This window comes from Andrena cerasifolii, chromosome 11, assembly GCF_050908995.1.
Source record: "Andrena cerasifolii isolate SP2316 chromosome 11, iyAndCera1_principal, whole genome shotgun sequence".
Lineage (NCBI taxonomy): Eukaryota > Metazoa > Arthropoda > Insecta > Hymenoptera > Andrenidae > Andrena > Andrena cerasifolii.
In genome coordinates, this window is record NC_135128.1 from 3,562,232 (window position 1) to 3,706,410 (window position 144,179).

Genomic DNA, 144,179 nt, shown 5'->3' on the forward strand with positions numbered 1-144,179 from the left:
AGCTCCTTGCCTGGCATTGGCGTGTTATCTCGCCGACACGTTGGCTTACTTACAAAGAGAACGCACGAATGTCGGGTCGTCAATTTTAATGAGACGGGTGCACTGGTAAAGGCCATCACTTCGTTTACGAATATAACAAACTCAAGGTCAGATACTTGACAGTTTTTAAAATATTTGCATTCACAGTTTTAAAGCTACGGCAAACAGAATTTATGTTGAACTAGCTGACCCGTTACCCGGTTTCACCCGGGAACTTATTATTATTATTATTATTTATTATTTTAGATAGGGTATTTATCAATAGCCTATAATCTAATCTAGGACGTGTTTAATGTATATTCAAAATTTCAGTGGAATCCGATCACCCGTTTAGGCGTGAAAGAAGGACAAACAAACAGACAACGTGTCACTTTTATATATTAGTAAGGATGTGCTATAAGCAAGTGTTTTATTCCCGTTGTTGTTTCTTTTTTTCTTTTTTTTTCTCTCTATGTTTTCCGCCCTTTTCTGGTTGCCTGTAAAAATAATTGGAGGTATTTTGCGAGCACGGATCACATGGGAAGTGTTAAATAAATTTTATTACAAATATATTTCCATGAAAACAGAAATACATGTCGCAGTTTAATTTGTTATGAATTTTTGCAAACTCCAGCATGATATTTGTCTTAAAAACATGTAACATTTTTCACATCATTCTTGTTCAGTATACACTTTTGATTTCTTCCAATAAAATATGGTGATATAATTTAAGGATTTTTATAACGCCAAAAAATTACTGTTCAATATTTACAAGGGGAGGACATCATGTGGTAGATACCGATTTTGGTGAGCCTTGGCACGATGGATCTATGTCGAAAATAAGTAAATGGGTGTCCGAGCGTTTCTGCCAATGGGCCTTAATAACAGAGATATTTACATGGAAATTATTAAAAATTTCATAGTCGCCGTGGGCTTTTAGTGGGTGGAAATCCCACACTACCCTGGCGCCCGCGGGAAATTCCCTTCTGGAGGCGCCGGGGTGTCTTTTGAAGATGTCTCCACGTTAAAAAAAACTTTCTAATTTTTTTTTTATAAATTACTTTTTTATAATTTATTTTTTTTATAATTTTTTTTTTTGACTTAGGGAAATCTTCAAAAGGCACGCCGACTCCTTCAGAGGGAAATCCCCCGGGGGTGCCAGGGTACTATAGGATTTTTACCCACTAAAACCCCACAGCCACTATGAAATTTTTAATAATTTCCATGTAAATATCTCTATTATTAAGGCCCATTGATAAAAACGCTCCGACACCCATTTACTTATTTTTTACATAGATCCATCGTGCCAAGGCTCATCAAAATCGGTGTCTACCACATGGTGTCCTCCCCTTGTTAGGCTAAAATTGTTATGAGCAGCTTACTTCGTTGAAAGAAGATCTGCCACGTCCGAAAATATTATCATCTTTAATATCTAATATTACTTCTAAATTCACTGTAGAAGTTCTTCCATATACTTGGTCTGTATTCATTGTGAGACAAGATTAGTCTCGTAATGCTCACGGTGTACCTACCCTTGCGTCATTCAAACTTTGTATCTCGTCGATAAATAGTAAAATTATTAAAGATGTTCTCACAGCGGAGCGTTCCATTTGAAAAACCTTAGAAAATAAATGAAAGACAATGTAATAGAGAAGTACTTAAGGGTTGAATATCGGAATAAATACCGGCATCATTCCGGTATTTTCAGTTTCGGTAGAAGTCCCTGCATTTAAGAGTTTGAAATATAAAAGTTTATTTATTTCCGCATATTATGCAATTGCATTTGTTCTTATCCTCTACCCTGGTTTCTTATCCATCTTAAACAAACTGGTATTCGAAATATACTGCACTTCCTCTACATCTTTCCAATAAACCCTACCAAAACAACCTTTTTTGCCGAAATCAAAACAGGTTCTCTTTTATTCGATATAGGCGGAAGAGATATTAACGAATTTATGAATCGTTGCGTAATATCATTTCTATTATTATAATCGCAGAGCTATTAAATGTTCTGACATGCTACAGTGGCTCGCATTAATATTCGGACACTTTTTAAAATCGCATAACTTTTTTAGAATTGGTCCAAACAACTTGAGTTTTTTTCAGAAGCTAGAAGGATTAGTTTGCTAACTGACGCGTTTCGTCGTTTTGATAAAAAATGTATTTGGTCGGCATAGCGAAAAGAATAGTAAAGGTCGATTTTTAAACTTTTTTTTGTGAGCTTGTAATGAAAATTCAAAAAAATTATTCTGCGATCTTTAAACGTTTGTAGCTCGGAGCAACGTTAACCGATTTTTATGAAATTTTAGGCACGTATACAACTTACTGCAATCTACAAACGGGTTTTTTTTTTAATTTTCATTACAAGCTCGCAAAAAAAAGTTTAAAAATCGACCTTTACTATTATTTTCGCTATTCCGACCAAATACATTTTTTTTCAAAACGACGAAACGCGTCAGTTAGAAAACTAATCCTTCTAGCTTCTCAAAAAAACTCAAGTTGTTTGGACCAATTCTAAAAAAGTTATGCGATTTTAAAAAGTGTCCGAACATCAATGCGAGTCACTGTACGTAAAATCGTATTCTGAAAATAAAGTTTCTTTCATTATTTCTTTCTACCGAATCTCATGGCTATACAGACCTATTAAAGTTAATTTATTGAAATTGACCTTCGACACACGAAATTTACATCGGTGGCTCTTAAACGCGATTGCAGCCTCTTATGAAATAACGCATCAAATTAATTGTTTATTTCATTATGAAAGAGAAATGACGCCAGCGTTTATAAAAAAATTTATAGATTTCTTAACAAATTGTAATTTATTTATTCGTGTACCACGAAATTGAGTGTTAAATAGAACTAGAATATACGAGTCTCTAGTGCTGAACGTTTTGCTAGCATATATATCGTAATTGTTGCTTTTAATTGTACTGTATATAATTGCACAAATATTCTTCGAATATATGTGTACATATATATGTACAATGTGAGACTTCAATGCAATCATTGAGGTTGTAAAAGCAGCTTAGGGACGATTATGCAAGCAGTCGATTTAGGCAACACGAAAATGTCAAACCGGCGAATAAATTTTGCAGATGATTCTCTTTGCTTGTTCGATGGGCTACCTCTACCTTTCTTCTTCTTTCCGCCGCCGAAATGTAGCTTCCTCTTTTTCCGAGTAACATAACGTTCGGGGAAAGTAGAGTCTGGAGTTTCGTATAAAAGCATATTCGTGCCTCTTCGGAAACACATTCGAAGTCAGAACTTCTACCATTGGATCCACTGATCAACTACTTGCTTTTCAAAATGAAATTCCTCGTGAGTGTTTCTGCCATAACTTATTTACAAATGAAATCGTTTAATTACTCTAATAATATGTCAACTAATTTGTTCACATATTAAGCTACTAACACCCATAAAGTTGTCAATTAAATTAGGGTTTCTTTTAATTCGCGCAAAGGGAGAAAAAGTATTATTTATAATTGGAAAAAATTCTTACAGATTATTCTTCAGTAGAGTCGTATTAGTATTTCTACTAATTTACATAATTTTACAAATTGATTTCGGTCTACTTTGTATGTTCGAAATATTTATTGTTAAAATTACAGTTTCTGAATTGTACGAAATCATAAAATTTCCTTCCCTCAAATCAGTGTTTAAAAATACTTCCATACGTAAAATATCGTTTCGTTTGCATCTAGTTTATCTAAATCTTTTGTCTCTTAAATAATCCAAAACGAAGAATATCTAAAGGATACAACTGCATATTAGGAAAGAATTGTTCGTTGAAAAATAATTTTTCACAAAACACCCTGCACAACGTGTTATTATTAAATACTCCCTCAATAGACTTTCACCTACTATGCAGTTGAAGTGAAATACTTTTGTCAATATAAGAGTGTCAATATTGCACAAAAGCTATTGAGATTAAACAATGTGTTAAAACTGGTCTTAAATTTGCCGCATGTTTTGGAAAAACATCAAGAAATTGATACGAAACCATATGTGTTTCAAATAAGTACCTAATATTTCAACCTGCCGATAGTTAACCCCAGAACGGATACAGGGGTAGTGCGGCACCCCAGCACTTTATGCGAAACATTAATGCAAGACTTTATATTGTGCTTTGCAAACGTGTTTGCAATGAACATCGTTTAGACACGTGTAAAGCGCTTCAAAATTAGTTTGTATCAGTTTTTTATCATCGCAGTTGTATTTAAAGAAAAATGTGTATGGGGTGGCTAGCAAAGCTAACGTATACGTTCCAGGGTTAAGAAAACTGATGTTCCACGTGAATCTTTGAATAATTCGAAAAAGACTACATTATAATTATTCCTTATATATTTTTGAAAGAAGACAACGTTTGTTACAGATCGCCTTCGCCGCAGTGTTGGCTGTTGCTTCTGCCGAGGTGCTTGTTCAAGCACCTACAGCTATCCTTAAACAGTCTCAAGACGTATCGCCTGACGGATCTTATTCTTACGCTTACGAAACCGACAATGGCATTTCTCACAGTGAAACTGGAAGTCTCGTGTCTGTAGATGCAAGAAGTGCGCCCGTCGTTGTTACCCAAGGTCAATACCACTACACATCCCCCGATGGTACTCCAATTGCGGTATCATACGTCGCCGATCAGAATGGATTCCAGGCACAGGGTGAACATATACCCCAAATCCCTCCGCTGATAGCAAGGGCTCTCGAATACATCAGAGCTAACCCACCACAGCCAGAAACTCACGTTCTCAACTGATCCTCATTTCTGTCTGCCTCTGTTTAATTTCACAATTTGTATATACAAGGTTTGTTAATACAGATATTATTGAATAATTTTGTAGTTTTTATTATAGCTATACACCCCTATACATCGTCCCTTTAAAAAGATTTCCGACACATTGAAACCTTATTTTTGAGTCACCCGTCAAGAGCGATCGATGTTTCCGATTTCGAAGAAACTGAGATATAATGTAACCAACGCGAAATTAGGGGGGGTTTAAGTCATCATTTCGCTGGTTTCGAAATTATTTGCAAAATACAGGGCATCAAAGTTTCAGCGATTTTGGCTCATTTTCGTGAAAAGCAGCTCTACGAAGGGACTTTTCTCCTCGGAACTGTGCATCGTGCGAAGTTGCTTCTTCTCTCACCTTCGTCTGGAAGGATTGACCTTCTGGAAAAAAATTATTTTCTTATGAGTGGTGGTGGTACGCACAAAGTTATTGTGCTGACCTCTCGAAGCTACAGATTGAAGATGCGTTGCTCGGTCGGTAATTGAGGTCTGATCTCTTAAGATTCTGCTCCGTAACTCGGGTCGAAAATTGGGCATTTTTATTGATTTTTTTTTCTATTGAATAAAATTTTACAGGTTTTCGTGTATTTATACTGTAATAAAGAAAAATTAATTTTGTAAGTGTGTTGTGTATATTTATCGTAATACACGCAGGCCAAGTGCAAAGGGGGTACTGAATTCGCGCAACAATTATCATTGGACTGGTGAAAACATAACGCTGTTGTGTAATCAAGGCATCGATAATAGTACAGTTTAAACGGTTACGGGCGGGAGTAATCAGCGGTAATTTAATTGGGCCCATATTTTTCAACAGAGGCTTAACCGGCGGATCGTATGTTAATTTCCTAACCGCACACTCTAATGTGTTGTTGGAGGAAATCCCGCCGGATATCACACGCCGCGTGTGGTGTATGGACAACGGTGCCTCGCTGCATTTCAATCGAGTCGCTAGGCAATTTTCGAATGAGAAGTGGATGTGGAAATCCTATTGCTCTCTGTACTTAAATCCATTGGATTTTTACTTCTTGGAACATTTAAAACCCTTTGTTCACGGAGAAGGCCCACTGAGAATGTTGAAATAGTTTGTTGTATGACTGACAAAGGTCGCCATTAGGAAAGTATCATAAAAACTACATAAATTTAAGCTAAAAGTACTTGTACTCCGAAAAGTATTATATAGTAAGGTAATTTTTGTGTAAAAAAACGTGAATCAAATATCTGATACTGGAATTGTGTTCTGTGCCGCGCATTGCACAGGTGGAAACGCAGCTTAAGGCAGTGGCGCACTCTGGATTTAATCTTTGGCGGAGCCAAGTTGAACGGATAAAAATATTTTTAATGCGAATTCAATAATATTCATTTGGTGATTATAAAAATTTATTTAAAGAATAAAATCCAGTTTTCTTTGGGTTTTTTTTACAAAGCTCTTGAATTACTTCAGCGGTGGTTACATTAATCTTCTTTTTTCTTTTTGGAGGTTGCCAGGGCCCCGTGGCGCCCCCTTCTGGGTGCGCTACTGGCGCATAAAGCCGGGGATCCACCGGGAAGCTAAGCTATGCTATGCGATGCTGTGTTTTAACGTAGCTTTTGGTGGAAACGGTTCCATAAGAATGTATTGAAGCTAATTTTTTTAAAACGTAGCATTAACTATGCTATGCTATGCTACGCCTGGCTGTGCTATAAAATATAAAAAAACATATCACAGCTTAGCTTAGCTTCTAGTAGAAACGGTTCCATAAAGCCGGGAATTCACCGGGAAGCTAAGCTATGCTATGCGATGCTATGCTATGCTATGCTATGCTATGATATGCGATGCTATGCTATGCTATGCTATGCTATGCTATGCTATGCTATGCTATGCTATGCTATGCTATGCTATGCTATGCGATGCGATGCTATGCTATGCTATGCTATGCTATGCTATGCTATGCTATGCTATGCTATGCTATGCTATGCTACGCTATGCTACGCTACGCTATGCTATGCTATGCTATGCTATGCTATGATATGCGATGCTATGCTATGCTATGCTATGCTATGCTATGCTATGCTATGCGATGCTATGCTATGCTATGCGATGCTATGCTATGCTATGATATGCGATGCTATGCTATACGATGCTATGCTATGCTATGCTATGCTATGCTATGCGATGCTATGCTATGCTATGATATGCGATGCTATGCTATGCTATGCTATGCTATGCGATGCTATGCTATGCTATGCGATGCTATGCTATGCTATGCTATGCGATGCTATGCTATGCTATGCTATGCTATGCTATGCGATGCTATGCTATGCTATGCGATGCTATGCTATGCTATGCTATGCGATGCTATGCTATGCTATGCTATGCGATGCTATGCTATGCTATGCTATGCTATGCTATGCTATGCGATGCTATGCTATGGTATGCTATGGTATGCTATGCGATGCTATGCTATGCTATGCTATGCTATGCTATGCTATGCTATGCTATGCTATGCGATGCTATGCTATGCGATGCTATGCTATGCTATGATATGCGATGCTATGCTATACGATGCTATGCTATGCTATGCTATGCTATGCTATGCTATGCGATGCTATGCTATGCTATGCTATGCGATGCTATGCTATGCTATGCTATGCGATGCTATGCTATGCTATGCTATGCTATGCGATGCTATGCTATGGTATGCTATGCGATGCTATGCTATGCTATGCTATGCTATGCTATGCTATGCTATGCTATGCTATGCTATGCTATGCTATGCTATGCTATGCTATGCTATGCTATGCTATGCTATGCTATGCTATGCTATGCTATGCTATGCTATGCTATGCTATGCTATGCTATGCTATGCTATGCTATGCTATGCTATGCTATGCTATGCTATGCTATGCTATGCTATGCTATGCTATGCTATGATATGATATGCTATGCTATGCTATGCTATGCTATGCTATGCTATGCTATGCTATGCTATACTATGCTATGCTATGCTACGCTACGCTATGCTATGCTATGCTATGCTATGCTATGCTATGCTATGCTATGCTATGCTATGCTATGCTATGCTACGCTATGCTACGCTACGCTACGCTATGCTATGCTATGCTATGCTATGCTATGCTATGCTATGCTATGCTATGCTATGCGATGCTATGCTATGCTATGCGATGCTATGCTATGCTATGATATGCGATGCTATGCTATGCTATGCTATGCTATGCTATGCTATGCTATGCTATGCTATGCTATGCCATGCTACGTTTTAAAAAAATTAACTTCCATACATTCTTATGGAACCGTTTCCACCAAAAGCTAAGTTAAAACATAGCATCGCATAGCATCGCATAGCATAGCTTAGCTTAGCTTAGCTTAGCTTCCCGATGGATTCCCGGCTTAAGGATGTATTGAAGCTAATTTTTTAAAACTTAGCATAGCATAGCTTAGCTTAACTTTCAGGTGGATTCCCCTGGCTTTACTGGCACATAGTGAAACAAAGTGAAGAAATCGCTTTGCTCCTAAAACCAAATCTGCATGATGCAATGAATATTTGCAAATTTTTTAATCAGAAATAAGAATGGTGTAAAGAAGAATATATCGAAATAAATAAAAGTTTGATTGTGAATTTTGCAACAGTTTCTTTAAAATAACTCTGCATCAATCAAGATTCGCATTCCTTTATAAGGAATGTAACAAATACTTCTCTTCGTATCGTACAAATTGCTCACTTCCCTCTTATTATCCATGCTAACTTCTTTCGAAGAATCCGTTTTGCAAGCCCTCAGTTTCAATGGATTCTTCTTGCATAATAATCTGCAGCATCAATAAAGCAGATTTTAGTAAAATAAAAAAACTCAGAATTAAATTCCTCCCCCTACTATTTACTTTCCTGCTCTAATATCAGGGAACTTTTTATTCTAAAAAATCGAATAGCTACACCTAGGTATTCAGGTGTTACAGATATGGATAATTAAAATTTGGTGATGTGGATAACATTGGAGTAAATGCAATGAATGACTAAATTTGTTGGTGTTATATTCGGATTAATTTGAGACGTATTTCAACGATTTCGTGAATGGAAAAAATGTGTGATATCTCTACTTCCTACTTATCATAATTCAGGAATAGAGTGGCATCCATGAAATTCTAAGATTCTCTCTATTACCTAATAGAGTAAAGCCTCCTGTATTCGAGCTAATTTCAGTTCCATTATTTTGCATATTATTTTGAATATCGAAAGATATCCCAGATTTTTAAGTCGTTTTTCTTGGCACGTCTTTTCCAGGCTGAGAGATGAGATAAACATTTGGAATATACTCGAGAACATTGAAATTGACAGGCTCGAGTTTCTGAAGGAAATACCGGGACTATTATGGAATAGATTCGTCTGTCCGTTTATTACTGGAACGTTGATGTTTTTCGTCTTAGTATGTGCACGATTTTATAACAGACAAGGTGATTGCAGAGGAAACTGGGAGATGGTGAGAAATGATACTGCAGTCTTTTCTCGCGACTTCTTGTACAGATAGAAAGAGAAGATGGAATCGTTCATTGAGATTTTTATCCGGGTAACTATCTCTATCCTTTTGTTTACACGTGCCACGGGCGTAGACTTCAATCATTAGAGCATGATGTTTCATCGTGTGTGTAAAAAGCTTCTACATGATGAGATCCGGAAGAGTACATCTTACAATTAGAATTGATAATAACACCTGGGTTTCCTGAATGGATGGAGGCACTGGTAGGCAAATTTCCCCACACTTTATGCATCCTCAGCACATTTGATTTACTGCACCTTACAATAGCATTTACAGAGACTTAAATATAAATAACAAAATCGACTTAAAGTTCGTTAAGGTTGCAAAGTGTTGTGTATCAATTAAGTTCATGTATTGATTCAATTATTTACTCATTAAACATAAATGTATCAATAAATTACAAAGATTTTTCCATGTATTTATAATTGAAGTTGATTAAATAATTCAGAGGGTAAACCAACCAGTGAATGACCGAATTATTGTTGAATCTATGGACCTTTGAGATTAATACTTGAATATATTTACGTATAACAACAAAACAACTGTTAAATTTGCATTTGAATTTATTTTTCTTTAAATTTCTATAAAAATAATTACTTATTCTTATCGTAATTTAAAAAAAAAATCGATTATAAATTCCAAAACGTGTAGAAGCCCAGTAAATGACCGCATACTTTTAATAAGAATTGTACTTATTAATATTTGCTTAACTCGGCGGGAGGCGCTACTGGGTAAAATTTACCACAGAGGCGCTAGTTGCGAAAATATGAAGACTGTTTGAGGTTTTGTTACAATTTTTTAATGAACTTTAATAAAGATTTTAAGATATTTCATAATTTTTGTTTGATTCTTAAAACACTGTACTTTAACATAAAAATTACAGAGTTAAAAAAAATATATTCTGAAACCGTGGTTTTTTACGTTTCAATTTTGGGTATTTTTCACCCGGTAGCGACAACCTGTGTTACAATATGGGGTGCGGCTTCCGCCGGGTTAATACGCGTAACAAAAAATATAGAATATTAAAAGTGCAACTACACTCCATTTATAAACATATAATAATGTTTAACCCTTCGTTGACACACCTCCTTTTTCGATCAATTTTGACATACCTGGGTGGCTCACACCCAGATAAATTTTTAAACGACTGCCATTCTCATCTAAAGAATCCAATCATTATGGAAAAAATCATGGATCTATTTCAAGGTCTGTAGACTATATTCCAACAGGTTTTTGATTGAAATTTTAGCCCAGTTTTTGTAAAAAAAAATCTAGATTACCACATGTAAAAAAAAAAAACGAAGAAAATCTTTAAAAAATTGTAACTTTTACAAATTTCAATATCAGAAGCTACAAATCTACAGAGTCGTTGTTGGGATATAATACTTTGAGAGAAAAAATAGTTTGTACGTCGGCTTTGGGGAAAAACTATTTAAGTCGCATATAGAAGGTACAGAGCGTCAAAATCAGCTTATGGGTGGCTCACACCCAGAGTGTCAGCGAAGGGTTAAATTTATAATTGACTTACTGGTTGGTTTGCCCTGCACAAATATTCTTTGTTCAATTATTCATTTGTTCATAGGCAGTATAAATTCATTAAAATAAATGTCAAACAGCCACAAACGTTGCTATTTCACGATCAGGGAGTAAAAAAGCTATGTCCCATAAACTGTACCTAACTCCTCTGCTGCATGAAGATAAGAAAGGATGATGAACGTTGATCCGAGGGCGGATTATACCGGTGTGCTCTTCTTAGGTAATGCTGCGCGGCATAACTGAGAGGTCATATCACGCCTTAACTCGAGATTCGTAGTTTCTCGACCCACCCATCTTCATCCGATAAACAATGCAGGACGTCGATATTCCCACTAAGGATATTAGGATGGAATACCTTGGTCACTTTTACCACGAGGTCAAAGATATTTTCTCTAAACTAACGTGTCCATACGCGAGCCTCGCGAAAACTACGGAAGATATCAACATCAAAATTATACCGAATATTGCAAAGTTACCTTTTAAAAAATCCTTCAATTGAATGCAGGTGGGCTGAAGTTTTGTTGAGTAAAGTAAATTAACCCTCCGTGGTCGCATCTTATAATCACAAATTGGTCACGTGGGTTTCAATTGCACCCCAGCATCATCTTTTTATAGAAATATAAATTTTGATATGTGGAAATTTGTATTTGAAGAAAAAAAACAGTTGTGGATAAAAGCGTTTTTTTTAAACACACCAAATTTTTAAATTCCATTATTAAGGTCTAAAAATTTACAGAAATATTGGCGGAGACGTATCCGGGGGTGCGATACACCCCGTCTGACCACGAAGGGTTAAACTGAACTGAAGTAAGTGGTGAGGATAACTCGTGCGTGACTCAGGTCTGCTTCACACGCAACTAACGACCCCATACTGTAATTAGCAATGATATTTACACATTACACATGTAGCCCCTGCATATACGCATAATGATAGAGAAGGAGATTAAGGGTTTCGTATAAACTATCATGGTAAATCTTCTTAATGGCGATGCTACACTCGGTATCCGCCAGTAGTTTTTTTTTATGTTAATATAATAGGTACACAGTTACACCAATACTTGTGCCGAACAAAATATCACAGCACTGATGTCGAAAGTATTTTTTTTCAAACACAGTGTAATCTGTATAATTACTACGCAGATTACATTGGTACTTGCAGCTTCGTTCTTAACCGTTTATATTTTTCAACATCAAACGTGGATACCACTTTTCGGGATAATCAACACTTTTATAACTGTTTTGCATCTGCTTGAACGTAAACAAGCAGGATCTGTGTAGGGATTAGGTAGAAATAATGAACAGATGGGTTCTTTAAAACATTATCTTTGTTAATTCAATCATTACTTTTCCGCAATCATCGTCACAAATAAATGTAATAAATATAAGAGTTTGAAATTACTGAAGTAACGAAGTAGTCAAGAAAGTATGTGTTTTGAATATTCAGATTTGACAATAAAGGGCTATCAGATTGTAGAATAATTTATAAAAATGAACCACGAAGATGTGAGTAACAATGTAATAGAAAAATGTAGGAATTTTGTTAATTGAATTTAAAAAGGCATTGGCTGACATAAGTGCATGTTTCTATCTTTTGAAAATAAGTCTCTGTTGAGGGACAGGTATTTCTACATCTGACAAGTTGAGAAAGCTGGCTGAACTTAATATAATTTTCATGTTACATGACTGAAGAGGAAAGTTAAGAGCAAAAGATAGAAATAATGAAAAAATCTGGGCGAAATTCAGACACTTTAAAACAGATTGAGAAATGCATAGGCATATTGAATAATAGTTAGGTTTGTAGGAGTTCAGAGGAGGAACTGAGGAACAAAGGAGTTCGTTAGAGGTCTTTGGTTGCCAACCACCCAATAATAATGCCTCGACACTAGGTGGCTTGCCAAACCTCGAATCTAATCATCGCTATCCGCACAGATTTCACGCTGTGGAACTCTTTTCTGTTTGGGCATTTTACTTTTAACGGGTGCCATTCTCATCTAAAGAATCCAATCGTTGTGAAATAAATCATGAGTCAATTTCAAGGTCTACAGAATGTATTCCAATAATTTTTTGATTGAAGTTTTATCACAGTTTTTGTAAAAAAAATCTATATTGCCATATGTCGAGAAAAAACGAGGAAACTCTTCAAAAAATTGTAACCTTTACAAATTTCAATATTAGAAGCTAAAAATGTACAGAGTTGTTGTTCAGATAAAATATTTTGAGAAAAAAATAGTTTGTAAGTCGGATTTGGAGAAAAAAGTATTTATTTTGCATATAGTTGGTACAGAGCGTCGAAATCGGATGGTGGGTGGCTCACACCCAGAGTGTCAATGAAGGGTTATTTAATTTAATTTCAACTAAATTTAATAAAATTTTGCTCGTCCAACAACAATTTTTAACTTAATAAAAAAACGCATTTAATTTCAAGTGACTTTAATAAAATTTTGATTCTCCAAATGAAAATATCGACGTAATCAATTAAAATTGAAGTTAGTTTCCACTAAATTTACTAAAATTTTTAATTATTAAAAAAGTTTTAACTTAATAAAAAAAAATCGAATATAATTTCAACTAAATTTAATAAAATTTTGTTCCTCCAACTGAAAATATCGACGTAATCAATTAAAATTGAAGTTAGTTTCCACTAAATTTACTAAAATTTTGCTCCTCCAACAAAAAATTTTAACTTAATAAAAAAATCGAATTTAATTTCAAGTACATTTAATAAAATTTTGCTCCTCCAACTGAAAATATCGACATAATCAATTATAGACAGTTTTTAAACAGCATCTGATTGAAAATTGTCTTGAGTCAAATCGACCGATTGTGACAACGACGTTCGAAGAAAATATATGTGATGACAGAGGGCTAGGCATTAGGCAACAACCCAATAAATGGAATATTAATTTGAATATGTAATTCTGCCTAATAAAACTCTTATTTCTGTTATTAGACGGCGGTCGATGAGCAGTTGCCGCCTGAGCCCCTGCCCAGAAGGTCTCCTTTCCAGGGCCCCATCTTTAAAAAAAATTATGATTTTATCCAAACACTCTATTTTTTTTTGTTTCCCACAATTTTCATACCACACGCGCGTAGATTTATCTGTAATTCTGTTACGTATACAGGGTGTCCCGGAACGTTTCCACCTGGGCCTTTTTCCTTAAGTCCGCCACTGTTTGTTACCATTCGCAGTTTAAACTTTAATCTGTCGGCTCGCCAGTACTGTGTATATACGTTTTAGAGAAATAAATACAAATAATACTGTATGGCTGGATGTCGCGAGATGCTGACAAGTACAGCAGAAACATTGCGCTTTACATGCCAACTGCAACTAATGGCGGTTTGAAGGCCACTTTACACACATCAGTGACGTCTCAGTTCAGTGACATCCGGTGGATATCGAGACCATTCAGGCTTCTCCGTCACGGATTTCGTATTGTTCCCGATTCCACAATTAATCTAACTGTAATACAATAGTCAATATACTTCAAGCTATTACATTTAATTACATAGTGTAGTAAAATGTATGGGTGTACAGTAAGGCGGAGCGGAACTTTACATTTGAATTTTCAGTTGGCCTGGGTGCGGGATAGTTGTCTTTTGATTAACCAAACACAACTGTAAAAAAAATTTGGAAAAATATTCATGTCTGCAGGTTCCTTTTTTCTCATAAAAATGATCATATAATTATATAATGTTATAACCATTGTTAGGAGAAAAAGGAACCTGCAGACATCAATATTTTTTAAAAATTTTCAAATTTTTTTACAGTTGTGTTTGGTTAACAAAAAAATTTTACCATAATTTAAAAAAAAAACAATTTAATTTCGAGTACATTTAATAAAATTTTGTTCCTCCAACTGAAAATATCGACGTAATCAATTAAAATTGAAGTTTAGTAAAATTTAGCTACTCCAACAAAAAATGTTCACTTATTAAAAAAAAATCGAATTTAATTTCAACTGAATTTAATAAAATTTTGCTCCAGGATCTGAAAATTTAGACGTAATCAATCAAAATCGAATTTAGTTTCAACTAAATTTACTAAAATTTAGCTCCTCGAACAAAAAATTTTTACCTTAATTAAAAAAAATCGAATTTAATTTCGAGTACATTTAATAAAATTTTGTTCCTCCGACTGAAAATAACGACGTAATCAATTAAAATTGAAGTTAGTTTCCACTAAATTTACTAAAATTTAGCTCCTCCAACAAAAAGTTTTAACTTAATAAAAAAAAAATCGAATATAATTTCAACTAAATTTAATAAAATTTTGCTCCTCCAACTGAAAATATCGACATAATCAATTATAAACAGTTTTTAAACAGCAGCTGATTGAAAATTGGCTTGGGTCAAATCGACCCATTGTGACAACGACGTTCGAAGAAAATATATGCGATGACAGAGGGCTAGGCATTAGGCAACACCCCAATACATGGAATATTAATTTGAATATATAATTGTGTTTGGTTAATCAAAAGACAACTACCCGCACCCAGGCCAACTGAAAATTCAAACTTAAATTTTCGCTTATACACTACCGCTCCGCCCTAGTATACAGCTCGTGCTGAAATACAGTATATAAGTATAATACAGTATTGTACAAAATAACCAATGCAATGTAAATAGTGTAATATAGTAGCTGCTAATAACCCCAAAAGGTACACGTGACTTTGAATAAAAAAAAAAATAAAAATTAGTTTCCGGATTTATTTTTGAATGTCTACCTAGAAACCAGCACATACATATTTCTTCCTTTGCTCTTATTCGATCAATCTCCTTTCGAATGTGACATTCCCAAGTTAGCCTTCTGTCCAAACACACTCCAAGGTATTTTACCATATTTAATTTTCAAATATTTTTCTTGTTTGGATTAATAATTGGCAGAATGAATTATCTGCTTATTTAAGCTAAATGTAACGCGGTCGAAGGTATTTGAATCGCAAGCGAAGTTACGTGGAAAAATATTGATAGATCGAAAAACAAGAATGCGTTGATATTCCAGGTAGGGAGTGTCGCAAGGATTGCCGATGCAGCGCAGTGAATCGTGCATCCTGCTCGCAACAGGCAGCTAGTGAAAGGAATACGCCCTGTGATGATCCGTGGTAAATCCGGCGATCTGAATCCTGTGGCGAGGTCGCCGCGGTTCGCGTCTTACGTGACATTGCAAAGCCCAGGATCTAATAACGGCTGCCTGATGGCCGCGTGCTATCGCGTTAAACTTCTCCGATTCTTATTCAATGGCTCTGAGGTGCCGTTGCTAACTAGGCGTACGCGAGCGAGAGGACTGTATAATGGGCGTCAGGGAGGAAAACCTTTTAAATGTTAATGACATAGTAATAAGCCAACAATAGTTGAGAAGAGAGACATTAATCTTTAGAAAAATTTCTATTCATACGAAGGATATATTCGAAACTTGCAATCTTGTGTCTAGTATCGTACATTATTGCACATTTGCTTCGTATGCACGTATTTTAATTAATAATTGTTATTATTTCCCACATATATTATATTACTTCGCATATACCTATGCAATTAATTATTCGATGGGAGAAGAGAATTTGTGTAAAGAAGATATCATTCAAAATGGATTACCTACAAAAGGAGACTTTTTCAGAGTTAGGAGACTAGGGTAATTTTTCAATTAATTGCAAGGGAATAAATTGAAGCTTTGACTCGTCCTTTGACACAAAGATGATTAACATCATAAGCTTTAAAAGAACGTGTTTGTTTAGTCAAAAGGGACATTTTAAAATAGTTTGTTTTGTTTTGTAGTGATAAAACTCAAAAAACTAAATTAAAATGCACTGAAAATTAAAAAATAATTCTTTTCTTGTGCCACAATTTTTATGGTGGTTTTAATATCAGTTTATATAATTTTATAAATTCACTTTAAATAAAATCATGGGGCACGATATTTCACAACTGGATATGAATCACTTTAATACAGAAGCAAACGTCGAAATGAATTTGTTGTTAGAAAGTCTTCATTCGCATTAATGAAACAAGATATTTTAATTGCGGGGTACAGATTGTAATGCGACTTAAAATTGATAAACTGTAGTTGATTATGTTCCACTTGCCAACCGATTCTGCAACTTCTGGTTGCACATGGTGCCCCACGATTTTATTTAAAGTGATATTAACACCATCGAAATTGTAGTAAAAGAAAAGAATTATTTTTTAGTTTTCAGTGCATTTTTAATAAAATCGTTTAACATTATTTTTTTTATATATTTTTTATTTTCTACTTTTTAGTGTTTATGGATTTACATTTCACAGCTCAGACTTCTTTGCAAATATCTTTTATTGCTGTATACAGTTTAACAGTTTGAAAAAGAAGGTTCCAATTGATTCGAATCAAATTCGAGCAGTTTTTATTAAATTGAAGTTAATAAAAACTTACATTCTTTATGAAAAGAAACTAAAATCTCACTTTCTTAGCTGTCATTTTCATAATTCTCTGCTTTTATAGGTTCAGTATAGAACAAGAGGTATTTTGAAGTATAATTTACAAGCAGGTCGCTGAATTTCGTTTAGTTTCGTCACAATCGCTGCAAAATAAAAGAAATTTTTTTAAAAGCCCTCTTTAATAATCTCTCTTTACCGTCATTTATAATGCATATTTTTGGCGAAAGAAATAGGTTTCTTCAAACAGTAAGATGTTAATAAACATTGTGTTAAAGAACAAGTCTCAGCTTCAATTTATGTGTTTGTAATTAATTGAAAAAGAAATGCTACAAAAACGACTATCAAGAACCCTTAAGGAAGATATATAATTGTAAGTCTAGGTGGATATTTTACACAGAAATGTAAATAAACCTTCATTGTACAGAATTAAAAGTATTACACGATACCGCACAGTAATTTAAACCAGCGGGTTGAATAAATAAATCAAACACTTTTTATTGATTGCTAAATAAATTTATTATATCTATGTAAAGGAGAAACAATAGTGTAACACCCAAAAAGTAGAGATGGACATCGTGAACTTAATATAAATCCATCTTTGCTTACAAATCTTGCAACAACGTTACAACACGTTTTAATTGTAAGGATGATAAATTTAGTTGAAAAATTAAAACTCGAGACAATATATAGTGATATATTTAATTTAGTTGAAAAATTAAAACTCGAGAAAATATATAGTGATATATTTAATTTAGTTGAAAAATTAAAACTCCAAAAATATATAGTGATATATTTAATTTAGTTGAAAAATTAAATATATCACTATATTTTTTTAGTTGAAAATTAAATATAACACTATATATTTTTCGAGTTTTAATTTTTCAACTAAATTAAATATGTCACTATATATTTTCTCGAGTTTTAATTTTTCAACTAAATTTAATATATCACTATATATTTTTCGAGTTTTAATTTTTCAACGAAATTAAATATGTCACCATATATTTTTCGAGTTTTAATTTTTCAACTAAATTAAATATATCACTATATACTTTTCGATTTTTAATTTTTCAACTAAATTAAATATATCACTATATATTTTTCGAGTTTTAATTTTTCAACTAAATTAAATATATCACCATATATTTTTCGAGTTTTAATTTTTCAACTAAATTAAATATATCACTATATATTTTCTCGAGTTTTAATTTTTCAACTAAATTAAATATATCACTATATATTTCCTCGAGTTTTAATTTTTCAAATAAATTAAATATATCACCATATATTTTTCGAGTTTTAATTTTTCAACTAAATTAAATATATCACCATATATTTTCTCGATTTTTAATTTTTCAACTAAATTAAATATATCCCTATATATTTCCTCGAGTTTTAATTTTTCAACTAAATTTATCATCCTTAAGTGGCGTCGGGCACGTGTGGTTGCTTGCTGCTTCAAAATGGTACATTAGTTGTCTATCCATCTTATTATTTCATATCGAAATGTTATGTTAATATACATTGCATGAATAATGCATATTAAACTATGCAGATGTCTAAGATATAAATGCCCCTACAATTAACCGGATTCATGAGACGGTCACAGATGCAATCGCTACCCCGCTCATGAATTACGCGAATACTTAAGACATATTCTCCCCTTCAACTTCAAGAAAACAGCGGGCGGGGCGGAAAGGAGGTAGAAACAGAGTACTGTGACGACTATAAAGCCTCATCGTGATCCGTCTGACCGCGTACTTTTACACACCGGCAGATAGACGAAACTCTTAACACGTGCCTTTTCAAAGATTTCAGTGAACCGCAATCGACCATCGCTTATTAAGGATCGTGTCGCGGCTGTTGCCTTAGGAAGTCGTCAAGGATTTTGAACTTGTGCTATTGCGCAGCCACCATGAAGATTCTCGTAAGTTTAGTCTCCATTCTCAGTCCCTTTTCTTTATGACTTTCCGACTTAATACTTGCGTGCTGCAGACAATCACATTAACTGTAATTTAAGTACAACTTTCTGTGAAGCTATCGAAAATATTCTCGAAAATTTAGTCTCCATTTTCAATTTTTTTTTGTGATTTTCCGATTTAATACTTGTGCGTTAAAAGCAACCCTAATGGCTCTGATTTAAGTGGAATTTTCTGTGATAGTTTCGAATGATTTTCATAAATTTTGCCCTATTTTGAATACTCTTTTGTGACTTTCCAACTTAATTAATTTAATTTTAATTGCAAGATGAAACCTTGTGGCGACAAATCCACGAGGGTCCAAAGTTTTAAAAGCGCGAAAGTAATAATGGTACTAGGCAAATGAATTGTTTTATGCATTGTTGAAAAATAATATTTCAAGTATGATTAGATTTGCATATTCTTTGCGTGGAACCATTTTTGCGATAATATACTTGAAACGACTCTTCTCTTACATTTTCACAACGGAACAGAGTAATTAAAATCATCGAGTTGTAATCGTTCAGGAGTTTTGCAAGGTGCGGTATTGGAAATTGCAAGGTAGACATTCAAAGTATCTTATCCGAGGGGTACAACATTTATATATTTGTGGCTTTAACGTTCTTATACAAAGGTTAATAATATTTTGCATAAATCAAAGGAACAAGTACAAGTTTCGTACATATTTAGTAATTAATCACTTCGATAGAGAAATAGGACTTTTGGTTTACAGTTGGACACTTTTCCATATCTATGCCTAACAATATTACTTTCACATATGGTTTTAACCATTTATAATGCACCAGTTAAAGCTACTGCAATTACGCACGTAGCAACATCAAAGCTTAATGAAAATTTCAAGAAACTTTTTTAGATATTTTAGACTTTAATAATTCGCTACTCTGAAGAAGTTGATATTCTGAAAAAAGTACCTATTATAAAAAATTTTCACTTGTAAATTATTGACGAGTGCAGAAATCATTTCAAATCTTCTTTACGTGAATATAAACCAATAAACAGCATTAATAAAAATTCTGTGACACAACAGAAAATCTACAAAATGATTTACAAATGTACATTCATACGCTAGATAGATATAAACCGTGTATAAAAAAGTATATTTCTCTTAAAAATTATAGAAAATACCGTTGATAATTCAAGTAGGTACGTGCTTTAATTTTACTTATGCAAATTAATTTTATGTTGGAAAAAGCAAGGTGTAGAATATGTGCATACAAAAGTAAACCTGCACTAAATTATACTAAAATTGTTAGAAGGTACATTTTTTAAAGTAATATTATGTATAATTGTATCTAATGGATCTTTTTATTGTTTCACAAAGTTGTGTCGATACAAAGAAAAGAAAAGGGTGAGGCAAAGAAATCGATAAATGTACACGCTCTTTGGCCTAGGTAGAATCCTAGTTGCACAAGAAATCTCTATTGGCGCGAATAAATTGAAATCTTAAATAGAATGAATAGATCAGTAGCGAAGATACAGCGGTGAAAATGGAGAATAGGATACATCAGTTGTATATAATTATTCATAAGTTGCATACCTACCTGCCCACTTGTGAGTCGTCTATCGGCCCTTCTTCATGACTAATATATGCAGCTAAGCAAGTACGCAATTCCACTCTCTGTGAGAATCAAATTTGCTCGAGGAGCATTAATAAATCTGAAATTGAATGATCGTTTTACCATGTAACATAATCGCCTACTTACTTCCACCAGAGCTGCATAAATGCTAGTTGCATTTAGCATTTGTCTATATAAATTAGTGGTTTAAATAGAAGACTGCCATATTATTACATATTCTATTTGAGGAGATAAATACAAAGACAGCAATGCTTGATAATACAGTTAAAGAAAAATTATTAAATTCTCAGACCCCAGTTGCAAAAAGCTACCTAAAAGTCAATTAATGCGATTATAAATAATGAAACAAATAATGAACTAAATGATTGGACGATTATGTATTATCTTTATCAATATTAACTTTTTGCATATAGAATTGCATCATTTTAAAATTACAAAAGCTTTTCCAGGTTTTCAATTAAACTGATAAAACTGAAGATACGTGCCTTGACAAATTTCAAAAGGCGTATTAAAATTTATAAAGAGCCAAGAATATTCGAAGGCCACTTAAATTTCTTTAAAAGGACCCTAAATTTTTTGAAATATAGGCAAGCATAGCAACTTAAAAATTTGACATATTTACTATTATTTTTGATAAACTGTTGTATCTACAACATGCAAATTTCCGGAGTTACGCACGTGTCCAGTTCTACTTTAGACAAGGAAACCTATCAAGCTTAATCGAAGCATATTTTTCAGTGACAAAAACATTTACAAAGCTGTTCGCAATATTAAATACAAGTACACGGTGAAAACGGTTCTGCGTAAGTAGAAAGAAATTCTAAGGCATGATATAAAACCATGTACCTACTCATTTGCAGGATCTACTTGCTTAGATACTTCCAAAGAAAGTATCGATCTGAAATATTAATCGAATTTCCTTCATTTACATCAATATGAGTACACAATCGTTAGATTTAATCATCCGAATAATTAATTACTTACAAACTACGTACACGATAATTATTATTTACCGTGAAACGAAGCATTATACACTTCTTTTATTTTATTATTTACTTTTACAACTTTAAAGGAACGTCTTTGAAATATCCTTAGATAAAAAAAAATTCGTTTATATAAATAATTAGTGATTAGAAGCTAGCCAAAATGTTAGTAAATATTATCCCTGATGGAAAGTAAGGTGTAATTAATAACAGTCTCTTAATTTATTTCCCAGGTGGTTCTGTTAGGATTCCTGGCGATGGTGCACGCGCAAGTTAATAGATATCCGTACAACCCTGATTATTACGGCCGGCGTTTCGCTATATTGCGACAGTCGCAAGACTCTTCTCCGGATGGATCGTACTCCTACAGGTGAGATCGTCCTTCTACAACGTCCTGAACGTCGACAGAACGATAAGCGACGTCGAGGCACGCTTCCTCAAACGCGATCTCGACACGCTTCGAGACTCTCGTTTATTCTTGGCTCTAAAAACACGCCAGTGCGCGTGTGTGCATGCCACTTCTTCATCGGTTCTATTATTGGCTATTTTGTGGGAAGGTGTTGGGAAATTCTCTGTTTTCATACACTTGTGACGGAACGTCTCCTTTGTGATGCACCTGTTTCAACTGTTATTCTTCCTTTCTGTATTTTCCAAGAGAAAATTATAGGTATGCGTTGTTTAAACAATTCGTATCGCGGCTTCGCATTCCCCTGTCGTTTGTTGGCTCCTCAAACAACCCCGAAAAACAGGGGCAACTTCGCGTGGTAATAACTCCGGCAAAAATAGTCGCGTCGATATTTTGAAAATATGGTTCGAAAGCGGGGAATCCCCACTTTCAGCTGTTATTTTTTTTTCGGATTTTAGCTGTATTGCTTTTCGGCAAAGATATAAGGATGTAAAGGGTAGTTGGTCGATTTTTAAAAAAATTTCTTCAACTTGCAAAAATTCCACGGGGAGTATGAAATTTTTTACGCAAATTGCATTCGCGCCAATCGAAAGCGGCTACTTTCCTGTGTGAAATGAGAGTTATAAATTTGTTGGGCGATTTTTTTTGGCTGAGTTATTCAACTTTGAAGCAAACACCGTTTTTTTAATTTAGTTCCTCTTTAAGGTGCATTTTTTACTTTTTCGATTCGGTGAAAATGTAGGTTCTACGATTTGCTTTCCAAAATATGCTTAAAAATTGCACAAATTCTATTTTTTCTTCAACTGTATCTCCGTGGGGGATAACCGGAATATTAATGTCTTAAGCTCATTTTAAAGCGAAGAGTTTGGCGATTCTTTTGAGTTCCACCGAAACCCCCTTCGATAATTTTTTACCTGTGGCTTTTAAGTTTGTAATTACCGTTGAAGTTACCGTAAAAATGAGATATTATATAAAAATGAGACCTAAAGATATGTATACTCATTCTGAGCATTTGTTACGTTAATAATTCATTTAACTGATTAGTAAAATGTGTACCAAACAGGTAATTCTTTGCGAATTTTTTCTACAAAAACGGTTCGACAAATTAATTTGAGGTTTGGCAGGCTGTTTTAATGTATCTTGAACTATTGTTCTGAATTTTTGTGTGACAGTAAAAAAAAACATGGCGGATACAAAAAGAGCGTTGAAAAATAATCGGGTGGTCCTGGCGTTGACGAAAAGTACTGTAAGGGTTATCCGAAACACAAAAAAGAAAAGAGATTCTCAATCTATACGAATGTGGCTATCGATGGTAGTAGATTTATTGTCGTATCTATTACCGTTCCTTTTTTATTTAAAGAAGTTTTCCCGATTTTTCGGCAAAACTTGTTTCAGACTCAAATCAGAACGCTTCGCCTTCTTCAAAAGGCTGCCATTTTAACATTTTTTTATATTTATTAATAAATTTACTACCATCGATAGCCACATTCGTATATATTAAGAATCTCTTTTCTTTTTTGTGTTTCGAATAAACCTTGCAGTACTTTTCGTCAACGCCAAGACCACCCGATTATTTTTCAACGCTCTTTTTGTATCCGCCATGTTTTTTTTTCACTGTCACACAAAAATTCAGAACAATAGTTCAAGATACAATAAAACAGCCTGCCAAACCTCAAATTAATTTGTCGAACCGTTTTTGTAGAAAAAATTCACAAAGAATTACCTATTTTTGGCCCAACAAGGCGCAAACCTCCCTTAATGGAATAAAATGACAAGGAAAACCATAAGAAAACTAATTGAATGAATGCCAAGATTGATAAAAGCAGTCATCATGATGTGTGAGGGCTACATGGACGAAAAGAAAATTTGATTTTGTTAAATACATATGATAATGATTCACTTACAATATTGAATATTTATATTCCACGTAGTGGGAGATATTTTCGTTAAAAACATTTAGTACTTTTGTAATGATTTATCGGGTTTAATACATTTTCGATCAGTGTTTCGTGATTTATGGACGGGAGTCTACGTATACATAAACATAATCATGTAAGTTTGAATATAAGTAGTTTTCATTAATTTCTTTTCGAAAAAGTTATTTAGTAAGAAATATTTTATTGCTATAGTAACAAGTAATAGTGCATTTGTATTTATTACCTTCTTTGTAAAATGTGTCCTGTTTTTACATTAATTTAATACAGTTATGCAACATTTATCGAAACGTAAATTATTCAAGGGGTAAAATTAAACTAATGAATGATAAATGCAACTTTACACGTTTGACCGACATTTGACACTTTCTACTGCACTTTAATCTTCTAATACGTCTATTTGTGAGTTAACCCGAAGATAATAGATCGGGTGCGTGGAGGATATGAAAGGATTTAGAATCAAGTTACCACCTAATTTTTCAAGCCATACTTAAGATAATGAAAGAAATGTGGAGTATCAGAATATCGATGCAATTGTCCAAGATAATGTTTATCGCAAGAGAGTATTAATTATTTGCATTCATATACATTAGTTATTTATATCAATCCTCAGTTTTTTATTTTCGTTCTTCCTAAAAAAATCTGTAAAAGTGTAAAGTATATTTTCAATTCTTTGGGCATCCCAAATACAGTTTATTATACTATTGTAGATGATCCAAATATAATCGAGCATAATTTATAAAATATAATCTAATCATATGCATTTAAAAAAATACCTCTATTTCTGGATTTAGAATGGAACACTTATTTAAACAGAATATAGACTTATAGTGTTATACTGATTCAACTACAGATACATGTAATATGTATATGAAATATTATAAAGAAATAAAGTAATAATATTACTTGCATTAGTAATTGTATTATTAGTTCGCAATACATGCACTTTACATATTTTAATTTTTAGACCATTGTTAGTAATTTGTAGTTTTCTGACTGAAATGGTCTTATTAATACATGAATTTTAGTAAAAGAATATTTCAGAACACAATATATGTATACTTGCTTTGTGTTGCATTCCTTGAGACACCACGTATTCAATTAGTAATTACTTATTATCAATATATGTATGCTTTTAAAAATATATAATGCTTTGGGATTAAGTAAATAACCGATTAATTTGCACGTGCATCGTTCTACTTTTATAGTATTAAATATTATAAAGGCGGTAGGCTCTTTACACTCGAATTTTTAACCGACTTCAGAAAGGAAGAGGTTGTAGATTCGACCCGTATGTATTTTTTTCTTATGTTTGTCTCCGCATAACTTCTCAGCATATAGACCGATTTTGATAATCCTTTTTTTTCCTACACTGCATCAACATTGGCCCAATATTTTGCCAGTTCTGGTTAATACTAAAGACTATTGCCACCTAATTGTTATTAGTTTATGTACGTGCGCGCATATCTTCTCAGCATGTTGTGTCAATATATTATTTTTGAAAAAATTATTTTTTACTTCTTAGTGCATTCTTTTTAAGTCGGTTTAATATTTTTTATTGTTAATTTCTTTAATATCTTTTATTGTTAACTTTTTAGATGAGGCGCCGGCTTAAAAAGATTGAGTGTCGTAGTTAAAAAATAATTTTTAGTGCATTTTTTTTTAAGTCGGTTTAATTTTTTTTTAATTTTTTCATTGTTAACTACGACTCTCAATCTTTTTAAGTCGGCGCCTCATCATTTCCACTGTGTAAATCTGGCACCGACTTAAACAAATCGAGAGTCGTAGACTAAATAAGAGAAAAAATTATTTTTTCCTTCTTAGTGCATTTTTATTCTTTTTAAGTCGGCTTTAATTATTTTTATTTTTTTTACACACTGAATTGAAGTAATTTAGAAAAATCAGTTGCAACAAAATTAAAACTAAGCTATGTACCTAACACGCGAGCTACTTTATTCTGTAAATATAAATTCTAAATAATAAAACCTAGATCAGTATTCAGAATACACGTGTACAGAATGAAACATTAAATATAAGAGAATTCAAATAAAAATAAAAAAATATAAGAGAACTGACGATACGAAGCATTGTTATCTTATAAACAAACGGACAAGAATCATCGCATTCCCTCGCAAATGAACATAATATTCAAATGAAGTGAAATATTTTTCTGTGTAGTTAACTACTGACCCAACGTTATGTAACAAAATGTGATTCAACGTCTTTGAAATTTAGGTTACTAAATTGCTAGAAAAAGTTTTATTTGTCGTTAGACACGTAAAATTAAATTTATTTCATTCGTCGAATAAATTAAAAAGGAATGTGGGGTAATTAGAACAACCGTAACAGACGAACGGCTGATTGCTTGCCTAGATACTGAATACTGTTTATTGTTAGTTTAAAAATTGAACACGGCAAAGTCATCTCTACAAAAGTAAGCCACTATCATTTAATCTGCTTTTATTAATAGAGCGAAAATAAGCGGACGCATATCCGTCTGTTTTTACAAACTTGCAATATTTTCAAACTATACATGCTACATATACTGCGTGTTCAAAAGTTAGTCGGTTAATAGGACCTTGTACAGTCCCCGTCGTAGGAAGAAAGCCGAAATGATGAACGCGTCGTTGTTTTTGGACAGCCGCTGTGCGGGCATAACTGACCTACGCAACGCGTGCCGCTGATCACCGAATTGCCGTGCTTCAGGCGTTTCTGACCCGCAGCTTTAAACATTAATAACTAAAAAACGAAGCCTCCACCGCAATTTCGTTACTCTTAATTTTCGTCTTATTTTGTCGCATAAAATCACCCGCACCATCTACTATTTATTAATACCATTATTATTTGTTGCTGAACACCGAAAATTCTGAAATAAAGAAGCTAGGTGATCTTACAAATCAGAAGCATGTACAGGAGACTTTTACTGTAGGGAATATTTTCACAATATTCTTGTAATTATCAACTATCTCCTCAGAATAGTAATACAGTACGATTTCCAGAAATCATTCGGGGCAAATCCCATCCTTTTTAATGCAGTGCCTACTATTATAATAATCCATTAATTTGAACATATTTGGATATTCCTCCAAATCCTTCGAACCACTGATAAAATTCGTCAATGGATAAATCTAAGCTTCCCAAAGTTTCTTTAACCCTCAAACATGATCGGCATTTTGGTTCTTTGATTTTATCGTGAAGGCTTTATTTTAATTCATGCAATATAGTTTTATATACATATTCTCTAAGTGAATAAGAGAAGATAAGAGGTGTTAATTGAGGCATTAAGGGCAGAACAGAACGTAGATATGCATGGGCAATTAGTTTACTGAAATGCGTGTCTTCGCGAAGAAAGAAGCAGGAGAAGGTTATGCAGGATATTCAGCTGTGAAAAGATATCTGATTAGCTTTGATGTTAATCATTCATGTTGCCCGGCTGCGCAGTTAGCAATAATACATTACACAATAGAATAATTACAATCGACCTACCTACCTACCTGCCTACAATCTACTGGACTTTGAGGGCCGTGCTAGAACTGTGCCCCTCCTGCGACACCTGTCATTTAAGAAATCGAATAAGCTCCACCTCGTCTTCTCGATGGAAGCGCATCTGTCAAAGGATTTGATCGCTGTTAACAAATTTACACAAATAATTCGTTCGTCGTTTTTCCTCCCGATTGACTTGTATAAAAATCTCGTGGCAAAGTTTCAAACAGAGGTGAAGTGATTTCGAAGGGGGCATAATTTGATGTCAGTAAATTTTTTTGAAGGTCAATTATTAAACTATTTTAGCAAAAAGTCGTTAATTTAGGAGATATTTTAATTTCAATATTACTGTTAAGAAATTTACACAAATAATTCGTTCGTCGTTTTTCCTCCCAATTGACTTGTATAAAAATCTCGTGGCGAAGTTTCAAACAGAGGTGAAGTGATTTCGAAGGGGGCATAATTTGATGACAGTAAATTTTTTTTGAAGGTCAATTATTAAACTATTATAGCAAAAGGTCGTTAATTTAGGAGATATTTTAATTTCAATATTACTGTGGGTTGAAAGTTAATTTTCTCAAAACCTAAGCGAGCTATGATAAAATTTTATTCTTTATTTTTTACTTATTTTTTAGCGCAATGACAACACTCGTTCACTTGCACCGCCCGTTATGGCGCGCCCTGTATAATAAAGACGAACATAGTGGCTACCACTTTAATCAAGAATATAATAAATTTTTGGTGTGCAATGTATAAGAATAATTTGTCTAAAGTTAGTCTTTTCTTTCAGCTACGACACGGAAAATGGCATATCTGTAGCTGAACAAGGTGTACCGAAGTATACTGGACCGAATCAGATCGAATCTGTGCGAGGGCAATTTAGTTACACCGCGCCGGACGGTTCGCCAATTTTAGTAAGCTACACTGCGGACGAAAATGGTTTTCAAGCAAGCGGTACCCATCTGCCAACACCACCGCCGATACCAGTTGCGATACAGCGTGCTTTGGCTCACAATGCAGCCCACCCTGAAGAGGAAGAGCCCTACAGAAGATACTAAGAAACATCGTCGCTCATGTCTCGATTATAGCAAACTCATACAAAAATGAATTTAGACAGTACAGCATAGATAAATGAAAGGAGGCCTCTGGAAGAGTGAGCTAATGGCTTTGAAGAATCTTTAATCTCTGTTTGTAAAATTAGTGTAAATTAGGTGCTACCTTACGCATTAATATTTCACGTTGCAAGGCGAATTATCTTAAAGTTATAAAAAGAGAACGGGGATATTATAATTCTAGCTCTATCATAGGGCAGAATAGGTAGAGTATACAGATATACCAAGGGAACTGACCCAGTTTTGACAATATTTAAGTTCTCCTCTGGAGTGATGTTCTTTAAGCACACATTTAAGAGAATTTTGGATCTTATAGCTGCACATGGTTCACTTATTTTTAATATAACAGTGAATATGTAGAAATTAATTTGAAAGGTGATATAAAGTTCGGTACGAGCATTGACGTAATAATATTCAGGGACGCGCGTTTAGAAATTTTTATTTTGGTTCGTCTGTGTTTTTTATACCTGCAAGAAAATATTCGAAAATTGAAAATAAAATTTGGAGGTAAAATTAGTCATTTATCACTTAACGATGTAATATCATTAGTCTAGTTAGTACATTCTATGAATACAAGATCATAATTTTTTGTTTGCAAAAATTGAGACCGTTATTCCTGTTTTGTACTAATAGTAATAATTATGCTATACTATTTTGTTAAAAAATTAGTTTCACTTATTTAAATGCTACATTGATTCGAACTTTTAAAGGAACCGATTCGGAATTAAGTAATAGACTGTTGACCTACATTTTCCATGTTGTACTGTCAGATTTGATTTTAACATATTAATCCACGACTTGACCCCAACTTAAAAGCCTGCCACGAAGACTACGAAGTACTTCGCTTTACTGATCCTATTACAAGAAGACTACTTTACTTATCATACCTAGACATACGTCTTATTTAACCTCTAATCAATTTATACTCTTAGAAGTGAGGGAAGTAAGCTTTAAACTTCCACTTTCCTTAAAAGTAAGGACAATCGCATGAGGAAAGAGTGAAAACTGGAGGAGGAAGAAGAGCGTAAAGTTAAGCAGAGAGGAGTATGTTTACGTATAACTTTATATAACATTATGGCTATTTTATAATAATGTATAATATATATATGTATAAATATATACTGAAATGAATACCGTAACCATTTGTGTGTTTCATATGAAAATCACAACCTCTATAGGATGTAATAGATGGATTAGCTTTGTCGTACAAAGTAATATGAAATAAATACTTTTTACTGTTTTTATAAATAAGTGTATCAACAGGTCTGTAATAAGTATAGAATGTTTTGCAGAATAATCCCCTTTGCGGAAATTAAAACTGCGTTAATAATAATAAATAAAAAAAGAAATACTTTTAACGTATGTAATTCTAGTGAGGAATAAGTATAAGCTGGGGACCAGCTAATGGCACATAATCTGCTTCTATTATATTTTCTTCTATAGGTACTTGAACTTTCGAGTCTTACATTCCTCCTGCTCCAATTTATGTTACTCGTTTCTTTTTATCTCCTGTAGTTCCGTTCCCTTCCCTTCTCTCGGTTTTCCTTAACACTTCCCTGCCTCCTGTGTTAACACCTTCCGTGCCGCGGTGGAAATTCAGATCTTTGTTAGGGAAATAACTGAAAAGTGACGAGAAAAGTAGATTGCGATATTCAATTATAGGAAAATAGTAGTTATATTCTTCATAATCGTAAGCCAGGGATCCACCTGCAAGCTAAGCTAATCTAAGCTATTCTATGTTTTTGTCAGAAGCTGAGTTTGCTCCACGTAGCACAAGATTCCCTCGCGCGCAATTTTCCAGAAACACAGTAAGGCACAGCTTTCCTTCTCCACAACCTTAGTCTTACAGGCGTCCATTAGGTTGACTGCCACCGTTTCTGCTGGCAAATGTAATGCCAATATTTCGAAGTAGCCTTCCCCATGCCCTGCTTGATATATATTGGAAATTCCAGCACATTTTGTTGATATTAACTGAAGCAGCTCCTCTTCTTCCTCATCCTCAATAAAATATAGTAAGGCTGCTATTTTAGGATCCATTTCATTGCACAAACGCAACGATCTGCTCCTTTCGAACGAGAAATGTTGACTGCCGAACGCCAATTTCAGTCACTATATCTAAAATAGTTGGACGTGACTGCTGACAATCTTTGCTAGACGCTACCACCAGACGCGACAGCTACCAACTCTACCGAAAACACGCATTCAAACTGAAGGTGGATGCAATGTAGTGCCAAAATTTTCCTAAACACAGCACAGCTTCGGTGGATACACCGAACAGAGCATAGCATTGCACAGCCTGACATAGCATAGCATAGCATAGCATAGCATAGCTTAGCTCAGCTTAGCATAGCTCAGCTCAGCTCAGCTTAGCTTAGCTCAGCTCAGCTCAGCTCAGCTCAGCTCAGCTCAGCTCAGCTCAGCTTAGCTTAGCTTAGCTTAGCTTAGCTTAGCTTAGCTTATCTCAGCTCAGCTCAGCTCAGCTCAGCTTAGCTCAGCTCAGCTTAGCTCAGCTCAGCTCAGCTCAGCTCAGCTCAGCTCAGCTTAGCTCAGCTCAGCTCAGCTCAGCTCAGCTCAGCTCAGCTCAGCTCAGCTCAGCTCAGCTCAGCTCAGCTCAGCTCAGCTCAGCTTAGCTCAGCTCAGCTCAGCTTAGCTCAGCTTAGCTTAGCTTAGCTTAGGTTAGCTTAGCTTAGCTTAGCTTAGCTTAGCTTAGCTTAGCTTAGCTTAGCTTAGCATAGCACAGCACAGCATAGCATAGCATAGCATAGCTTAGCTCAGCTTAGCTTAGCTTAGCTTAGCTTAGCTTAGCTTAGCTTAGCTTAGCTTAGCTTAGCTTAGTTTAGTTTAGCTTAGCTTAGCTTAGCTTAGCTTAGCTTAGGATAGCTTAGCTTCGCTTAGCTTAGCTTAGCTTAGCATAGCACAGCACAGCATAGCATAGCATAGCATAGCATAGCATAGCATAGCATAGCTTAGCATAGGATAGTTTAGCTTAGCTTAGGATAGCTTAGCTTAGCTTAGCTTATCTTAGCATAGCACAGCATAGCATAGCATAGCATAGCATAGCTTAGCATAGGATAGCTTAGCTAAGCTTAGCTTAGCTTAGCTTAGCTTAGCTTAGCTTAGCTTAGCTTAGCATAGCTTAGCATAGGATAGCTTAGCTTAGCTTAGCTTAGCTTAGCTCAGCTCAGCTCAGCTCAGCTCAGCTCAGCTCAGCTCAGCTCAGCTCAGCTCAGCTCAGCTCAGCTCAGCTCAGCTCAGCTTAGCTCAGCTTAGCTTAGCTCAGCTTAGCTTAGCTTAGCTTAGCTTATCTTAGCTTAGCTTAGCTTAGCTTAGCTTAGCAAAGCTTCCAGGTGGATCCCCGGCTTTTTAACGATGAAAACGAAACAAAAGAAAACAGTGAAACCAAAACCATTACGATAAATCGACAGAGCGAATATCACGCTTTAAAATGATATATTACATAAACGTAATTAAACTAAACTTTATTCCAAAGTAAGTATCAAAGTGTAATGTAACAGAAACCGCAACTATCTTTGCGTCAACCTATTATCTCATCTGTATCATCTTTCTCTATGATACATACTTCGTGCGATCTAATCCTCAGTCGTAGAGTTATGCGGTTTCTGGACCAAGTGTTACCAAGGTGGGATGAGCAAGAACCCTTCCCTGGCGAAGGGTGTGGCGAGCGGGGCTAAACTGGGGGGTCTCCTACATCTGCAGGGAAATGGTAGAAAGGGAAGGGAATTCGTTGCCGCAATTACAGGTGTCAATCCCATTGCTGTTTTAAATAAATTCCTGGAAGCTCATTGGCCATTATGTTTCAGTGCATAAAAGACCAGCCTTCCTCCATATCGCTGGCGCGTATTGTACATGTAAGATGTACATCGCCCTCACCGATAAATTTTAGCAAAATTTAAAATAAAGTCGCACGCCTGTGTTGATTGTTCCTTGAATAAAAGATTTAGAATTTCATCCTTCACCTTTTCCTTATCGATGTTCCTAAGGATCCGCTGTTTAAATCAAAATACACCTTCATTTGTTACTTAAACTGTGTACTGTAATATATATACTTTAAAAAAAGTGGAGCAATTTAGAGGAAATGGGTGACAAAAGAAAATTACGAACCACACCCTTCGGAGTGACATGACGATCGGAAGCCGCTGTCTCCTTCGCCGTTTATGCTTGCAGCTTGCGTTATTGTCCTACACGTGCGCGCTGAGGAGGCTAAACAGAGACAAATTATAGTTTTAATAGGTGTGAGATTTTAGGAAGAATAACCGAAATGCCAATCGGATTAATGCTAATGGTAATCGTAATATCACGTTAAAGGTGAGTCAGTGAAAGCAAATCATCGGTCTCCTGTCCATTGCACAACGATCGACCCATCGACCGACCGCACGAATGTAGGTAAAAGGATTTCAACGCATCCTGCGCATGTAGCCGATTTTATAATTTGTGTATTAAATCTGACACTTCATTAAAATTGTAACCGAATTACGTGCACATTAACTGTAACCATATTTGATTTTGGTATGAAAACATAAAATATTATTGCAATGAATTCTTATCATTAACGACGCTACTTTACTATTAACGGAGATGCTTGCATTGGAGGAAAATAAGGAAATATGATTCGTTTATCAAGACAGAAGTTAATAGTGATCAAAATATACAAAATAATATTAATCATTGATAGAAGAAACTCACAGATGAGTTTAATAATCGCAGGGTCTAAACACACTTCTACTTACGTTTATAGGTAATGTTCGAAATCTAATTACAATAGTTTTTAGTGCATTATATGTATGTCGTAAACTTTTATACAGTCACGATACCTAAAAATAAAATTTTCGGGATTCATTTCTACGCAGGTACTATTCAATCACGTGCTTAAAAAAATACAATATAATTTGAATTAAAATGTTTTGAAGATCGAAACCACAAGACTAATAATTTATTTCTAGCGATAACGAAAATCAATTGATACAAGAATGCTTTTGTATTATACATAGTTACCAAGGAAATATCACCTTGAAAATCGTTTTTACTTAAACGTTTAACTATTATTATATTATTAACAAAGTACTATTTAAAACAATACATGGAGAATTGCGAAAACAAAAAAGAATTTAAATATTCGATTACCTGGAAGAAATTTAGGCTTACCTGGATTATTATAAAATATATTATTAACCTTTGCACACCCTTGTATTGGGAGTACAAATTAGTTCGGTCCGTTTTTTTGTGGTTAAAAATGCATTTATTTCAGAACAAATTGAATGAGCAGATTAATCAAAGTATTGTCCATCGCTGGCTACTACTTTGTCCCACCTCTCAGGCAATTTTCGAATTCCATCTCGAAAAAATGTCTCGTCTTTTGAGGCGATCCAAGTTAGGAGCCAATTTTCGATTTCTGCGAGAGAAGTGAACCGCTGACCTGCCAAATCGTGCTGCATCCGTCGGAACAACCAATAATCTGAAGGAGCAATGTCCGGCGAATACGGCGGGTGCGGCAAAATATCCCAGTTGACCGTTTCCAAATAAGTTTTTACGACTTTTGCGACATGAGGCCGAGCGTTGTCATGCAAAAGAATAACTTTCTCATGTCTTTGCTCGTATTCCGGCCGTTTTTCTCGTAATGCACGGCGCAAACGAAGCAATTGTAGCCTATACCGCTGGCCCGTAATGGAATCGCCAGGTTGTAGCAGCTCATTGTATATAACACCCTTTTGGTCCCACCAGATACACAGCATGACCTTCGAACCATGAATATTCCGCTTTGGTGTTGATGTTGAGGTCGATGACACCGATTGACCGGCCATAGCGTAATATTTTTTCTTCTTGGGGTTATCGTGGAATATCCATTTCTCATCCCCAGTTACAATGCGATGTAAAAACCCCCTTTTTTTGTTGCCTTTGAATCAGCTGCTCGCAAGTGTCAAATCGCCTTTCAATGTCTCTGTCTTTCAGTTCATAAGGCACCCAATTTCCTTCCTTGTGAATCATTCCCATGGATTTCAATCGTACGCAAACTGCTTGTTGCGTAACTCCCAATGATTCTGCAAGCTCCTCCTGCGTTTGACTCGGATCTTCATCGAGTAATGCCTCCAATTCTGTGGCTTCGAATTTTTTTGGCTGTCCAGAGCGAGGCTTGTCTTCAACGCTGAAATCACCATTCTTGAAACGTCGAAACCATTCCCTACATGATTTATCAGTTGGAGCATTATCACCATAAACTTCTACAAGCATACGATGCGCTTCAGCTGCACTTTTCTTCCAATTAAAGCAACAAACTAAAACCTCCCGCAAATGCTGCTTAGTTAACACAAAATTTCACATATTCGACACAGTAAAAAACAGACGTTTTGTATGAAACTCAAAGCGATATAATCTGAATATTATTGGTAGATATCAAACCACTCTACAACAATCGAAATCAGCTGTCATTATGAAACATTCATAACAGCAAGAGTCATCTTTTGAAAACGGACCGAACTAATTTGTACTCCCAATATCATCATTAACTTACATTTTCTATAATTATGAATAATTATGAAAAATCGTATTACTAATATAAAGTAAAAAAAACCCAGATGAAAAACAGTTTTTTGCAACACTGCCCTCTAATTGAAAACAATTCAAAATTTTAAAATTCTTTCTCAACAAAAACGTATACAAATTACAAACATACCGTGGTAGATAAAAAGCATTTTATAATCTATTTTTGAGAGTAAGCAAAAAATTTGCAATTTTCATTATAAAATAGTTCGAAGCTAGATACGCAGATATTGATAAAAATGATTTTAAATAAAAAAAAATTCATTTTGTTGGTATGAAGAATAAAATTGAAACTGTCAGTTCTAAGTCCGATTATTCTAGCTGTGTCAGTGATGTTCCAGCGTTAAGTAATTTTAAATATGCATATACTTTGCTACCAACGCAATTGCGGTGAAAATGCTCCTAGAAGTTGATAGTTCACTAGGCGTGAACATGACAGTATAAATTCCTTTCATCTTCCGTCACCTATAACAAAAAAAAAAGGAGGGTAGAGCACAAACGGAGGAGTCATCTAAATGCCAGTCATAATTTGTATATGAGATGTGCTCATAGAAACTAAAGCAGCTTCGTTGTAATTCCGACTCGGATGAATCGGCTTTGGTATCATTTAGGGAAGTTCAATTCTTCATTTTTAAGAATTCCTTGCAGATTTCCTTCCTGTTTGCAACCTGACAATTTTTGGCTGACCACTACTGGATTTTCCACTTCGAAAGTATGACTGTTTATGAAGGTAAAAGGAAATAGGAAACCACTTGTTAACATATTGGCTGCTACGCTGTTGTTCAATGTTTTCCGCTTACTCGCATTTATTCATATGTACATCGTGAGAAATAAGAATATTAAGTTTCATGGTTTAGTGATGCATTTAATATTCCACATCATTTCCAATGGCAGTAATTATAGTTCAGAATTTTTGCAAACGTGTGGGTTTATTTATTGGAATCGTTCTAATTGTAAGTAAAAATCACCAGTTCGAAGCGGTGGCCTAACTATAAAAATTAGAAATTTTATAGTAAAAATATTGATAAAAATTTTTATCAATATTTTTGAATATTGAAAAAAGTTGATACACCGGAAATATTGTTTGTTGGACGCTTTAGATTATACCTATAAGTTACTATTAACGACTTTGTTGTAAAATATTAATGTAATAATAATCGTGTTTCAAAGGATCTTAAATATTATCGACAAATTAGCTATTAATAAGTTTTTAATGCAATTTTCAGATGAAGAAACACAAAATATTAATACTCTACTTAGAATTAGCGTAATAATGTTCGCTAAATGCGTGTAGCGTTTCGTGTTAATAGTTCCTACAATTTTTACCCTACACTATATTATTGTTAAGTAACGTTATTCTTTTTATAAATTAATAGTTAGTTGGCAAGGAGTGATTATTCAAAAAGTATAATTTCAGTTTGTACACGGTTTCGTATTGGCTCTTTATTTAACAAATAATGTTACTTTAAAGTATAGTAATTGAGTTTATTCCAATTGAACGAATATTATAAATTGGCACTACAATCGCCAAATGAACCATAATCTTTCTAAATATTGAAATGTTATTTCATTGTCAATTGTTATACGTCATATTAAAGAAGAACACATTTTTTATTATACATCTCAATTAGTTCTTGAAAACTGATCTCAGTTTGACATTTAACACCTCACACGATAAATTAACGATTCTTACGAGTTTTCTTGGGTTTATTATAATCTTTTCTCGGTACAGTCATAGCTGCACTTATGGAAAACTTATGTTTGTAATGCAACAAATCATATTGGGAAAAGGGAAAACAGCAGATCGATAATGACTAATATTAAAAATCTTGGCCCATCCTCCTAATTGATTGGAAATCAAAATCAACATCTGCTAAATCTGAATGCACAAATTTCGAAATTTTCTTTTTCACATTGTCATACAATTCTTTCGTAGAAAAATTGACAAACCACCCGTATAAATTTACTGCAACTGTGCGTGTTACTTTGTGCTCTAACACCTGAAGCTAATAAATATACCTATTATAAAACGAAAGGAAAAAATAACGATTAATGTTGGATATAAGTTATCAGTATATTCGTGAGCAGAATTGTTGCATTGATAATTTGAGTGTATATTAATTTCTATATTGTCACCCTTCTCTCAAGTTCATTTCACAAGTGCTTTGTTGGATGACCAGGCCTTTTTTACAGTTAACAGTTTTTTTTTAAATTAGTCTTCACTGTGCTTATTTTCTATGCGAAGGTTCAAATTCGTAATAGCCGACCTACTCATCCAGTAACTTCTTAGTTCGTGCTAAGGGTCATCCCCTTCCCATGAAACATCTAGTATACAGGGTGATTCACCCAAGTGTGCCACCTAAATTACCTGTTATATGTAAAAATGGTTCAAACAAAAGTTGTATGATATTAAGAGGAGCACGAATATGTAATTAGGCATTTGCACTTATTAATAGACTACGCACTTGTATTGATTGTAAACGTCAGGGGCTTCCAGGGGGGGGGGGCAACTTTGGGATGATGGTAAAGAAAAATATCCCCCACTTGCTTTTTTAACCCATGTGCCAGTTTAATTATAAATTTAAAACAGAAATTTGAAAATATTCCCTAGTTTTAGTATAAACTTAATAAAGATCAGTTTTGAAAAATAAGCGATTTTTTCTCAGAAGCCAGGGGTAAACTGCCCCTTTTATTCTCCCTCCGGACGTCCATGGTAATGGTCCATTAATAATGGACATTTTCAGTATGACTTACTTTAAAAATCATTTAAAGAATATTTCAGTAATTATTACTTTTTAGTGCCCTGGAATCTAATAGATTGTTACTCAGCTTTCAACACTCTTTTCAATTACGCAGCTAAATTTTACTAAGGTCAAGGTGACCTTCATATCTCGATAAAAAAGCTAAATAGCAAAAAAACAAATTATCACATGGCGTGCCCCTCTTGATATCATACAACTTTTAATGGAACTATTTTTTCATATAACAAAGAGTTTGCAAATAATTTAGATGGCACACTTAGGTAAATCACCCTGTATGTACGGTGTGAAAATTGGTTACGGGGTGCTTGGTACTTCGAGTATTTTCTTGACACGTAGTTATTAGTGTCTTAGTCCGAACTAGTCTGACAAAGGTCATCTAATTAACACACGCTAACTTTCACGAAATTTGGCACCGCCTATGATTTCGATTAAATTTCACCTACGTTATATTATTCCTTATAAAAGTCCAAGTAATTTGTGTCTTTCCTATTTTTTTCTATGAATATTAGTTTTCGAGTTATTCGGCTGGAAGGTTTTCAGTCCCCAAATTTGAAGGGTAGTTTCACCCCCTTAACATGAATATTTACTGATAAAAAGAAACTCGTGTCAAATATTTTTGAACACTTCCCATGTGCCAAGTTTCGCCAAAATGAGATGTTACCAAAATATATTTGTTCACAAAAATTAATCGACGTATTCGTTTCCCACGAGATTCCAACAGCTCGATGGGATTTAGGTGCGTGCTCTGCGAGGTCATGACATAACACGTACTTTATTACTTTAAGACAAGTGTCTACTTAGTGACTTACTCAGATTTATGCTAGGAATCATTGTCCTGTTATTGGAATACCCCTGTATATCAGACTGTAGCACTGGAAAGTAGCCACTTTTGCACTCTAAAAATGCGCAACCTCCTTTGTTTATAGGAAGTGTTCGAAACGCCCACCTTCGCCCTGAGCGCAAGCCTGCAGTCGTCAAGGGCAAATTTGGAAACTTTGCGCCCCTAGGCTGACAAGCGTCTGCCGCCCTTTCCGTGGAATATCATTAAAAAAATTAATCTAAAAGAGTTAACAATTTTAAAATTAACTCAATATAACAACTCACATATGGGTTATTGCTACAGAATTTGCTACATGAACAAAAATGTATCAAGCCTGTGTTTAAAGATCACCCAGTCAAAGGAGCCAGAATAAAAAACTGGTACTTTTTATTAAATTATGTTTCATATTTTATTCGCATGTGAAGCAATTAGGTATATTAGGTTGCCACCCCCTCAAAAAATTTTCCGCGCTAGGCTGCAGCCTAGTTAGCCTATATGTACAGGGTCAGCGTTTTATCCTGCAACCCGCGCTCGCGCGAACTTGTAAAATGGCAACAGCGCCTCACGGACGCATTCCACTGCAACCATGCACCGGCCCGGTGTTCGGAGAGCTGCCACCGACCGCTGGACAGCAGTGATGCCCGATCTCCGAAAATTTTAGGATGGTCCCTTTCAAATTAACGTCGCAAAGAGCTATTGGGAATTTTCCGGCCCAGGTAATCGAGCCGCGCGCTCCTCTTTTATTATCGGTTTACCACTCGCACCCCAGATTACTGTAATGAGGTTTGAAAATAATGTCGACTGATCTCGTACCCGTCACAATTTACAAAAATTTTAGCTACGACAGGGTTGACCGCGGCGCTATACCCTTGTACGGAGAGATTTTTCGTCATCTGCGTGTAAAAGCCACAATAATGACGCAACGTTTCAAAAAATGACATTAACGCAAACCGGTATAGGCGTGGCGTTGACTAGCTAAGACATTCAGACACAAAAATTCTAGAAAGAAAATTCAAACACCGCTACAATCAAAGACACCTCCAATTAGCTACCCCTTACGTCTGATCTAGGTATGTACTGCATTAAGGATAAAATCATAAAAAAAGAAAATCAGAACAATAGATTCTGAGGTCTGCAGGACTAACAAATAATTGAATAAAAATTTAATTTCTCATTTTCTGAAAGTAATGATACAGAAACAACTAGCCTATTGTTTATCAACACCACGAATTTTAAAAAGAGCATTAAATACAGTATCAAATAAACAGTTTGCAAAAGCTTTTCACAACAATTATGGTTAAAAAATTGATAAAAGAAAAATTAAGTAAACGTAAAATATTTTAAATTATCCATCATTAAGAGGGAATAATTTTTCCTCATTTTTCGGCGCAAATTGCATTCCGATATCTTTTATATTTCAAAAGTTATACGAAAAAGGCTGGAAATTTATCAATAGTGATAAATCGAAATTTATCGAAATTCTGAATAGCTCTTTGCGACGTTAATTTGAAAGAGACCATCCCAGAATTCTCGAAGCTCGGGCATCACTGCTGTCCAGCGGTCGCTGGCAGCTCTCCGAACGCCAGGCCGGTGCATGGTCGTAGTGAAATGCGTCCGTGAGGCGCTGTTGCCATTTTACCTGTTCGCGCGAGCGCGGGTTGCCGGATAAATCGCTGACCCCGTATACAAATCCGCCCCTGGCAGTTGTCGCGTTGCAGACTTTCTCAAGAAATATAAAAAATGTGACTAAAACGTGGCGACGCATCGCTGTGCATAAACCACATGCAACGTAAGACATCACGTAGGACTTTCCCAACAGTTTCGCCAAACTGATTGCTTGAGAAATTTACAGAAAATTACCTTAATTTCTTATTACGAAAAAATAGTCCAATTACAAAGAGTTCTACAAACATTTAGTAGAATCAGTTATACTATCTCTGTTTTCCATTAAAAATTATTGGAGCACAAAAATGCATATGACTCGTGAAAAAATTGAAATAGGGCACGCGAAGTGGGTACGATATGTTAAAAAATAACTTGTGCATTTAAAAAAGATGTAATGCTCTCTGGACTTGCCTTTCATTTTAATTAGTGACAATATTTTTCCGTAAACACAATTTAAAATAAAATGGACCCCTTGGGACATTATCGTTTGATAATAATTATCCCCTTTTCAATGCCATTTAATATTCAACTAATTTACTTGTAACTCCTTCGCAGAATTGATAGTGAATTGCAATGGATTAAAACGAAAAAAAGGATCTGCCTACTGATTGTGGTACTAGGCCCACTTTGCATCGTGCATTGTTGTTTTCTTCTGAAACAAACGGTTCCCATACATCGATAGCAACCGCGTTCGACCAGCTGACGTTGAACTGTGTGTACACTGCCCTCCCTTCCCATGAGTTGCGAAATTTCGGCTAGAATTTGCGGCACCGTACGTGTTGGGTCAACATTGGAAAGATGCTTGATCATTCAATTCATCGCTATGATATACTTCATCTTCAAACACCAAGCGAGAACACTTCGCGGGTAATTCTTTCCCTTTCGCACTCGTGATCGATGAAATGCGAAATTTTCTTGCCGAGTCACTTGAAGATCAACGTGCGATACCTTTGCGAATTTCTGTTCCCATTAGCCGCAAAAATGGGGTGGTAACAGCACGTGGTTTCGTTTTTAAAAAAAAGGAAAGTAAGCTTGGAATTGCTCTTTGGTTTTTCATCCGTGGAAAAATCATTACCGCTATTGGCATTTTCTTATTTCCGCCACGCAATCTGGTGGTAAAAATTAAAGCAGTCGAATCGGGTTAGCTGTCACATAGTGCAAATCTTTTTAGGACCCTGTGAACTGAACGATACAAGCAAGTAAAAATTTTTGGTGCAATTTAGTAATGATGAATCAAGACAGGACGAATGGCAAAGTACTTAATTGGCAGTATTGGGAATTTCGACTGTTTGATGATCGATTTTGTAAAATTTAACAGAGTATTTAATGGCAAAAACATTATTGCACTGTTTCAATACTTGTGTGACACCAGTCCTGTAACGAGATTCACCCGATTACAGAGCTTACTTTAGTAGATGGCGCTCTCGCAGTATTTCCCAATATGTTATACTAGCTTTACTACTCGGTTTCGTTGGCCGAAATTTAGATTCTGAATTCATAAACAATTTTTTTTTTTTTTTTTGGCAAAATAGGTAGTCACATTCATTTGGATTAGCTAGACATAATGGGCTGGGACAGATCCCGTGAACCCAGAGTTTACCGTTCGAATGTTTTTAGGCGACAGACAAACACTCAAAACACTTTCTACTTTATATATTAAAATTATCAAGAAATCATATTATCGATGCCTTACCGCATAAAATATTACATGTCCACTTTCTGTGAAATTTGAGGTTTTATATGCAACAAATAATTCTTGAGTGTTTCTTTACGCTGTATAAAAATCACATTTATATCTACTTCGTAAATTTGTGAAAAATAATATTTTTCTTCATTGTATGCCCCTGAATCTTACGTAGCATTGCACGTTTAAACCCGGTTTTCCCGAAAACGCTAAAAGTGGAGGCACAGTGTTTGTGCGCTAATTTTAAGCCGTCGATATATCGCTCTAGAAATCATAAAACTTCTGTGCATGTACCTATATTAATTCTTCATGAAACGCAGAGTTAATGGTACATGAAAATGGGACTTAAAACCAGTATGATTTTGATACCGGTATTACGCCAACAAAGCTATACTGAAACCGATATAATACCGAAACATGTAAGTACCTAACCGATATATTACCGAAAATCAATACCGGTATATTTCGCTTTTTCTTTTGGTGACAGGGTAGGTTAAGATTTTCCGGTAACACGTTCATAGTTCATAACGCTTATAGAAGTGGAACAATTATATAAAAATACCAGTATAGTGCTACACCCTTATAGAAGTGGAACAATTATATAAAAATACCAGTATAGTGTTACACCCTTATAATTATAAAAATACAACTGCACAGGGGACTAAAATTTTAACTTTGAAGATTTTATTGTAATATATTTTTTGTATGTTTAGCCGCAGAGGTTTTCCTCGAGCAGTCATTTAATCATACAGTTTTGATTCTGAAATTATAAGCTGTTGTAAGTAATCAGGGTACACGACATCTTTCAATTACAGAGCTTACCTAAGGCGATTCTAGATCTTACAGCGTGGCAGTCAGATCTCAAGCGGTACTTGAATCCAGTTTGACCTTTCTCATTTTATTAACCACGTCAGCTCAGGTATGCCTCATCATCTCAGCGAGACTTCGACTCTCATAAAGATATGGCTAGAATGGCATACCTTCGGGATCCTCCCAGATGAGCTACGTATCTAGAAATTATGCAAACTGATCCACTGCACACAGCTCTGGATCCGCTTGGCAGCTGCCTTCCAATTTGCATCCTCGAGCCGATATAACAGCTTTGCTTAAATCGAGCCCCGTGAAAACCATACTACTTTAAAACGCGAACCAGCGAAAGATCGTAGGAAAGATCGCTTTGATTTCATCGATATAAAGTAGTCTCGACGAACGAAATCACAATAAATTTTGATAATGTTACGGCTGCGGGGATATATTTTTTAATTTAAATTCACCAATACTGCCGCGCGCTCAAACGTATAAAAATCAGTTAACACCCATCGCTGAAACCAGTAATATTCATTATTCATTGGATTTTACTTCTCTTTGATAAATATTTATTACGCAAGTTTATTTTTTGCCGTGACAAATATGAGCAGGGTTATTGCGGGATGTAAGGACATTCGCGAGGACATTTTTTTTTGTATGCAAAAATACGTTTTTAATATGTATAACGTTTTTGTACGATTTTTTTATTTTTATTTATTCCTCTTCTTTTATAAATATTTTACTATTGAATGAAAGGAAATAAAGGCAGGGCTTGAGATGCATAAGCAGGTGAAAGGTATTTACAAAATATTTAAGGATTTATGTACACATTTTACGATCGTATACACTATGAACCGTATTATGCAGAAATGAATCGACCATTATGAAAGACGTTTGCTTTGGAGAACTTGATAGTAAATCTCTGTTGTTTTGGTTGTTTCGTCAACACCCAACAGTCGACCACCAAGTTAGAACTTTTATTAACATACTAAGTACCAAAATACCAGTGCTGCGCTGCGGTATAAATTAGACTTTCCGTTCTCATGGCAACATTTAATTTTAAATATAGCCTATAGCAGTCCCATAAAAGCAAACGTTCTTCTGATATATGCTTCATCGAAATCGGTTCAGTAGTTTTTGAGTTTTGCGCTTTCAAACACACATACAGTGGGTCGCATTAATATTCGGACACTTTTTAAAATCGCATAACTTTTTTACAATTGGTCCAAGCAACTTGAGTTTTTTTGAGAAGCTAGAAGGATTAGTTTGCTAACTGACCCGTTTCGTCGTTTTGAAAAAAAATGTATTTGGTTAGAATAGCGAAAAGAATAGTAAAGGTCGATTTTTAAACTTTTTTTTGTGAGCTTGTAATGAAAATTAAAAAAAAATATTCTGCGATCTTTAAACGTTTGTAGCTCGGAGCAACGTTAACCGATTTTGATGAAATTTTAGGCACGTGTGCAACTTACTGCAATCTACAAACGGTTTTTTTTTTTAATTTTCATTGCAAGCTCACAAACAAAAGTTTAAAAATCGACCTTTACTATTCTTTTCGCTATTCCAACCAAATACATTTTTTTTAAAAACGTCGAAACGCGTCAGTTAGCAAACTAACCCTTCTAGCTTCTCAAAAAAATTCAAGTTGTTTGGACCAATTCTAAAAAAGTTATGCGATTTTAAAAAGTGTCCGAATATTAATGCGAGTCACTGTAAGTACATACGTGGCACGAATATTTTTATATAATGGTATAGATACGTAAATGCGATTCGAACATAATTTGTTAAACCACATTAAACACTATAACAATATTTCGTAATACTTCTGAGAATTATTCCCATATAACTTAGCTACTTACCTGTCACGCAACACCATTTCGCTAATTGAAATATTTCTGTACCTTTACCTCCGATGATTAACGACACTTCAATTTGACGGCATCCATATAACGAATGTTATTTATTACATTTCTTACGTATAGAAATGTTTTAAGTGTGTGACATACGAAAACCTGTGCAAAAGTTGAATATTTGATTTTTCAAAGGGGAATCTTAACCCTTGCACGGAAATTGGGTCATCTTGACCCAAAATCGAGTCACAAATCCACATTCCTCCTTCACTTATGTGGACTGTAACACCTTCATATATTTAAATAACTAAAAACAGTAAATAATAAATATTAATAATGTTTTTAATTCTTTATTCTAGAAATTTAATAAGTTCTTCAAATATTAAACCGTAATAATTAAATGATCTGAGTTTTATTTTTGTATGCTCATTTCTTGCAAAGATATGACACTGGGTCAATTTTAAACAAATTTACGTATCCGTGTAACTTTACAAATTCAGTTGGTACTCATAAGGGTTGAGGGGGAATCCTATTCTTTGGGCTAAAAACATAGCGAAATTTTAGATTTTTTTAAAAAGAAATTAGCATTTCGATTCATCTGAAATTTGGACCATGTTTTTATGCATCTTTGAAGAAGTTGTAGTTTTTTTTTTATTAATTTTTAATAATAAATATAGGAGTTATGCATGATCGACCATCACACCGCCGTTGTCCGCTGGTGCGCACGATATTTTTGTAACCACTGAACCGATTACCTTCAAATTTGGCCTGCATGTCCAACAAACATTACTTCATATTTTGATGAACCAGGATACCGTTAAGTTATATACTTCTTTGATTACAATAAGAAAATTGGCAGAAAATTGTATAGCAAAAGTTAAAGTTTCAGACCTTTCAATTTAAAAATTCTCCACACTCCTCAACAAATTTTTGTTTTGTTTTCTGCCTCGTCGAATTATTGCTACATATGTATACAGTGAAACGCCGTTTCATTTTTCTGTTTTAGATTACCAGGAAGCAAAATAAATATCATGCACACCAGCGGACGACGAATTTTGTGCGGCGCGTTAATCGATCATGTATAACTCCTATATTTGTTACTAAAAAATTCATAAAAAAACTATGGCTTCCTCAAAGATGCATCAAAATATGGTTCAAATTTCAGATGAATCAAATGGTTAGTTTCTTAAAAAAAAAATCCCCAATTTTGCTATATTTCTAGCCCAACGAATAGGATTCCCCTCTTAAGTCCGTTGAGTAATTTGTGATTTGAGCGGAATGATAGGAAATGATAGAAGTCTAAACTCGATTTTTAACACGAAAATATTTTTAACTTAGAACTAAACATCAATAAAATAATTTTGAAGCCACGAAACACAGAATTATCATCGGTGAGAGTATTGCCTTTCCAGGAACTGACCCTAGTTACATATGTGACGTTTGGTTCTGTACTCAAACAATCCGTTCGCCAAAGAAAGTGAGTGGGGTGCGCTAAGAGCAAGAATGACAGAGCACCAGCGAAAGACAGCCTATCATGCTACCGACGGTCAGCGAGGAGCGATAAAGGACTAACGAAAACATTATCAGTTTGACTGGCGCCGGCGCGTCTTGTCGTCCTGGACTTGCATGCTGCGCAAGGTTTTGGCGTGCTGTCCCATAATGTTTGGTTTAAGAACAAACTGAACTCGGAGTTCGCTTTGTACTTCGTCGCCTCAGGACCCGCTCGCTCGCGTGCCGTCGAGCACAATAATGTGAATAAAGTCTGCGCGCGATGAGTTATCCACTGACGCAAGTTCAAATTTGTATATTTTTCATTAAATATGCTTGAAAGTATTAGTAATGGATTAGTGAGCTTCCACCGATTAAAATGAGTATAAACTCGACATCAATCGGACTACTTTTAATTATAAGTTGATGCATTAGGAACAGTGGTGCCAGAATCGTGGGACGTGGGAATTGCTTACCCCCACTACGACGTACTGTCGCCCCCCACTTTTTCCCGTCCCGCTGCACACAAGCATATCCCTACCCCTGTCCGTGTACTCGGCAGCCGAATAGGTAACGCACACGGACGGGAGTAGGAATATGCTTGTGCGTAGCGGGACGGGAAAAAAGTGGGGGTGGGGCGACAGTACGTTGTAGTGGGGGTAAGCATTTGTCCCACGTCCCACGATTCTGGCATCACTGATTGGGAGTAGAACATTAGTATGCGACATGGCCGCAATACTGACCGAAACGTTGGAAATTTAATCTTAAAATTTGCACAATAGCTTTTATTTAATCTCTTAAAAATAGACCGAACCGCTGCGCCGATAACATTTACTTTTAAGTTTCAAAAATTCTTTACGGTCGAAATTCTAAATCATTTTATTTAGTATGCGACACTAGCGGTCGGTACGCGAACTAATAGTAATGGCCGACGCAGGTATACAATTTACTGCGGTCTATCAATTTTCACAGTATCGACGAACTGTATGCAGAAAAAATATTGTGTAGCAAATTGTAACGTTACAATGAACAATGGTCGCAATTTAAGTTTGCATGAAAGTGCCAAAAAGTGGAGCAAGTAAAATTGTCCACATTGCATACTTTTACTTATTTCAATATTGTGTCTAAATGTATTGTCAACATTTTTACTGTAAGAAATAACTTTTAAATAAACTTTCATACTACTGGTTTCATGTAAACATATACACTGCGTTCCATATAAGAGCGTACCAACGCCCTTACCGATTTGCGACCGATCTGCGCAGCTCTCATGGATCTGACACACGCGATTGGCCGTAGCTCTTTCGCAATTGGTCGTGGCGCTTTCTCTGCCGGTTTGCTACCAATCAACAGTGTATCCCTGCGCGAAACGAGTACGCTCTAATGTGGAACGCAGTGTAGTAAAATGTATACCTGCGTCGTCCATATTTGTTACGCTACACTAGCGCCACCATTCCCGCGGTGGCAGTTTCCTTTGCCAATAGGTAATTATGTACAAAACTGCAGTCCTCGCCGATTTCGTTAACCTTGGAATATGTTGTCAAAATTAAAATTCTGAACAACTTTTTCCTATAAGTAGCTGCATGTTACCGTTGCTTGGATTTAGTTTTCGAGATATTTGCAAGCAACTGCGAAACCTCTGAGAGATTTATACATTTTTTTGTGATTTAAATCTCCCCAAAGATGGCGCCCCTCTCGCGGAAACCACTAAATCATTTAACCCAGACCAAATACCGATCACAGTTTCTTGCGAATATTTCGAAAACTGAAGCCAAGCGACGACAACATGTACGCGAAAATGTTATTCAGAATTATGCCACCGATAACATATTCCAAGGTCATCGAAATCGGTGAGGACTCTGCTTTTGTAAATAATTACCAAACTATTTTTTGCTTTTTACCTATTTTATTTTTTTGCGTTTCTGTGACACTCCTCGAGCCGCGTGCGAGCGTTAGGAATTTTATTGTTGTTGCATCCCCACCACAAACAAAAAACCTTTTACCCTATCCGCGATCGACAATTTCACGTGCACCAACGGAATTCGGAAGTGTTTTGAATTATTTTTTATTAAAAGTAGCTCGAACAAGTTTGCGTTTGAACTATCCATTTGTAGTACTCTCATGAAGATGTAGGCAATCTTTACCTATACACATACATTTATAAAATAGAACGTCTGTCTGTATGCTCTTTATTAACTCCTAAACACTGACCCATCTGGACCAAATTTTGCACAGTTGCTCCCTAGGACCCCCGGGGAAATATGCTCCCATGAAACCTGGATACCTCGCACCCTCCCTCTCCAACCCCTTTTCGACCCCTTGACACTTTCTGATAATCTTAGTTTAGTGCATTATTGTATAAGTAAACATTGCGCAATAATTATTAATGAAGGCACCACTTAATTTTAAAATATTAATTGTTAGTCTTCGAATATATTAATTCTTCTTAAAGTATTATATTGTTATTCTCACATTTCCACGCGATGCTTTAGATATAACAAGCCAGGGCAACGTCGAGTAGTTGAAACTAGTAGATAATTATGGGAGTCTTTTTTTATTACTGCCGGCACGTGTTCAAAGTGCGGAGCGAGCTGGACAAAACTTTTCCAGTAGAAGCAACTGTTTGGAAAGGCCTGATAGTCTCTAAATTTGCCGTTCCCTGAACCGCACACCAACCAAAGTGGTATGTACTTTTTCCAATAGATTTTCGTGAAACTATTACCAATGAAGCGTCAGTTTTATTTTTAACAGATGAAACTTGAAACTTGATCGGCTTCGGAATATTTTGCATAGTGCGTATTTCAATTCACCCCTAAATTTTGCAATAAAATAAGGCCCTATTTTGACTGGTTGCATTGGGAAAATCTCACCAGTCTGTCGATAATATTCTCAGAAATATCTGACGAAAAATAAAAGAATTTAATCTTCGATTAGCGGGTGAATCGCCAGTCGCGGGGAATAAGCACAGGAAATTGTGAGAATGAATAGCGTAATTATAGGCTAGGGAGCACTGCAATCGCATTTATTCTACGAACAAGGACTTTGTCTTGGCAGTGACATTAGAATGCAGTAGAGAACAGCATTCTGCAAAGTAGTTTTTATACATTCAAATAAAAATTTGCAGTAGCTTTGCGAACACAAAATTTTTACGCGATATATAAACTTCTCAGAAAAATTTCAATTGTGATCGTTATTTTGCATATAAGGGAAATGTGTATTAAAGAACATGAACACGTATTTGATTTTCTTGTTTATCACCTAAAAAGATTTTGGAGGTGAAAAAAAAGAAAAAAAAATCTTTCCGCGTGGGTGATTTTATCCATCATTATTTACAGCGAATGAACTGTGTTACAATAATAATTGTGAGATTACTTCCAAACATATTTTATATATATTATTCTTTATATTTCGGTACCTTATTAATGACTTCAATTACAAATTTGACTTGCGCTATTATGATTTTATCTACTTCCCAATATGGGATGAAATATTTTACCCCCTTTGTACGCCTTATACTATGACGTATCCGTGTGCAAGAAATAACATACAGATGAAACGCCCGGGAGTGGTCTTACTTGAGAACAATGCGACCCTAAGTGCCACGAAGAATGAAGAACGCGCCGTGAATGTAATGAAAATAACTATCAGAAAATACACTACTACATATTTCTAAATAACTGATTTTCTGCACTGATAACGTTAACGGGATATAATATATTTATAAATCGATTCCGTAATATTTCGATATCTACAGAGATATGTATATGTATGAGGCAAAATGCTTCTAACATCTATTTAATAATCGAATGATCATTAACCGACGAAGTGGCAAAATATCTGTCACAGTTATGAAATTAATTATACGCGCCGGTAAAATTATATATAATTGAGAAAAGGAAATTTAATAAGCACAATAATAATTTATTTTTAATTGTTGCATATGTAGTCCATTTTATTAACTATAATTTGTGCACAGTGTTCTGTAACACTTTATGTGTTCAATGTAATGTGTATAATATTTAGGTATTAAATTAGTTTGCACATAGAAATCGGGCGAAGGAGCATTACAATCTTAGATGATCGGTATTAGGAACCGTTAATGGGATATAATAATTTCACAATTTCCCCTTTCATCCCTTATTTTATCGACTTACTACCATTATCAGTATTGCATAGTAATTCGTGTATTGAAAATGTAAAAATTTTATGCTGACGATTATAGACCTCTAAATCTTTTAGAAAAAGTAGATTTACAACCTAGTAGAGATACACGAGAAAGTAAGTTTACAACCTTCTATGACCTGGAATAACCTTTTCCTATAACCTCTCGAACTCGTTTCAGCAACCACTATCTGCCTCAGGATTACAAAAATGTAGCATCTCATCCAAACAGAACACTGGATCAAACACCTTGATTAGTACCACTTCTCTAAACATATATATGCACAGAGTATAAAAGGGTTAATGTAGAAGTACGAAAAATTGAAAAAAATTGAAAAGTTAGATTTACGAAAACCGCTAAATGTTTATTTAAAACCAAACTGTTTCAGAAATATCTCTTTTACGAAATAGGTCGATATAATACACGTAAAATGTACATAGTATTTATTAGAAAATAAATTAAACTTTTCAAAAAGGCGTTGAGATGCTTTTAATTTTTAGAGTTTATACTAGTTTCGCATTTACAAGTAATTGAGAACAATAATAATTTAAACTATACCTTTTGCCTCCAAGTTTAATATTGACAACTAAAATGTTTAATCGATAATTCAATAAGTTTGCAGCAAACATTTTCTACTTATTAACTTCTAAATTGACGTATCTTTCGGTAATAATATAATCAGTTAAAAATGGTACCCACTAAAAGCAGATTTGACAAAATAAATTGAAGTACTTTATAATTCATTTATCAAAACATGTAACAATATTAAAAGTATTATTGTTACTCTAAAAAAGTTTATACACACAGGGCGAAATTTAAATAATAAATTTATCTGTAAATTACAATACACACAGAAATAAATCTAATTAGAAGATATGATTTCGGCGCACTGGTACGGTCTGTTAAATAATTAAATAAAAGCTATTTTGCAATTTTTAGAATTTTTAACAAATTTCAACGATTCGGTCAATTATTATAACCATTCTCAAGGAAAGTTAGATAAAAGGGAAAAAAATACTGCGTATGCTTTTATACAAAAAAATACTGCGTACGCTTTTATACAAAAAAAATACTGCGTATGCTTTTATACAAAAAAAATTGTTTATGTAAAAGCTATTTTGTAATTTTGAGAATTTTTACCAAATTCCAACGTTTCGGTTAATGATTATGACCATTCTCAAGAAAAGTTAGATAAAACGAAAAAAATACTGCGCATGCTTTTATACAAAAAAATACTGCGTATGCTTTTATACAAAAAAAAATTTAGCAGTATTTTTTTATATAAAAGCAGACGCAGTATTTTTTTTGTATAAAAGCATACGCAGTATTTTTTTCCTTTTATCTAACTTTACTTGAGAATGGTCATAATCATTGACCGAAACGTTGAAATTTGTTAAAAATTCTAAAAATTGCAAAATAGCTTTTATTTAATTATTTAACAGACCGTACCAGTGCGCCGAAATCATATCTTCTAATTAAAACAATTTTTACGGTCGAAATTCAAATTATATTACACAGAAGTAAATATACTTATACCGAAATAAATACTATCATTATACCCCTAAACTACGAATAACAAATACACTTTAATCACTACTGTGTATTTTATGCAAATAATGGATCAGCAACAGTTTGTTTACCAACATTAAGGCGAATGCCCTAATTTCTGCTCATTTCGTATCTTTCTTATTATTATATACGTTACGTTTGTACTACAGTTGCAAAAAAATAATTCTAAATTATTTAAACATTTACGCGAGTGTTGCACGAGCTTGGGGCTAATGAAAGTATAGCATAAGCAACGAAAAACTTTTAAATTGAGAGTTGGTATCCGATAATTGGGCAGAAAACAGTTTCTGCGGTAAAAGTTCTCATTTAATAACAAAAACAGGTACCGTATTTTGCTCTGATGGAATTTTTTACTATTTTTAATTTATACATACATCGCTATTTTTCATGAGCAGAAATACGTACATTTCGAGCATTATATATTATAATTAAAAATTACTAATAATCAAACATCTTGAAATATCTTTCTTAAATAATTTTGAAACGGTTGATTTATTATTAAACAATCAACCAAGTACTCTGCAAATTTTCATCACAAACGAATCTTTTACCCCTTCTTTCTGACGAGTTAGCTCTTAAACCAGCAGAAATTGGGACATTCACCTTATTGGTAATAAAAATACAAATACCGAGGAGAAAATTGCGAACAAACATCGACCAGGCGGTTCTCCGCGTGTATTCAAATGAACTCGATCGATGACGAAGCTAATTGCTACTGCCTGACGCTCGCAGCTGGAAGACTCATGTATGGTAACATTAATTCTAGCGTCTGAGGTCCTTGGGAACAGGGTTGAGGTGGGGCAAAATTGTGAGGGCGAGCAGAAGCTACGAAGAGAATGGTTGAAAGCATGGCCAGGGAGAATGGGAAGGGAAAATCATCTGGAGCGTCTTCATATAAATGCCGGCGGTAGTTGCACATGGTACTACAGGTTCGATCTTATTCAAATCGGCACCACGAACACAGGGAACCGTCATCATGCAACATTTAGTGAGTGATCCAAGTGAATGAACCTTGTCGTCGTAATTACCAGCGTATCTAAATCATAACTACTAATACGTAACTAGATTTACAACATACCACCGTTTCCAACACTAATTAATCAAACAGACATCGTTCAACTCTTAAGTTGGTGCCACTCCATTTCAAAGTTTCACTCATCACTTGGTACTTTCTGCTTCTTTTGCTTTAAATCCACAAATCAGTTTATTAACTGATTATCATCATATGTACATGATTCGTTGCCATTGACTTTATCAGACATTAATTTAATAGCTTTTTAACGTTGCAGACAGCTAAACGAATTACTAAAATATAAACATATCGCACATCGTGTTAGGCAGGTCTAAAGTTGCAGAAGTGCTTACAAATGTAGTACGTAAATATTTGTGTGGGTTTCTTTTTTAAAATAGCAAAATGCTTCTAGATAAGTGGGTACATACTACTTTCTATATTACCACTTTACATAAACTGTACGCAGGTTTTTAGTTAAGGTAAATTAAGGAAAAGCATAGGGTCGAATACACAGTTGGAGACTATGAAGCTTATGGTCAATTTCACTGTGCATCGTATGATTGCAGTTATTGGTCTCCGCTCTGATCTGCTGCGCAGCAGGACAATTCGGGGGATACCGTGGATTCCCGAGTCAGAATGCGTACAGGCCGACGCCTAAACCAAATTTCCAGCAACCAATACAGCCTCAGTACAACACGCCGCAATACAAGTAGGTGTTTACATTTTCGGCTATGCAAGGGTAGTTTTGACTTACTGTTAAAAACCACCGCTTATAAAAGTTTCTTTTCTTATGGAATTGTTGAAAAATACCTGTTATAAAATTACTAACTACGTGCAATGTGTAATTAATTTTCTTATGGAATTGTTGAAAAATACCTGTTATAAAATTACTAACTACGTGCAATGTGTAATTAATTTTCTTATGGAATTGTTGAAAATACCTGTTATAAAATTACTAACTACGTGCAATGTGTAATTAATTTTCTTATGGAATTGTTGAAAAATGCCTGTTATAAAATTACTAACTACGTGCAATGTGTAATTAAAATCGTAGTATACACCCTTTAGAGTTAAATAGAGTGCAATACTAATGTGATATGAAACGCTCTAGTAAATTAGAATATGTAAACTCTTTTACTGCGCCCTTAACATTTTAAGTTTAACTATAGTGGCCACCTAAGAATTTGGATACTTTGCCGACGATTTTGGTGGTATATATGCATAAATTTTAAGTAAATAAAATTTTTAAATTCAATGAAAAAATCCCGGACCTCTAAAGGTTAAAGCCGTTGCGAACATATTTTTTTTTATTAAACTGGTACTGACACTGCCATTGTTAACTTATGAATAGTTAACATAGTTTTAAAAGCATGTAAATGACGAGGTATTGAAATGCTGCTTTTTACAGTTCTCCTGGAAGATTTATAGCCATTCGTAGCCAACAGAAGGATTCCTACCCGGATGGATCTTATACTTTCAGCTACGATACCGAAAATGGAATTTCGGTGTCCGAAAGTGGACGCCCTCAAGGTTCTGGGCAGGCACAAAGCGAGGTAATAATCGTATGATACATAATTATTTAACACAAGATTATTCAGTATATTACGTTTTCTTTGCTACGTGATAGAAAATTGGAATAAACAAGACTTTTCAATAAAAATATTTCGCTAAAGGATTTAATAAAATATTTGCGAAAGTAAATCACTTTCTATGAAAAGAGATTACACACGTGCAATATTTTTAGCTGCCTTTTTAAACCACATATTGTCTTACTTGTACCATATTATAAAATCTTTTATATTAGTTCCGAAGTTACATATTTAAAAAATGTGATTAGTTTTTATTATTTTACCATCACATTATAAATTACAATGTACTGATAACGCATATAAATGTGATGCCTATTTCAAACACGAGACCATGCTGAGTGCAATATAAGGATATATAATAATAAAAAGTCTTAAATTGCTCATCGAAATTTAATTTGTTCTATTCCGCAGAAATAAACATTTGCAAAACTTTGCTGTGCATGTGCAGAAAAAGCATTAAAGCCACATTAAAATACTTAAGATTTATTCAATGATAACGAAAATCAAGAGTAACGAAATTGCAGTGGAGGTTTCTTCTTTCAATTATTAATGTTTAAAAATACAGGTGAATTTCGCATAGGTGCAATATTTTTGTGCAAAAAATTGCGCAGGTCAGCGAAGCCGCGTAGTATCGTCACTGTTTCTACCAATTAAGTTATACTTGCTACATCGTTGTTTTTTTTATGGTGACGAAGATACTCAACGCTCGCTGCGGCTCGCTGAATTGCCGTGCTTCAGGCGTTTCTGACCCGAATTTTGAAACGTGAATTAACTAAACAACGAAGCGTCCACTGCAATTTCGTTACTCTTGATTTTTCTCTTATCGTTCCATGCAGAATCGTCCGTTTCATTTTCTATGTGTTACTGTATACACCTTAATAATTTAGATGTCTCTTTAATATTTTTGGTGCACAGCAAAGTTTAAGCAAAGTCTCGTAGACGTTTATTTCTGCGGAGCAGAACAAATTAAATTTCGACAGACAATTTAAGATTTTTTATTATTACAGTCACTCTCCACAACCGACTCGTACGTTCGCACGTTTAACACGAGCCAAATTTATAAAAGCAGACGCAGTTTTCTTTGTGATTTAATTATTTCCTTGATAATGGTCGCAATACTGACCGAAACGTTGGAAATTTAATCTTAAAATTTGCACAATAGCTTTTATTTGATTAAATATTTATTAATTAAAGACGCAGTTTTCTTCCTGATTTAATTATTTCCTTGATATCGGTCGCAATACTGACCGAAACGTTGGAAATTTAATCTTAAAGTTTGCACAATAGCTTTTATTTGATTAAATATCTATTAATTTTATACTGACCGAAACGTTGGAAATTTAATCTTAAAATTTGCACAATAGTTTTTATTTGATTAAATATTTATTAATCAAATAAAAGCTATTGTGCAAATTTTAAAATCAAATTTCCAACGTTTCGGTCAGTATAAAATTAATAAATATTTAATCAAATAAAAGCACAATAGTTTTTATTTGATTAAATATTTATTAATCAAATAAAAGCTATTGTGCAAATTTTAAAATTAAATTTCCAACGTTTCGGTCAGTATAAAATTAATAAATATTTAATCAAATAAAAGCACAATAGTTTTTATTTGATTAAATATTTATTAATCAAATAAAAGCTATTGTGCAAATTTTGAGATTAAATTTCCAACGTTTCGGTCAGTATTGCGACCATTATCAAGGAAATAATTAAATTAGGAAGAAAACTGCGTCTTTAATTAATCAAATAAATGCTATTGTACAAATTTTAAGATTATCAAAACCATCTTAAAAATAGATCGAACCGGTGTGCCGATAACATTTACTTTTAAGCTTTAATTATTACATAACGTTAATAACGCAAATAACTAAAAATAAAATCCCCCACTGCAATTTCGTTGCTCTCCATTCTGGTCTTATTTTCTCACACAGAACCGCCCATTTAATATTCTACTACCTGTTGCCCTCCTTACTTAAAACGTCCTTTCGTATTTCGAAATATCCAAGATAACTAAAGTTTTATCATTTCCTATGTGCCCTCCTCGTAAAAAAAAATGAACAAATTAGACTGTTTCTAGATCCCCACGAATCCCGCAGGGTTTTCTAGCGTGACTTGAAAGGTAAAAGCCGTCTGGAACTTCGAGTATTTCAACATTTCTTGAAAATGGTAAAATGCTAGATAGGACATTTCAACCAAGCAGGCCAGCCGGACACAATAGCTTGTCTTGATTCGGGCTTGGATTCGATACGCATCTTCTTTCAGGTTGTCCAAGGTAGATACTCGTACACCGCGCCAGATGGAAGCCCTATCACTGTGGAATACACGGCCGACGAAAATGGTTTCCATCCGCAAGGTGCACATTTACCAACACCGCCACCAATTCCAGAAGCTATCAGACGAGCTCTCGCTGCCAATCCACCTGGGCCTGACGATTCGGAATACAGACAGCCGTACAATGGAAACGCTTACCGAAGATACTAGGCAAAATCTACTGACCAAGTGATGGGAAAAATTTTTTGGGCCCGAATTTATTCTCTGTTGTCTTCTAACTTGACGCGATGTTTGTACATATACCGAGAGAAAAAGAGAGGTGTCAATTCTTCGTCATGTAACAGTCATTTTATGATACATGAATAAATTTTTCTATTTGTTTACAGAACTTATTCCTATCCTCTTATGTCTACCCAAAAGCTCTACGAATGACCACCACCTTGCCGATCCCCTTGTTCCATGTAAATCATACGCGCTCATTATCCGTAGCACATGAATCTACGTAACCTGGCCAAGATTACGTGACTATCGTTATAACACGTGCTGGCCAAATTGTACCCAGACACGATCTTCGTAGGACCGGTACGGACAAGTGATCTTTAAGGAACCGCTATTCGTCTTTCGCTCTTTCGCATCTGCTCTAGAGAGCAGGGATGAAAACACATACAGTGGCTCGCATTAATATTCGGACACTTTTTGAAATCGCATAACTTTTTTAGAATTGGTCCAAACAACTTGAGTTTTTTTGAGAAGCTAGAAGGATTAGTTTGCTAACTGTCGCGTTTCGTCGTTTTGAAAAGAAATGTATTTGGTTGGAATAGCGAAAAGAATAGTAAAGGTCGATTTTTAAATTTTTTCTGTGAGCTTGTAATTAAAATTTAAAAAAAAAACCGTTTGTAGATTGCAGTAAGTTGTATACGTGCCTAAAATTTCATGAAAATCGGTTAACGTTGCTCCGAGCTGCAAACGTTTAAAGATCGCAGAATAATTTTTTTGAATTTTCAACTTTCGACCGACTGCTCATTATGCTTGACTAATCCAGATGAATGTGACTATTTAAAAAAAAAACTAAAAAAAAAATTTCTTTCTATAAAATCAGAATCTAAATTTCGGGCGAAGCCGAGTATTAAAGCTAGTAGTTAGTAAGAGAAAGTGTTAGATATACCTCCGTTGTGCTCCACCTATTTGCAACAACAAATGCATCCTATTTAAATTCACAATATTATGCAAACAGTAAGGTGTCTCGGTGAATTATAAAGTAATGAAATCCCGCGATCCCGGCTGTTTTTTGGATTCTAAAAATCCCGGGATTTGATATAAATAATCCCGAGCGTGTGGGGATTTTTTAAAAATGTGAATTACTTTATGAACACCTAAAAAATATAAAAATAAGCAGAATAAATAAACGTAGTCATTTCATAATAATAAGGACAGTGATAATAAAAATGGTTATTATTAAGTCGCATGTAACTAACTAAACTATATTTATTTTTACAATGATATTCTCGCTTTCCAAATTCTACTTCGAAATCGCGCGAGTTGCAAATCGCAATTTGTCTGAACACGTAAAATAATTGTAGATATGTACTTTGGGTGCTTTGCTGTTCCTTCGTTCGCATTTCCAAAATATCTTCATCATTATGAAGAACCATTGCTTACTGATATTATCTACTCAGATATTATATTATCAGATATTATCTCTGATATTATATATTCAGACTTTATTATTCTTCATTATTCTACTGTTTTTATCCTTAAAAATGACTTTAGCTGATGTTTCAGACTAACAATAGAAAGCAAGCTTGTTTACTTTAAATAAAGATGTCGAATTTCAACACATAAATAAATCACTTTAATTACTGAAATTTTCTATTACCCAATCCCGGGTTTAATCCCGGAATCCGGAGATGGACTTTAAAAAATCCCGCAACCCCGGGATCGTATATAATGACCGGGATTGTATTCCCTAATAGGGATATACCTGAAAAGTAATTCCTTGAATAACTATTGAAACGTAAAAATACATGCCACTGTTCTGTATGTCTACTTTTTGCGAAATTTTGTGTTTCTTTAATTATTTATAAGTTAGGTGCGCTTGTATTTTTGAAGCTGTTTATCTCGAAGGGGCTAAAAGTGGACGTACAATATTTGCTACATAGAGTCAGGCATCGATATTCGTTTAGCTCGCAGTAACATAATTACCTACGAAGTAACCGATAACGTAACATACGAACTTTTACCGTAGTACCAGGAGAGAGATGCTGGTTGAACTTCAAGTGCACCACGCCTCTGGCTGACACGTAAGAATCGTGGTAAACGAATAGGGATGGGATGAGTGCAAGTGAAAGTGTTCTATCGGATCTTCCATTATCTCACATTTTTCTGCAGGTCATCTCGGTCAAGGACTACCCAACATGAACGATGCAACTTGGGCAGGCCCCACACTTCTTTTGAAAGGTCCACGTAACCGTACGACTAATTATGAGCCATTTCACATCAAGCCATACAATAGTTCCAGGGAACACGATCCTGGTTATTATTTACTATCCCGGGATTGCGGGGTTCTCTAAAGTCTACCTCGGGATTCCGGGACTAACCCCGGGATTGGGTAATAGAAAATTTCAGTAATTAAAGTGATTTATTGTTTGTTAAAATTGTAAATGTTTATTTAAAGTAAAAAAACTTACTTAGTCGGACACATAAGTTAAAATTATTTTTAACAATGAAAACAGTAGAACAATGCGGAATAATAAAGTCTCAATAAGTAGATAATATCAGTGAATCATTATGAAGATTTTTGGAAATGCCAACGAAGAAACAGCGAAGCACCTAGAGTACATGTCTTCAATGCTTCGACTTTATGTGTTCAAACAAGTTGCGATTTGCAACGTGAGAATATCATTGTAAAAAATAAATAGAGTTTAGTTAGTTATATGCGACTTAATATTATTATTTAAATAAATCGTTACTATTATTATTGTCCTTATTATTATGAAATGACTATGCTTATTTATTCTGTTTATTTTAATATTTTTCAGATGTTCATAAAGTAATTCACATTTTTAAAAAATCTCGAAATTCTCGGGATTAGTTATATCAGATTCCGGGATTTTTGGAATGCAAAAAAGCAGCCGGGATCGAGGGATCACGGGATTGTATTCCATGAATATTTCACACCATAATCACTGATTTCTTTCAAAATTAAATTAAAAAATTTCTACTCTAGAAATAACTGTTTCAAACTGTTCCTATAAAGGTTCTTCACGAAACAGTTACGAAGAACCGTTATTCCGAATAACTGTTTTAAGGAACCGAAATGTCTGACTATCAGTTTCGGTTAAGGTTCTGAAACCGTTACTTTCTCGGTCGTATATCGGTTCCGAAACGGTTCTGGAATTGATTCACGTATATCTATTTTACAGTAATTAAAATCGCTAGGTATTACAGTTGCAGATTATTGTATTACTATATTCTGGGATCACCAAGTAATCCTACATTGATTCATAAGTGACAATATTGTATTACACTTTTTTTTATATCTATAAAAAATTAAGTGAGGCGAAGAGCTTACAGTTTACACACTTTTCTTTTTTTTTAAAGTAGGGCCGTAAGGAATATTCGAAAAATCGAATAATGTAAGTATTCGAAGTTGAGATTCGAATAATCTAAGTATTCGAATTTGAGATTAGAATAATCTAAGTATTCGAATTTAAGATTCGAATAATCTAAGTATTCGAATTTGAGATTCGAATAATCTAAGTATTCGAATTTGAGATTCGAATAATCTAAGTATTCTAATTTGAGATTTGAATAATCTAAGTATTTGAATGTGAGATTCGAATAATCTCAAATTCGAATACTGAGATTCGAATAATCTAAGTATTCGAATTTGAGATTCGAATAATCTAAGTATTCGAATTTGAGATTCGAATAATCTAAGCATTCGAATGTGAGATTCGAATAATCTAAGTATTCGAATTTGAGATTCGAATAATCTAAGTATTCGAATTTGAGATTCGAAAAGTTATAAGTATTCGAATTTGAGACTCGAACAATTAGGAGTATTCGAATTTGAGATTCGAACAATTAGGAGTATTCGAATATTCGAGTTGTACCGAATACGATTCGGAACATGACATATTTTTCATACTGCAATTACAATTATTTGTTTTTCAAACGATAAATTCGGCAATTTGTTAATCTTCGGTAAATTTATAAATTTTGAAACGAAAACAAGTAGTTATTAACATTATTCTTCTAATTATTTTAAAATCGTTATTCGAACAAATTATTCAAATAAATAATGCTGAATTATTCGAATAAATCGAAGAAATAATTTGTTCCTAAGAGTAAATAATTATTATTTAAATAAAAATTCATCCAGATAATTACGTTACATACGCATACATTTACTCAAAGGATTAATGAAGTTCCAAATTTATCAATAATATTCGAATATTCGAAGGCTCCTAATTATTCGAATATTAGAATTATTCGAAGAGGCTATTCGTATTTGACATTATTCGAATATCCGAATATTCACAGCTCTAATTCAAAGTGCATGGTGGTTGTGATTCGAGCAGGGAGATTTCAATAGAGCGTGTAATTTTAAATGTAATTTTTATTTAGGCTATGTACAACACATACGTACAATACGTGACCCTTGCTTAAAACTATTTTACGCTCGCCCGGTATGCATTTTCACTTAATCTTTAACGCCACCTAATCTTCCCCCGACATACGTAGTGCGTGTGACAGTTGACACGTCTCTATGCATGCGTTCCTATAACGCACACACGTGTATGTGCGAGTGCATATGTGTTCGTATACCGTGTGATATGTTACAAATTTTTAGGAACATTTCGCGTAGAACACCGCGAGTGATATTAATAATAAGGTTGCAGCAAAACTACACGAAAACAATGCATTCATTTGCAGCTCCATTCTCGACCATTATATTGATTAGACACTTATTGAAAATGACACCAATATAGACGATTGTTGATTGGACAGACTCCAAATATCACCACTGACAGGCGCCAGAGAGAACGTAGAATTTTATAATAACCTCAAACCCCTCGCGCATCCTGCGAAATAACGTTTAGCTCTCTATAAAACAGAAATTTAGTACCAATTAAATTAAAAGCCGTGGTCCCCAAATTCTTCGGTAACCTCACTAAAACTAAACCCTTCAAGAAGAAAAGTAATAAATAATAGAATTAACACAGAAGAATTTTTTTTAATTAAATCGCGATTGATCCCTAAACAAGAAATTGCCCAACAACTCTTACATGATCTTAATAAAATTCGGTTTAAGCACTGGATCGATAAAGGAACGATTTTGATACAGTCTATGCGGATGATTTCCAAAGCACTGCCGTCTCTGTTTTCGCAAGGCAGTGTCGAGTGCTCAGCAGAATAATTTCGAGCGTAAGGGAAACGCTTACCCTCTTTGATTAAGCAAACACAAGAGTTCTAGTAACTTTGACCCTGGCGCCCCTCATATTTGAAACGCAAGACATTATCAGTTACTCTTATTCACTCCCCCTCCCCTCCTTTCCGATTATTTAAAATTCTGGCCAACGTAAGCACACAAATCAATGCCTAATATTCCACTAAGGGTAGGTAGTCTTACACTTTTAAAAGGACATTGAAAAATCGCATATGCTAGAATACCTGTTGGTTACACTGTATACGTATCTCTTCATTATTTACACTCTTCTCCATTAACGAAAGAGTTTCGGATCGTTGTTAAGAAACTAACGAAAAAGTTCCGCGGACCGCCTGCGCGTCGGCTTCCACTTTGCGCGTCCATTCCGATTACTTAACATACGTATCATGCGTGTATCGTGTTGTGAAACGTAAAGCAGCTCATTGTGTCTTTAATGCCTGATGTAATTTGCCAGGACCGTGGTATAAAAGGGGGAAACAAAACGCAACGAGTAAACGAGGAACACAGTTCAGGATTTCAAGAGCAAGTGTCACATGCTTCAGCGCGAGAGAGGTATACCTAAATTTAATTCGATACACGTGGAAGTGTATCCTCGTATAAATTTGTACTAAGAAATAAGCCAATAATTGACCGGGGCGCGTAATGCGTCGCCGGTAACGTAACAGGAAGTCAGGGGCTAAGGTATTAAACACTACGTACAAAGTATCGCTTAACCGAGGAATAATAGATGAACCCGAGGACGTGTTATGCTTTGTACAAAATAAATTTTGTATACATAAATGTTTGTACTAATAATTGTAGTGTACGTGCGAGTATGTATATTTAATACGGCATATTACGATATTAACAAAGTACTTTACCAAAATACCATTAACATTACGATGAAACGTCAGGTGTCTCGTTAATTTGAACGCAGTAATCAGAGCTGACTTCCTATCATAATATTAATAAACGAATAATCCCGACAAGACTCTCGAGCGGCAACACTGTGCGCAACAGAGACCCGTTAGTTGCGTCGCAAGCTGACCCGTTAGTTGAGCGCGAGCTATCCCCACCACTCCGTCACACTGACTTGAGCCTGTGAACTTTTATAAGCTACCTGCGCGCGCCGCTTAGAGCTAGCAAATGAGCAATCTGGCTATTTCCAGTTAGATAGTACCGCGCTCTACTACCGCAATGTTTTCGTACGAACCCAACTGAAAATAGTCCCCTTCCAGACTCTCAGCCCGCGTTCAGACTCTTCTCATCGCGAGGATCGTGCATTGAAACGAAATAAAAATTAGAACAATCTCATTCTTCGTGTGTCGAAGGAGTAACTTGGCGCTCGTCAGTCACTTGCGCAGGCAGACGAAACGTACGTGCGTTCTTTCACCTGCTCCGGTAGCTGTGGGTCTTAGGACCAACTGCAGCGCGGGTTGAGTTTAGACAATCTCTGATAGAGAGGCAATTAACGAGTCCCCATGGCACTTCGTGCTTATTAGAAATTCGAGCTTTCGTTTGTTGAAAAAAACGCCACGAGAATTCTTAATTTGATGTTCATTCCATCGTCGACTTTCTTTTTAGGTCTTCTACATGGTATTTTGAAATATTGTTCTCCCTTTCATGCTCTCATAACACAATTTGGCGGCGCTGAGTTGCCCGAGTGAAGACACGGATTCAAATACTTCTGTAGAATTCTCGAATGGTCCACCCATGTACGTCTACAATTATGTTTGATACTGTAGCATCGGCGCAGCGAGATTCGGATGATGAGCCGTATTCATTCTGAGAGCAGAGATACTCTTGTTGTACCACTCATCCTCCGCTGACATTCCTGGAATGGAATAATAAATTACCTTGCTGCCACTCGTAATTCAAGGGAAACTTCGTGTTCTTATAAAATAAATTTTCTACTTCAGTATTTATTTAAATGATTCGCAACAAAAAAAGATAGTTATTCGAGGATTGTGGTTGGTTTGGAACATTACTGGTTTGAAGAGAAGTTTGATATATGAATAAATATCTACCATATTGTTTCCCCATTTTCAATTCTCGAGCCTTACTTGACACGTACCTGACTCGAGAATTGAAAACAAAGCCAAATCTTGGAGAACAACGGACGTTCTCTTATGTCCATTGGTATTTTGCAAAATATAAGAAATGTAAAAGAATTCTTTATACAAAAGTTGAATCGTTCGTTAGGTTCTATCAAACTACAGGGTCCAACAGCCATTTTGGTCTTCATTCAATAGCCGTTTTTATAGGCTTTTGTGCGCTGAAAACGAATCCGCAAACCGTTTGTTGCCATCACCCTCAGTTTTCGAGAAATTTGATTTCGAAGAAAACTGCAAATTTTCGACTTTGAACACCTTTTGTGTCGAAACAGTAATAGTTAATCGGTTGCTTTTTTCGTCAAATTATAACGATATATGTTATTAGTGCGTTATGACCGTTTAAATATGTTTAAACAACGATCGAAGGGAAAAGAACACCCGAAATGCACCCATTTTTGCAGATATCTTTCAAAATATTTCTAGAAGTAAGGGTGTAGGAGAAAATCTGACTACTCCACGCGATGCAGCAGACAATTTTCCTTCGGAAAGCATCGACAGAAGTGGTAAGTCACGTTTTGTTTTCAATACAGAAGCGAAATAGTTTGGCAAAACGTGCGGCGCCGACAGTGGTAGTCAAGCGCGTTAAGCGATTGTGTTGCGCTGAGCGGCAGTGGATCGCGCGCCGCCGTTGACTACCACTGTCGGCGCCGCACGTTTTGCCAAACTCTTTTGTTTCTGCATTGAAAACAAAAGATGTTTTACCACTTCTGCTGATGCTTTCCGGAGGAAAAATGTCTGCTGCATCGCGTGGAGTAGTCAGATTTTCTCCTAGACCCTTAGTTTTTTAAATATATAGAAATATATCTGCAAAAAGTGATGCATTTCGGGTATCTTTTCCATTTGATCATTGTTTAAACATATTTGAATGTTTATAATTCAATAATAACTTATATGGTTATGTTCGCGAGGGTTCCTATTTGAACACAAAAGATGTTCAAAGTTGAAAAATTGCATTTTTTTAAAAATCGAATTTCTCGAAAACTGAGGGTGATGGCGACAAACGGTTTGCGGATTCGTTTTCAGTGCACAAAAATCTACAGATTTCTTATAAGAAATGGCTATTAAATATTACAGAAAGGTTCAATTTTGTAAAGGTTCAATTTTGTAAAGGTTCAATTTTGTAAAGGTTCAATTTTGTTGGACAGTGCTATCTGATAATTTTATATTATAGTTACTATTTAAATACGAAATGATCACCTCTACTTCTAAGTTTCATAAATTCCTTCTTTTATATAAGAGGCAAAATTATATAGAATTTTGTTTTATAGACAAATATACCACACCTACTCAACAACACATTATACTGGGTTTCTCCCCAACTCATTAAATATCTCCACTATTTCAAGTAACAAGATAAATGTTATTTATAAAATTTATATGAATTCAAGAGGGACGTAATATGGTAGCAATAGCTTCGAACATGTTTTGCAATATAAGTGATACAATAAAACAAAGTTTATAATTAATTTTGAGTAAATAATTCTTAATTAATTTTGAGTAAAGAATTCTTAATTAATTTTGAGTAAATAATTCTTAATTATTTTAGAGTAAATAATTCTTAATTAATTTTAAGTAAATAATTCTTAATTAATTTTGAGTAAATAATTCTTAATTAATTTTGAGTAAATAATTCTCAATTAATTTTAAGTAAATAATTCTTAATTAGTTTTGAGTAAATAATTCTCAATTAATTTTGAGTAAATAATTCTTAATAATTTTAGTAAATAATTTTAGTAAATAGAAGCAGTGAAATACGTCGAGAAATTCTTGCTACTAAAATAATATCCATGAACAATTTCCTGCAGTAATAATCAATAGTAATAACGAGCCTTCTATACGCAATATTGCATCGCATTATAATCCCGCAAAAGATTGTACGAACTACGTATGCGCGCATCTGTTTAATTCGAGAGAGGAGAAGAAAGATGCTCATTGATTCCTCCATATCAGGCACAGCTGAACAGGGGAAACTAAATTTCTTTTCTCTCGAAAAGCAATCAGATGATTCAATTTAAAGATTTTCCGAGGAGCTTTATCGCGGCCGTTAATCGACCGATTTGCTATCGCATTAAGACGTTAAATCGTTACGAGAACCTGGGACGCTGGCAGAAGATCTACGCTCAATGTAGACGTTTATATGAAGAGCAGCAGACAGCCAATTCGCGAATAGTCTTGATTCGATTTAAAAGCGATATTCCATCTTGCGCCGGAAATGGTGTAAGACGGCGCTCGAGCGGAAATGGAGAGAACGTCTTGGACTGAACGAACGAACGTTTGTGCGGACCTCTGATTGCCATCATTTCCGGTCCAGCTTTTTACAAAATTATTCAATAATCTTGGGTCAACACCTGAGAGTACTAGAAAAGTTCAAAGAAGTCTTCTATGAATGATACCCTCACTTTTACGTTAGTATTGCTTAGAACACTTATAAAAGTATTCCTTCTGTCCAATTGCGTGGGAACAATCGACTTAAATAACAATCGATTTATGTACCAAATAAATAGCGTTGTTGGGTTCCAACGACATTGTTCTTTTCTGATACTGACGTTATAAATTGAAGTTTAAATTTCACGCATTAATAGCGTGTACCGTCAAATAGCAAATATTCATATTTAAGTCGTTGATGAAGTTGATTCACAGTAAATCTGTACCTGGAATTAATTTTAATCGAGCATAAAAGAAAATGTATCATTGTTCCGAAATGTAATCGAATTGTAATTGTAATTAAGATGCTTCGTAAACATTAAGCTTCACGAAAATTGCTTTAGTATTACAATGTCATAAATAAGCTCCCTTAACAATGTTTCAAAACCTTTAGAAATTCGTCTAATACAAAAATATTTAGTCTCGAATTAGTCTTTGGAAGTTTAAGTGAAAGAAGTGCTCTAGGTAAAATTACTAGGTGACTGAACAAAACTATGAAAAAAAAAAATTGTGCTCTGTTTGCAAATTCGTGCTTCGAAGGTTATTTAAAATTATTTATGTCCCCATGGATAATATTCGATCAATTATGGTCAATGATACAGCGAGCGATCAAATTAATAGATCCAACTGCATAAATTGACAATTTTACGTCGAAACAATTAATTTTTAAATGAACCCTAGTTACACTGAATTAGTTTTATTTTTTTAGGAAGTATTGATGTTTGGAAATTGCAAACATACAGTTGGTAGCGTTGTAGGCAACATTATCTGTCACATGGACGATAAAACATATTTTTCGTGCGACCCTAATAATTTCATCACCCACTGTAGTTACCATAGAGCAGATATATGACCTGAGATAAATGCTAAGTAGTTAAATGGCGTCTAAACAATTGACCTTATGTATTGAGAAATAATTTCAAAACTCTGGTGGGTGGAGAAACGAGTATAAGTCAAATTTTACCTCAAGCTTAAACAGTTTCTTTTTTGTATTAAAAATAAAAGTTTCTTTTAACATATATGTTATCAATTTTCACGTCCCAAAAAATTAGCACCTAATCTTACATAGCATTCTAAATATCCCAAGTGTCTTGCAGCAAAAATAATAATCCTGCACCCCCCAGAGAAATATAGAACTCGCTGGGATGAGAGTAATATTTGCATTTATTGCCACCCTTATTTCAGTCTCAACAGAATTTTCCAACAGAATATTGCATATTTTATATCGATATTTTGTTAAATAAAAAGTGACGAATTCATCGTTATCCCATAATGCGACCTTGGCGCAATTTAACGCCACGAAGTTACATCACAAATGCAGTTTAAGTATCGACTGGCACAAACGGCTAGCTCTATGCAGTTTCGCAGTTAGACCTCCCCCCATTGTCTTTTTGACAGCTACACGAAACGGTTGAAACAGAAGCAGTACAAGATTCTTACCTTTACGTCTAACCTACTATGATTTCCTTTTCGATAAAACACCATTTTTTTTTGTTAGTCAGTGTCTTTTAACATTGTACTTTTCAGAGCCACGTGCACAAAAAGTTAGGGAAAAAGAGTTCCCTGAAGTATTAAATATTGGGAATATCGAGGAAGCAAAGAATATGTTTTATTTTGTACAGTCAGTCATAAAAATAAGAAAACTTGCGCTAATTGAAATGTAATGAGAGTATAAATAGGTTTAGGTTTAGGTTTGTTTTTTTTCCTACTGGTTATAAGAGTATAAATAATATATAATATAGAAATAAATAAATAATATAGAAAACCAAACAACTTGCTTTGTAATAGGCTGTGAGCCTGTATTACAAATAAACTTATTATTATTATTATTATTATTAATATTATTATTATTATTTTCAGAGCCACAATTCTCTATGCAAACAGAGTGGAGCATAATTCGTGTTCGAAAAAGGATTGACTGTACGTGTAAAAATAAGTGAAAAAATGTGGAATCAAAATTTCACCGTGCATGGTTCTGTCTTTGAAGCAATCGATTTTGAAAACACGTCGGGGACGCGGTACGATTGCGCAGCTTTTGGCTGGCGTGTCTGTCTATTACTCACTACTTCCACTTGGGCAGTAGTAATTATCAGCGGTGGCCTGGTTCGAATTCGTACTTATACAGGATGTCCTGTAATTAGTAATACAACCACGAAGACGGGGGACTTTAGAAACAAAAACGAGTCGAAAGAGTAGATTAATTTTGTTTTACAGAAGCCTCGGTTTTCGACGAAATAAAAATTGAAAATTCACCAAGTATCTACGCGTACACAGGCGACGAAAAAGCAGTAGAATGCGAAATTGTAAATAGAAATTATAGAATAACAATTTTTGAAAATCTGCCATTTACTTGCAACATTATATAATCTCTGTACGCAGATTTTTTTTTCGTATGATATGACCTCACAGATAATAAATAGCCATTTAATAGACTTTATTTACAGAAAAGGTTTACGCGCAAATTAAAAGGAGACGATTGTTCGTATTAAAATTAATAAAAAGATGCAGTATGAAATGTTCTCGTAAAATGTTTCGGTTTCTTTAAAATCGATTTTCCAGCATTATTGAGTAGGCAGCCCGTTGTACGTGACTTGGCTGACGTGTCTGACCTGTCACACGTTGCTTCTACTGTACTGGTAATATTTGGCAACATTGGCGTTGGTCCATTGCGAACAATGCTACATTTTCAATTTATTGTCACTCGTCTTCCATCGGCAAATCGCGACCGCGATGCATATTCATTACGTATAGTTTTTTTAGTAATTTCAGGTTGAACATTACGCATACGTGTGTTTCTAATATTTATTCCCGTAACTCAGGGGTACTTTTGAGCGTGCTTTCCCTTTTTTTTTCTCTGAAATGTATTAATTTATGTAATTTAATTACGTTTGCTTACTCAGTCGCAATTCCGAATGTAACAGTGCATCGCATTGTTCATTAATGGGCACTAGTGTCGATCAATAAAGACAATACATTGTTTAATATTTTATTATAAATATGTTGCGTGTTCGGTGGATTGTTTATGAAAGAAAACAGCAACACATAACATTAATTGTATTTTAAAAATTGATTTCCTCACATGAGCAAATTAATAATATGCACTAAATGTTTTTGTGTTTTAACCAGAAATGTTAACCAAAATCAACCAAGGTGTTAGTAACTTATAACAATATTATATTATACTATGTGATATATGTGTAGTAATTACTGTTACATTAAGGGAATTATGAAATTAATAAAATCTCGTGTAAGATACTAAACCAGGTATAATGATTATTTTCTTTCATTATAATACAAAATTGTTTACACTCACCCATGGCGTCTTGTCTCATACCAGTAACTGCCGACATATTCGACGCTGAATGCGACATGGAAAATGGTTGGGTCATACTTGGATAAGACGTTGTACCCATCTGTGCAAACAAATTCCTGTGTGAGTAAATTGTTTTTCACGCGACAATAGTGTAGTAACGGAGTTTAAAGGGGAATATGTAAAAAGCATAAAAGTAAACTCTGTCGCTTATAATCAAATGAAATTGAGGCGAAGAATTTGGGTAATTTGATATTGATAAATTCAAACATTTGCAGCTCATTTTTGTAAACTTGAACTTCTGCTTTTTGGATAGTATGAAGAATGTGTTTTAATACACATCAGTGAGGTAATTCAAAAATTCAGACAACAGGGCAAAGTTATGCAGAAACCTACCAACCCTCAAAATGACTAGAAATTAAACACAGCACGTATCCCATAAATTTGTAAGGTTTATTTTGCAAAAAATTACCAACCTATACAACAACTTTCACATTATACGATTATTAAAACTAAAGTAGAACTAGCCATAGTTCTATTTTAGGATTAAAAACAAAAATTACAGAAAGTTTAAAATAATATTAATTTTACTACTCTTAGTATTCTATACTATTAAATAACCCATTAAAAAACATTGTAAAACAATAACAAGATATAAAATATTCCCAATAGAAATAAAGCTACTTTTCTTTAACAATTAAAATCTTTAAACTAAATTTACTCAATTTCAGATCATTGAGGGTTGGTAGCTTTCTGCATAACTTGGCCCAATTATAGCTCCTCGTATGAAATGGAAAGAAGTAGAGTTAACTTCGTTTTTCACAATAAAATTCTAAATGACACTTGTAGTGATTATAAAATTTACTATATTACATCATTTCACAACATAGTATACGTATGTTGTGCTTATAACGCAAGTTTATGATTTTTTTTTAAAAAAACTATTGTTAATATTGCATTAAACTCTATTGGGGTATAAGGAGGCATCTTTAAACTTGCAGAAAATATTTTTTTTATGTCGATCCTTCTTATTATTTATTAATTATTGTGGAATCTCTTCGACGATGTTGGCGTCAGGTGTAGCACCTGTCACAGTCATTTGATTGCGAAAAGAAAAAATTTTCCTTAAAGTTAAATAATTTACGCTGGGACTGTACCCAAAAATTTAATTTTAGTTTGTATTTATAATACTTTTTTCGTCTATATAAAGAATAATATGAAAAATTTGTCCAAGGAAAAAACTCACTTTTTCTTTCAAACGCTATAACTCTTTCAATTTTTCATTTTCTTCCTTTAAAGTGGTCCAATCCCAGCATAAAATATCTAGCTTTAAAAAACTTCTATTTTCTTTGCAATCAGATGACTGTGACAGGCGCTACACACCCCGCCAGCAGGAGTTACGTAATCGAAGAGGTGAACAAGATTCCACAATAATTAATAAATAACAAGAAAAATCGAAGTAAAAAAAATACTTTCTACAAGCTTAAAGATGCCTCCTCATATCCCAAAAGAGTTTAATCCAATACGACCAACAGTTTTTTAAAAAAAAATTCTGAAATATCAGTTACTTTGGGGGCTGTTAGACGAGAATCCCCCCTTAATAAAACAAATACACAATTAACTTAATGTATTACGTACGTACATTAAAATAACAGCAACAAATAGTACAATACAATAATTTCTAGAAATACAAAACCACTAAAAATGGAAATACTATGAAATAATTATTAAACAAAAAGCAATTGCATAACATACATTATCCTTTCAATGCATGGAAATCACGAACAAAAATCTTCACAACTTCGATAAGACTTCAATAGACCGTAATCACCGAATAGCCGAAATTTATTTTCTATCATTTATTCAAGAGAAACCTAAAAAGCTTTGTTCGAATATGGCGACAGGGTTGCCGTGCTGCGCCAGGTAGTTTATTAAGAAAGTCACAGCAGGAAGGTCGGAGCGAATATTACCGAGTAATCTTATTATGTATAGTGGAATTCAAAACGTGGCTTTCGAGATCGATTAAGAGAATCTCGAAGCTTTTTTTATTTGCAAACCGACACGCTCGACGAATTATTGGCTTAATTAAACCGGTAGGCATTCGGTAATCCGTCCGACCCAACTAATCAGTCGAAATGCAATTTAGGTACATCGACCGATAGCGATGCGCTGGACGTACGCTCAGGTGCACTTCAATTTAATACCTCGGTTAAAATCATTAACGAGAAACGCATCGAATTCATTTGTGGGGCGGGGGGAGGGGAGGGTGGGGCTTGGCGATTCGGTTGCTACTGGATTTGATGCATCATTTGCCGTACAAGCAACTCACGTCAAAACGTATAAACATAATGTTAATTGAAATTTTTTTTCTTGTTTTTCATTCAACTGACGCTACGCATTTACCTAAATATTATGTACTGCGATACAGTGATTATACAGCAGTAGGGTAAAGGACCCAATTACTGACACCTAACCAATTACTGTCACCTTAAGCTATTTTACTTAAAATAACGAATAAATAAACTATATTATATAATCTATAGGTTGAGTTACATAATTCTTTTTGTGTATGACTTTACAACGTTTGTTTATTCGTTATTTTAAGTAAAATAGCTTAAGGTGACAGTAATTGGTTAGGTGTCAGTAATTGGGTCCTTTACCCTATAATATTTTTTTAAAAAAAAAAGGAACGGTGACTAGAACGCATTAAAAATGAATTTCTATGAAAAAGATATTTGCAAAATCTTTCGACGCTTTTAATCACTGCTATAAAAATGAGACGTGGTAATATAATGTAGCAAGGTAATATAAAAATGCTGTTCAAGGACGAAGGGTAATGCAATTATAGTTGATGAATAATGGGATTTTTAACGACTGCACCAGTTTCCTTTCTTTAGTAGTAACAAGAGTTACATCAGTATCAAAAGGAATTGTTTAATTTGTACGTCGTTGGCGCGGGGCTTTACCACAGATAATACAAACCGAAAAGTAATAATCAATACCGAAGTTATGGTGAAGCTTATGCTGGAAATATATTACTAACGTAAGATCCATAATTGGTAGATACTTTAAGGGGTGCAAAAATCACGCAAAAATCACGAAAAAAAAATCAGGACTTCAACTTTAAATAGCCGCCATGTTGTTTTAAATTAATATTTCGGAAAATTCTCACCGTCAACCTGAGGATACATTAATATATTAACGAAATCTTTTTTGTTTTTTGATTTTAGATAATCTGGTTCCGAATGGCAGTGCTCACCGCAAAAGCAAATTTTTAAAAATGCTTCTTGGATGTCGCTTGTTATTTTATTATAAACGTAAATATTTTTCTACGAAAAAATTACCAAATGTTCTTTAAATGTTGCTCTTTTAAGCGCAAAAAGTTCTGTAAGAATATATGCTTCCGCTTTTTCAAAAAAAAATCACGAATATTCGCCTCTTTTGGCTCTAGATGATATTCCTCTCAAAGTAGACTGTAAAAAGAATAGTTTTCTTTTGAAACAAATATTTAATTGTATTTGAAATATGTAGCTTCGTATTATGTCACTGACGTTTGATACTATCTACGTAATTTCTAAAAAAAAAAACAGTTTGCAATAAAAACTTACTTGAGGATAGCGATTTATTCCGTTTATGCTATTATGAGGATGAGGATACGGTTGATAACCTCTGCTAGCACCGGGGTAGATGTTCCTCATCATGGCGCCTTGACAAGCAGGAATTGGAGTCAGAGCCTTTTGGAGCTGTTTCTCTTGCTTCCGATATTTCGCTCTTCTGTTTTGAAACCACACCTGTTAACAAACGAAAAATAACGTTTAAATCTCCTTTTATATTCAACAATATTACTAATTCACGAGACTTCCATTTATTCAGTTCTCGCCCAAATCTTCCTAAAGAAATCAGATTGAAAGTTTCGTCTCCTCCAAAATGGAAGTCGATTCGAAAAACAAATCCTAGAAATAGTAGAAAAATTAGTAAAAATGCACATACTAAGCCTGAAATAATCTTATGAACCTCCGAGTAACTTGGAGTTTAATTTTCAGCAAAAGTTCTAAGCACTGCCCCCTGAGCGTTTAACAAATAATTCTGCATACTGTGCACCACTCATGTGCAACATTAAAATATACCCAAAACAGTGGCGCAGAAATTGTGGACTCCCCTAGCAAGTCATAACACCGCACCATTATTCTCAATGTACCCCCAGAACTCAGCCTTTCGTATCCACCGATACACTAAATGTTTCGCCCTACAATTTTCTCTCGCACAGAGAGCCACTATCAAGTTCAAAACCGCATAATATTTATCGAACGCGAACAAAGCCAAGCGACGTCATAGAAATACCACGCGACCCTTAATCCTCCGGAGCGAGCGCCTTCAAAGCTTCCCGCTCTGATACCAATCTGATCAAGATCGGTGGCTCGAGAACGAAGGAAGCATTTGGATTTTTACTAGCACCCATTCGTCTCCCCGGGGATAGTTTACCCATCGCCATTTTGCATCGGGCAATTTCCATTGTTTCGCGGGATTAGTAAACCCATATTGGGGTTGCCTGAACTGCCACCCGCGATTCCCCAGCATCTACACGGAATCCCAGAACCCCCGGCATCCCTTCCCCTGCCTCCTTGTTCGTATCGCCCCTCTTCTTCGCGGTTCTTATTATTCCCTGCCAACCTACCCCTCTTTCCAAGTAACAACCCCTCCCCGCCCCTCCCTCCGTCCCTCCTCGGGGAATGAGGGAAGCCTGTCCCCTGGTTGGGGTCGGCTTATTTCCACCCTAGTGGTGACGTTACCGGTCGCTTCTGATTGGCCAATGCCATGCCTGTGACGTCACTCCAAGCTTCCTCATTGGCCAACATGTTTTATCGACATTTCTACCGTGCACCCCCTCCCCTTTGTTTCTCTCTCTCCCTCTCTCGCAGTCTCTCTCTCTCTCTCCTTCATCCCCTGTATCGTGCGCGCGCGTGTGCACGCCATTGCAGAAGTGGGTAACACGAGGGTGGCTCGATCAAGTTTCCTCTCTTACTTCCTCCGTTTTTGCCTGTTCTTTTCCATGGTATCCCGATTCATCCATTTCTCTCCGGCTTGTTCTCCATGCCGTTATATCATTCGGCCATTCCACTGTTTTCTGTATTTATGCTTCTGCACGCTTCCCTCTGCGGAGCCCATGGTGGCTCCGATGTACAACCCGCGGAATGCCTGCGGCGATGCTTTCAAATTCGAGGGTGGAGAGGTGGGTTAAAAGGGAAGGAAAAAATGCACGCGGGCCCCGAGCAAGGGGTACGGAACCCGGACCATGGGGCAAAATTTGACGAGAAATTGCAGAGTTACCATTGCGTGTGTGCGTGTAAAGGGAGGTGCTGCAGAGAGCAACTCTCGCGATACAGCAAAAGGAGAAATAATTGCAGGAATGAACAATGCGATTAGGGAATCTATGGAAAGGAATTGTTTATGAAAGACAGGAGAAAGAAGGAGTGCAACCCCTTTGATTTTTCTCAACTGATAAATATCAGAGGATGAATGCGTTGTGCTTAATGCAGCAGGTTAAATAACTAGTTAATCTTCTGCAGTTTTACGCTTTAATTATTACGAACGAGCAGTAGCTAAATAATAGAAGTGAGATTCGTGTGAAAAACATTTTTACATTCTCATTGTTTTTTATCAATTTCAAATCCCCTCAAATGGTACTTAAAATGGCAATCTTCCACCATCCTCCTTTAAACTAAAATAAATTTTACTTTGACGAAAGTAAGAAGAATGTTATACTCAGAAAAATTAATACTTTGTTAAGAGAGAGAGAGAGAGCGAGAGAGAGAGAGAGAGAGAGAGAGAGAGTGAACTTCTCATATATATTAAAAATTCTGTAAATTGATTACAATCTCTTAAAGACAAGTGCATTGTTTTCTGCAAACGAAAATGATCTATTTTTCTATATTTATCTGGAGATTTTAATTTCAGGAAAAACGCTGTCTACATTTTTATTTATGTCCGGGATAGACCCCTGGAGGGCTTGCAGATCTAAGAATATGTAATTTGGAAATATTTATAAATACACGCCAATTTGTGTGGACAGAAAGAAGACTTTCTGAGAGATTTTGTGAAAGACGGCGCCTTTTATTTTCAGCCACTTCGGAAGAGCTTTTTGAGAACATACTTGTGCGCGTCCCTTAAGGTGCGCACCATGCAAGAACTGGAAAGCTAAGAGTTCGTAATTCAATAACTGTGCTCTCCAACCCTCCCTTCCTTCCTCCGACTACGTTCTGCTATAGAGGAAGATAGTATGAGGAGATAGGATAGCGAAAGTACCTCTCAAGGGGAGAACAGCTCAAAATGTCTGCTACTTTGAGGACCACTACCGAGAAAACTATCTTTCTGTATGCCTGAGAGAATATTGTGCACTCTGATAGGTAACCCATGTACAGGGGGAGAAAATGGATCTGGAGATAAAGGATTCCTTTCTAGAAGGAAGTATAAGTCCTCTTTCTTTTTATACCATTCTTCCTTTGTGAAACATTTTTTCTAGAAGTTCAAGTAAAACGGCACGGAGTGCAGTGTTAGGATAAATCTGAGTTGATTTTAGCAAAAATGTATAAGTATAAGAAAATGATACCTGTTTTTTTCACAATCAGCTAAACGCGCTGTGAATTCTTTTTTGCTTAAAAATACTTTTTCTGTAATAGAACTTATTTAAAATTTTGCATTATTATTATTCAGTTTTGTCCTTCCACTGTGACATTGCCATTTAAATTTTTGTACTGATGGCTATAAATAATTACAAATAAACTAAATTTCGACCGTAAAACTTAACTACAATGGTACCGGCGCACTGGATCGGTCAGATTAAAACAATTATTATTTTAATAAATTAAAATAATACATCAAAGCTATTTTGCAGTTAAATCTTATTCCAACCGACTCGCGAGTCACGCGTTGTGCCAGAGCACGGTGAGTTATTTTCATTAGCATACGCAGTATTTTATATATGTTTTTAACTTTCCTCGAAGATGATCTAAACCAAGATCGAAACGTCGGAAACTAATATATATATAATTAATTAATTGCAAAATAGCTTTGATGTATTATTTTGATTTATTAAAATAATAATTGTTTTAATCTGACCGATCCAGTGCGCCGATACCATTGTAGATGGATATAAATTGTCAACTTTTCGATCAAACAGAAGATCACACGATTTTCCACTTTACTTAATTCTGTGTCACATCCAGATTTCAAACGTCGCAAGACTTTCACTATCCACTGCAAAATTCACTACGAAAAGGACGAGGTTAACAGTTTCAATCTGTTTTCTCATTTTAATTAAGAATATAATTTAGTATACCGAAAATGATGGAATGGAAGGTGATTTTTGATTTGAAAATGACGATATCGAAAATTAATCGTACCCGACGGCACGTCGAAATAGAAATGTTTGTTGGAATGAAAGACAGAGGATGTGCTTTGCTGCTTTTTCAAGTATCGTGAAAATTTCCTGATACCGCGATAAAACGGAAAACACACGTTGACAATTTCTATTCCTTTCTGCGAATTCTGTTATTTCCTCGCAGATAGGAAGTCGATTTTCTCGTAAAACGCCCAGTAGGTAGGCTTCGATCGGAAGTCGAATCGAAGTAAAAAGGTCGAATGAAAACTCAGCTAACTCAATATCGGGGCTCGGATTCACCTTTCTTTTTCCTCGGCGTAATGGGATTTCTTGTGCGGTGATTCGAGAATTATTCTCTTACCACGGTGTTACCCTTTTTTTTGTCATTATCATTACCGCGGAGGCTTTCGTTACTTCTTGAATTAATTCTCGATAGCTTTTCTATCGTTTCGAAGAGACCACTTAATTTAGCAATTCTGCTCCATGCTTAAACTATGACGTTAAAGGACATTAAATTGATAATATAACAGAGCATTCTAAAATTCAACTTCGACGAGTCTCCCGTACGATCTCATTAATAATTGTGTACCTATATTCATTGATGTTGTTTTAACATGTAAATATGCTAATTAAAATTTTGGAAACATCGATTGAGCTTCAGGATTAGCTTCGTGCAACTTTTATATAAAATTAGAATATTAGAAAGGGAAGAAGGATTTAGAAATAAATTTAATAATTAGAAAATTAAATAACTATACATGCCAAGCACGCATCAGATGTGTGGAGAAGAATAAATTTGATACTATTTTTTTCTTTTACATCCCTAGTGAATTAGGAGTAAAGTTATTAATTTTTCTGTTCATTACTCAGTTCATGGAAGACTCAATTAACACTTACAACTACAGTAATTTAAATCGTATCATTTTTGTATATTGTCTGTGTCTTTCTAGTACCTATTTCTAAGAAAGACTTGGTTAAACATTATTTAAAGTATCTACAGAATAAAAATCAACATTTAAAATAAAGATGATTTGAATTACTTTATTATTTCTATTTCAAGGATGACTTGGAAAAAATATCCTCATTCTGTGATAGGATTGAATAAATAATTAAGGCATTTGATGGAAAAAGGTCACGTAGGCTTATGGAAAACACAGACTGATGTGCCCCTTTTCCCATCGAATGCCTCAATTTCAAAGTAGCTTTCTATTTTAGTCTACTGTGTTAAATAAAATAATAGGCGAACTTGAGTACGAACAGCTGTGCTTTGAAACTACGATATCCTGAGCAAATAACTCAAAGTACACTATTGAACATATAAAAAAGCGTATTAATTTTAAAGCTCAACAGCGTTTGCTCTCAGAAAGGCAACCGTCTAAGAAAATCCTCAAGAACAAAATAAATTACTCGGGTGGTAACCAAATAACGAAATAATTTAAAAGAATCTCACATGTCTGCTCAAGTAATACAGCGTACGAGTATTTGGAAATAAGTTCCAATCAAATAAGGTTACGAATGTATTGCCTGAATAATCATTTTTAACATATTTCATTGAAATAACTTTCAGGTCTGTCCAAGGACTATTGGTGAATTTTTTACACCCCCTGCAAGCTTCCGCAATTCTTATCTCTCCCGCACATGTGCGCAGGAAAAACCCTAGGCCACATTTTGCAGGCACTATGCGCGAAGGGTACGAGGTTGAAGAGTATCCATCGCAAAACAGGGGTTGAAAACATAAGAGAAAGATAGCAGTATAACCTGAGGGGCTTTGGTTCCTCTTATACCGTTCCTTCTCCCTTCCCCATCTTCTCCTCATCTCACCCCTCGTCACCCAGCGAAGAAAGAACCTCGGCAAGACCGAAACATTTCAGATCTATCTAGGGTGGAGAAAATTCAATTTAAAATGGCGGCTCAGATATAATGGCAGCCTCCGGTACAGCGCCACCCAACCACCCTTCCTCCCCAACTCATCTCAACTTTGCCACCGCCGTTCCCTACCCATCTCCCTTACATCCGAGGGCAGCCTGCTCGCGTGTCGCCATCTTTCAAGACACAAAATGCCGTAACTAAGGCGGGAGCTTTTAAAGAATCCCCTGGCGTGAAATATTAGAGGAATAAACAGCGGATCTGGCAAATTCATATTTTCGGGAATACTTTGTCTCGCGCGCCCCCTAAAAATGCGTAACTATAACTTCGATAGGCGATTTGGATTAGTGATTATTAACCCTGGACTGGCGAGGCGGAGTGTTATTTTTATGTACACAGTAGAATTTCAACTTCTTTTTTTTATATTAGTACAAGTGACAGGGATGGAATCTTATTTGTCAGGGATATGAAAATAATATTAGTTGCTTTGTATCCTCGCGTGAAAGAGAGAACGTCGAAGTAAACGAACATCTCAAGAATCGTCATGGAGCCCGTAAGACCCCACCCCACCAGTTGAAGATTAAAGTGGTGAAACTTAGCTTCGATGTTACAATCTCAATGTGGCAAGCATTCGGGTCATCTAGTTGGCCAAAATTTTGTATAAAATTAGTTCGTAGCTTGTACGATGTAAGTAGAGTAGTGCGTTAAGTACAGGGACTTTATGCAGAGATCAAATTTAAAGGTTTCGTATTTTTTAGGTCCTGTATATGAATCTGTATGTGTAAGAATGAAACTGATTTAAATAAATTATCGTAGGGATAATTAAAAATTAGTAAAATTGATGAAATTACTATGGATTACAGTCTTGCTGCTGGTGCAGCTTAAGGATGTATCGAACCTATCTTCAAAATGATACCAAGTTGATGAAAATTTGTGAGATTGTTCTTTTTAATCTTCCTGATGTGCTCAAAAAATTTTAAACGAATTCACTGAACGGTTGCTGAGCTATAACGATTTTAATTGGCATTGATTTTACACGTGCTCTTATGGAAAGAGACGACATTGACAGATAAAACAGCTGAAAAAATGTTGAAGAAATGGTACCAGTGTTTTCAATTTTTTTGTACATGTAGTATATGGGTAGATGAAAATATCTGCCAAGTTTCAATTGTTTTCACCACACCGTTTTAAAGATATAATTTATAACTTGAGAAAATTGTGAATTCTGGGCATTTTCACTGCCAAAAGTTTAGCAACTAATGCTTCGAAAAGCATTTGCAAAAATAAATTTCTGGGAGTAAAATAAGACTCCAACTGTCGATCGAGTTTCTTATATCTAGATTTACTATGCGTAAGACGTAGATATTCGAGTATTTCAAATTTCATATAATTTTGCCTAATATTGAACGTCCGATACATCCTTAATTACGGTTTTGTTTTAACATATTTCTGTATACATATACCAAGGGTCAAAAAGGCGAAACTTTGACACCGATTTTCTCGCAAACTCGTCAGTAGTGCATCCTATGGCTTTCATACATTATTACACATCTTATGCAAAATTTACAGACCTAAGCCACTTGGTAACCCGAACCCCATGCACTGCCCTTGCAAGTGACATATAGTAGCGTGTACCTGATACTCTTTATATCAGTGATGAACAACCCGCGACCCGCCTGAACATTAAAAGATATCGGAATGAATTTTGCGCCAAAAAATAGGATAAAATTATCCCTTTCTAATGTTGTTTAATTTTATATTTTTTAACGTTTATTTAATTTTTTTTTTATTTCTGTTAACTTCATTATGATAAAGAAATTTGAAAACTCTTTATTTGGTACTTTATTTAATGCCCTTTTAAGTGATTTGTAATACAATTGTTTAATCGTTAAATTTTTTTAAATTTTCATACATATACCTGTTTATATTATAATATGTAGGTATATATCACTGTGTATATATTACTAATAAACAGTACCTCAAATTTAAAAAAAAAAGTTTTATTGTAAATCAATGTCAGGAATAATAAATTCAGCCCATAAATTAAAATTCTTGGATTAGTTATATTTATGTATTTAATATTGCGGTCTGCGTAGTGTAGTATGTTTCTACTTGTGGCCCACTTCGGACAAAAGGTTGCTCACCACTGCTTTATATTATTATGTTATAAATAATAATCGAAGAATTTTTAGCTGGCAAGCAGGGCGACAATACTTGTAACTTATATAAAACGTCTTTCTACTCGAAATTAATTAATTTCCAAACGTGTGATCATTAAGTCGTTTTCATTTGCTTTAATAACAACATAAATCCCCAAAGTTTTAGTGAAAACACTTTCAGTACCTAATAGCATAAAGATGTGCTTAAATATTCAGATAAACAACTTGAATAATGTTTTAACTATGCGACATATGGAGGGCTGAGAATCACAGTGAATTAAATTATAACTTCATTCTCGACTGGGAAATAAGAACATTTCTCTTTAGCACTTAAATAACAACAGCAGAGCGTTTCGAAGCATCCTGGTGTAAGTTCCACAATCGTAAGTGTCAGCACAACGCATGAGCAGTATAAATTAATATAACGAAGGCTGATTAGGGCGGAGCGGAAAATTTAAATTTGAATTTTCAGTTGGCCAGGCTGCGGGATAGTTGTCTTTTGATTAACCAAACATAACTGTAAAAGAAAATTGGAAAAAATTTTGAAAAAATATTCATGTCTGCAGGTGTTTTTTCTCCTAAAAATGATTATATGATTATATGATTATATGATTATTTTTAGGAGAAAAAGGAACCTGCAGACATGAATATTTTTCCATATTTTTTTACAGTTGTGTTTGGTTAATCAAAAGAAAACTATCCCGCACCCAGGCCAACTGACAATTCAAATTTACATTTTCGCCTATATAGTATGATTATATAATCATTTTTAGGAGAAAAAAGAAACTGCAGACATGAATATTCATATAATCATATAATCATATAATCATTTTTAGGAGAAAAAGGAACCTGCAGACATGAATATTTTTCCAAAATTTTGTTAACAACTTAAAATTCAAATTTAAATTTTCGCCTATATAGTATCGCTATAGTAGTGCTGATGCTGATTGGACACTTTTCAAGCGTTGTGCTGACAAACGAAAAAATAAAAATAAATTAGCAATTCAAATTTTCTTAAATTTTTAACCCTTCGTTGACACACCTCCTTTTTCGATCGACTTTGACATACCTGGGTGGCTCACACCCAGAGAAATTTTTGAACGACTGCCATTCTCCTCTAAGAAATCCAATTATTATGGAAAAAATCATGGATCTATTGCAAGGTCTCTAGAATATATTCCCACATATTTTTGATTGAAATTTTACCGCAGTTGTTGTAAAAAAAAATCTAGATTACCACATGTGGAAAAAAAACGAAGAAAATCTTTAAAAAATTGTAACTTTTACAAATTTCAATATTAGAAGCTACAAATCCACAGAGTCGTTATTGGGATATAATACTTTGAGAGAAAAAATAGTTGTTCATCGGCTTAGGGAATAAACCATATATGTTGCGCATAGAAGGTACAGAGCATCAAAATCAGCTGATGGGTGGCTCCCACCCAGAGTGTCAACGAAGGGTTAAGTACATACATATTTATAATTAGATCTGTTCCCACAACTGCAATATGTAAACAGACTTTTTTACAACAGTAAACCGTACGAGTGACTTACACCCCTATGAATCTCAGCCCTGCAATTATGATAACAGCTGACTAAATTCTACACGTACCAATTTGTAAAGTGGAATACTTCCAGAAGCGCGCAGAACACTTATATCTATTAAAACAAATAATGCCTTCTCGGAAAAATATTGCGACTTCGAGCTATCATTTCTAATTACGAGCGATTCGATCCTAAACGGTAGAATTAAAATTACGGCAGGGAAACGTACAAACTGGATGAAAGAGTTCGATAAGGGATTAATTCGAATCAAGCACGCAGCGACGTATCGAAGCTAACAGCTCGGAATAACATTTACGGCTGCGTATCACTATTGCATTCGAGGGTGAAATGAACAGGTTCGAAAGTCTCTGGCGGCTCTGGTGAAGTCGCTTCCTGCCTGGACACTTTGTGCATGAATTATAACCAGCGAGTAAAAGCAAACCGCGTTTTACTTGGCATCGCAGTTTAACAGGGTTAAGTCGCCGTGGTTCCCGGGCTTTTAACTCAAACAACACCATCCTGCATTATATATCAAAAGAACGAAACGCACTGGCGACTGTTTTAATATGTACCGCTCAAAATTCGGCGGCCAGCTATGCCTGCGTAGGGACGTACCGCGAATGCTGTACCGTGCTGCCGTGCTCCCCCTATCCATCCTCCTTTAATACCATTAAAAACCACACTACTACTCTGGAATCTGTTGCATTCCCTCTCCCCATTGGTGTTTTGAATTTCCAACGAATGGCGCAGCCCCCTTCTTGTGCAAAATTTAAGCGCGTGTAAAATAGTGGAGCGCCATCATTTCATTGATGGATCAGAGATCATTTTCCTAGATGTAAATCTGGTAGTGTTAAATAAGATTTGAAATCGAGTGGGGTTTTAATCATTTTTTTTTACTAAAATACAGAGCGCATTAACTAGAATATATCAGAGAAGCCAGATCAAAGTGCACCACTGTTTTGAGCGAGTTCTAAAATTGTTTAAAGGGTGCAGTCAAATAAGCATAGTGAAAAGTGCCCCCAAACCGAATTGAACTTTGTTTGCGGCAATCGATAGGTTCCTCTAAGAAAACTATTTCTGCTAAGTTTCAACTCGATACCCCTACTACTAGGGTAGTTACAGGGTGAAACGTAATTTACAGTTTAAGCTCCATTAGATTTGTTCTATTGAATGGAAACTTATACAAAAAATCAGGGGCCTTCTGCCCATTGATACGCGTGACTGTGAATTTTTTCAGAATTTTCAGTGGCAAAACTGAATTTTAAAAAATTGAAAAATATTAAAAATGACGATTTCAAAGTCAAAATTTCAAATTACAACGTTTATATTTTTACAGTTTTGGAGTCTTTGTATGGTTATTTGTGTCTAATTTTTTCAGATTTTTCGATAGGGTCGAACGCAGTCGCAAAAATCAAAAACTGATATTTCTTACCTTCCCGTACGCAAAGTTGTGGCATACTCGTACGACGAATATATTTTTTTCATTAAACGGGTGTTATATGCAATTCTAAATACTTTCACATGTTTTAAATGAGTCAATGCAATTAATCTGATAGCATTTTACCGTTTGTCAGGGTGAAGTTTTACCTAATTGCGTGTATAAGTGTTGTCAGCATCGCTGGAAGGTAAGAAATATCAGTTTTTGATTTTTGCGACTGCGTTCCAGCCTATCGAAAAATCTGAAAAAATGAGACATTAATGACCATACAAAGACTCCAAAACTGTAAAAATATAAACGTTGTAATTAGAAATTTTTACTTTGAAATCGTCATTTTTAATATTTTTCAATTTTTTAAAATTCGGTTTTGCCACTGAAAATTCAGAAAAAATTCACAGACACGCGTATCAATGGGCAGAAGGCCTCTGATTTTTTGTATAAGTTTCTATTCAATAGAACAAATCTAATGGAGCTTAAACTGTAAATTACGTTTCACCCTGTAACTACCCTAGTAGTAGGGGTATCGAGTTGAAACTTGGCAGAAATAGTTTTCTTAGAGGAACCTATCAACTGCCGCAAACAAAGTTCAATTTGGTTTGGGGCACTTTTCACTATGCTTATCCAGCTACACCCTTTAGATTATTCGTGTTATCGTAGATTCGCGTTGGCTTGCAAATTTTTTAGCGAATGCTATAGCCTCAGTTGCAAGGTCAAGATAAAAAGTAACATAATTCCATCGTTCCTTGATAGTTTAAAATCGCTTTTAAAACACGTCAAGGGAGAATGTTGAGTTATTAATAATTACTGCTTGTTTTTTAGTAAATAATAAATTTTGGCATTTTTTCTTAAATAAATTTTTCCCTCTGCAACATTTACTGTAAGTATCAAAAGCTTTATTCGGAACGGTTCACTCCTCTTTCATCGATTCTGCAACCCTCGAAAGACATGGGGTGTCTTGGATCGACATTTGCGCCCCTAATTTCATTTTATCACCCTACATGCGTCTTTGATTCAATTACAGCGTGAGTCAGGGTCAAAAAGACGGGTGCACAAGAAATATATTTGTAAGTTTTGGCAATGCCCGAGAACCAAGGTACAAAGTTTTGCAAACCATGAGAGAATTAGAAAGATCGTGCCAAGTATTGCAGCAAATATTTTATAAAATCAAATCATTCAACAATATTCAGATAAAGCGTATCGTTCTGTTAAAACTTTTCGTTAGATTAAACTGATAAATTTGGAAGTGAAATGAAAACGTTACGAAAGGAAGAATCTATTTTGAAATAGATCCTCTACATTTACTTGGGCTGTTAAAGTGCAAGTAATTACGCTTTCAAATGTCGAGAATGGTTGATTAAAATCTAATTTAAACCAAAGTAATGCCATTCTAATAGATGAAAGGACCTTACTCAAATTCCCTATAAAATTACCCGAAACCGATTTGCTTCAAATTTTGTACATTCATAGCCCCATGAACTAGTGATCGACTCCAGGTTTTACCTTGTCTCTAGATCTCCAGGGGGTAAGAAAGAGAGGGTGTTAAATTTCGTATTCTACGAAATCTATCGAACGCCATAACTTTTGTTTAAAAACAGATATCTAAACTCGACTTGCGCCAAGACTCGCAAAAAAATCGAGCCTTCTGATAGTGTACAGTTTTATACATTTGCCATTTTTTTTAATATAAATTCCACCGCATTTTCTGGTTCTCTCAAATCCATTTAATTGCAATTCCCCGAAAAAGTATGGTTCGATTTTCACCAAAACGCTGTGTGTTTTTTTTCTGTGCCATTTCAAATGGTATATGACAAACCATAAAAAATTTCTTGAAAAATAAAAATACTTAATTTAAAAAAAAGATAAGCATGCAAGTAAAATATTTATTAATTACTTTTAGAATAGTAGTCGTTCGACACGTCAAATTTTGTTAAAATATAAATTTTACCACCCCTATGTTTCACATTTCTTGTGAAAGATTAAAATCGACTGCTGTCGAAACTTAATTTTACAGGCTTAGAGGATTTTCCTTGTACGCCCACGATTAGTACCTGTGACCACTAGAAAAATGGGTTTGCGAAAACATCCGATTAATTACCCCGCTGCTTGCTCGTTGCTCTCGATTAAAAAATGCAACACACCCACCTGAATTCTGGCCTCGTTCAATTTGGTGGACCTCGCCAATTCCTCCCTGCAGTATATGTCCGGATAATGAGATTTTGCGAATGCCGATTCCAATTCTGCCAGCTGCTCCTGCGAAACAATTGGAAGGCCGTAGTGAAGCCGATCTAAACTACCCGGCAGGAAATTTGAGCGCTATACGAAAGCTCCTGGATCGAGGTAATCGAAACTTCGTTATTGAAAAAGGTAGAGCGAGTTTAGTTGAAAGTAATCCCGCCGTCAAAGGTCCGAGCAATAAACGGAAACGCTTGTGGAAAATGTGGAGCACGTGACGTCAAAATTTTTCTAACGGGTACGTTCTGCAAAGACTATTCCGAAAATGCGTGCTGGTGATCAGAGACAGAAAATTAATTTGGGTGGTGAACAGGGTGCTCGTTAAATCGTGGGATGAGTGGTCAGGGTTCCTCATAAAAACAGAACTAAAAATGTTTACATTCAATTTTTTTGATTAGTCGCTTACAAGGGAAGGCGTTTCCAGCGTTTTCGAAATATTAATAAAAAAGATATTGGTGCTGTCATTTTTTTTTTTTAATTAAAGGTATAAATGTATTTTTCATTGTTTTATCCTTAAAATATTTTTTAGGTACTATTTTTAAACAATTTTATTTGGCCGCACTCCTCTGACCGTTTGTTTATTTCTTTACCGTAAAAACAAATGGAAGAATAAAATTGACGAAACCGTGGACATCTGATAAGAGATGTATGGCCACAGGAATATTTTTTAATTTTACAATTGAGGCATTGAGAACAAAAACGGACTAACCCACATTTCTTGCGAAATTTAATTAGTAGCAATAATGTATTCGAATAGACTCTACTAATCATATGAAATAGGCAAAAATTAATTTTTTTCAATGTGGGTTAGTTCGTTTGTGCTCTCAATGCCTCAATTAGTTTCTAGTCATTACAATGAACCCTGCTTTCGTTTCAGTTTTTCACCGCATTAATATCTGTTTTTATTAATATTTTGAAACGCTTGAGTTGGACCCAACGTTGAGACATATATTGGTGTACTACACGTACACTACAACATATATAAAATCCATCAAAATCGGTGTCCCAAATGTCGCAACCTTCCCTTGTTAGTTCTCGAGAAAAGGTGATTTTGAATAAGACTACTTTTGAATAAGACTACTTTGCTTTTATTTAATTACCTGCGTGCTACAAACTTCTTACCTGCGAGATCGGTATATGTTCACCTAGAGTGCAACATTATAGCCTTTGCTCACACCGAAGAGATAATAAATCATAAACAATGTCCAAGATACTACAGTTTTACTAGAAACATATTACATTTCTTTCGTGAGTATTTAATACGATGGGTGCAAATTTACTTACAACAACATGGACGATGCTTTCCACGGTTTTTATAAGAAATAATTATTGGAACTTGAAATGCAATTACGAATTGTATATTACTTCACCATGGTATTGTTATTTTGTAAAGTGAAGTCACAGAATATAGATTGCATTAAACTGGTTTAAATAAATTAAAAAAAAAACATAGTTTATAAGTAGGCTTTGGGGGAAAGGTATTTATTTTGCATATAGAAGGTGCAGAGCGTCAAAATCAGCTTAAGGGTGGCTCACACCCAGAGTGTCAGCGAAGGGTTAAAGTCGTTCTTCGTGAAAACTGTCACCAATCAAAGCACCTATTCAATATTTTGTACTTATTTTATTATGAGGCCTCATCTTTCGGAGGTTGTGCCACCATTTACCGTACACCATGTATAATATATGAATATAACTGTATAACCGATGTACACATAAACGTCCAGAGGGGGATGTAAAAGGGGCAGTTGCCCCCTCCCCTGGTTTTCGAGAAAAAATCGCTTAGTTTTCAAAACTGATCTTGGCGCCACCAACTATATCCAGATTACATTAAGTTTATACTGAAAAAGGGAATATTTTTAAAATTTGGTTTTAAATTTTTAATTTAATTGGCACTACAAAATGGGTAAAAAAGCCAGAGCCTCCAAAAGTTACCCCACGCCCTGGAGGAAAAATCTCCGGACGCCCTTGGATGTACACTAGGCGTCAAAACGGCTTCCCTTCGGAAATTTGGCAACGTTGCATGTCACTAGGCATAACTCAGCGGGTCTAGTGACATGCAACGTTGCCAAATTTCCGAAGGGAAGCCGATTCTGGCGCCTAGTGTAGATACACTGGGGTACCCTATAACGAACGACCTTATAACGAACGAATCTTATAACGAACAGTTTCTCTCACTAAATTAGAACACTTACAACGAATGATTCTGTTAAGGTACGTTTTTCTACACGCGACTGGCCGCAACGTCATGAAATTCAGACTCGATTTTCTCGAAAATGAAGCGCGATATCAAAAAATGTTATTTCTTTTTGTCGACTTATTTACTTGTTACGCGTCGAAAAGGAAGAGTAACTTTTTTTAATATCGCGCTTCATTTTCGAGAAAATCGACATTGAAAACAATGCAATGTTTAAAATTGAAATATAATAAATTAGATTTATAATAACTGTGTTTGTATGTTCTTATTTTACATACGTCATATTAAGAATGTACATAGGTACGTACAATCCTGAACAAGCTTCTAGAACGAATCAGCTCGTTACAAGATACCCCGCTGTACTCAATAAAGAAAGTGCAAAATGGTGTTCAGTTAATTTCACCAGCCTGTAATTTTCTATCGTTCAGTATCCATAATCACTGCCGGCATTGCTATGTTATAATCACCACTATCTATAAATGTATAATATTTATGAAATAGTGCAATAATTTCGCGACAAACCTGAGTGAAAGTAGTCCTGTGCCGTCGCCGAGCAGGTGTTGGACAACTGGCGGTGGTAGGAGTGTGGCCGATGTGAGGACTCGAAGCGCAAGGGTCGGGCTTCAGCTTTTTGAAAGCTCCTTCCACACCTGGAATGAAAAACACCATATCAAATCACTTTTAACGCGTTTAAACAGTAGACGGAAAACATAATGCATATCGAATTAATTTAGTGTGGTATATACACTTCGGCGCCACCAACTATATTCAGATTACATATTTTTCGCCACTTTCATCAAGTTCAAGACGGCCTGACCCACCGGTGGGTCAGTGGTGGAAGCCCCCCTAAGCCGAGGTAACCTACCGGTGGATCACTGCAAGCGAAATTTTCAGTGCAAAAGAAACTGAGGGGTATTTTTGGGTTTATTCTGCTAAATGGAATTTCGCTGTATAGTTCTTTAACATCAGGATACGATAACACAGTTCCAGAGCCATCATGAAATATACGCTTCCGCTTCTTCAAAAAAAATTCACAAATATTCGCCTCTTTTCGACCGCCTGACTAGGCATAACCCCTTAATAGGGTTACAAGTGCCATATTTAGACTCTTCTTAGATTGTCCAACAGCTCTTTTGATCTGTAACATTCAATAGCCGTTTCTCATAGGATTTCATGCGCTGAAAACGAATCTGCAAACCGTTTGTCGCCATCACCCTCAGTTTTTGAGATATACGATTTCGAAGAAAACTGCAAATTTTCGAATTTGAACACCTTTTGTGTCGAAACAGTAATAGTTAATCGATTGCTTTTTTCGTCAAATTATAACGATATATGTTATTAGTGCGTTTTGACCGTTTAAATATGTTTAAACAACGATCAAAGGGAAAAGAACACCCGAAATGCACCCATTTTTGCAGATATCTTTCAATTTATTTCTAAAACTAAGGGTGTAGGAGGAAATCTGACTACTCCACGCGATGCAGCAGACAATTTTCCTTCGGAAAGCATCAACAGAAGTGGTAAGTCACGTTTTGTTTTCAATACAGAAGCGAAATAGTTTGGCAAAACGTGCGGCGCCGACAGTGGTAGTCAAGCGCGTTAAGCGCTTTGTGTTACGCTGAGCGGCAGTGGATCGCGCGCCGCCGTTGACTACCACTGTCGGCGCCGCACGTTTTGCCAAACTATTTCGCTTCTGTATTGAAAACAAAACGTGACTTACCACATCTGTTGATGCTTTCCGAAGGAAAATTGTCTGCTGCATCGCGTGGAGTAGTCAGATTTCCTCCTACATCCTTAGTTTTAGAAATAAATTGAAAGATATCTGAAAAAATGGGTGCATTTCTGATGTCCTTTTCCCTTTGACCGTTGTTTAAACATATTTAAATGTTCATAACGCATTAATAACATACATCGTTGCACTCGGGAGGGTTCACAGAATAATTTGACGAAACAAAAGAACCGAATAACTATTACTGTTTCGACACAAAAGATGTTCAAATTGGAAAATTTGCAGTTTTTTTTCAAAATCGAATTTCCCAAAAGCTGAGGCTGATGGCGACAAACGGGTTGCGGATTCGTCTTCAGCGCGAGAAAACCTATAAGAAATGACTATTGAATGTTGCATGTCCGAAAGAAGTCAAATTTTGGCGAACTGAGTAATTCTTATTACAATGATTATAAAGTGCGAAAACTCGTGTACGGAAAATGTCTTTTCCCACTACACCCACTTGAACTTTTATCAGCGAAATGGCAAAAGGCCATTGACAGCCGAGGAAAATACTTTGATTAGAAAAACTTGTAATACCTATACTTGTACTTTTAATGAAGACTTTGGTTATTGAAGCGAACGAAATTTTGCGCCAACCTACTGTATACTCAGCTTCGAGCATTTGTTACGTTAGCATTTAATGCAAGTATGTTTCAGTGCGGAGGGCTTTCCAAATCTAATTCTTTGAATGCACAAGTACACTGAAACATTCTCAGCGTAAATGGAATAAAATAACAACGGAGACCATAAGAAAATTAAGAGAATGAATGCCAGGGGTGGTGAAACAGTCACCACGATTTCATTTTCTTACTTACATTTTACGTTTTTATTTTAATATTGAATATATGTATTCCATGTACTGTAACATGTCACAGTGAATAATAACCATTAAAATCATTTGAAAGTCCATTTCACGTTGCATGAATTTTAATCAGACCAAAATATGAGCGAATAGTAATACCCGAGAAGATGTCAAATAAATACACGACTCAAAACTGTTTAAAAATCTGAAATTTTGTCAACTTAGAAAATTATCTTTTCCTGCGAATGTAAACTTATTAATTTGACTCTAGATTCGAACGTGCAAAGTGAAATACCCAACAAATGAAATGCTTGGTTTTTTCATCGCATTATTAGTTGGAAATATTGAATTCTTTTGTAAATTCTTAAAACTTTACTACTGAAGCAAACTCGTCGAATAAAGCAATTGATGTTTTGCGTTACTTCGATGTGTTAACAAGTTAATTATTCCATGCCTTCTCAGACCAATTATCAATAATAATTATGTGGAGTCTGAATGACTACCCTATATGTGAAAATTAATTTTAGTGTAATCGAGTGAAAAACAAAACAAGCATAACGTTAGCTGATAAAGTAAGAGAGTTCTCCAACCCTTATTGCAAATGTCTCTAAAACCTCGCACAAATCAGAGAAAATCTAAAATTCAGCATCAATGCTTGACGCAAGTTATTAATCGTGCCACTGCCTAGAAAATTCTGCCACTAGGTTTTCTTAAGCAACAGTTGACACAGTCGATCGTGAATGCAGCAACATTTATTATCAACAAGCTCGATGTAGAACGAGACGAGCAGATGAATTCGAAGAAAAATACAAGATCCCGCGAGTCGGATCGTTAAGCCAGTCCTACGATTCGTTAAATCGTCGACGCGACGCACTGTCTCGATACAGAAGTCCGCGTTCGTCTTGGTTGTTTCACGGTATCGGCTTTATGAACGAACGTGCGAACGTACGGCCGGGGTAACCGTGGCGAGCGAAGTCCCTCGCACTATGCTAACTTGGTTAGGGCGTTAATGACCTAATCATGTTACATGCTGATTCAATGTTCAAGGATGAATGCTGTCCACTTTACATACCTTGCCCCGTTTCCTGGTGAACAGCGAAACTCGGTCAAGTTCAGCGAGAAGACGAAGGACCTCTTACGATCTGCTTCTCGCCGAGATGATGAATGACTGATAGTACTCTACACGCCAATTACGCCGGTTGTGAAAACTCCCCAAGAACACGGTTACATCCCCCGAGGAACGATCGTCAGCCATTTGTGCATCAGCGAAATTATAATCCCTTGGACTTAAAAAACACTCTGTGGACTTGTGCCTTTTTATCACCCATTTTCTCAATCCCTTTGAAATTGCTAAAATTCTATGACAAGAAAATCTGTTTACGCGGTGAAAACATCTTGGCGATACCCGCTTTGATTTCAGAGCCTGATCAACTGACTTGTAATGAAATTTTTTGCACAGAGTTTATGGAGTGATATACTTATTTGTAATGGGTATACGGTTTTGCATGTGATACGTGATTTTTTCAGTAGGGTCATTTCGGGGGAGACGCATCACTTCTTTTTCGATTGCTTGTAAGGTCTTAAATAAATACAACTGAACATTTAGGTAAATGTAGTTTGATTGTTTATTTCAAACTCTTTCAGAAAATAACATATTAAATATATATATATATATATATATAAACTTTATTTTAATTTTAAAGTACGCTTTCTAAGAAACTTCGAAAAAGTGCATCTAACCCCGGACCTAAGGGAGAGATGCACTTCAGATTCGGGGGCGATGTACCTACTTATTGGTGCCCTCTTCTTCTCCCTACTTTCACTCTTTTTTTCTCTTCTATTATAGAGGAGACGATACTTACCGTTCACACGATTTTTTCGCGTGAAATCCAACACAACGAAGAGTTTTTTCAGTTTTAATGAACTTAAACCGCATGGTCGATGTGATTCGTTTAATAAGGTTATGTTTGTAGGTAAGAACACGCGTCTTAAGCGTTGAGACAATGCTGCCACTTATGTAGTGTGGCCGGAACAGGAACTAATGCATCTCTCCGCTAGGTGCGTCTCTCCCGGAATGACCCTACATAGCTAAGGCCCCAATGAACATATAATTTAATTTCCTTCATTTTTTATTATCCTTTTTCATTTTCTTTTTTATCGTATTTCGTAATTTTTGCTAGTCAACTTCAGGTGATTTTACTTTGAATTATTCTGCAATTACATTTTTAAAAATATCACACTTCGATTTGTTATTTTCAGCCATTTTCCATCTAAATAAGTTTGAAGAAATGGTTAACATTTTACGGGATAATTGTTAATAATTAGCCTGGTGGATGGTACATAATGTTCCAAAATTAGATGCTTCTTTTTGGTTGATCACAGCTATTCACACCTTTTCTTGTGTTTTTTTTTAAACAATCTAAACGAGAAATGCTTTTCCTAAACTATGTAATTTTTAATAGTGGAACTCGTATGTTCTTTACCCAACAGATCATCATAAATGATTTCTTCCATTATCTACTGAACAAACAATAATGTTTCCCGGTTTCTTTTTCCTAGGATTTTTCATGATTTTATTGTTTGCGGTGTTATGTGTTATCGAGCATTGCTAATTATTTAATATTTTATTTTTCACAAGAATTCGCTTCAAAAACTATATTTTCCAACCTAACTTGATTATTAATTACTTATGCGATATTTATTACGTTATTTATTACGTTAATTATTACAGTTCTTCCCAATATTCTTTAAATAATAGCGAATAGTAGAATCAATTGCAATTCGTTTTTTAGATAGTTTGCGAACAGTTGTATCTTGATTTTGCATCACAGTAATTATGCAAATGTGTTCATCCACCTACATTATTTGTCACCCGAAACTGGACTCGACTTTGGCACCACAATTATGTAACTAATATTTTATGAACCATCCTTGGCACTGATTTATACTGACGCTATTCGCTTATTTGCTAAAATCACATTACTTTCTTTTTCAATCTCGTAAAACATAAGGACCTGAAATATGCTTCTTCTTCAGTTTCACTTGGAATTTTTGAAATATATAAAATATTCCATCTACTTCAGGTATATCGAAATTAGTTGTATTATTTTGTTGTATAGCTTTCTGGAAGACGGTATTACTTATAGAATCTCTGTTGTTTCTGTCGATAAATAAAATGATTTATTTTCTGAACATCATCGGATTAAAAATTTTGAGATCCTCTAAGCTGTTCACTTCCAATGGAACTTATGTTTCAACGTAAATTAAATTAGCATACTGAGATGAATTGAAGAACATCATTTGTTGTGTGAGTTTATTAAAAAAATATATAAACAACATAAATCCGTTAGAAAAACATATATAATTTTGCCATTTTCAAGAATAGGTTCTACCTAAGAAAATATCATATAAAAATACATATACTATATAGTAGACAATATTATAAAAAAATAATTGATTTCTATCTTTCTTCACCTAATCTAACATAAAAATAACAAAGACATTTGCAATTCAATTTTGAGGTGAGTCACTTTGCCCACTCTAGAGTCTCCTATTAAAACTCGTCACACTTTAAATAAATTCTGCAGATCTTCGTACAATTTTTGGAGAAGTGTGATGCCACAGAATTATTACCAATGGTGTTAAATACAGAATTTGTAATAAAACACTAGCTTCAAGTTGACAATAGTGCATAGTTACGTGTTACCTGTGAAATGGCAAATACCTTTGCAAAGTCTGATACTCTCAAGAATCGAGGGAAGCGAACTCCTCGCGAAATTGTAATCCCAATCCTTTTTCCAGTTTCCACCAAAGGAATATCCACGAAATAAACATGGAAGTAAGTAGGAACAGGAAGCTAACTGTGATTGCATTACCCGCAAGTACCATCTGTCCCAGGTGAATGCGTTCGGAATAATTACTGACGATTCTAACGAGATGAAACGTACGCCACGACAAAGGCACGATCTATAGTATCTATAGGATCGCTACTAATGCAGATCCAAGCAGCCTTCACAGCTGTCCTACGTTGGCATCTGCCATCAAATTCCAGTTAACCAAGTGATTTTTCCTGTAATTGGACGTCCATCCATCAAACTACTCACGCCTGGTCAATGGCAACATAGAGTGCTGACATTGTCACTTTAAACCACTGCTTTTGCTATTTTATATTTCTGTCTATGAAGTAACTGGCTAGATAAATATAAATTCTTCCTTCAACTACACTAACCACAGCAATTTCAATTCCATGAAAAAGTTATCTGATTTGTAATATTATAAATAAATAAATGTAACATGGCCAAGGCAACACTTGTAATTACACCATGAATTATTGAATTGGTATTTTCAGCAACAGCTAAGGAATTTCTCGCTTACAGATATTTTAAACAGGATCGTGTATGTATAACTGTGATTAGAGACTTCAGCTTATTTCCCACCTGATCTTATTAGTGTTTTTTATTTAAATATGTATTTTCGTCCAAATACAATTTTATTGTCATTCATCTTAAATTTCTTCTCATAAATCATCATTTCCGCAAAATGACTGTAGGATAAATTTTGGTTTGCTTTTATTAATAATAACGAACCTACTTTTGGTGGAAGTTTAAAATGTTTGTAACATTTATTTTCTAAAAAAGGATGCTCTTATTCTTAATAGATCCGTCATTCTTCACACCAGTTTATCGTCTGTCAACCTTGTGATAAGGATTTATTATTTATTAACTATTAATTCAATTTCTAACTACTATTTTCTACTGGTTCAATTTCTAACTATACCTACTCTACAGTTTTATGTACTGAAGTGGTGTGCACACAGAAGTGGTTCATCGCCGTGCAGCAGAACTCAAAAATTATTCAGCCGAATGACTTATCCCTAGGCAAACACATGGATTGCTATATTCCTCGTTGGATCAACCAACATATTTAATGATATTTCCAATTTTAATTACTTCTGTGGCATACTAAAGGCGAAAATCTGTCGTGAAAATCGCAACTTTTCCTTTAAAATCCTGCCATTTACTCAATTTTGCAATTTTGTTTGCATATTTACATTCACCCGACGCGTAATTTCATAAAGAATACGAAATACACTGGATTTTTGTTTTGGGTGAGTGCAACCGGCGGTAGGCTGCACGCCGATTCGGCGCCGAGGACGAGAATTGGCTCCACAGTTTACAATAAACGAATTATTTTAGAGTCAAGCAAAATTTTCTCCACTTCCCTAGACGTTCAATTAAATATCCTAAAAGTTTCAAAAAGATCCATCGAACCATTTCTTTGGGAAAAAAAATCACAAAAATCTCCTCATTTTCGTCGAGTTACACGAGTCTCCCCCAAAACATATATTTATGATTCCACGATTTTTGCATATTCAAAAAGTTGCAGGAATGCATCCTGTGAGCCACATTTTACTATAAATGTTCCAGCAACGAAGAGCCTCGGCACGGTTGTTACCCGGCAGAACTAGAGTCCCGGTGCCTCGTGGCAACAAGCGAAAGTTGAAAGGAGCAGTAGAGCAATGCAAACATGAATCGCCTCTTTATGAAGACGTCGTTGAACCGGCAATCTTTGAATTGGATGAAAATTTACTGGCGAGATGCGTCAGACGTGTGTGAAATTCAAATGAATGCTTCAACGCCGACGTTTGGAGAACTGTCTCAAAAGTTACTTGCAGCGGCGTATGAATTGCAAAAATTCATTTATGCAAAAACATATTTTCATCAAAGGTGCATCGGCTTATATGCAAATTATAGATATTGCAAATATTAAAGTGAAGAGAATTTGCGTTGCACACTGCTAGGAAGGCCACAGAACGTTGGGAAACGACGCACGAGGATAGCATAGCTGGTAGGGGGCGGAAATTGTCATTCTACGAGGCTGCTCCTGCAATAGTACCCTCGTTAGGGGGTACCTTAAATGGCCCTGGAATCGGTGATCGGGTGATACATGAAAAAATTCCTTAATTAATTACAGAGAGCTTATACTGGATCTTTAAACGTGTTTTGATAAAAAAAACACGATTTTCTAAGTCGATGGGAATCGTATCTTCAAAATAGAAAAATATGAATATTAAAAAAAATTTGAAATTATTATTATTATTATTTTTTTTAATTTGAAATTTGCCAAAAATATTTTTATGAACACTAACCCTTCCTGGTCACTCGGAGTGTATCGCACCCCAGGGTACGTCGTTGTCAATATTTCTGTAGATTTTTAGGCCTTAATAATAAAATTAAAAAAATTGGTGGATTTTAAAGAAAAGAGTTCGAGTTCTTTTATTCTTAACTATTTTTTCAAATTCAAATTTCAGCATATCAAAATTTACATTTCTAGAAAAAGACTAATAGAGTATTGCGAATGTACAATTATCACTCCAAAGTTAAAAGATTCCAAAATACGAAAATGGTAACTCAAAAATGACGCTGGAGTGCAGTGAACCACATGTGACCAATATGTGATTTTAAGAAGGTTAAAACGGAGGGTTAAGAGGTCGTTGACGTTCTCACTTTTTAATATTTAAATCTTAGTTTTTTGATAATTACAGAGAAGCACCACTTCTTTAGTGGAAATTGGTGTTATTCTTCAATGGGCGACTGTTTCAGAGAAAATGTAATACTCAAAATCGCTGGCTGAGGAAGATCACTGTGTTTGTTCAGTTTTTAAAATCCATTAGTATTTTCCTGTCGAAACACACCAGTTGTGCTGGAATGCCCACCGGGCAACGATTGGAGACCACGTGTCTCTTATCAACAGCGATAACTCCTTTAGTTATTATTACTTCCAATTCCGAGTCAGGAGAACCTGGTTAATAAATGTACCTTTTAGTGGAAAAAATTTAATATGCCTTCCATCAAAAGCTTTTCCTCAAAGAATTCCTGAATCTATGCCCTTAGGGCCTCTAGGTGAGAATGCAACCCCTTGTGTATAGTGTTGTACGATTTTCTGTGTCCATTTTTAATAAAAACCAGGAATTAAAAGTTTTATTGATCGGTGACACAATTAATATGTTCATGATATTCGTCGTTTTGGAAAATAACTATTTTAATTCTAAATACAGTATGTACAAATACTATTTACTATACCTACGACACGCAGTTGTTAGTATTTAAAATTGGGAACCTTTTGTATTTAAAAATATCGGTAAAACTTTCGTTCAAATGCATGGTGATTTATTATCTGCGTTCATCTTATATCCAGGGTGTTCGGCAACAGGTAGAAAAAAATGTGAGTGATTCTACGTAAAAAAGTAAGACGAAGATCAAGAATAACTAAATCGCGGTGGAGGCTTCATTTTTCAGTTATTAATATTTGAAAATTCGGGTCAAAAGCGCCTGAAACACCGCAATTCGGCCATCAGAGGTGCGCGTTACATAACGCGGCCAGTGTGGCATATTTCTTCACCAGCAAGCCAGGACAGGTAACAAAAAAGGACAGAACGAATTATTTTTGAAAAAGAATGCTTCCATTGTGTGAGTTAGAAAATGACATATGTACAATTAATAGCACAATAGTAATTACAAGTACGGCATATTTTTCTGTACATAAAACGATCTTCAGAAATATTTTATTACTTTTCATTTCTTCATAGAAATCCCTACAAAATTAAGAGATAAGAAAATCGGGGGTGTGTTTGTAAACCGACCGGGACACCCGGGACAAGGGTTGAAAACAGGGACGTATGGTAAACCTACACATCAGTGACGGTCAGTGACGCACTTAGGATTTAATCTTGGGGGTAGTCGAGTTGCAGGAATAAAAAATATTTTATTGCAAGTTAAGTAAAATTGATTAGGTGATTATACAAATTTATTTAAAGAATAAAATTCAATTTTCTTTATTTTTACAAAGCCTCTTCTTTGGGGGGTGCTTGGGCCCGTTACCCCCCACCCCTGCGCCACTGGAGACGATTATTCACATTTCTGTGTCACGGATTCATATAGCTCGCGATTAACCGGGTATAACTGTTTGAAAGTGTAAAAATTGGATTTTTGTACATATTTTCATAGATTGATGTTTTAAAAATACATATTATAAAACAAGTCCGATGTAAAAATTCGGAAAATTAACGAAGTTATAGGCATTTGAGTGAAACGACTCGGGTAGCACAGGACGGCGCAGCGTGGCGACTCGACGGATCGCAGTGGAACTATATTTGTCATTACGGTGGCCCTAAAAACTCGCGCTACGATCAACCAATTCACTTCCAATTTTGCATGCAGAATCGTAATAAGATTCCACATCGACCTTCGACGCCTTTTTTTACTCCGATTCCCCGTTTATTATTTATATAAGTGGACCTTTCTTTTAGAAAAATTTAACTTTATCTTTGATATCACCATTTCTTTATTTTTAAAAATTTCCAAAATCGGCACCGCGATAGCTATTAACATATTTTATATAAAAAAAATACAGTTTTTGATTTCAGATAAGACATACAGGTTTTTTCAGGGCCACTGTTCAGCCGCCTAAAATCGAAAGAGTTTTGCGTATGTAGGTACCAATAACTTCTGAAAAACAATAGTTTTTCAACTGACACTTTTCTGTTAAGTAGTTCATAATACTATGTAAACATAGTATAAAAATGGAAAATTTCCATCAAGCTATTGATTTGTAAAAAAATCCACAAAATGTACACATCTCCTAGCGCCTTAATGACCACCAAAATGACTCACTTTTCGGAGAATAGTTTGACAGAAAAAAAGGAATATGAATAATACAATATGAGAATTGGATATTGACGCACTAGTTCCACACGTTGTTCATCGATCATTTCGAACTAGAAAAATGTAAACTATGAAAAGATTTATCTAAAGATATGAGAAGCTTTTAAAAAATCCAGGAACATGAATGACGCCTCAGTGAATCAGTAAAAATATGAATAAGGAAACTGTAATAATATCCGATACTAACGAATCTTCGTTATAAAAAATAAAGTTTATAAATTTATTTAGTTTTCAAGGTCCGAGTTAGGTCTAGGTTAGATTAATTAATAATTGTTGTGGTTAATTGATCTTCTAAGCAAAATTGAAGCATATTCTTGAAACTGGCGACAAAATAAACTCATCTATGCTTGAAACCTTGAAATGATTTTGGAGAAGAAATCAACGTCCAAGACGGATGGGTGGCAAAAGAGGAAATAGAAGAAACACTTGTGTCCCTTAACCACCATGTGCACCTATATAAATTTCCAAAGCAGTAATAATTACTTTGGATGTGAACGATAGAAATGCAGTATCGCATATTAAAGGATTAAAAGATCCCCGTTCATTCTCAATCACTTTTCAAACGTCTTCGTAACGATAGAAATACTCCACGTTTCATTAATTAAAAATTACTTCGTTCAATTACTTAATATATTGTAATAATAACATCATTAATTTTTACGTGGGTTAAAAAGCTTCGCCTGTGACAAGATGCAAGATCTTCCAACCACGAAATACTCCAAATACATTCGACTTCTATAATAAGCACCGTGGTGCAATTATTTTTATTAATGAAGTTAATTTTTTCGAAACGTGGGATAAAATCGCGTCTTGTTTACACGCTTATCCAGATGCCATTGCATAGTGCAGAAAAATCGTGTCCACTGTCTAAGAATCCGTAATCTGAATGGCCCAGCGTGTACGGGGTATTCCTTCGAGATGTAAAGGAAAGTTCGCGATGGAAACTGACCTTTTTGCAAGTTTATTCAAGTAGTAATATTAAATCTTCTTTTTTAAAACAGAAACGGAAGCCGTCGTTTGTAGCAGAGAGATTTCGCGGGCTCACATTTTAAAAGGGGCAAGGGAATCGCGCGGAAGACCATCACTTGAGTACTTTTAATGCCCCGGAGAACGCAAGGGGGTTAACGACATTAATTTTTCCATCCCCCGTTTCTCTCTTTCTCTGCTTCCTCCCTTCTATTTTTTCTCCTCTCGCTTAACTTCACTCGCTTAACTTGCAGAGTTTTCATTTGCATGAATACCGCGGCAGTCTCATTCTGTTCCCGAAAACTCCGCCCTTGGACGAGAGGAAGAATCGAGTCATCGAACGTCTCTCGTTGAATCGGGCCGATCATATGAAATGTATTTAGAATAATAAGATCTGCAGAAACGCAATGGAACTCCTCTGAACGACCTGTTGAGCTTCATATTTCCTTAAATATCACTTTCAGCTAGGGGTTGCCGTGTCTTATTGTCGGGTCAATGTGGAAGGGAGTAATATATTTAAAAAAAATAAATAAAAAAGTGGAAACAAGCTATTTAGCCTGCATAAATCTAAGTTAATTAAATGAAACAGGAATATTCGTCTAAACTTATAATAAAGAAATGATATAAATTCATTTATAAATTTGAAATACGTGCAACTACAATTTTCACAGAATCGAATAAGCACTTTACTGGCAACAGTAAATAGAAATAATTTTCGCTTCGAATTGCAAAGTATTCGAATATTTCAATAAACATTAACGCAGAAGGGAAGCCTAACAAATTCTTGAAAATGTTTGTGGTTAGTATATTTTAAAGTACAGTCTGTTAAAAAAATAATATGAGTGGAAGGACAAAGAACGAGGCACGATAAGTAAAAACTACAAATGCTTCTACGGTAGAACCTCCAGTATCCGGACATTTGTTATCCGAATGTTCATATCGTTTATCGAACGTTGTATGCATTATTCAAACAATAAATTGTATATATATATATATACTGTATGTAATTATGTATATATGTCCTTTGCTGCGGAAACAATACTTCCATTCTTCTATAATCATCAAAATGAATACTATTCAGACCACTTTGGGACGAAATTGACATCGCGCGGGTTAACACCTTAAATATAATGCCGCCAAAAAGGACACGTGTAGTATTAGCTGTTATAATGAAACAAGAGGTACTTCAGGGGCTAGAAAATAGTGGCAGTGCCGTCGAATTATCAATACGTGGTTTTAAGGAAAATCGCCGCATGTCAGAATTTTAAAAAATTTGAGTTTATTCATTAATTGAGTCGACGAATATAGGACTTATGTATTTATAAAAAAATACACGAAGAAAAATGTTATATTGTCGTGTTACAGCGTTGGGAGATCTTGGGAAGTAATTACATTTATATTATTTTTCAGTTCTGGTATAGTTATTCTTGTATTATTCTTTCTGAAATATTAAATAATCAGTTAGTGGAAAGTGAACGTTAGCCTGTCCGAACAATAATATCTCCTTATTAATTCGGATCCTGGAGTTTCTACTGTAATACAAACGGACCCTTTTAAATATCAATAGCAGCGGTAGCTGTTTGCGTATCGGGTTCGTTGGTGTCTCGAATTAAATAAAAATATGCGCTATGCAAATTCCTTGTACGTACAATTTGTCGGTTCTGTAGGCTTACTCTTGCTCGCGACAGAAAAACTTTGAACCTGTTAACGGAGGCAAACAGCTGGAGCGTCCTGAGTATTGTAATGGTAGGTACAAGTCACTGTGAATCGACAGACACGAAAATAGGCAGGCGGATAAAGATGGTACTGTTCACTCTTTCGATTCAATGGAACACTCTTCGGTGACAATACTTGACGCGTGTCTACGTCCAACGCTTAGAGCAACCCCCATTAGCACGCCCTTAGTGCTAAGCTCTTTAAACCCCGTGAACACATAATAATAGACCATAGAACAGGTACCACCATATGGTCTAGTCCCCGCACCCCATTGTCGACACTTGGCCGATCGCGCTTTCAATGTGCATGTGTGCTCGAGGCTTAACAAGCGGAAAATTCATCTATATCGAGATGCCACGTTGCCCATTTCTGCCTCGAAGTCACTTTTAAGAAGCCAACCTCCTTCGTTCTGAATTCGTAGGGCCACGTCTTTTTAATTCACCATTTTATCTAAAGAAGCTCGATAGACGATTCTAGCTACCTTATTAGCTGTTTGATTACTTATGCGATGCTTCATTCCGAAAGTATTTATGGATCTGGTAGGTCAGCCCAGAAGTTCCTGCCGCGGTATGTTTTCTAAACAGAGCGATAAGAGGTCGACTCATCTAATAGGGGGTACATATGGGGGGCTGAGAATCATAGCGGTGTAAGTCCAAATTTTTATAATTTGAGGTAATAACAATTTTTACGTCTTAAAGCCTGCATCTGTTTGCTTTCATAATGAGTTAAGTTACAACTTCATTCTTTACTGAGAAATAAGAACGTGTCTCTTTAGAACTTAACTAACATACTGGTGTAAGTCCGACTAACAAGTAGAGGTTTTTAGCTTTTAGGTTTGTGGATATGTTTTAGAGGACCAGAAAATAAGATATACGTGTTTTTTTGTATTGTCCCATTTTCATATTTAGGGGGTTAAAACACCCCTCAAAGTTATAATATTTTTTAGGTATTCCCCTCCGATTGCTTTGTTTTTTTTTTTAGATATTTTAGAGGATCGAAAAATAAGAAACACGTCTTTTTATTTTAAAAAGTAAAAAACCACCCTTCAATGTTCATAAGATGAGGTACAAAAGTTCCTATTGTTTTGTACTTATTTTTAAGTATATACATATTTATTATAGTTGTATTTTAAACCTTTAGATGTGTTGCTACAACCGCAATATATGCGTAGAGTTTTTTTATAACACAAAACGCGGAACATCATGCGAGTGACTTATACCACTATGAATCTCGGCCACCCATATAATAATAATAATATTATTATTATTATTATCTACGTTTTTCTACAAAACTCAAAGGTAACTTTGAAATATGGATCTAAATTTCGGTACGAAATACCTAAGAATTCATTTTAAACCACATTCAACTATTTTTACAATTCCATTTTAAACGACGACCCTTAATAACTCTTAATAAACATTCAGATGAACATACGCATTGGTGTATAGAAGGTTGTCCATTTATCAGTTCACTATAGAAACCTGATTTTAAATAAGAATTTAAAATCAGCCTTAACCAATTACCGCGTAAATTTCCCTCCCCAGCAGGACCGAGTAATCAGCATCTCCCAGTTGTAAAAAGCTTGAATTAAATTTCTCAAAAATGACTCGGTATATAGTGGGATTGGCATGCTATGGACATAACATATCTTCGCGGTAACCCAGACCACCCTTTTTCACTTTCACGTGTTGATACAGTAAGAGCGCGAAGATAAGCAGAAACGACAAAGTAAGAAGAAAATACTTACCAACACTGGAAGTGGCTCCGACGCTGCTTCTTCCCGGCGTCGCGGCGGGTGTAGGTGGGCTGGCCTCGAGGCCCTGGTGGACCCCATAGAGGCCGAAATCTTGCTCGTTCGAACTGGCGCTGCTGCACTTCCTTTTCTCTTGGTTGTGATTCAAGTGGAAGCTCTCGTTCTCGACTAGGCCGACGCCGAGCAAACCGAGATTCGGCCTTAGCTCGTCCATCAGCTTGTTCTGGCCACAGTTCGCAGCTGCCGCGGCGGAGAAGTTCAGCTGCCTGCTGAAAATCGCCGGGAAGATGTTGAACTGCTGATGATCGAGGCTCAGGGCAGTCGTCGGCAGGGACGAGCCACCGCCGCCGCCGCTGACAGAGGTGCCGCCGACGGAACCGACGCCGCCAGCACCGGGTCCCCCGGTACCTCCAGATAGGTCGTTAGCCAGGGTGATGCCGGGGTGACCTTGTCGGGGTCTTGCGATCTGAATGTTCCTGACGTTCTTCCACCACTTACCAGGGCATCCTTCGCTCTTCCCCTTCTGGAGGAACCACGATCGAACCCTCTTTGTTTCGCAGTGTTACCAAATCGACGGAGGGATCAACAGTGGTTCAAAGCACACTAGTGGAGGCTGTACAATTTCTCTCAACTCTAATTGCACGCTTACGTTGGCTGGGCAATTTCTGTTACTCTAGGTACTCTAATCGCAAAATGATCCTTTACACCGAAGATCTCGAGGCTCTGAAAGCTTCAACTTTAGATAGACGGTTTATTCTAAGTTTATGCTGCTTGCAGATAGGCGTCTCAGTACCTGCGTTACAGGTTCGAGTAGTGGTGAGACTCCAGTTCGACTAACTTCAATGATATGTTGTTCTAAGATGTGTCGTTTGTGTCGACTCTTCAATATCTATGATCCCCTCTACAGGCGTGAAAAGTAAACTAGAACTTTGCAAACAACTCTTTACACATAGTCGTAGAGTTCACTGCTTCAACACAACATCGACGACACTGCTCGAGAACTAATCTTGCTGATTTAAACAAGTTTTCGTGTGTTACTTCTTGGTCTAGTAACTTCTCCGTTATCAACGACCATTTTACGAACAGTTCCCACAGGCTCCAGTCTCAGTTTCACCGTGTAAGGGTAACTGCAAAGCCTTCCAACTTCCAAATGTCACCCGCAAATGTCGTGCACAATCAGGTAGTCTCGCGCTGCGACTAGTTTATCTTATTTCCTCGTTGAAGCTCCTTCTTAAGAACATCAGATGAACGTTTTCGTGTCTCTCCTATCAGCGATTCCTTCCGCAGCAGCAGCCTCTCCAGCGATGCTTCCACAATCTTTCGTGACGGGTATCTCTGGAGGGTAGGTTTCGACGATCCAGTCGGTCCAAGTCCACAAGTTAAGCGTCTCGGTTTTCACAGGATAAATCTGGCAGTATCGACTGTACCAACTCTTCGATATTTCGACGGCGGTGCAGAAAGCGGTATCGCAAGGGAACGTCCAGGGTTTTTTCCCCCCAATAATACCCGGCGGAATGTGCGCGAGTGTGGAGTGAGCCGAAATGTAAAAGGGGACAACAGGGACGAGACTGGGGAAGGGTTGAGAAACGCGGCTAGTTAATCGCAAGCGGACGTTATCGCTACCGTGGCCTCGATTCGAAATTCAAATCTTATTATCTCGTCGATGCAATTAGGCGGGTCGGAACTGGATGGTAACAGGAGGGGAGGGAGGGAGGGTAAGTAGCACGAAGGACAGTGTGCCGTGGAAAATTAGAATATCGAAATAATTGTCGGAGGAATGGCGGGCGCCCGTTGGATACTGGCTAGGCGGAAGACGCGCGTCGCGGAGACGACGGTGACGGCGGGCAGCGGAGACGTGGCAGAAGCGTCCGGCGATGAATCGCGCCCTTCCTTTGTGCCGTAGGGTAACGCGTTACGTTGGAGGAAAAAGCCGAAACGATAGGAGAGTCGGCCGTATTAGAGGGGCGACCGCTCGCCGTGAGTTCTTGTGGGATTCTGTCCGCGAAATGCAGTTATCCCGGTGACTCCGCGGGGGGACAGAGAGCGTTTAGAGGGGTTGCTACCATGGTAGGGGGGTTGTTGCCTATAACCAGCGCGACCCCTCTCGCCCCCGCGCCCGCTCCGGCAACGAAAGCACGAGGTTCTCGTTGCTTTAGCCCATTGGATGCTCGAGGGATGCGTTGCCCAGACGACCGCCAATCCTAGCCTGCGTACTGCCACTTGCTGCACCCCCACCTACCCAGCAAGATGGCGGAGTTACCAATAAAAATTCGTCCGGAAAATAACCTGCGAGCGATTTTCTTTCCACCCCGCTATGTAGCTTTTCCAACCACCCACACGCACGCATCGCCCATGCACGTCCCACCAACACTACCCCGCCAGGGGGGGGGGGGGGCAGCGCGGGGGGGAGGCGTCTTTTCTACCACCCTCGCATTCATGTTTCTCATCCTTGCCATCCACTTTGGCTTCGTCTTCATCTCGAGGCACACACTTACCAACCCTTAACGCTACGCCCTGTCTCCCTTTTTTCTTCTTCGCACCGCTGTCTTCCTTTTTATTATCCCGCGGCAGATAGCTTTTTTAATTCTTTGCTCCCACCGTCGCCCCCCCCCTCCCCTCCTCCTACTCCTCCTCCTCCTCCCGCCCCTCACTCTTTCCCGTTTTCGGCATTTGATTGTAACCCACACCCGTGCCCGAACCAGCTACATGTACGAGCGGAGCGAACCCTTTGTTACATGGCCGCGCATCGTTTACCCGCGTGTTGCGCTTGCTTCGAGTTTGTAACAAATACGATGGGTTTTATAACGAATTTTCGGCCATCTTTGTATTTCGGGTTCAGCTTTTCGGTAATGCGTAACTCGATAGCGCGCACAGCCTGGCTATGCGTCCGCGAACATTTTGTTCTTGCTCCCCTTTTTTTCTTCTTTTTTTTTTTTTTTTTTTTTTTGATCGTCCTATTTAGCCGCCCCGCGCTTCTCTTTTGTTCCTTCGACGAGAACGGGTCTTTTAAAATTGATTTTCGGTAGTTCGGCGTAACGCGGCCTGTTTCCGCGGCTGGTTTCCTAGTTCCCAACTTTCATTAGTACTGAATGGCAGAGAAGTCAGATTTTGGGGTGGGTATAGGCACCTGCGAAATAATATCTATGAGTTTATAGTTTATTATGGAGACAAAATCTGCCTCTGTTATAACTCGTGTTTATTTGTTTGGTATGGTCGAACGGAAAAAGGCCCATTTATACAGAAAATGAATTGCGATGAGGCCCTTAAGTGTAAAACATTAACATCGCAGATACCCCAATCCGGAAACTTAAAAAATTATGAATCTTTGTGAATATGTAGGGAATTTCCTCCTGATTATAACGCAATTTTTGATTGGTGCCTAAATTCACTCTAAGGGGGTGTAATTAACCCCTGAAAATCCGGCTATTTTCCGATTTTGTGTTATAACTCCTGAAATGTAAAATAATTTTTTTACCAAATGATAGATCTAATTAAAAGAAGTAACTTTTGTCTTGAAACCCTTTTTTTATCTTTTACAGTTCGCGAGTTATAACACAAAATCGGAAAATAGCCGAATTTTCAGGGGTTAATTTCACCCCCTTCGAGTGAATTTGCGTTGTAATCAGGAGGAAATCCCCTGCATATTCACAAAGTTTCAGAAATTTTGGAATTTTCGGGTTCGGAATCTTCCCTTGTAAGTGGGGCAAATCTCTGTATTTAAAATTTCAATATTGATTCGGACGTATGTGCCAAATGTTCTTTTATCTTTTCTATACTTGCTTACGCGTTTGGTCCTCCCTCATTTCCCCTCTAAGAAGATTTTTAAATAATTAATTTAGTCGATATTGCTATTGTTAATATCTTAAAATATCTTTTCCATCAGTGAACCCGATGTGTTTTTGTCGATGTTTGATTGAATTGCTAGAAAACGACATTTCTTTTAAATGGAAAGTTCCATTGGTATTTTTTATTCGACATTTAGTAATTACACTTATATGAGTGATGGAGAAAATAACGATACAAAATCTGACGATCTGTTACCAAAAATAAAATAATCACTGTCGAGTTTTATTTATTCAGTTGATATGTACATTTAATTTCAATTAATTCCGAAATGAGTTATAACTCACTTGACTTATGAACAGTTTATTGTAGAACTGTATTTATATGCTTCGCGAGAAATTCCGTTTCGTTTAATGGAGCAGACACACCGTAATTTCCAAAGAAAAGCTTTCTCATTTGAATATCCTTGCTAAAGTATCATTTCATTGTCGTTCACCTTAAACTTCGAAATTTATGAAAACTTCATTGTGTTCCTGGATTATCAATGCCCGGAACGGTTGAACTCCTAATTCTTTGAGCTTCAACAAAAATACTTAATAAATAAACACTGCTATCTTTAAAATGAACAATAAAATCATACACCCACAGCGTTTTTAAAGCATTATTTTTTATACTTAGTAAGAAAAGTAAACAAACGACTACCAAACTTACGAGAATTACAATATAATATTAGACCCTCCAAAATCACGAAAATGTCGATTAATTTCGTAAGTTGGAAATATAACACGTAACTTAAATATATTATTTCAAAATTTAAAGTAAACAGTGAAGTTATTTTGTTATATTAATACAAAGTATGGGAAATTGTAACTGTTTCTAGATGCGTGCATAGAACTACCCCATTTCCCTGCTCCTGCACGAAATTTTCAATAATTCCAGCCCCTCCCGTCATCCAGAATGATTCACGTTCTCAGGCGTGTCTAAAGAGAAGGTGGTACCTCGTTCTTCGACGTATCTCCACAAAACCCTTCGATTCGTCTACTTCACGCTCTCCTCGTTCCACCCTCCACTAGGACGTGGCGACAGGGTCTCGTTGCTTGAGGGTGAGATTGAACGGGCATGCCACCGAACAGCATGAGAAAGCGCGGCTGTGAAGGAGAAACGTAAAGTTTCGAGAGCTTCAGCGTCTACAAAGTTTGTCCAAGTTTCATAAAAAAAAAGTTAGCCATCGTTTCTGCCGTAATAGCAAAAATCAGTTCGTTAGTTATATTTTCCATATGTAGGTCACGCGTGAAAGACGCCCCGTAATAATTCTGCAAGCACGAAAACAAGAAATTCCTTCAAATCGTGGAATACTAATAATTCTCTAGATTTAATAGCTTAGCTTTATAGAAGCTTAATTATTATGGAACATAGGAATATGTGTACGCATATACGGGAGATATATAATTATTAATTTTGGAAACTAATACCAACGAAAATATACGAAATGTAAATCTTCTGTTTGTTTTTTGGAAATTGAAATTCTTTAGTCTCGCGAGAAAGGTTGTGACACAAATTTTCTCTGGGTTTAGATTTTTTTTTTAGGTCGCAACATGGGCTTTGGAATATTTACATTCGTAGTTCATTGCTTGAGGAATATGATGTTTGTAATATAGCCTGAAATGTAGCGTAACACTTGTCCACGATAGAAACTACTATTTGTCCGTGTCTGGTAGCATACTGAGCATTTCTACTTGCACGATTTACCTGGTATGCAGTAACTCCTCGTTATGAGCTCGACGAACGGGACTGGCCGCGAGCTCGTAGCGCGTTGTGGACACTATTCCGAGCGGAAAATGGCGCGAGTGGGAAAACACAAGAGTAAGAGAGAGGTAACGAAAGAGCCTTTCGCTCGTCCCGGGTTGCCCCACTCTTGTCCGAAGGATTCCAAGAAATGGTGGGGATAGTCGCGGGCTTTAAACGAATAGTAGAAACGGACTCATAACAAGTATTTACTGGAGACACAATTGACGGCGAGTGTTGAAAAAGACATGCTTTTCCCACTTTTTATCCATTCTTTCTTTCATCATGACATAAGCTGCAAAGGTAGTATTTAAAAACGTATGAGGCCCTTTTAAAGAACTCGACATGACCTATTACGGTCTGTGTGCATTAGGCTCTTATTTTCGACTTTTGAATTTTCTTCGGGGCACCCTCCAGAATAGTTCCAAATAATTAAAAAAAAATCCGTGTAAAGTTTGAGCTCGATCGGATAACGGGAAAGGGTGCCCCTGGGCCCTTAAACATTTAAATCATTAACAGCTCGCGAAGTCGATTTTATATAATATCCTCCAAGTTATTGATTAAATAAAAAAATATGTCAAACAAAAGTTGTAGATCCGGATAAGGAGCATCTTTTATGTTGTATTACTTTTTCTCGTGCGACAAACGGTTTTCGAAAAAAGGCCGAAAAACTAAAAAAAACAACTTTTTTCTCCTCAAATTTTGAAAGTGTAAATGCTTCTAGAACACTTATTATTTATGAAGGCGAACAAACAAAATGGAATTTTTATTTTCGAGGACTATTTTTTAAACATTTAAGGGGGGGCATATACCGAAATATGCGAAAAAGTTAAAAAAAAAAAATTCTTATGAGGGACCCTGGGGCACCCTTTCTCTTTATCCGATCGAGCTTAAACTTTACACGGATTTTTTTTTTAATTATTTGGAACTATTCTGGAGGGTGCCCCGAAGAAAATCTTGAAAAAAAATTTTACCAAGAGTAAATAAGAGCCACCTTAGTGTGCATTCACCTCAGAGAGGCTCCATTGGCTAATTATATGCTGCAGGGCCCTTCAAACAACTCAGAAGTATAAAATAATATTATGTGGAGTAGTAACAAACTTTTTGTGTTCCATTTATTTAGACTGAAACATAGTTCTTAATTAAGTCTTTGCATTTAGTAGAATTTATGAATATAGACATTGTTTTTAAAAAACTGAAATTCCTACAGGTTTTATGATCGCATATATAGTTTCCTTCTTTTAAAACGATCTTCTTTAAAAGGATCATAATTTATTTGGCACTTTATTAGAAATGCAACCCTTTAGTGCACTATTTGATACTTTACAGTGTTGTATTTTCAAATTAAATGTAAGTATGCGTGGGTAAATGGATGAATGGCTGTTGTAAGAATGTCCAGAGGAAAACATAAAAAAATACTGTTTTAAAAAGTTTCTTCTATGGGAGGATCTAGGCGCGATTACGTTGCGCGTCCGTGGATGCGCATTAGTTCGTTAAAGCTATCAATGTCTCGGCCATTAGAAGGGAAAGCCACCATGAGACAGTCAGCGACCGTCAGACACTCTGTGGTACTGTTGGAACACTTTCCTTAATTATAATGTATTTTCAGTGGTGAACCACTTCAGTCTAGCGCCAGTGTACATGATCGATAATTTTTCCTTGTAATGGACACCTGCAACTGAATCTGCCATTTACCTTGCAAGAGCAGTTCGGCAACTCGAAAATTCAAAAATATCTAAAACTTTGCAGAAATTAAACTATTTTTTTATTCGGCAATAAAACAGTCCTAAGGGAGGAAATATCCCCTGAAAGATATTGTGAGTTTTAGTAAAAGATATCGAAAAAATGTTCAATTCAAAATTGTATGGCTTTCGATATTTTATGATACAGCGATAAAGAATTTTCAAGAAAGGGTGGTGGGGATAAATTTTGAAAAATTGATGTTTTTTGCGGATTTGTAGGACATAAAAAATGATAGAACTTTGAATTTAACTTCTTCTTGATATATTTTACAGTTTCGTAGATATTCACCATAATCTGAAAAGTATTTCCGAATCAAAAAATAGTTACGTTGTTAGCATCACTTGAGCTACATTTCTGAAAAATTACAGATGTTCTTGAATTTTCGAGTTACCGAATTTAGTTGAATTAGTTGAAAACTCTGGAGGGTAAGAGTTTTATGAAATGGCAAACAACAAAAAAAATACTAAATACTAAATACGTTTTGAATAACAGCAGTGCCTTGAAAAGAAAGGACCGATGATTCGAAACTGTTGTTATTTTAATGAGATTTATGGTCAATTCTAATGAAAACTAAATTCTCTTATTTAATAAAAACTAAGGAATTCTAAATGGGCATAGGAGGATATACAATTCATATTGTATCTTAGACACATAAATTTTGAAAAAGTGAAAATGAGAAAAGAATTTTAACTACCCTCTCTTTAGTTCATGTATTTATTTTAACCGGCAGATAACTCGTCCAGTAGGGATCATACTTTATAATTAAAAGCCATGCACATGAAGTTAAATATAGGATTGAACAAAACACGTAAACGTAAATGATATTGTTAATTTTATTACACCATTAATTTCCGAAAATGCCGCGCCGGCGTATCGGTAAAATGCGTTGCAGTATTATTACAAAATGTACACAGCAGAACATTATTTCCGCCAAAATGTTCATTCCAACGGAATCGTACCCAAGATAATTAAATTTCCTTATTTATAAAATTAAAAGAATAATTTCTGATTAATGTTTTCTTCTTAATAAAATTGTTATTCTGCGCTGTAAAAAAACACACAGAAAACATTAAAATTGAATAGCATAGTGTGTCCGTTTTACTGTGACATACGTGTATTTAGATTTAATCGAGTGGTTTTAAATACAGTCGCGTATGAATTCCACATGGACTTCTATGTAACGCCAAACCACTGCTTGTACATGGTTGCCGTTTCACGGATCTAATTTATAAGGGGTAGATCGCTTAGATTAGATCAGCTCTTTTGGATTGGAAAGCCGACTTTACGGTCTACATGGACCATATGCAGGTTGTACTTTATAAGGGTGCTCCAAGCATACCACTTAATCGATAAGATGCAAAGGTGAAGATAAATTTGGTTATTTCCCGAAATTCTCTCCTTAACAAAGTGAATTACCTTTACCAAGGGCTTATGCCACTTTTTTCATTAATTTAAACAGCATTGTTATCCTGCCTGCATTCTATAGTCAATCGTTAAACGGTTAAAGGAGATAAAATAATTATCTGGTTTACAACGAAATTAATTTAAAAAAATATATATATAAAAAAAAATTTGTTAAACGATTTTATTAAAAATGTAGTAAAAACTATTATATTAAAATGCACTAAAAAACTAAAAAGTAATTCTTTTCTTGTACTTCAATTTTGATGATGTTAAAATGGTGTTTGATCACTTTAAATAAAATCGTGGGGCACGATATTATAAAACAGGATATGAATCTCTTTAATACTTCACCTTTTGGTTGCACATGGTGCCCCACGATTTTATTTAAAGTGATCAAACACCATTTTAACACCATCAAAATTTAAGCACAAGAAAAAATTATTTTTAGTTTTTAGTGCATTTTAATTTAGTTTTTACAATATTTTTAATAAAATCGTTTAACATAATTTTTTTATATATATTTTTTATTTTCCAGTTTTTAGTGTTTGTGGATTTACTTTTCACAGTTCACAGTTCTTTACAAATATCTTTATAAATTATATTTATAATATAAAATTTTATTGCTGTATATAGTTTAACAGTTTTCTTAAACGTTGTAGAGTTACAGTCACTAAAAAAAATTATTTTCTTCTACTACAATTTCGATGGTGATATACTACGAATACCTGCAAAGTTTTAGTTTTACTATTCGTACATACGTGACGGATCATTTCTGGATAAATTCTGCATTTTCTTTTTGTCGTTTTCGTAAAGAACGCCAGTGGCTGATTTCAAGTCGTTTGGATTTGTGGTGATGGGTTATTTTTATTGATGACTGCGTAATTTTTTCACCCGTTCGGGGTTAATTTTTTTTTTTAAGTTAAATTTGATTTGCCAAACATACAAACAAACAAACAGAGGATCGAAGCTGAATAAAATCGTTTAAGAAACAAAAATGACACGTGCTAATTGAAATGTAAATGTAGCAAACAGTGTTGGTTTGTGAGCCGCAGAAATATTTTACTGATCGATGAATAAAATCATGCTTCGGCTTGACCAATAATCATTTTTCGCCCTTGTGCAAATCCGCCCCCTCGTTTGCTCGTGTGACGCACGCGCATACATAAGTGTGTACTCATTTGTGTCATAAGTGTATGTCAGCCTGCGACACTTGGTTGAACGCAGTGATATTTTTCCTATATGAATGTCTAATGAACTTCAAATTAGCACATTCTATTTTTCTAAGATAATATTCTATTTGATGAAAGTTTACGCATTTGTTTGAAAAATCGCATATGTAGTGTAAAAGTATTCTTTTTTTATGAAAAAGGGTCCGAATTCTCTTGTGTCACTTGAATATATTAGTAAATATTTTTATGCGGCTAATAAGCAGTAAATTTTCATTAAATATAATATTGTACAATAGTACAAGGAGTTTGCATCTTATATTGTATATATTAATGAGATATGCGATTTATGTATTATGTGAAAAATTATATGTTGTATATTATGTGTTAGTATATTTGTATACTAACACTTGCAAACAGTAGCGCACGTTAGTGTTAGTATAAACATAGACACTGGGAACAGCATTATTATGAAACTTTCCAGTGCTGTATATTGTAGTATAGTTTAGCGTATAGTTTATCATATTACCGCGTTTACATTACTCTTCAGTTTAGAACACAATTAGCACGTATAAGCGAAGGTCATAAATACATAAACTGTAAATTGTGAGCTCCGCAGAACTGATACTATTAAATAATAATACATATAAAGAATGTTCATCAAAACTCGTTTTTAAATTGGTATTATACAAGGTGTCCCAATAATCGTAGTGCAACCTAGATTGGGTTGATTTGCCATGCAAAATTAAATATACAAATACAAAGGATAACATAAAAATACAATTTTCGAAAATCTCAGAGGTATATCTGTGAGGAAAAATTTTCAAAGACAGTTTTCTTTATAATCGAAGGTTGTGCAAAAAAAATTCTTTCTATAATTTCGATGTGTTGCATGAAAAATTATTGGGACACCCTGTATAAAACATTTTACTAACAACGAAACGTTCCCAGCCCGAAAATTCTGATTTTAATGAAATTTCCTGTGAATGTAGAGCATATTGGAGTATGCAAGGAACAATATTTTTTCCTGCAGAATTCATTCACTCTGAAGGGGTGAAATCAGCCCTTAAATTTATCGCGTTTTTTCTATTTTTTGACACAACTTTATTTTTCTTTTTGTGGAATAATAGAGCATAAAAAATGAAACAATTCTTATATTTGTAGTTCTGTTATATCTCGGACCCTTACAAACTTATATTAAAAAACGAAAAAACGCGATAACTTCAGAACTGAGTTCCTTAAAAAATTGCTCCTTGTATGCTCCAGTGTGCTCTACATTCGCGCGAAGTTTCATTAAAATCAGAATTTTCGCATGGGGAACGTTTCCTAGTACAGCAAAAAGTAGAATACAAAAAAATTACACAATGAAAATTTCATTTAAAAAAAAGGAAAAAATCAGTAAAAGGTCCCTTGCTAGTGCAGAAATCTCAACTTGTACTGTTCATATTAAATCGCAGATATATTAGTTTGTTGAGGCGTAAAAAATATTTTCAATACTCCCAACGTGATCAGGCAGTAGTGTGTTTCTTGAAAGAAGTTCTATACTATTGCTGACAAGGCATCAGTTTGTTCGTGGCTAGTGTGACAGATTTCGACCACGCCCTGTCGATATGGTGTGCACCCCCTTTTCAGAATATCCCTGCACCCTCGAACAGTGCATCGGAAATTCACTGGCTTTGATCTGCACGCAGTGCCTCTTCGAGGATCACACGTACCATCTATGTTCAGATGAATGTCCGTCAAAGACGTCCAAATACTAGGCACAGACTTTCGCTTTCCGCTTCGCCCGGTCGGAAACCTATTCGCAGGTGAAATGGACCAGAACAAACGTAGAAACAATATTTCTCTCAAATATCACGAAGCTCGCGATTTATCCTAAAATTAAAATCTACAAAGAGTTTAATTCATAAAAAGCGTGCGTGTATTTTGATTTTTATTATACTGGGAATTCGTCAAACCGAGTGAATCTAGGTTAGGTCTGGGTTAGATCTGGGTTAGGTCTATTTTGGGCCTCACTCCTGTACGGGAAAGTCTGGGTTAGGTCTATTTTGGGCCTCACTCCTGTACGGGAAAGTCTGGGTTAGGTCTATTTTGGGCCTCACTCCTGTACGGGAAAGTCTGGGTTAGGTCTATTTTGGGCCTCACTCCTGTACGGGAAAGTCTGGGTTAGGTCTATTTTGGGCCTCACTCCTGTACGGGAAAGTCTGGGTTAGGTCTATTTTGGGCCTCACTCCTGTACGGGAAAGTCTGGGTTAGGTCTATTTTGGGCCTCACTCCTGTACGGGAAAGTCTGGGTTAGGCCTATTTTGGGCCTCACTCCTGTACGAGAAAGTCTGGGTTAGGTCTATTTTGGGCCTCACTCCTGTACGGGAAAGTCTGGGTTAGGTCTATTTTGGGCCTAACTCCTGTACGGGAAGGAGACATATGGGGGGCGTTCCTAGTGAGGAGTGGAGGCACGGTTATGCCTCTTTCACCTTGATCTATTGGGTTGGCACCATCTATGTCTGTTATGTTTAGGGTTTTAGGTTACTTACATGTGTATGTCTATACTTGTATTTGTATATGTGTGTACATGTCTATTGGGGAGTTAAGGCGGTGGACTTGATCCTTCGCGAAACTGGGGCGTAAGGCCCACTTGAGGCCCCGGCGCATTTTGTCATCGCGGTGCGTGAAGTACTACTTAGATAGTTCCGCCACCGCATATACCGGGGAGGGGTCTGGATTAGTTCTGGGTTAGTTCTGGGCTTTTCATTTTGAAAGAGGATCCAAAATCTAAAAAACTATCTCGTTAAAAAAGCTGATGTTAGTCCTACGACTTAATTAAACATTCCAGGTACAAGAATTAAAAATTTAATTTTAAGTATACCTATTTTCAAAAATCGTACGTTAAATGTGAAAATTTTAAATAGCTACATGGTTTTCTTCAATTCCAAAAAGTAACAGATAAATATAAAATATGGGGTAAGCGATTAAATTAATTTCTGCGCTAATGTGCTTCAATTTTATATAAAATGGCCCGCTTTTTGGAAAGCGTGTTGTCTCAGTATTTCGTTTTAAAGAAATTGATTTGAGAATGAAAATTCGCCAAGCGTGCACGGACAAGCAAAAGCAAACACCTTTTTTTTTACGTGCGAAACGCAATAAAGCAAAATTAAAGCCCACATTCATAATTTTTTTTGTCAGGAAATATGGGCGTGTTCTGGGTTCTACTTTCATAATTGGCCTATTCAAATCGCGAGCAATATTTTGACGTGGTTTTATCGGTGGCACGTGCGGCGATCAAATTGGCAAGCACGTGTCGCTTGACTCTCTGACTTTTCGATAATAGGCACTTTTGTCCAATTTAAACCTTCCCTTAAGTGTCAAAAAGCCCCATCGACCATTGCTAAAGATATAATCAGCACATCGCTGGTATTCCACTTCTTTTTAGCCAATGGGAAATATTGTTCAATCAAAGGGCTTTACCAAATAAGAACGCAGTAATTCGTAATTGTACAGTGTGTCGACGTAGTATTCATATTAAAATCTATCCCCTATAACGTCAAAATCCAAACCGAAAAAAAGTTACTAATACCAAATCCGTATTAATAAAATCGAAATAACAACATTTCCAACCCTCTACCCCTATCCGTTTCATATACGATCTCTTCGCTTCGCTCTCATTTTTATCAATTTCTCCTTCGTTTTTAATAATAGAAAATAATGCGGTTTTGCGAGTAAAGGAGACAGTTGCTCCCATTTTTGGAATTCTATATGTGTATTCTGTAATCTGCGTATTACTTTTATTTACCTCATTTATTTCGCGATTTTCTTATGGAATATTACGTTCAAATATTACGCACAGTTTCATTTATAAATGTACAAAGTTATTCAACACTTCTGTTAAGAAAACCACTGACTCAAGTTACTGTATTAATGACGAACGAGCAGCAACTAAACCGTCTTCTTATGCATTTCTATCACATACGAAATTTTAACTTAAATAAATAAAATAAATAAAAGAGAATAAAAGGGAAGAAATTCTTTTATGCATATAAAGCAGTATCAATATTTTCCGTTAAAATTGTGCTGTAAACTATTTCGTGTTTTAAGAAAATCATGAAACGTCCGAGCAAATTGGATATGATTTATTCATTTTGCTGAAATGCTGAAATTTTAATGGCCAAGTCATAAAGTCACTATTAAACCACTGTCGAAATGAAGTCAATCAAAGAGCTGTTGGAATCGTTATTAGGGGGTCAAAGAATTTACTAGAGTTAAAAAGTTAGCGAAAGAGAAAGAGAGAGAGAGAGGGAGAGAGAGAGGTAAAGTTTGTTAGACATTATGTGAGTTAAGAGTTTCATAGGATTTAGACTTAAAAAGTATTTTTTAAAGACTATATCGAGCTTTGTTTAGCACACGCTAATAAACGAATTATTGAGCACATTTACCAATGATTAAATACACTAAGGAGAGCTTTTCTAAAAATCGAAAATTAAGTCCTTACAACATTAATTACAACAACCGTAAACGATCTCCCATAACGGTCACTAAAATTGCCTGAACCCTATTAGTGCGCCAAAAACTTCATTAAACTGCAAAAAGTTTTTTCTTTAATAGGGTAGATGTACCTGTTTGTACAGAATTTCACATCATAAATATTTTGTTTAGTACACCGCCAGAAATATAAGCTTACACTTATTGCTTACACTGGAAAATATTATACTTTTTAAGAAGTGGCCAAAACTGGTACGATACCTTAAAGTGGCCACAAATGGTGCACCCACCCTATCCATATCGCGCGTAGTTTTCCTCGGCGAAAATTAATAAGATTTTCATTCCGATCTGATTAAATTTTCTGTCACAAGTGAGAGGGAAGGTAGCAGAATATTCCACGCTCTAATGGGAGAACGGGGGGCCAATAGCGCGGGACAAAAATTCAGGGGAAACATTAGAAAAGTGTTCCCATCCGCCCGTGAGGGGCGAGCTAGAACGATCTTTGCGGAAGCTTCGATTCGATCCCTCGATCCTCAACGGTTTCTGCCCCGAAGTTTTCTCTGCTTCATCCCTCTTTGTCATCATGACTCCCCGCCTTCGGCTCCCCTTTCTCTCCTCCCGTTTCCTTTTTTCCTCGCTCACGTGTTTTGCCAAGAGGAAGCGTCACGTACAGCTCTGAAACAAAAACGTAGCGACGTCAAATGTGATTACGAAAGCTGCGAGAGCAGCTCCAGAACGCGGATGCTGCGCTAGGTTAGGTGGAGAACGCGGCGTGGGCGGATGGAGGATGCCTAGAAAGGGTGGACCAGGAGAACCCCCGGGGGGAGGGGGGGTGGCAGAGGGCAGAAGATACTGGAAAGAGAGAGACCGAGGTAAAGAGAGCTGGCTCAGGGCTGAATCTATATATGGACCAGCCTTAAAAATTATTTACTTGAAGCTTTTTTAATAAAATATAATCTCCAAACTGATGGTTTGTCAGTCAATTAAACTCGGGGATTTTCAATTATTTTATCGGTTACTTCAACCCACTACCTTGCACGATTAAAGATGCAAGATGCCAAGGAGACTTCTTAGGAATCATTTAATTGGATAACATGCTTTAACTCAATATTGAATGGTAACGTGCACATGGTAAAGCTTGTTGTATTGTTAAAGCAAGATTTTCTTGAATTATTCTGGATGTTTATTCTGAAATCGTTCATTTCTTTTTAATGTCTGCACTGAAGTTTGGAATAGGAGGGAAATTTCATAGTGGTTAGTTTTCAAGCATTCTTTCTGCAAAGTATTTATGTAACCGAGGGGTTACTGTTATTTGAAATTCAGATTATTTGTTCCATTACTTTATACTTATTTCCATTTCATAGACAATATCATGTATAGTCTTATATAGGGCTGGGACTATTCGAATAATTTAATATTCGAATATTTTACAAGTATTCGAATGCTACGAATGAACTTCGAATATTTGAGTATTCGAATGTTATTATTCGAATACTGTTGTATTCGAATAGTATTGTCAGTAATTTCATTTGTCAGGGTGGAATCTTTTAAGCTAATTTTGACCCACTTCACACCATAATATTCGAATACATCAGTATTATAGTATTAATACTATTCGAATACTAATGTATTCGAATACTGATGTAATTTCATTTGTCAGGGTGGAATCTTTTAAGCTAATTTTGACCCACTTCACACCATAATATTCGAATACATCAGTATTCGAATACATTAGTATTCGAATAGTATTAATACTATAATACATTAGTATTCGAATAGTATTAATACTATAATACTGATGTATTTGAATATTATGGTGTGAAGTGGGTCAAAATTAGCTTACAAGATTCCACCCTGACAAATGAAACTAAAGAACTTGATTTATAATTCACACCATACTATTCGAATACATCAGTATTCGAATACTTGGGTATTCGAATGGTATTCGAATACTTGGGTATTCGAATGGTATTCGAATGGTATTCGAATACTTGGATATTCGAACTATATTCACCAAATAATTAAGCAACTGAAGTATTCGAATACTCGAATACCGAAAAATTCGACAAATAATCCCACCCCTAGACCTAGTCTTACACTGTCTTCATCTTCGAATTTCTATTCTACAAGCCATGTGATCTATATTATATACAATTCTGGAAATCACGTTTATTACTTATCATGAAAATTTTACAAAATATTATCAAAATTCTTTCAACTGAAGTAGTAGTCCAAATAAAACGTGCAAATATATTGGAATACTTGTCTATAACAGAAGCTAGAGTAAATTTGATTTAACATTGATTAACATTCTTCTTTATCCGTGTTACTTTTATTTTAAATTCTTAAAAAAAGTATGATACAATTTAGACAATTGTATCACAATATGGAAGTCGCACGAAGCACTACAGACTTTGTTTACAATCCATATAATTAATTCCTTACATTGTAGTACTGACGTAATTTCTCAATTATTTTATTAACCTGAATTGTTGTTACAAGAATATCCTATGGAACCACAATATTCACAAAAATCTTAAAGCACCAAAATGCAGTATAGCATGCGACACAGCAGCACGTGCATCGAACATAAATTTATTAACTTAAACATCACACACAGGCCATACCAAGTACAGATAACTTTATAATTTATAAACTTTCATGTAAATTCACCGGCATAGTGACATTTAATTTCTCCTCTCGCATCTGCGCCATATCGGATCGCGTGATTAAAGACACGGTACATTCATCGTCACGAAATTACACGCGCGAGCGTGAAAAATACGCGGATGATTCGAAGAGGGATGGAGGGAACGAGAAAAGGTAGAAGTTCAGGGCTCCTGGAGTCCGCCATCCACCTCTGGGCTCGCTAGATAGCTGGGTATGGCTCGATAGGGACGAGGCAGGGGGGAAGGTGGACGGTTATCAGGGGTGGAGAATTGTCATGGAGGCGGGGGTGGTCGGGCTCGGGGTTGATTCTGCGAGAGCTTCGAGCGATGGCTCGGCCCAAATGTGTGCCTCCGCGTATCTGTGCGTACGTGCGTGCGTACGTACGTGCGCGAAAAATCAATCAGTACGTTCGACGCGCCGAGCCGTGGACAGCTATGATTCTAGGGATGTAAATGGGATAGTCGTTGTCGAGGCGAGAGAAATGCCCGACCATGTTTACGCGGTGCCTGCTCGTGATACTAGGGAGCGATATAAATGAGAGATGAACATAAAGACAGGTGGAGGTTTAAAATAAAGACTCCACAAGGGGTATTTACGAAAATTCGGAATAATAGCCAGTTGGGGATGATAAACAAAGAGAAGTTGAAATTGTAAGGTAGAAAAATTGTAAACTACTGATTTAAGCACTTTGGGAAAGTAATAGAAAATGAAAGAAAATTGGGAAGCAATTTTTCAAAATTTACAATCCAGCTTTTCGTGAAATGTTTCAGTAATTAACTTCTCGAAACATTACTAGATTTAAATTAATTATTGAAGAAGGAATTAAAATACGTAGCAACAGATCGGTAAATTAAAAATTAAAAACATAGCGGTACTTAATAAATTGTTGAAGCTACAATTACAGTTATATTGTTTGGAAATTAGAGGAACAATGCTGGTTAGCTAAATGTTAGTAACAATGTATTGTAAATGTATTAATACGATTGTTGAAATGAAAATAGATATCTGTTACAGCTGCGTTGCCTGTGTAATAAACATTGGGATTTAAAATTTTAATAGCGCGCTAAACAAAAATGTGGGAAAGGAGGCAACTTATTTTTAAAACGACACCCGTTAGAATTAATGTTTCAACGTTGGTGGCGGAGTGATGGTCGCCAAGCCTCCATTAAAAAGTTGTTAAACGCAGCCTGACGGCGCCCTGCGGCAAATTGGAACCCCATCATAAGTCTTCCTTGTATATAATGTATATGGCTGTTAGAGCAAGCCATCTACAAGATAGCGATATCGAAGTAATTAAGTATTCGATGAAGATATTTTGATCGACCTTATGGGCGAATCTGACATCAACCAATGAATGTGTGTGTAGTTGCAAATATCCAGTTTTACATAGCTACTGTGTTAAAACAATGCCCAAAAGAGTGTTCTTACGCTTTTTACGAAGAAAGTTGAAGCTACTAGTATTTTTACAATGTCTATATATTTTAAAAATACTTTACTCATCTATGCTATAAATAAAAACTTTTGCAAAGTAATAATAGTTTTTTTTTTGGAGTAAATGATTCTTTTTGGAAGGGGTATTTTTTATTTTACAAGTTGCAACTGAAAGAATAAATCAAATCAAAGGGATGCAGTTTTCAAGATATGCAAGTAGCAAAGAAAAGCTTTATTATTTTTTTTTTCAAAAAAAAATTACCCTGCACAGTACATATTTCTCTTATACTGTCTGTACTTTATGTATGTACAATTTATAAAAGAATTATAGTTGAAATAAATTGATTTCTATAGTGCAATTCTTTATATTTGGATAATTAGGTAACTGGATACTTAAATTCTTCAGATATTTAAATAACTTGGTCAAGTTTAGAATCAAACTGTTTCAATGATAACAGCTTTATCAATTTGATCGTTTTCCTGTTTTGGAACTATAATAGGTAATATTAATACTTTTGCTGCGCCGTAAAAGAAGTTTAAAAATTTGAAGCTAAATTCAAACAAGTAATACTTTTTTGTCTTCTTATTGTAGCGTTTCTGTGCGCATACCAGAAATTAAATACACATTACATGTACATTACGCATTTATATATAAAAAATAAGATTTGTATCAACTTTATTCAGGTTGCTTATTTACATATAATTTACTCTCGAGTTAGTATAATTTGCAGATTAACTTTGCCCAGGATAGGGCAGCATGATTTACGAATTTACACCTTGGTTAATTAATCACGAGGTATATCTGAATATCCGAAAGCAAAGGGACCTGTTAGGTAACAGTAATCTCGTCGATTTGCGACATGTCCTTAATGCAATCGCTTAGTATGAAATTTCTCTTTGATACTTCTCTTCAAACAACGCCATATAAAAGGGAGAAGAAATGCTTTTTGCAGTTTAGCGTTTCGAAGACGCGATAAATTTATTTGACATTTTCCTTCCATATCTCTCATCTTCTCTACTACTGCTTTTTTTTTTCGAGAAAAAAAACTCTCGAACAAGTTCAACGTTTTCTACGTAACGCTGACTGGAAACTCTTGGCCAAAGCAACGAGAGGTTCAAAATAAGAGAAAAGCGCGGCGTAAAAAGCATCGAAGTGGTAGAGGTTCGAGAGAGGGTGGTTTAAAAGTACGTGGAATGGAAAAGGTGTGTAAAGGACGTGGGGGGTGCTGGTGTAAAATATAAAGCTAGATAAGAGAGTATCGAAATTTGTTTGTTACGTGCTCCAAAAATCGGTCGCCGCGTAAAAAAGCGAAAACGAGATATCTTTGATATATAAAATGCAAAAGGTAACAGGGGAACAGAAGTGGCTGTGTTCAATCGATCCTTGAGAAAATAGAATATATTTCGTTTCGAAAGCAATCGAGAAGAATTAATTAGACGGGGGATATTTAAAAAAAAATGGCAAAATAAAAAAAGGGAAATTGAGATTTCTATATTTCTCAAGCAATAATTTTTTAATTATAAAAATAAAATTCTGAAAAATACAATTCAATCCAAATTGGTATTTTTACTTTACTATACAATAGAAGACTTTTCTTCGAGAAAATCAGTTATAAAGACGGAACCGATTCGTAGTAAAATGTACCTGTACTTGACAGACTTTGAAAATCGATCTCTCGAATGCAAAGCCTTGTTCGAAAAAAATCACGCTTCGGTTTCGACTTATCTTTGTACCATATTTGCATGTTACGAATTCTTAGCCAAAATAAATTTTTCTCGAAAACCAAGCCTCGTATGAAAAAATTTGATTTCAAATATTCGATTTGTTTTTACAGGAGGAATGACCACCTTTTGGGTTGTGCTACGAATACTGTTCTACCCTGTATTTATTGTAGGTAATACTACTATCGAGGAAACAAAATGAAAACTGAAAGCAAACAGGAAAGCACCGGGCTTCTAAAAATATACATGGACTCGATAATTCCTTCGAATGTTAGAATATTGTCTATCTATAAATTGTAAGAAATGTTCGTTAATTTTAAACCTTCGACTGGGAATGATTTTATAAATTATACTTAAGCTCTCTGAAGCTTAGCAGAGATTAACGTTAGTGTAGAAAATGAGAAGACTTGTTTCATATTTAACTCAACTAAGTGATTTATGTACATCTTAAAATAAGTTTTACAATTTATTTTTTTATATAGAACGCAACAAACATTCAAGGATTTTGTTATTTTTATACAGTACAAAAGATTAACGTTAGTGTACAAAATGAGAAGACTTGTTTCATATTTAACTCAACTAAGTAATTTATGTACATCTTAAAATAAATTTTACAATTTATTTTTTTATATAGAACGTAAAAACATTCAAGGATTTTGTTATTTTTATACAGTACAAAAGATTAACGTTAGTGTAGAAAATGAGAAGACTTGTTTCATATTTAACTCAACTAAGTGATTTATGTACATCTTAAAATAAGTTTTACAATTTATTTTTTTATATAGAACGCAACAAACATTCAAGGATTTTGTTATTTTTATACAGTGTACTGTATAAAAATAACTAACGTTAATCTTTTGTAAAAGATTAACGTTAGTGTACAAAATGGTACATATGAAAACTTGTTTCATATTTAACTCAACTAAGTAATTTATGTACATCTTAAAATAAGTTTTACAATTTATTTTTTTTATATAGAACGTAAAAACATGCAAGGATTTTGTTATTTTTATACAGTACAAAAGATTAGCGTTAGTGTACAAAATGAGAAGACTTGCTCCATATTTAACTCAACTAAGTAATTTATCTACATCTTAAAATAAGTTTTACAATTTATTTTTTTTATATAGAACGCAACAAACATTCAAGGATTTTGTTATTTTTATACAGTACAAAAGATTAACGTTAGTGTACAAAATGAGAAGACTTGCTCCATATTTAACTCAACTATGTAATTTATGTACATCTTAAAGTAAGTTTTACAATTTATTTTTTTATATCAAACGCAACAAACATTCAAGGATTTTGTTATTTTTATACAATTCAAAACCATTAAGTGTCTATTCAATTAGACTTATATAAACTTTGGTCTAACTTTAACTAACAGTGAAAATTCAAGTTGCAAATATCTTTTTCCACCTCTACCTACAATAAGAGTTTCCAAATTTTCATTTTTGTATAAATCTTAACGCTGAACACAAAGTTCTTAACAATTCTATCTCTTAAACTCCGTAATTACTTCGTTATTTTTCTGACAATTTCTTAAATATTATTTAAAAAAAAACGTATGAACATCTTATGCGCCCGAGATTTTACCATTACAGGGAGAAAATTAATGCTTTATCGAAGGGGATGGTTATTCCGCAAGCAGATGATTATAAACGTTGGCCGGTTGAACTTTCCCGAAGATTGGTGGTTATCCTTCGAAAGATTATCTTGAAACCTGGTGGTTTTTTCCACGCATACAACAAAGACAGGTCAGCGTTCGTGAGGGCAAAAAAAAAGGGGAGTGTAAAAACCGCGGCAAATCGAAAAACCGCGATGTGGCATTTTCAATTCTTTTTGCCAGCGAATGCCCCTCTTTTTACGTACGCATAGGGTAGATGGGGTCAGCTTTCAGTGTAACGCGGTTAGGAAAATATTTTTAAAATAATTGTGCACTTACCTCGATGCAACAAGCTGGGCGGAGAAATGGCCAGTGAATTGAGTCGAAGGAGGACGGCAAAAAAAAAAGGACGGGCTTTATAGAATCTTCCACTCTTCCCCTAGCTTTGCCCTCTTACGTGCATTAAGCGAAAAAAGAGGTGACAAATGCTGGTACGAAATAAAGGGACGTGGTGTGTCTACGAATGAAATTAATATTTTGATTTATACGCACTTCGGTTAGGGGATTTGAATTCCAACAGATAAATGTAAATATCGATAGTAATTTTTCAACGTAAATGTGTTTCGCATTTAACGTAATTGAGAAAGTATTATTGTAAATGAATTTGTGCGGGTAAAATGTTTAAAACAGACACTTGTTTTCATATCATGGGTAGTTGCTAAAATACACTATAGTATACGCTAAATTGGGTTGCAAACTATTAAGAGGAAAAGCAAGTGGTTTACATAAAAGTTGTTTCATTCATATAATAATGAAATTGTGGTAATAATGAAATTGTATTTTGTTGATGTTATAAAATAGTTGGAAATGTTTCGAGATATCATTTTCATTCCTGTAAGTGGATTGCACATATGTTTTTATTTCATTATTTATTAAATAGGTACTATACATATATATATATATATATATATATATATATATATTATGATTATAGGGGCATGTGTTATTAATATAGTGTCCACATTATACATTTCAGGAAAAGTTTAAAAAATTGAATAGCATATATTTTGAAACAATTTGTTGGAATATTATCATAAATGCAATAATTATACTTACTGTAGTACCAAGTAGGCTTCTTTCACAACATAAAATTTGCAGTTATCGAGTTTTCTCTAATATATTTGTGGTGTGCAAGATGAGCGTTAATTTCGTACCACTTGCAACCGTTAATTCAAGCCCATTGAAAAGTTGTGCTGAATATACTAATTGCTGATATTTTACGAAACTTATAAAGCCTTCTATTTCGTTTTGTTCTGTAAAAACAGCAACAATTACGTTTGTTATTTATTGCTAAATAAAGAAGTGATGTATTATTTTAATTATTAAAGTATGAAATAAAATTATTGTTTAATTGTCTAAAGGAAATTGTCATTTTCACCAATAGCTGACATATAAAAAATGACACTACTGAAACTGACACTTGCCGTACGAAATAATTTGTTCCTTCATTTAACGTACACATAAAAATTTTAAATAATATATTGTTTTTAAAGTAGGATGAATATTCATTATCAATGCATATTTTTGAAGTTTGAAAAAAGTTAGATTCGCATGTGTAAAGCAACTCTGATTAATACTGGCCTTTGAAAATATATTGAAATAATCACAAAACAGAGAAAATGTTTTATAGTTTCTGAATTACGACATTTGTAAAGCTGCACAAAGTGAAATTAACTTTCTCCTTTTCCCACATTTTCTTCTTTCCTTTTACGTAACTACTCAAAATTATGTATATTTCTTAAAGCGGGGGTCATTTACATTATTTATCAGTTCAGTATAACCAGACAATTCTTTAAATACGTATTTCTTTTTTATCACTTTCAAATACTATAAATATATATGACTAATGTTTCTAATTATTGCAGTTAGTTCTGTCGTTAGATAAATCTTTCTAATTCGTAGATTTGAAAATAGGGTAATTTCCTATTAATTCAGCTAACTTACAAAACTTATTTAAAACCCCTATGAAAATACCCGCAACCGATTTCACTTAAAATTTTGTACAGTCCCAGAATCAGAGATCGATTCCAGATGTTACTTTTTCTCTAGGTCTCCAGAGGTAAGAGGATTTTTTAAAAACTCATTTTGTGAAAGTACGCCGAAACCGTGCACAGACTCTGAATCCCTCGGCGTGAAAAAACGCCGACGCCAGTCGAAGTGTAAAAACAATTAAAAAAAAAAAATTAAAACTGACTTCAAACAAATAAAAATGCCCTGAAAAGTGACAAATAATTTGTTTCCTTATTTAATCTATGATTCTCCAATTTTTATGCCGGCGCCACATTTACACAGTGCAAAGGATGAGGCGCCGACTTAAAAAAATTGAGAATCATAGGTTAAATAAGGAAAAAAATTATTTTTCTTTTTTCAGGGCATTTTTATTTGTTTCAAGTCAGTTTTAATTTTTTTTTAATTTTTATTTTTTACGTTTTTTACTTATTTAAGTTGTATAACTACGTTAGATGCATGCAGATCACCCCCTCCATTTCTGTTTTTTAAATGGAACTGTAGCATTTTTTAATATTTTAATGAATAGGACAAATTTATTTAAAAAACGGAAGGTGAAATCTTCATCTCCAGAAAAGATGCAGAAAAAGATACTCTGGTTTACGAAAGTTAGGTCTAAATTGGGTTAGGTTTAACTTTAAATTAAATGTTAATTGCCTGATAGATATATACACAGTAGCTCTTCTTCAATGGCTGAATCTACTTCATAATGATATGGATATTTTGCTTACGCTGCAGAGGGAGACACTTCATGCTGATTTTTCAACTTTTAGGGGCTGCTTCAACTCTTAAAATTGAACATGAGCAAAAATGAAAAAATACGTGTTTCTTAGATTTTTGCGCTTAACAACATATTCCAAGCATAAATAAATCGGAGCCGAACACCTGGATAGTGTCCCTCGTGAGGGAGAAACTACCCCTTTTGTTTGTGCGTATGTAACTCTTAAATTACTGAAGGTAGCGAAAAATGCTTTAAACAAAAATTTTACTGTTTCTAAAGGCCTCTAAATCGGTGAGAAAAATTTACGAAAAATTTGTTTTTTCTGCAACTTTATTCTTATCCCTAGATTTCTTATTACCAACAAGTAATGAGTTCATATTTTGAGAAGAAAAAAAGTACTAAATGGAATGAAGATTTATAATTGGGTACCACCTTTTAAAAGATATATATTTTCTACAGATTTGGGTTATTATAATTTTTTCATTTGGTTCTTTATAGATAGGGTATATTTTATTTTATTATATTTTTGTAATTCCATAATATTAAGGAAACTGAAATTTTTTAAAATAAGTAGGTAAAAGTATTTATTTATTTTTTTAATTATATTTTTGTGTGAAAATTCGAAAACCGGTCTAACCGGTTTTTGGGAATAGTGGAATTCGAAAACCGGTTTAACCGGTTTTTGTGAATAGTGGAATTCGAAAACCGGTTTAACCGGTTTTTGGGAATAGTGGAATTCGAAAACCGGTTGAACCGGTTTTTGGGAATAGTGGAATTCGAAAACCGGTTTAACCGGTTTTTGTGAATAGTGGAATTCGAAAACCGGTTTAACCGGTCTTTGGAAATAGTGGAATTCGAAAACCAGTTTCTTAAAAAGTCAGTTTTTGTATAAACCCTAACTACCACCTGCAACCTTCCGAACAGTATTGATAACAATTATTCGTAGCATAAAACATTAAGCGCATCATTGCATTATTAAATCTTCAACGAGTACACATAAAAACTCGAGCAGCAGTGAAAGTACAATATGAACCCTTGCCGTTGTTCACTATCAATCAGACACTCATTTAAATTCACGTCTGTGAGGGAAACGGAATCTTAGAGATTGCAGAATGAAGGAAGTTTTTCTCCACGAGTTTTAATGCCGCATCAACTACAGAGTTATTAGCGACGAAACGGTACGTTGCAGTTTTACAGTTTAAGGAATATTTTATTATCTTTTAGGAATCTGGTGCTGGTGTTTTGTTACGAAGGTGTTGATGAGTTAATTTCGTTAATTAATAGCCATTTATAAGTTATAATTGCGGTTGAGTATGAAAGGTGGAATATCTTCGAATACAGTTTGACTACCGGATGAACGCATTTGGTTCCGGCAAATTTTCTGAAAAAAAGAAGTTGCTTGTCTGTGTATTATGGATAATTATTTGACAGTTGAATTGTGCGCGAGTCCAGCTCGAAGTGAAACACAGAATGGAAGGTGGTTACCGAGCAGGGGCCGGGGATTTCGAGAGTCGTGTTCAACCATCCGGAAGCTATGAATATATTATTTGACGGGCAGTTTCGGTAGTCTCCGATCGGATGGAGCGTCGATCATGGCTGGCGCATCCCTTTGGGCCATTTTCATGCGTCAAAATGCGACACGCCTCAATCGAGCGGCTGCCACGGAATGGAAAAAAATATTGTTAATCAGCGAAATACTTTCGTGAAATCACGCCAGACGCAGTTGCAGAAACGACAAGCAGCACCACAGCTGTCCAACTGCTTGTAGAGTCGAGTACCTATCCAGTACTACTGTGCGTCACTTTCAAATCTGCGAAACTGTAATCGCCTTGACAATTTTTAGCGCGTATTAAAATATACAGTACTGGAAATGTTTATTGCATCACTCTCGAATTTAGGTGGTGAGCACAATTTTCATAGCAATATGATTGATAAAATGATTCGTGTTCAACTTATTTTGGTAAAAATAGTGAGCCACACATTTCTCGAATAAATCAATTTTGCAATAATATTTTTCTACTACTAATACAGTGGGGTATCCTTTAATGATTAGTTTGTCTCATTAAATCGAAACGCTTACAACGAACGCGGAGAAATACAATCGGCTGCACACGTGTCTGCAATGTATAAACCTTAAATAAAATTAATGAAATTTATAATACGTATATTTGCATGTTCTTATTTTACATATTACGTATTAAGAATGTACATTTTTAGTCCACATTTAGCTTTTCGAGAAAAAAATCCTTCGATGAAGAAAAATATTATTTTCGACTTTATGAAGTAGAAAAGAAAATGTGATTTTTATAGAGCCTAAAGAACAGTCAGGAACTATTTGTTGCATATGCAGTCGCATCGGAAAGTAAGTTGACACCCTTTAAAATTGAATAACTTTCTTAAAATTGGTCCAAACGACTTGAATTTTTTGTAGAAGCTAGCGGAATTAGTTTTCTAGCGTAAAGATCGCAGAATGAGGTCGAAAATCGCTAATTTCGGGAATTTCCCGATTTTCGACCTTATTCTGTGATCTTTAAGCGTTTATAGCTCAGAGCAACGTTAACCGATTTAGATGGAATTTTCAGCATGTATACAACTTACTTGAATCTACAAACGGGTTTTTTAAATTTTCAATACAGGCTGAGGAAAAGATTTGAAGAAAAAAAACGACCTTCACTATTTTCATCGGTATGCTTGCCAGTTAACCGAAAACTAATTGCGCTAGCTTCTAAAAAAAATTCAAGTCGTTTGGACTAATTTTAAAAAATGTTATGCGATTTTAAAGAGTGTCAAGTTGCTTTCCGATGCGACTGTAGAAATTCAAATATCACAGAAAGTGGACATACAATATTTGCGCACTAAGCCATCGATATGTATAAATACGTATACATATATTTATCATATAACCAACAAGGTTCCAGAACGAATCAATTCGTTATAGGATACCCCACTGTACTAAGAGAGGTGTAAGTGATAACGTGTCTATTCCAGTGATGCAATAAATATTTCTAAGTAGTACTGTACCTATACAATTTTTATCAGAAAACACAGAAACACTAAGCATATATTTCTTGCACTTTATAAATGGCAACATCAACGCAACATATTTCTAAACGAGTTGCAAACTGTCATTGACAATTAAGTAAACTAAGTAGTAATGTATACAATTTTTATCATAAAACACAGAAACACTAAGCAGACATTTATTGCACTTTATAAATGGCAACATCAACGCAACATATTTCTAAACGAGTTGCAAACTGTCATGGACAATTAAGTAAACTAAGTAGTAGTGTATACAATTTTTATCACAAAACACAGAAACACTAGGCATATATTTCTTGCACTTTATAAATGGCAACATCAACGCAACATATTTCTAAACGAGTTGCAAACTGTCATGGACAATTAAGTAAACTAAGTAGTAGTGTATACAATTTTTATCATAAAACACAGAAACACTAAGCAGACATTTCTTGCACTTTATAAATGGCAACATCAACGCAACACATTTCTAAACGAGTTGCAAACTGTCATTGACAATTAAGTAAACTAAGTGGTAGTGTATCAAATTTTTATCACAAAACATAGTAACACTAAGCATATATTTCTTGCACTTTATTAATGGCAACATCAACGCAACATATTTCTAAACGAGTTGCAAACTGTCATTGACAAAATTAAGTAAACTTAGCAACTAATTGTGTACATGTAAAATGAGCTTATCAAATGCTTTCTTAAACACTTTTATTCAACGTGATTCTTATAGAAATCTAATTGTTTACCTACTTACAATAGTAGGTAGGACTCAAAAATTGTAACAGAATTATCTGTTCCCTCAACCCACAATATAATCATAAAGATTACTTGAACGTTTCTAATAATCTGACTATGTTTGCAAACACACGTTCCGTCGAGAAAATATTTACGACTGGCACTATTTTTCCACTGCCTGCGTTAACTTTCTACTTTTTAATCACAGTTACATCCGATTTTAATAATTGATTGGTTAAGGGTTACTGATATTTCATATCCCGAAACTAGCAAGAAAAGTTAAAGAACTTGAATTTACAGCAATTTTACTGCAATTATTAGAATGATTCGCGACTGTACGTTCCTTTTATACAACATTTTCATGTATTTTATTTGTTTATCCTAACTGCACAATTAACGAATAATAACATCCGTTGAGTTTCAATTCGCGTCTTAAGAAGGAAATTAATTCGACCAAAATTCAACCAACAAAGCTAAGTTTTCGAATTTTCTCTAACTCTCATATCTGAAATAGCTATCGTCTGCATTAATAACATACTTAAAACTTTAGTTTTATTAAAACCATCTTAACCATCCTCTCAAAACAATCTATAAAACGTGTATTAAAAAATCTTGATTACAACTGTATTGCCAACAAATAATTGCAAATATGAACGCAGGTAATTGAAATATTAGAAATTTCATAAAATAAAGCGCAACATATATAATATAACTATAATTAGTCCACGTAATAATGCTATAATATTTTGTGTAGTAATATAAATATACCTACAATTTGTTTATAGAATTGCAAATCAAATAATGAAGTATTCCAGTTCGTGAACAGGGGCGTCCGTAGACTTTTTTCCATTGGGGGAGGGGGGGAGGCTAACTTTGGTACGATGGTAAAGAAAAATATACCCCTCTTGCTTTTTCTAACCCATTTTATAGCGCCAATTTAATTAAAAATTTAAAGTTTTTTAGTACAAACTTAATAAAGATCAGTTTTGAAAAATAAGCGATTTTTTCTCAAAAACCAGGGGTGGGCAACTGCCCCTTTTGCCCCCCCCCCCCCTGCGGGCGCCCATGTTCGTGGAATGAACGTTAACTAATATTCATCGCCGATATGATGGAAACTCTGCGACTCGAAGAAGAGTGGCCGTCTGTCATACGAATGGAACGCATTCCGTGGGTGGTAAATCGTTCACGCAGACGTCACGATAGGAGGTCCCGCTCGTTGTAATCGGGTAGAAAACTCAATCACGATCTGACTTTCGCATCGGTAGTTCCACTCATTGTTATTGATTCAATTTTCGATAGGTGGTTATGGATAAAGATAAAAGATTCGTCAATTGAATCCGGCCTTTTGGCACACCACAGGCTGAGGATCCCACGACAGATTGCCAGGTTTATTTTCAGCAGGACCTGCGCTTTTAAAACGATATGGACTTCCGTGCCTGCCAAAAACTCATTACTCGTGGCTTCCCAGTTTTTTAATCGTCTTCCTCTGTATTTCCATTACGAAACTTTTTCAACGGAGTCATCTCATTGGTGACGACTAGGTTGCCTGACACTTTTTGCTACCATGAGGCGCTATTAAACACGCGACACTAAAATGATAGAATTTGTAAAGTTCATGAAAAAGCTTGGAAATGATTGTGCCTCTGAGAAGAAGACTCATGGCGGCTCCTATGTTAGGAATGGAAAAAAAGGAGGAATGGAAATGCATGCATTGAATTATTATCAACCGTGGACAACGTCCACTCTCAATGCAAACAGAAACCATTGTCGTAAACTCCAAAAAATCGGAGCTCATCAATGTGCAAAATTGTCCTTGAAAAAAAAAGGATCAAATCTTCAAATCAATCATTTATTGCCATCCTGAAATACTTTTGTTCATTAAAAATTCAATATAACGCAACGAAGACTATTCCAAGTGTTGCCTAGGGTGGCTCTGGGAGCAACATTTGATAATAAAAGACTATTAAAAATGTTATTACATTCAGTTAATACCTGTATCATATAAACTAGTTAAATAGCAGAGTGATGAGGAGATCAAAATTCAAATCTCGTCGAGTTGTTGGTAAAACTGACAACGTCCCTCTGGCGGATTTAAGAAAAAAGGCCCAGGTGGTCAACGTTCCGAGGGGCCCATTTTTCAGAAAAATGAAGAGGTCTACTAAAATCGTGCTAAGTGCAGTAGTACAGAAAAAAATAGTGTTTGGACAAAATCACAATTTTTTGGAAGTTGGGGCCGTGAGGCCCTTCTAGGCAGGGGCCCAGGCAACTACTCAACGGCCGCCCGTTAAATCCGCCACTGCCAAGTCCACTACTTAAATAGCAAAGTGATAAGGAGACCAAAATTCAAATATCGTGGAGTTGGTAAAACTGACAACGTCCCTCTGGCGGATTTAAGAAAAAAGGCCCAGGTGGCCACCGTTCTGAGGGGCCCATTTTTTTCAGAAAAATGAAGAGATCTACTAAAAGCATGCTAAGTGCAGTAGTACACAAAAAACATAGTGTTCGGACAAAATCACAATTTTTTATAAGTTGGGGCCGTGAGGCCCTTCTAGGCAGGGGCCCAGGCGACAGCTACTCAGTGGCCGCCCGTTAAATCCGCCACTGCGAAGTCCACTTCTTTAAAAAAATGAGACTTTGGTCTTTGCCGAGAGATAATGCACCTGGCATTTGCTAGAGACCCAAATCTCATTTCTAAAACCGAAATCACTTATCGAAAGGCGAACCTTTTGCAAACCTTTCACCTTTGCCATAACCGTTCTTTTTTTTAAACGAAACCGGGCATAGCTGCTGATCTTTAGAAATTAATCGAAGAACTGTCGGCGTGTCCCTGGTTTTCTGGGGCACGTGCCCATAGGTATTGGTATTTCGAGGTACGTTAATACCTCACTATTCAGACGGATAGAGAGAGAACAGAGCGAAACATCCACTCCTGTACATTGTTTGCGGCTTGGAATCAATAAAAGCATAGCTTTAGGCGACGGTGGTTGCCATGCCAACCAGAGACCCATCCGTGTACCCTATTTCTCTCACTCCCGTCGATCTGTCTCTTTCTCCCTTACGCACACACACCCTCTCCTTTCTCTCCGTTCTTCTCGCAGTTTCTCGCTTTCTCAGTTTCTCTGTGAACACGCGTACCACCTACACTATCTTTCGTTCTCTTTTCCTGATCCACGGATACCTCCACCCCGTCCCGCCTTCTTTCTCTATTTTCGCATTTCTGCCCTTTCCAACCCCCCCACCCCTCCCCAGCCCTTCCTGTTTTTCTCTTTGACTCTTCGGCCCTTGCACACACGCCGTCCAATTTTCTGTTTCTTCCTCTGTCTCCGTTCTCGCATACCATTCCCGCCCTACTCTTTCTCGCCACTCTCCTTTCCCTTTGTCCGCTTTCTCTTGGCCACCCTCTTCATCCCCCTGCCGCGCGCACCGTTCACCTCTTTTTTCGGCTCCGCTCCACGCACACCGGCGCAACCGCGCGAGCGTTATTCTCTGCCCTCCCGTCCGCCTACACGCGTGTCTCCATTTTGTCTCTCGTTTTCATCCCTCCTCTCTTTGATTGTCACTTTGTCCTTGAAACTCTCTTATTCGCATTCCTCTGTACTCGCCCTTTGAGACATGCTGCCTCAATAATTCCTACCCGCATTGATTTCGATCGAAACTGCATTGTAGCGCTTTGAGTACTCGATTCTTCGAACGTGTACTTTGCAAATTCCCTTACGCGGAAATGAGATGGTTAAAGGGCTCCGGAGATTTAGGTGGAGCGTGCGGGCAAGAATTGCGAAACATAAAATCTTGCCAGCTGTTAAATCACCCCATAAGTAATGTTGTTTTTTTTTAAATTAAATTATTAAGTTACTTTTAGTCATCGATGTATTGTGCTATCTGTTAGTTAGCTCGTGGAGCTTTTTTTTAAATATCTCTGGTCTTTCGAGTCAAAAACCTGAGGCAGGGCTGATTCTGTATTATTGATTAAAAAGTTTTGTGATTTCTAAAAAAACAAATGCGACAAATCTTTTAATGTAAGATTGGAGAATAAGGTGAATGTGGCATCAGCTCCCAATTATACGGCTTCAATTTTTCTGCTGTTCTTCTAGCCGTAGGTCATCAAACTTCCTCGTCCACTTACCAAAGGTGGTCATTTTTTTCCACTAAAGTACTGTAGTGATGAAAAGACCCAAATAGTAAAAGACCCTTTCAGAGTTGATACGGCCCTGAAGTGAGAGTCGTGAGGCATATTTAGCACCTTAACCTGCGAGGGTATCGCTTACACCTCGGGATTGTAATACGGTTTACCGGTAAATCGCCAGAAATACCATCAAATTTTTACCGGATATTCGCCATTTTTTTTAACGGCAATTCGATAAATTATATATAGCCATATAGCGCGTATATGCGTTCAATAATTCCTTCGGCATCTACTACGTTATCAAAGAAAGAATAACTTCAATTACTAATAAATACGAAAACCGAAGTATCCCACGAAGAACTAACTCTGATCCAAAAGAAAACTAAAAATCTGAACGAAGTCGTCAAAAAAGAATTCACGTATTTTCAAGAAGAAAAAGTAAGAGGACAGTATATACAAATGGCATATTATTTCCTAATCACTACGCGACCAACAAGTGTTGAATCTGAGAGAGCTTTTTCTTTGCTGTATTAATTTGTACAAAAATTACGTTACAATTTTGTTTGGAGACGAAAGTTTAGAAAAATTATGTTTTCTGCGTGCTTATTTGTTGAAAAAATTTTATAAATAAACAATATTTAATTAAGTATGCAAGTTAAGATTCTTCCCACTGTGTTTGTGGCGAAGATCCATATTTAATAATTAAGTATTGTCAATAGTTTTCTAACATATCTATTTTATTTTATATCATTTTATATTTTATATTCAGAATAGTTTCATTTGCATATATTTTTTACAATGCTCGATAGGATTTCAATAAAATACTTTTTTGCAATATTTACTCTTACATTTTCAATACCTTAAAAAAATACCGGTAAACTAGTTTTGATTGAAACTTTGTACGGTTCACAATCCCTACTTACACCACCCTCGAAGCAGGTGGGATTTTACCAGCGGTTTATTTTTTATCCAAAATTTTCTAGGTGATCCCATCTGATTTCGAAGTTAAAATGGCATCGATCGATTCGGCTTAGTGATATCTTTCGAATGCTGTATATAAATCGCTGCACACTCTCAGTAATCATCTTACGAACTTAACATTTTCTTTTGTCTCGAAAGTAGGCGGCTGTTCGGGACCAAGTGGTCTGCCACGAAGGAAGCGAAATATGATATCATACAATACCATGAGCAGTCTCTCACTCATTCGGAGTCCGTCTGATTCGCCGCGGCAACAGCGGAAGAAGTGGAGGGGATACCGATCGCCTTATTTCGATGCAGAAACCCCGTCCTTATTTCGGGACACTACTGTACATACAGAGGGTATCTTAGCCCATTGGCGAACCAATTTAAACTCCTCGACCCTAGGAATCCAATTATTAATTAAATTGTCAAAGACTAACAATATTATGTAACATTTTATTTTGTGTAGAATAAAAGAAAGGATAAACTTGTGTCCTTGTGGAGCCACTGCGGTACTATTCTGGATTAGAACCTCAATGGGTTAGGCCCACTTCAACGGTGGACGGGGGACCCAAAAACGATGAATAAAGTTCATGTAAGTGTGCCTTATTTGACCTTGTTCCTGATTTGTAGCTAATTTTGTACTTAAGTACTGTGCAACTTCTTACCTACATAAGAAGTGTTCGAAATGTCCACCTTCACCCTGAGTGCAAGCCTGCAGTCGTCGTGTTGCAGATTTTCTCCAAAAATTTAATAAACGTGACTAAAATGTGGTGGTGCACAATCATGCATAAACCACATGCGACGTACGACATCAAGTGGGAACTTCTTCCACTACTTCACTCAATTGATTGCTTAAGAAATTTATAGAAAACTAGAAACTACCCCCGCGCTTCGCTTCGGGCCTAAGAGATATTAAGGACTCCATGAAAAGACAGTTCACCCCTTGTCACCACCCCCTTAGGGGTTAATTAGGGCGAAATCATGAAATTGATTTTTCGGCATTTATGTGGGTAACCTTTCGAAATAAAAACTAAGTTTATATCTAATCGGGCCTAGGAAATAATAAGGAGTCTGAGAAATCATATTTCATCCCTTCTTACCCCCTTCGGGTTGAAATGTCTAAAAATCCCTTCTTATCGAGTACCTTCGTCGCAAAAGGAATATACCCTCCGAATTTCATGTTTCTAGGGTCAACGATTATATAAGTATAGATTAACCAGTTAATTTCCCATTACGAAAGACAAGTGCAATTACAAAGGGTTATACAAATATTTAGTAGAATCAGTTACATTATTTTTGTTTGCCGATTATTGGAATACAAAAATGGTCGTAAGTCGGGGACAAAATCAAATAAGTCAACTTTTTTCATCATGTTTGTGTCCACCGTTGAAGTGGGTCCCACATTGTTAAGATACATTCTGTGTTTACAGGGTGTTCGGCAACAGGTGTCAGAAACTTTAAGGGGTGATTCTGCGTGCCAAAGTAAGACGAAAATCAAGAATGACGAAATTGCGCTGGAGGCTTCGTTTCCGAGTTATTAATTGTTGAAAGTACGCGTAAAAAGCGTCTGACTTGGGACTTAACTACTGCCCCCACCGTGCATGACCTGGCTACATACAGCGCGACGGCAGTAGTCTAAGTCCCTAGCGTCAGGAGCTTTTTACGCGTACAGTGGAACTCCATTTATCCGAACAAATTTGGTCCCAGTGTGTACCTGATTTACCGAACAAGTTGCTGAGGTGTTATTATCGAAGCCAGGGTCCCGCGCCGTACCAATATCGGTGCACGGAATAAATATAAATGTTCCCTTGTATCCGAACAACAAAACAAAAAATGGCGTATTCGAACAGGTGATGGAAGGGAGAATTAGTGGGCTCCTATTAATTATTTAACGATCCAATTCTCTGAAGCATCATGTCCCGCGATAAGTTCGGATAAACGGAGTCCTACTGTATTTTCAAGAATTAATAATATGAGCATCTATAGTCGAACACCCTGTAGATTATAATACAATATAAAATAGATATAATGAAAAATATCTATGATATAACCATGCTAAACGAAGCCCGCTTATTATTGTCGCTACAAACATCAAGGTTTGCCGGAAAGAATGCGCACTGCGCATGACAGGCTATTTTTAAGAGGGATACAAAATAGTTTGGTTTAGTAGTAACACCACTGAAGGAATCTCCGTTATTTCTGGTGGTGATTTATTATGGAAAGTCCATCTGCTGTAATGTCGTAAATATTGTACTCAACTTTTCGTCATTTTTAACTTTTCTACAATTCCTCTAATAAGGTACCTACCGTTCGTCGTGAAGAATGACAATCGCTGAACACTTTTCAATAGAAACTTCGGAATTTAATGGAACTGAAGATCCAATCACTAATATTACTAGCCAAAGTGTTCGCACACACTTTCTTTATACTTGAACACCGTTCAGAATAATTATTATAATTATTACAGCATTCAAGCTGTACTCCATTTGGACCGATCCTCGCGAATTCTGCCAAACTTATTAGTAACTAACTTAAAGCTCCCGGCGTTGCCCGGGTTATGAGAATATTTTTTTTTCGATGAAGATGTGGGAATTTTTTTAAAAAAATTCTTAGCGAGCACCTAGGGGCTAAGAGGAACCTACCTACCAAATTTCGTGTTCATAAGATCAGCGGTTCCAATGAAATCGTGATGAGTCAGTGAATGAGTGAGCGAGTAAGTGAGTGAGTGAGTGAGTGAGTGAGCGAGTGAGCGAGTGAGCGAGTGAGCGAGTGAGCGAGTGTGTGAGCGAGTGAGTGAGTCAGTGAGTGAGTGAGTGAGTGAGTGAGTGAGTGAGTGAGTGAGTGAGTGAGTGAGTGAGTGAGGGAGTGAGTGAGTGAGCGAGTGTGTGAGCGAGTGTGTGAGCGAGTGAGTGAGTTAGTGAATGAGTGAGCGAGTAAGTGAGTGAGTGAGTGAGTGAGTGAGTGAGTGAGTGAATCAGTGAGTCAGTGAGTGAGTGAGTGAGTGAGTCAGTGGTACTTGGATTTTATATGTATACTAGCAAAATACTCCCGCGCTTCACTTCGAGCCTAAGAGATTAAGGACTCCGAGAAAGCACATTTTCCCCCTTTTCACCCTCTTAGGAACGAAATTTCCAAAAATCCTTCCTTTGTGGGTGCCTACATCATAAAAACAATGTACCTTTTAAATGTCACGTTCCTAGGTTAAACGGTTTGAACTGGGCATTGATGAGTCAGTCAGTCAGAACTTATTCTTTTATTTATATATATGGATAGATAGATAATACGTTAATGCTTTTTGTTGTCAAATGTTTCATTAAAAATGGAAGTCTCTAGCCATATCACAAAAAGGCTATGCTTCCTCAATCCTCATCCTAGCTGAAGAAAAAATTTATCAAATGCCTAAGCTTTTTGCAAAAAGGCTTACTTTACAATTGTGCCGGTGATTATGAAAGTGGTGCGAGTCAAAAATCCAAAAAAAAAAGTGAATTCGTCATTTTCTTTGCGTTACATCCCCTTATATTACAAAAAAGTGATAAATTCAATTTTTTAAAACTTTTTATTCACACCGCTTTCATAATCACCGACTCAATAATCGCCCTGCGACATATATGTACATATAAAATTTGAGAGCAATCCATCCAGCAGCTTATTCTGCATAAATTAACGTATCGTGGTATTTGCAAAAAAAAGTGAGTAAAGCATAAATTTCTATCATTTACGTGCACGCATATTTTTCCCACATTATTTTCCTACGAAAATACATTCTTCCAAATACTCGCAATCTAAGTGTAATACCCAACGCACGTATACTAGTTTTGCTTTTAAAAAAAGAACACGGTATAATCATTTTCGCGCAAAGGGGATTCTTGTAGCGTATAAATCTGATTTTGCGAGATTCTTCATTTATTTGTAACATTCAAAAACAAAGAGACCCGCGGGAGGGTGGAGCGGTTCTGAGCAACTCTTCGAATACGCAAGCTCCGTGAAGAACGTCGATAAATGTCACGCGCTTTCCCCTTGAGAAGAAGTCCGCCTGAAAACACTGCGGGGAAGATCAACGAACAGCGATCAAACCGCAGCCTGCGTTACATTTCTGAATCAATAATCGACGGATCGACCGCGTAAAGTCCAGGTAAAGGCACATTGCATTCAATAATTCATCCCTGCACCGTGATTCGCTCGATTCGATCCGAACGGCGAACCCCGAGTTTATCTCGCCGCTAGGTTAGGATAGGCCGACCTAACCCAAGCTGAAGCGGACACAAGGGTGGTTACCCTCCTCGATATTGCGCTGAAGATCGCGCTCCGATAGTCTCACGTCAGCGGCTCGATCTCGCAAGACATCGAGCGGGGGTTATTTAGAAGTGCATTTGTAAAACCGGTGTCTGATTTCGTAATGCGATATGCTTTTTATACAGATGGATTTAATGGCCGAGGAAAGGTTTCAATTCAAGTGGATCGGAGTCTGAAACTATGCAAACGAAATATGGAAGATGTACAGGATTTTCATGGGTTTCGCACGGTCAGGATCAACTGGGCCAAGTTATGCAGAAAGCTACCAACAATGATCTGAAATTCAGTAGTTTTACAATATTTTTTAATCGGTTATTTCATAGTGAGTAGCATAATTAATATTATTTTTAATTTGTTGTTTTTTAAGCCTAAAATGGAATTATGGTTTGGTAGTTTTAATAAATAATGGGTTGGTCATTTTTTGCAAAATAAAGATCAAAGAATTATGGGGTCCCTAGGTACTGGGTCTGATTTTTGTCATTTTGAGGGTTGGTTGGTTTCTGTATAACTTGATTTTCGGTAATGGGAATCATAATAAAGTAAAAATTAGAGAAGAATATATTAGGTTGGTGCAAATGTTCGTTCAACAAATTTTTTTACTACACCCTCTCATAGATGCCCAAGGAAAATAGTTTGATTAAAAAATCGTAATGTATTTTTATTTTTAATACAAATTTTGGTTCAGTAAAGCGAACGAACTTACATTACACACAGACCAAATAATAGTGTACCTAAAGGAAAGTGTACATAAAAGTGATATCAAGCAGGGAAATATGACACAAATATTTACTTCTAGTTTTTCGACTATGAAATCGTCGAAAATTTATTATTAAATCGATAATTATTTCTTATTTTGCGAAAATATTTGTTACAATATTACATATTCTTCTATTAGAGATCATTACTTAATATACTTTTCGTTCCCCAGGGATAAATATTTCGAAAGAATTGAAATATTCTTGAACTGATAAATTTTCGAATGTTCTTACTCAAAGCATTCATGCTTACAACCACTTGTGTTACAAACCTGTTAAAAATAAAATTATCAAGCTATCATATTAAACAATGTCGAGCCATCCAAAATACCAGAGAAAGTTTATCAACAGTTAAAAATTCTCACCCTCAGAAAAAGCATGTACAGTAACAATTAAATAATAGTTCGCATTAATTTACGCTAAAAAGAAATCCACCAATAAACACAATACACTGCGGTTCATAAGAATCAATTCTAAGGAAGTTGGAAATTTATTGAAGAACTGTAACAAATATTTTATTTAGCATTTTAATTTAAAAGCAGTGAGAGGGATTCAATCTGTAGCAAATATCACGTTTTCTGCAAATACAGCAAGTGTCCTAATACTTACGAACAGCAGTGGATATAGCGTGCACCTCTGATCTGTCGGGCAAGCATACATGTGACAGATTCTGATCCAAGGTCCTTAGTAAGGTACTGCGCGAAAAATCCGAAGCGTCACAGATCCCCTGTAAGGCGACACAGGTACATATGGGCTCTCTCGGTGAATGGACCAAATGATATAAATTATTTATAGATTTCGACACCAAAGCGAGGAAGGGGAGTTGAGGGTGTTCTGTTCCAACTGGGGTGCGTACCCGGGGGGTCCACTTGCATCGAAAGCCCCTTGAGGCACC

General features: G+C 35.6%; 5 protein-coding genes across 8 annotated transcripts in view; 4 read left to right on the forward strand and 1 right to left on the reverse strand.

The window, feature by feature from the left end:
• Positions 1–3,217: 3,217 nt before the first annotated feature.
• LOC143374626 (larval cuticle protein LCP-17) lies at positions 3,218–4,845 on the forward strand. The gene is made up of 2 exons (XM_076822880.1): positions 3,218–3,336; positions 4,391–4,845. Exons 1-2 carry the CDS (start codon positions 3,325–3,327, stop codon positions 4,766–4,768), a joined length of 390 nt encoding a protein of 129 aa, XP_076678995.1. The 5' UTR covers positions 3,218–3,324; the 3' UTR covers positions 4,769–4,845.
• A 14,172-nt stretch (positions 4,846–19,017) lies between these two features.
• LOC143374582 (endocuticle structural glycoprotein SgAbd-1) lies at positions 19,018–29,893 on the forward strand. The gene is made up of 3 exons (XM_076822831.1): positions 19,018–19,202; positions 22,048–22,184; positions 28,428–29,893. Exons 1-3 carry the CDS (start codon positions 19,191–19,193, stop codon positions 28,693–28,695), a joined length of 417 nt encoding a protein of 138 aa, XP_076678946.1. The 5' UTR covers positions 19,018–19,190; the 3' UTR covers positions 28,696–29,893.
• Positions 29,894–52,901: 23,008 nt separating this feature from the next.
• Positions 52,902–57,364, forward strand: LOC143374577 (endocuticle structural glycoprotein SgAbd-2). The gene is made up of 4 exons (XM_076822825.1): positions 52,902–53,096; positions 53,687–53,829; positions 54,529–54,673; positions 56,978–57,364. Exons 1-4 carry the CDS (start codon positions 53,007–53,009, stop codon positions 57,194–57,196), a joined length of 597 nt encoding a protein of 198 aa, XP_076678940.1. The 5' UTR covers positions 52,902–53,006; the 3' UTR covers positions 57,197–57,364.
• Positions 57,365–61,621: 4,257 nt separating this feature from the next.
• LOC143374579 (homeobox protein unc-42) lies at positions 61,622–105,338 on the reverse strand. The gene is made up of 6 exons (XM_076822827.1): positions 104,800–105,338; positions 89,600–89,727; positions 86,794–86,901; positions 73,874–74,056; positions 70,269–70,368; positions 61,622–64,251 (listed from the first exon to the last, which is right to left on the reverse strand). The coding sequence occupies exons 1-6, from the start codon at positions 105,017–105,019 to the stop codon at positions 64,145–64,147; spliced, it is 846 nt and encodes a 281-aa protein (XP_076678942.1). The 5' UTR covers positions 105,020–105,338; the 3' UTR covers positions 61,622–64,144.
• Positions 105,339–142,242: 36,904 nt separating this feature from the next.
• Positions 142,243–144,179, forward strand: part of LOC143374617 (multiple coagulation factor deficiency protein 2 homolog) — a 9,828-nt gene continuing 7,891 nt past the window's right edge. For 3 of the 4 annotated variants that reach the window (XM_076822857.1, XM_076822859.1, XM_076822858.1), the window contains exons 1-2: positions 142,680–144,013; positions 144,080–144,179. The exon at positions 144,080–144,179 is cut by the window's right edge. The gene's annotated coding sequence lies outside the window, so the exon portion shown is untranslated. Of the gene's footprint in view, positions 142,369–142,679; positions 144,014–144,079 lie in introns of those variants that run through there. The other variant, XM_076822856.1, reaches the window with a different exon arrangement.

Coding starts and splice junctions, on each gene's coding strand:
- LOC143374582 (XM_076822831.1), top strand. Junction 22,185..28,427: donor GATGGATCGTACTCCTACAG/GTGAGATCGTCC, acceptor CTTTTCTTTCAG/CTACGACACGGAAAATGGCA.
- LOC143374577 (XM_076822825.1), top strand. CDS start 53,007: ATGCCGGCGGTAGTTGCACATGGTACTACAGGTTCGATCTTATTCAAA. Junction 53,830..54,528: donor TACAACACGCCGCAATACAA/GTAGGTGTTTAC, acceptor TGCTTTTTACAG/TTCTCCTGGAAGATTTATAG. Junction 54,674..56,977: donor CTGGGCAGGCACAAAGCGAG/GTAATAATCGTA, acceptor ATCTTCTTTCAG/GTTGTCCAAGGTAGATACTC.
- LOC143374579 (XM_076822827.1), bottom strand. CDS start 105,019: ATGGACGAGCTAAGGCCGAATCTCGGTTTGCTCGGCGTCGGCCTAGTC. Junction 74,057..86,793: donor TGAACGAGGCCAGAATTCAG/GTGGGTGTGTTG, acceptor GTTTGTTAACAG/GTGTGGTTTCAAAACAGAAG. Junction 64,252..70,268: donor TATGAGACAAGACGCCATGG/GTGAGTGTAAAC, acceptor ATTCCATTCCAG/GAATGTCAGCGGAGGATGAG.